Source organism: Salvelinus alpinus, chromosome 16 (assembly GCF_045679555.1).
Source record: "Salvelinus alpinus chromosome 16, SLU_Salpinus.1, whole genome shotgun sequence".
Taxonomy (NCBI): domain Eukaryota; kingdom Metazoa; phylum Chordata; class Actinopteri; order Salmoniformes; family Salmonidae; genus Salvelinus; species Salvelinus alpinus.
In genome coordinates this window covers 10334423-10478601 of record NC_092101.1, presented here as the reverse complement: position 1 = coordinate 10478601, position 144179 = coordinate 10334423, and the positions used below count along the sequence as shown (strand labels likewise).

The 144179-nt window shown below is 44.6% G+C and overlaps 5 protein-coding genes and 1 pseudogene across 5 annotated transcripts; 1 reads left to right on the top strand and 5 right to left on the bottom strand.

Moving 5' to 3' along the window:
- Nucleotides 1-8842, bottom strand: part of LOC139541747 (tudor domain-containing protein 5-like) — a 9044-nt pseudogene extending 202 nt beyond the window's left edge.
- Nucleotides 8843-10399: 1557 nt separating this feature from the next.
- LOC139540772 (podocin-like) lies at nucleotides 10400-14654 on the top strand. The gene is made up of 8 exons (XM_071344724.1): nucleotides 10400-11093; nucleotides 11322-11425; nucleotides 12011-12083; nucleotides 12327-12409; nucleotides 12555-12758; nucleotides 13137-13192; nucleotides 13385-13463; nucleotides 13733-14654. Exons 1-8 carry the CDS (start codon nucleotides 10733-10735, stop codon nucleotides 14021-14023), a joined length of 1251 nt encoding a protein of 416 aa, XP_071200825.1. The 5' UTR covers nucleotides 10400-10732; the 3' UTR covers nucleotides 14024-14654.
- A 14499-nt stretch (nucleotides 14655-29153) lies between these two features.
- Nucleotides 29154-52054, bottom strand: LOC139540771 (nardilysin-like). The gene is made up of 29 exons (XM_071344723.1): nucleotides 51920-52054; nucleotides 50861-51079; nucleotides 50329-50590; nucleotides 50013-50094; nucleotides 49647-49800; nucleotides 49309-49382; nucleotides 48952-49047; nucleotides 48469-48591; nucleotides 48159-48216; nucleotides 48007-48080; nucleotides 47833-47902; nucleotides 47504-47702; nucleotides 47206-47319; nucleotides 46963-47067; nucleotides 46591-46714; nucleotides 44999-45085; nucleotides 44680-44799; nucleotides 44454-44505; nucleotides 44188-44338; nucleotides 36051-36178; nucleotides 35581-35743; nucleotides 35227-35258; nucleotides 34643-34781; nucleotides 34423-34470; nucleotides 32810-32862; nucleotides 32586-32669; nucleotides 31936-32143; nucleotides 30426-30515; nucleotides 29154-30225 (listed from the first exon to the last, which is right to left on the bottom strand). Exons 2-29 carry the CDS (start codon nucleotides 51052-51054, stop codon nucleotides 29989-29991), a joined length of 3321 nt encoding a protein of 1106 aa, XP_071200824.1. The 5' UTR covers nucleotides 51055-51079; nucleotides 51920-52054; the 3' UTR covers nucleotides 29154-29988.
- Nucleotides 52055-53490: 1436 nt separating this feature from the next.
- Nucleotides 53491-66195, bottom strand: LOC139540804 (ras-related protein Rab-3B-like). The gene is made up of 5 exons (XM_071344782.1): nucleotides 66085-66195; nucleotides 65097-65321; nucleotides 56325-56443; nucleotides 55899-56023; nucleotides 53491-55145 (listed from the first exon to the last, which is right to left on the bottom strand). The coding sequence occupies exons 2-5, from the start codon at nucleotides 65319-65321 to the stop codon at nucleotides 54955-54957; spliced, it is 660 nt and encodes a 219-aa protein (XP_071200883.1). The 5' UTR covers nucleotides 66085-66195; the 3' UTR covers nucleotides 53491-54954.
- A 731-nt stretch (nucleotides 66196-66926) lies between these two features.
- LOC139540803 (ATP synthase mitochondrial F1 complex assembly factor 1-like) lies at nucleotides 66927-76950 on the bottom strand. Its single transcript, XM_071344780.1, has 9 exons — nucleotides 76669-76950; nucleotides 72941-73049; nucleotides 72639-72692; nucleotides 72364-72426; nucleotides 72195-72245; nucleotides 72029-72076; nucleotides 71547-71642; nucleotides 67955-68062; nucleotides 66927-67716 (listed from the first exon to the last, which is right to left on the bottom strand). Exons 1-9 carry the CDS (start codon nucleotides 76887-76889, stop codon nucleotides 67537-67539), a joined length of 930 nt encoding a protein of 309 aa, XP_071200881.1. The 5' UTR covers nucleotides 76890-76950; the 3' UTR covers nucleotides 66927-67536.
- A 257-nt stretch (nucleotides 76951-77207) lies between these two features.
- On the bottom strand, nucleotides 77208-143706 carry frem1b (Fras1 related extracellular matrix 1b). Its single transcript, XM_071344722.1, has 36 exons — nucleotides 143079-143706; nucleotides 140931-141212; nucleotides 140551-140645; nucleotides 140022-140281; nucleotides 139070-139269; nucleotides 137662-137985; nucleotides 137329-137437; nucleotides 136901-137032; nucleotides 131734-132078; nucleotides 131321-131463; nucleotides 130838-131034; nucleotides 130351-130441; nucleotides 130060-130227; nucleotides 129552-129760; nucleotides 129317-129410; nucleotides 127344-127596; nucleotides 124826-125020; nucleotides 119064-119249; nucleotides 117690-117886; nucleotides 117112-117337; nucleotides 112821-112965; nucleotides 110748-110889; nucleotides 105489-105684; nucleotides 104172-104436; nucleotides 101726-102143; nucleotides 98931-99141; nucleotides 98427-98571; nucleotides 97801-97930; nucleotides 97514-97586; nucleotides 97161-97310; nucleotides 96348-96640; nucleotides 95997-96044; nucleotides 95522-95731; nucleotides 78315-78433; nucleotides 78058-78143; nucleotides 77208-77961 (listed from the first exon to the last, which is right to left on the bottom strand). The coding sequence occupies exons 2-36, from the start codon at nucleotides 141165-141167 to the stop codon at nucleotides 77744-77746; spliced, it is 6510 nt and encodes a 2169-aa protein (XP_071200823.1). The 5' UTR covers nucleotides 141168-141212; nucleotides 143079-143706; the 3' UTR covers nucleotides 77208-77743.
- Between the last annotated feature and the right edge of the window lie 473 nt (nucleotides 143707-144179).

The window sequence follows — 144179 nt, the reverse complement described above, 5'->3', positions numbered from 1 at the left end:
GTCTACATCATTTGGCACAAACAGGAGAAAAGTTTTTGAAATTGTAAACAACAAGGTATCGTCTTTTGCGACAGGTTTGGGCATTGCTGTCCACAGTACTTCCTCTATTTCAAAAGGTTTTCTGTAATTTGTGTGTCATTTTACCCCAATGTGTGGCCATATTTGGTTGGACAGCACCTGGGCCACATTTAATAAGCATTTTGCAACCAGTTTGAACCTGACAATGGAAAGAGGGAACACAGTAGACCAAAAGGTAAAATAGAGATTCTTCAAAACAAAATTCCACAAAACAAGCTTTCTGATTATTTTAGATATCGAGGAAGGAGCGATCGACTGTGCACACATTCCTCATAGAGTTAGCGAAAACATATGCAATTGTTTTACGATGGTCATACCAAGGATCATTTAGCGATTTGATTTTGATTTTTTTTTTTGTATAAAAGAAAAAAAAAAATATATATATATATATATAAAAACAATTATTTGATGAATTTGGCTTTACTGCTATTACCCCATAGAAACACATTGAACAGTTTAATACATGGAAAAACAGTCAAAAACGGTTCGGACGCTACAGACGTTTTGGGATGTCTCATGGTCTGACGAACATGTAAAAAAACAGATATCTCTATCATAAACATTTTGATGGGTATGTTTGTATTAAGCTAATTCTATTTCAATGCACGATTTCCGTGAAAGTCAGAGGTACGCATGCTTTGCTTCAGCATCTCAAGTTAAGATCTGTCCCAAAATTCATAGAACAGCTAGACATAGAAGTAATACTGCTGCTGAACGATGGCACGTTCTGTGTAAAGCCCAGCGTGCTGGTTGTACCTCATGGCCTGCTCGGGTCTTTTGTTCACAGCTTAATCGAAAGCGCTGCACCTGTAACAGTGTATCAATATCAAGCCTAATGCAATTAGGAAACACAATTGGGTCAAATAGCTATGGTAACAGGTCTAATAGAATCTGTGTCAGTCTCTCAGTGCAGGGCCATCCGCTAGTGGGGATGCAGGATTGAAATCAATAGGCTCTGCTTACGTCGATGGCACAGGCTAATTCCATTGCATTTTTCTAGCATCATTAGCGCTCCGGCTAACCCCTGTGTGTTGCGTGTGTGTGTGGGGGTGGGAGCATGTTAAATGGTTACTGCATCGTGTGTGTGTATATGCAATGGTTAGTTCACTGCATGTGTGTGTGTGTGTGTGTATATAATGGTTAGTTTACTGCGTGTGCGTGTGTGTGTGTGTGTGTGATATGTTAACTGTACCGTATGTGGCACTCTGGGTCTGCATCAGTCCGGGGTTTTGGAGGCTCAGGATTTTCAGTTTGGGGGGCATGAGGGACACAGGGGTCATGAGGGACACAGGGGTCACTTTACCTCCACCATATACATGCCAGGCTGCTTCAGCTCACTAGTACCCGCACTAGGTGGAGGAGGGGGCGGATGAAACGTCTGAGGGAGAGAAAGGGTAGGAATGTTTATTCATGCATTAACTGGGACTTTGAAAAGCGCCAAATCATCGGAACAGAACTGGCTAAAGCGAATCCATATCTCAGGCACTAACAATGTAATTACACAACATACGGAATTGAGAGTACCTTTAGAAGAATGTGAAGACAAAACAAAAGCCAAATCAATGGAAATAAGAAGCTAATCTCAATGCCTATTTAGGTTCTGTTTTGTTCCTCTCACAGGGATTTGGCACAAACAAGCTGATTTCATTCCAGTCTTTTGGTTAATGAGTTCACAAATGAGAACATCGGTGGGAGAGGAATTGTTCTTCCAATTAACAAACAATTAAGTGTGTGTTGCCTCGGGGATTCCTGGGCGGATGTGCAGGGGCAGAGGTCTAATGCGTGACAAACAACACGACAACAGGAGGTGAGACTGCATTCTGCAATTGCTTTCCAATGAAATTAGTTCTAACCAGCTGCTTAGTCATGTGAGCAAAAGGCACGTTGCCAGATAACGACTCAAACAACTGGACCTCAGGTAGAATATAGTAAAGTCTAGTTGGGACTTTAGTTATGTTTTAGGTCAGGTTTTATTCCCATGTAAACAAAAATATATAGAAAATTGCACTTTTCAATCTGGCAACACGTTTTTTAAATTGTACAATCTGGTAACCAAAACGTCTGGGCTCTGTCCTTAACTTAGCGGTGTCTCCATGGTTACCCAGGTTTGATTTGGGAAGTACCACCTCTGGGGTGGGGGTGGTGGTGGGGTTGGGTGTCCAGCCCTGGTCCCAGTCACTACAGCACAGCAATGGGTTCTTACTCTGCAGAGCCGCAAACGGGATTGCCTTCTGGCTCCCCTGGAGAAACACAACCACACATTAGACAATTCCTTTTTTTAACCCCAGTTGCATTATACATTAGCCTGGTTCCAGGTCTGTTTGTGCGGTCTCATCACGATTGACCAAAGTAGTAGGCGCAAAACAGATATGGGACCAGGCTAATTACACACATGACAACAAGATATTTTAATGTCATCCTGTTCTAGAACTCTGTTCTGATAAGAGGGGGGGGGGGGCTCCTCCAATTGTTTGGCTTTTTTCCCGCCCACAAAGTTAGGGGTCTAAAAATATGGATTACTCAACTACTGCACTTCATATGCAAATCCTTCTTCCCTCCTATCCTTGACAAAGTGACTGATATAACCCATTGGGATAGGTATAGGCAAGGATACCATTATAAGGCTTTCCAGAACCTCACTGTGTAAGAAGGTGATCACTTTTGGGAAACGAGGAAGGACATATTTTAAAGTATTCCAACAGGGCCGCTAATTTATGCCACATCATTTTTGACAAATATAATCATTCTCTCCCTGCACATCATGAGACTGTAGACTTGTAATATCTTTTTACTGCAGTGGGCTAAATCAGGGTCACACAGAGTGTTTCATGGTAGTCTTAAACAAATTCTTGGTAGTCTTCAACAGAAGTATACACCTCACACACTTGCCCATGCGCTTAAAAGAAAGAAGACCCCTGTACCAGGTCAGATAATAGTTGAAACGTATTAAATATTGAGTTTACCTCCCAGCATTACACTTCATATACATCACAGAAGACTGAAATTTAGCAAAACCGTTTGAGATAGAAACGGCAGATTTTCTGGCTTAAAAAAAACGAAAAAGTGTATTAATTAGGAAAAATATGAATAATATTCCACCAATGAGGCCACTAGAGGGCAATGTTTTTAGAACAATGCGAAAATCAAAACAGATCTGAAGCTGAAAACGCCTCTAAATGTTTTATTTGATAAGGATTCCCATTAGCTGATGCGCATGGCGACCGCTAGTCTTACTGGTGTCCAACACAAAACAAAAAAGTAATTACAGACAAAATACTTTACAGTTGACATACATTTAAAACACTGCAAACGGTCCCGTGTGGCTCAGTTGGTAGAGCATGGAGCTTGCAACGCCAGGGTTGTGGGTTCATTCCCCACGGGGGGACCAGGATGAATATGTATGAACTTTCCAATTTGTAAGTCGCTCTGGATAAGAGCGTCTGCTAAATGACTTAAATGTAAATGTAAATGCACGACAACAAAACCCATGTCTGTTAACCAGCCTCCAGCCAAGCCCCAGACCACTGTACCACAAAGTACAGTGTCCATAAGGGGTGGATGATGCTCTCTCTCCCTCTTCCATCCCCACATAACACAGCCCTGACGGACCACTGGAATTGATCTCTTTCCTGTTTCAGCAGAACGACTTTAACTGCCCCTCCCCCTCCCTCCCTTGCTGTCTTTCTCTCTCTGTGGGTGGGGAGGGAGTGTGGCAGTAATTCACTTAGGGAGGAGTGGAGAGCTAAAGCTGGAGCGGGGCCACAGCTACTAACTCTGGGACTGCTCTGCCTGAGCCTCCTCTACTCTGATGAGGGCTGTTATGTGGACAGTGTTGGAGGAAGAGGAAGAGAGAATGCTATAGTTAGTGAGAGAGAGGGAGATAGACGGAGAGTTGTCTGTGTGTTTGTGTGTGTGTGTGTGTCAGTCTGTCTGTCTGTGTGCGTGTTTATGTGCTTGAGAGAGAAACGAGTTGTTCTGTACCGCATGTGCGTGGGAAGGGGAGGTCTTTCATCCGTTGGATGATGGCGCGCTGGGGAGTGGTGCTGGTGGTGACTTCGGGGCAAGGCTCCAGGGTGGGGTCTTCGTCCTCTATTTCCATCCCTCGTCGAACACGCCTTCGCCCAGATAGAAGCTCACGGGGTTGAACTGGCCACACAGCTGAGAGGAGGGATCGGATGAAGAGGTTATGAGAGATTGCATTGGATCATTGAATGGGAAACGTTTGTGTTTGTATGAATACATGTGTGTGTCTGTACAACTACAGTGTGTGTGTGTGTGTGTGTGTGCGCTAACATGTGTAATCTGTGAATGTAGTGTGTAGCGTGTGTGAGCGACTGCTGCGCTGACGGCGGGGGCGCAGCTGAGCCCGTGGCCCTGCAGGGCGCTGTGGATGTACACATCCTCCTGGGTGTGTCTGTCGCACAGGAAGAGCTGCGGGAAGCCGGCGTGGTAGCTGTGCAGGTCCACCACCAGGGTGCGCTCTGGCTGCCCTGGGAAGAGAGAGAGAACAAAGGGGGTGGGTTAAAGCTGTTCTTAGACCAGTCTGTATGTATCAAAGTCAGAGGAGGAGTGCTGGAATAGGATTTGTTTTCAATTATATGGAAAAGTGGGGGGGGGGATCTGATCCTAGATCATTTCCCTTTTAAGTGCACTGCATGTCCAGTCTTTTCAGATCAAAACAAGTGCCTAGGGGCTAGGGGTTGGTTGTGGACAGGGGCTCTTTGGTCCCAGTCCCAGTGCCATTTGGTCCCAGTCCGGGCCCTGATTGAGGAACTTGAGGCTGCTCCTCTGGACAGTGGTGAGGTCTCCAATGTCCACGTAGTAGACCTCAGCCTGGGTGTGGCTGAGGACCCGGTGGACGACAACGTGGTAGAACCAGATGCCCTGGGGGCACCACGCAGCACACCTGTCAGGGTCGCACGTAGCGCTCAGACACCTCCAGACAGGTGTAGTAGCTCCTAGAAGGAGGGAAGGAAGGATGGGTAGAGGGAGTGAGGGAGAGGAAAGATAAAGAGAGTGAGGGAAAGAGGGATAGAGAGGAAGGGAGATAACGGGAGGGAGAGAGGGCATCACCAAAACCGCAGGATCTCAATAGCGTTCGGTAGCTTCCTCCCCTTTTCTCCTGTCCTTCATCTGCACTGGTCTGAAAACAGTTGAAATAGTTGAGCGCATTATGGTGGACGCCTACTATATATGAGCAGTTATGGCACATTCATACAGAATAAGGCAATTGGACTACATGTCTATGACTACAACTCCCACCCACTGAGGCAGGGAAGCCTCATGTTCCTCTCCCTAACACTCCAGTCTAGCAGAAGGCTGTTGCGGTTTTTGTTGTCGTTCACCTCATCTCGATCATCATGTTCTCCAGAGCGCGCGGCTCCTGGCTCTCGTCAAAGCGGATGTGGAAGGGTGAGAGCGACTCCACATGCTCCACAAGCACAGCCACCAGCTCCCGGGGGCCCCTGGGCGTGGGGGTCCTCAGGCTCTGGGCTCGCAATAGCGTCCGGGGGCACCACCGCCCAGCGCCGACACCGCACCGAGCCATAAATGTCCACCATCTGAGTGAGCGAAGCAGCCACACACATAATATGTGTGTCCACACATTACATTACGTATGTAATATGACGCATACATAAACACATATGGACCGTTGTGAGATGCTGGGATAGATGAACAGGGCATCATTTTCTGTCCACATAACCTCAGCAATTGTGTAGGCTTTCATCTTTCATTCTTTCCCAGCACAATTTTTTTGAAGTTTTAGAACTAGGTTGGACACGCTTAGCTGCCCTTTGTCTCAACACAAAAGTTAGGTTGTATTCATTAGGGCACACCGCAGCCAAATGTTTTGCAACGGAAAATGAAAAACAGGCATTTCTAATTGGACCAGGTAGTCCCTTCTTTGTTTCAGTCCGTTTTTTACCCATTTGGTGTGTAATGAACATGACCTAGAAACTGGTCCAGCTAGCTCACCTGGTAAAAGGTGTTGATGGTAATGTGGAGCTCCATGTCTTCCTCCATGTCGGTGTTGGTCTCGCTTTCCTCGCCCCCCCCCCCCCCCCCTGTCTCTCCCAGGGAGACCCTGCAGCTGAAGTAGTAGCCTGTACTGGACGGATTCAGAGCCTCGCCACCCTCACTGGGACCTTCGGGCTCTGCCAGGCTGCCACAATACAGTACCACTTAAAGATAGCAGGGTGACACATTCACAGATATCAGTCGTGACAAACTAAGACCCAAAATACCTGTTTTGTTGAATCTTAATGGACACCAAAATCTCCACTTTCTAGTAATAACAATTAGTTAATAATCAATTACAATTTGATTGTCCTGAACTCTAAACATCTATGGCTGTGGTTAGGACAAAAGTGCTGGTAGTGGTGTAATCTGATCCTAGATCTGTGTTTAGAGCCCGAGGTGTGAAGCAGACCTGGTTGTGGCGCGTGGTGCCCAGGGGCATGATGGATGTCCATGACTATCATCCAGTGGTTGCCCTCGTTGCCCGCCACTGGCCGCGGGTAGAGTGTGTCGCTTAGGGCGCCCACGGAAGCCGCTCTGGACCACTGGCAGCTCCTTCCTAAACACCCCATAGGGTCAACCGAGGGTCGAGAGGGCGTAGGCCAACAAAGGTCAGAGCAACAGGAAAATGGACAGCGGTTGCGGACCATCGGAGAGAAGAGCTACTTTGCAATTTGAAAGACACTCAATGTTTAGGATTGTTTATTAGCCATTCGTTAGGATGTAGACATTCGCACGGGAAAGTGATTATTTGTCTGTGTGAAAGGAAACAGGGGACATGGAAGGTAAATCCTTCATGACCTTGTATTATGCAGGGAGATCATGGATGGATATTTCCTCTACTGTTTTGAGCTACAACCTATAGGGGGATCTACATGTGTTAGAAACTCTTTGGCTTTCTGAATGACAGATTTGGCTCTTGGGTGAGGTTGGAGACTGAGTGGACTGACCTGGTGTAGATGGGCTTCAGTTATGGACTGACCGTGCCCGCGAGCCCATTCTCCAGAAAACGCTGCCTAAGCTCCTCCTCCAGCTGCACAGGCCAATCACAGCAGGCAATACATGACAAGAGGGCGGGACTACAGTACATTTGTTACCTCTCTTCCCTACAGCTATTCAGAAGTTCATTCGATTCGCGTCTCTAAAAGTCATGACATAATTTGCTCTCCGAAGCTTCGCAAACACAGACGCAAATTACAGCGTTTGTTTGTTTTGTCGACGTTATAGACCTGAATGTTACATTGGAGGGCTTTGCACCCAATCAAAAACAAGCTCAAGGGGGGAAACTATTTCTATGTTGTTGAACACACATCACAGAGGTAAAGGCAGCAGCACACACACCTTGATGACACGCTTCTGAAACGGTTGTCTGTTCTGGCTGGGCTCAGGCTCAAATTGGCTCCATTGGCTGTGAGCCATGGTGCCTCTCTGGGCCTTTAGGGACTGCAGCCTCGGGGAGTGGTGCCACATGATTCTGAGTACTGGACACTATGGTGGGGTTTTCTACCGGGACTGGATTTCATACACAGACAGGTCAATACAGAAAATCATTTTTGTCATGACAAGGGAGCGATAACTAGTTTGATTATAATGCTTCTATGATGAAGAGACTACTCCGGCTCTACCATTCAATACTACACTCGACATTGTACTGAAAATAGCGTGAAGAAACTGTGAACCAAAACACTTCAGAAGTAGTCGCAAAGTGTTCGCCACAGGTGCGTTTGACGGGTATGTGCTTTGCAGGACGCTTTGAATGGATACATGCAATGCGCAGTGTACTTGAGTAGAAATTCACTCAATTCAATTGTACAATCTGCCAACCAACCAACCTGAGTTTGTCTGTTTGTCTGTCATCGGCCTTACTACTGGAACCGTTGGGAATGTCTTCTTCGGTGAGAAGAGTTGTTTTTTTGGTCCGGTCCTCATCAGTGTCGCCACCTCCACCCCCCTGAGGGACAGCAGGGAGCCCATCTGGCTCTGTGTGACCGTCACCAGATCGTTGGCCGCCGCCAGCATCTCGGCGGTGGAGTAGAAGCCGTAGTTGGTAACACGTAAAGGGAAGTCATAGTGGAGGGCAAAGAACGTCTCCAACTCCGACAGGCCCACGGCCCCTTGGGAGAGCAGCTGGGGAGTTGGGCAGGCGTGGCCGGGGGAGTGTGGCCGAGCCAGGGCAGGACCATGGGGCTGTGCTGCTGGTAGCATGGGGAGAAGAAGCCCACACCAACACGCCAGGACCTTGTTGGCCACCAACTCCACGATGTCTCTGGTGGTGTCGTCCGCCACCACAGCAGAATGGGGAGAGATAGGTTGGTCTGCTGAGTTTAGAAGGGAACGGAGCGGAATTGACATCTGTGTTGTACAACGATCTCTGTGCTCAGCTTCCTCATACTGCATACTACACTCACGGAAGAACCACAAATGTTAACTCCATAAACATGAAAACAATAGCATGATATGTGCCAAAACATTATAACTTCATAAGCCAAAGATGGGACTAGTGCTCAGTATTACTATCCTTCAACACCAAGTTGCAATCTCCCAGATAGTCAATGTACACCACGTCAGGCATCTCCCGGATCAGGTCCAGTACTTTGCGGAAGCCAAGGGTCCTCAGGAGCACGGGGTGGCCCAGCATGTTGACGTAGTCCCGACTCAGCTGATCTGGGGTCAGGCCCTGCTTGGTTGAGAAGAGCAGGGAGCGCACATCATTCTTTAGTCACTAGAGCAGCTGCTCCTGGTTCATTCTGTCAACTGTCAGACAGAGAGCGGGGGAGGGAGGGAGAGAGAGAGGTGAGGGTATGAGAGTAAATAAGTGGGGAGTGGGGTGTTGGAATGCAATACTCTGAATGTTTCTTGAATGTTTGAATATTTAAGTGAATGTCTATCCCATTTAAAAGTAGCTAATGCATTTTTCTCAACAATGACACTTTGAAATGTGCAAAGAATCCACTCCCACTGTCCACCATTGGACCCAGATACATCTAAATACATGGCTCGAACTGTACCTAATTAGGCCTACAACAGGTGCAATTTGACTTAGAGAAAAACAGAATAATGCATCTGAACAACATTACCCACTGGGCACACACTGGTTGGAATCAACGTTGTTTCCAGGTCATTTCAATGAAATTAACTATAGTAGCAGCATAGCACCTCTCTCCATTAAATATAGGCAGTTGACGTCAACAACCCTAATCAAATATTCCAAAAAGTATTAAAATAACGAGATGTATCCACCAATCCAAAGAGAGGAACAGGCGAGAGCTTAATAGCCCGCCGTTCTGCTCCGTGGACAACAAATCCCATTGTTAGGGTGGAAACATAGGTTCTCTCATCATTATATCCAAATCTCTGACAGGAGCTAGCTACATTCGTCTGAGGCTAAGCTAATCGTTTGCACAAGCCATACAGTTGTTAAGATAGCTAGCTACTTAGGTACCTATTTATTTCGTCTTCAAAATCCATTTGGCTTGTTCACATCCAATTACTAGTCTCAAAACATGTTTTGTTCAAAAACTATGCAACATAATGAAAAATGTAATGGCTTTTACACACTTCAGTCAGACACATTTTCTTATCAGACAGCCACTGCACGCGCAAGCATGGCGACCGAATGCAGACCGAATAAGTATCTTTGTCAGTGAATTGATTATAAACGGGTTGGTTCGAGCCCTGAATGCTGACTGGCTGAAAGCCGTGGTATATCAGACCGTATACCACGGATATGACAAAACATTTATATTTACTGTTGTAATTATACCACAACCCCTCGTGCCTTATTGCTTAATGGACCCTCTTCTGGCCAGGGAAGTTACTGGAAGTGATCAAAAGTTATTACACACAATTACAACAATTGATACGAAAATGTATTAAATTATTATAATACAACAATTAATACAAACCCATAAAATAGTGTGAGATTCCTTAAAAGCTTAAGCAATAATAATAATTAGTATTTAATAATAAAACATCTGAAATGCAGACTATTCAGTCATCTAATTAAATCTAATAATGTCTAATCAACTGAAATACTTTGTTTCTTGCAGGCCTGGCCTTATGAGAATAACTACAGCAGGGAAAATGTAGGTCAAATGGTTAATTTACAGTCTAATTAAATTGTGTCTGGGAGGATGTGTGTCTTTCCTGCACAGAAAAATATGGGGAAACTGACATCAGCTTTTTGGAAAAGAGACAAACATCTGAGTCTGCACATTCCCAACAGTGACTCCCCAAGCACACAAGGTTGCCTTGTTATTTCCAATGACAATCCTCACATATTCATCTCACATTACTGGCTACGATGTCAACAGGACAAAAACGACAACTTATATTTCAAATGCCTTTCCAAAAGTTGTCAGTTTTCCTATCTATGTCATGTTAATAGGGTTTCAAGTTATAGGCCTACCCTCTGTGTGTGTCTGTGTGTGTGTGTGTGTGTGTGTGTGTGCGTGCGTGCGTGCGTGCGTGCGTGCGTGCGTGTGTGTGCGTGCGTGCGCCAGTAGGGAGGGAGGAAGGATAAACAGCAAAAGACAACAAGTATTGCCAACTAGCAGCCCTTGTCATAGGCTTGTCGTAGGTGATTGCGGCTGAGGAAGAGAAGGGCAGTTGAAACCACCACTAGCTTTGGGGTTGGATGCTTCTTCTCATCACAGAGATTCCAAGAGGGATGGAGAAACGCCCGGAGTCAGCTTCACCTCGCCGCACTCCGCGAGCAGGGAGGGTGGCCAAGAGAGAACATTCTGGGTCTCCGACTTCCAGGGGCCACCGTCACAAGGGCACCAAGACAGTGAGGCTCCCTGAGGAACATGAGAAGAGAGAGGGGCCAAAAAGGAATACCCAGGAGGCAGAGACCAACGGAGAGGCGGATAAAGAGATAGACCGGCCAGTCAAGTCCACGTCTACTGTTGTGGATGTGGATAATGTGAGAGAGAAAGAGAGGGGAGAGGAGAACGAGGAGTTCATGGCACTACTAGAGAGTGAATGGCAGGAGGAAGGTAAGACATGTTTCTAAACATCAATATTTGGACCCCTGTTCGCAAAGCATCATAGAGTAGGAATACGGGTCTAGGATCAGTTTTACCTTCGCAGTCATAATGAATAAGTCTCCTACTCTGAGACTCTTTTGAATATGGGTCCTGGTCTTTGATTTTTTTAAATTATGATATCTTTGATTAGGACATTAGCTTACTGTGAGTGTGAATCGTGGCATTTGTCATCACCAGGCGTGAAGCCGAGGAGTCTTGGAGTGTGTGAGTGGCTTCTCATGGTGTTGGCTCTAACCCTGGTCATCCTGTTCTTTCCCATCTCCATCTGGTTCTGTGTGAAGGTAAGGATGTTCTACCTCCATTACATAGACAACACAGAACAAAAGGAGATGCCTAGTCAGTTGCACAACTGAATTTGTCTTCAGCATTGAACTCAACCCCTCTGAATCAGAGAGGTGCGGGGGGGGCTGCCTTAATCGACGTCCATGTCATCGGTGCCCGGGGAGCAGTTGTTGTTGGGGGTTAACTGCCTTGATCAAGGGCAGAACGCTTCGGGGATTCGAACCAGTGACCTTTTGGTTACTGGCCCAACTCTCTTAATCGCTAGGCTATCTGCCGCCCACGTGACACAGTATAACAACTTGATGATGACTGTGTAAAAAATGTTCAAGCAATATTTCAGAGTTGTACAGCCCTCACCAAATGATAGATTTCTATAATGTACAATGAAGGCACAGTATCTGGTGAGTGATGACATTTACAAGGATTCAGCACCCCATTTTTTTGGTAGGAATAGTATCAACTTTGGAGTGAAAATGTGTGATTTGTCTGTTTCTTTGAACGACACAGTGGGCTGTCTTTCTCTGTTGTGTTATTCCGTTATGGCAAAGTCATGATTGACAGCTAGTCACTATGTTGACTGACAGGTTGTGAGGGAGCATGAAAGAGCTGTGATCTTCAGACTGGGTCACCTACTGCGTGGGAGACCCAGGGGACCAGGTTTGTGCTTGTTATTATATTACTTGAGGACTCGTTCGATGAGTCATTCATAGCTTTTTTAGAGTCATTGGATTGTCTTAGGGACAATCAAATGGATTTGAAAAGGCAATTGGTTACATTTTACACAGCGCAAGTCTGAACAAGTCCTGTAGTCCACATGCTTATCAAACTGTGCATGTACATTACACAGTGTGTAAAAATATCCTCCAATCTCTCTCTACTGTTTGTCCATTCGGGACCAAGGTCTACTTTTCTACCTCCCACTACTCGATGTTTTCCAGAAAGTGGACATCCGTCTAAAAATGCTCAAGGTCCCAGCTCACACGGTACGGTAACTCCTCTGACAGCCTACAGAAAAAACGAAATCTATGTCAAATTATCCCCCCCCCCAAATTCCTCGGAGCATGAATCTTTTACTGCTGCGATGTGTGTGTTTCTTCCTGTGGTGTGTGTGTGTGTGTGTGTGTCCAGGTGGTGACCAAGGATCTGGTGAGCACGGAGCTGAGCGCGGTGTGTTACTACCGTATAGAGAATGTTGCTCTGTGCAGCACGGCCCTGTCCGGTGTGAGTGCCGTGCTGCAGGCCCTGGTACAGGTGGCAGACAGAGACGTTCTTGCCCACCACAACTTCACCCACATCCTGCTGGACAGGAAGAGGATTGCCCAGGAGATCCAGGTACCTAACCTGTTGTACAGTCTTTGTATGGGTCTGTATATTGACCAGACCTGGGTTCAAATGCTATTTGAATTTGTGTTTGCTCTAACCTAGAATGCCAAATGGGTAGGGTTTACCGTTTTTGGACTATCAAATTGTTCCATTAAGTCAGGCAAGCTCAATCAAGCACAAAGTATTTGAAATGATTTCCAATATTATTTGAACCCAGGTGTGATATTGACATTTGATATTGACAATGGTTATTTGTGGAATTTGGTATTGAGCGGTGTAAAATCACATGGATTGTCCAGGAATTTTAGTGAGTGAATGGGTGGTGACGTGGTGTGTCTTCTCAACACTGGAGTATGAATCACTCTGCTGTTTTATATCAATCTACAGGTGGCTATCGATTCTGTAGCTTGTCAGTGGGGGATCAAGGTGGAGAGAGCAGAAATGTAAGACTATCATCGATGGCTGATTACATACAGGCATTTGTAACATTTTCGAAACAAGACAAGGCAACGAGTTGCCACGTTGGCTGGTGGTGTCGTAAACGAATGTTAAAAGAACACGGTACATGTTGGAATGGTCAACTTGTGTCTTCACCTGCTGACGGGTGTGTGCGCTTTTCACCGTGTTCATTTCAGAGAGGATCTTTCTCTCCCCATTGAGCTGCAGCAAAGCCTAGCGGCAGAGGCTGAGGCTAAGAGACAAGCCCAAATCAAAGTATGTCATCCGTTTTTTTGGTGTGTATGTGTACAATGGGAAAGGGGGGATAACTAGTCAGTTGTACAACTGAATGCATTCAACTGAAATGTGTCTTCCGCATTTAACCCATTCAAGCCTGCGCACACATGTATATGTGTGTGCGCGTGCGTTGGCATGAACGCATGTCAGAAGGGAGGTAGGATAAACAGCAAAAGCGAAACAACAAGCGTTGCCAACTTGCGGCCCTTGACCTCTAACCCTAGGCTCCTCTCCTCCCTGTTCTGTAGGTGATTGCAGCAGAGGGGGAGAGGGCAGCCTGCGAGGCTCTGAAGGCATCTCTGGACTCCCTCTCTGGTTCCCCTGCTGCCATCCACCTCCGTCTCCTCCAGCTGCTACACACCCTCCGCACCGAACGCCCAACACTGGTCCTCACCCTCCCCTCGGACCTCCTAACCCTGCCCCGTGACCCCTCACCCTTAGCCTTACCCGCCCCAGCTCCAAACCTGGCTCCAGCCAGTCCCATCCCAGAAGGAGGAGAAACCAAAGAGGAGCGGAAGACAGACTCGCCGATGATGTAGTAGACAGAGAGAAAGGGAAGCATCTTCATTCGGGTGCATCTCAATTGTCTGAAGTGGCTGCACTGGTCTAAAGAGCTGTGTGGTGGGTACCAGGGAACCTGATTCTGCCACTCCAGTTCTTTCATATCAGTGCTGATGAAGTGAAGAAAGCAGAGGACGCCACTGTAGACTATTGATATGCACCCCTCATATCAGATTGAAGAAGTGTGAAAATCTTATTCTATGATTGTTTTGTTTTTTCCTCTGTAAAGAAATGTTAGTCCGTATAGAGATTAGTGTTTTTATTGTATGATTAATACAATACACTGATGACACACTCCACCTAAATTTAGACAGTGTGAGGGTAAATAGGGTCCATAATAAATCAATAATAATTATAATAATATAATTTTCTTTAAAAAGGAACCATACAGTATCAACATGATTAGGGAAACATGTTTCACACCATTTTTTATTTTTATTTTTATTTAACCTTTATTTAACTAGGCAAGTCAGTTAAGAACAAATTCTGACAAATTCTTAACAGTAACCCTGTAGGACATGATTGCTTAACAAATAGCATGCAAATTACAGAACAAAAAAAAAAAGACAAATGATTAAATACTGTTGAATGCCCAGACATGTGATACTCAGACTTCACTGTGCTTTTATTCATTTGTCAAATACAGAGGAGCCGAGTTCCCATTACCTCTAAAACTACTGTACTGTTTTCAAGGTTCAGCGTTTCTTGGGCTTGGTGTGTTTGGGGCTCGTCTCAGGCTTCTGACTCACTGTTTTGGGTTCAGGGGTGGACACCTTTGACTTGAAAAACCGCTGCCACAGACTTCTTGCTCACTGCAATGCAAATTGTATAGATGTTAGTCTCCAAATCCCAAATCCAACAGTGTTGACCTACAGATGTAGGATCTTAATTTTATTTATTTATTTATTTTATTTCACCTTTATTTAACCAGGTAGGCAAATTGAGAACACGTTCTCATTTACAATTGCGACCTGGCCAAGATAAAGCAAAGCAGTTCGACACATACAACAACACATAGTTACACATGGAGTAAAACAAACATACAGTCAATAATACAGTGAAAAATAAGTCTATATACAATGTGAGCAAGTGAGGTGAGATAAAGGAGGTGAAGGCAAACAAAATATATGAAATATATATATAAATAAATAAAAATATAAAAAAGGCCATGGTGGCGAAGTAAATACAATATAGCAAGTAAAAAAAACACTGGAATGGTTGGTTTGCAGTGGAAAAAAGTGTAAAGTAGAGATAGAAATAATGGGGTGCAAAGGAGCAAAATAAATAAATAAATACAGTAGGTAAAGAGGTAGTTGTTTGGGCTAAATTATAGATGGGCTATGTACAGGTGCAGTGATCTGTGAGCTGCTCTGACAGCTGGTGCTTAAAGCTAGTGAGGGAGATAAGTGTTTCCGGTTTCAGAGATTTTTGTAGTTCGTTCCAGTCATTGGCAGCAGAGAACTGGAAGGAGAGGCGGCCAAAGGAAGAATTGGTTTTGGGGGTGACCAGAGAGATATACCTGCTGGAGCGCGTGCTACAGGTAGGTGCTGCTATGGTGACCAGCGAGCTGAGATAAGGGGGGACTTTACCTAGCAGGGTCTTGTAGATGACCTGGAGCCAGTGGGTTTGGCGACGAGTATGAAGCGAGGGCCAGCCAACGAGAGTGTACAGGTCGCAGTGGTGGGTAGTATATGGGGCTTTGGTGAAAAAACGGATGGCACTGTGATAGACTGCATCCAATTTATTGAGTAGGGTTTTGGAGGCTATTTTGTAAATGACATCACCGAAGTCGAGGATTGGTAGGATGGTTAGTTTTACAAGGGTATGTTTGGCAGCATGAGTGAAGGATGCTTTGTTGCGGAATAGGAAGCCAATTCTAGATTTAACTTTGGATTGGAGATGTTTGATGTGAGTCTGGAAGGAGAGTTTACAGTCTAACCAGACACCTAGGTATTTGTAGTTGTCCACATATTCTAAGTCAGAGCCGTCCAGAGTAGTGATGTTGGACAGGCGGGCAGGTGCAGGCAGCGATCGGTTGAAGAGCATGCATTTAGTTTTACTTGTATTTAAGAGCAATTGGAGGCCACGGAAGGAGAGCTGTACGGCATTGAAGCTCGCCTGGAGGGTTGTTAACACAGTGTCAAAAGAAGGGCCAGAAGTATACAGAATAGTGTCGTCTGCGTAGAGGTGGATCAGAGAATCACCAGCAGCAAGAGCGACATCATTGATGTATACAGAGAAGAGAGTCGGTCCAAGAATTGAACCCTGTGGCACCCCCATAGAGACTGCCAGAGGCCCGGACAACAGACCCTCCGATTTGACACACTGAACTCGATCAGAGAAGTAGTTGGTGAACCAGGCGAGGCAATCATTAGAGAAACCAAGGCTGTCGAGTCTGCCGATGAGGATGTGGTGATTGACAGAGTCAAAAGCCTTGGCCAGGTCAATGAATACGGCTGCACAGTACTGTTTCCTATCGATGGCGGTTAAGATATCGTTTATGACCTTGAGCGTGGCTGAGGTGCACCCATGACCAGCTCTGAAACCAGATTGCATAGCGGAGAAGGTATGGTGGGATTCGAAATGGTCGGTAATCTGTTTGTTGACTTGGCTTTCGAAGACCTTAGAAAGGCAAGGTAGGATAGATATAGGTCTGTAGCTGTTAGGGTCAAGAGTGTCCCCCCCTTTGAAGAGGGGGATAACCGCAGCTGCTTTCCAATCTTTGGGAATCTCAGACGACACGAAAGAGAGGTTGAAAAGGCTAGTAATAGGGGTGGCAACAATTTCAGCAGATAGTTTTAGAAAGAAAGGGTCCAGATTATCTAGCCCGGCTGATTTGTAAGCGTCCAGATTTTGCAGCTCTTTCAGAACATCAGCTGACTGTATTTGGGAGAAAGAGAAATGGGGAAGGCTTGGGCGAGTAGCAGAGGGGAGGGCAGTGCTGTTGACCGGGGTAGGGGTAGCCAGGTGGAAAGCATGGCCAGCCGTAGAAAAATGCTTATTGAAATTCTCAATTATAGTGGATTTGTCGGTGGTGACAGTGTTTCCTATCTTCAGTGCAGTTGGAAGCTGGGAGGAGGTGTTCTTATTCTCCATGGACTTTACAGTGTCCCAGAACTTTTTTGAATTTGTGTTGCAGGAAGCAAATTTCTGCTTGAAAAAGCTAGCCTTGGCTTTTCTAACTGCCTGTGTATATTGGTTTCTAGCTTCCCTGAAAAGTTGCATATCACGGGGGCAGTTCGATGCTAATGCAGAACGCCATAGGATGTTTTTCTGTTGGTTAAGGGCAGTCAGGTCAGGAGAGAACCAAGGGCTATATCTGTTCCTGGTTTTCTTGAATGGGGCATGCTTATTCAAGATGGTGAGGAAGGCATTTTTTTTAAATATCCAGGCATCCTCTACTGACGGGATGAGATCAATATCCTTCCAGGATACCTCGGCCAGGTCGATTAGAAAGGCCTGCTCGCTGAAGTGTTTCAGGGAGCGTTTGACAGTGATGAGTGGAGGTCGTTTGACCGCTGACCCATTACGGATGCAGGCAATGAGGCAGTGATCGCTGAGATCTTGGTTGAAAACAGCAGAGGTGTATTTGGAGGGCAAGTTGGTTAGGATGATATCTATGAGGGTACCAGTGTTTACGGAATTGGGGTGGTACCTGGTAGGTTCATTGATAATTTGTGTGAGATTGAGGGCATCAAGCTTAGATTGTAGGATGGCTGGGGTGTTAAGCATGTTCCAATTTAGGTCGCCTAGCAGCACGAGCTCTGAAGATAGATGGGGGGCAATCAGTTCACATATGGTGTCCAGAGCACAGCTGGGGGCAGAGGGTGGTCTATAGCAGGCGGCAACGGTGAGAGACTTGTTTTTAGAGAGGTGGATTTTTAAAAGTAGAAGTTCAAATTGTTTGGGAACAGACCTGGATAGTAAAACAGAACTCTGCAGGCAATCTTTGCAGTAGATTGCAACACCGCCCCCTTTGGCCGTTCTATCCTGTCTGAAAATCTTGTAGTTGGGGATGAAAATGTCAGAATTTTTGGTGGTCTTTCTAAGCCAGGATTCAGACACGGCTAAAACATCCGGGTTGGCAGAGTGTGCTAAAGCAGTGAACAAAACAAACTTAGGGAGGAGGCTTCTAATGTTAACATGCATGAAACCAAGGCTATTACGGTTACAGAAGTCATCAAAAGAGAGCGCCTGGGGAATAGGAGTGGAGCTAGGTACTGCAGGGCCTGGATTCACCTCTACATCACCAGAGGAACAGAGGAGGAGTAGGATAAGGGTACGGCTAAAAGCTATGAGAATTGGTCGTCTAGAACGTCTAGAACAGAGAGTAAAAGGACGTTTCTGGGGGCGATAAAATAGCTTCAAGGAATAATGTACAGACAAAGGTATGGTAGGATGTGAATACAGTGGAGGTAAACCTAGGTATTGAGTGATGATGAGAGAGATATTGTCTCTAGAAACATCATTGAAACCAGGTGATGTCATCGCATATGTGGGTGGTGGAACTGAAAGGTTGGATATGGTATAGTGAGCAGGGCTAGAGGCTTTACAGTGAAATAAGCCAGTAAACACTAACCAGAACAGCAATATACAAGGCATATTTACATTAAGGAGAGGCATGCTTAATCGAGTGATCAATAAGGGTCCAGTGAGTAGAGGTTGGTTGGGGTCACGGCGATCCAGACAGCTGGCCGGGTAGATGGCTATCGGTAGCAAGATAGCATAGGATGGAGGTCTATTTTTTTTAGACACCTCGTGCGTTTCCGTCGGTAGATTAGTGGGGTTCCGTGTGGAAGAGGGGATCAATCCAATTGGCAAAATAGATATAGTGACCCAAGAAAAAAATTGTCCGATATACTTATTCAGATAGCAGCCGATAAGACAGCTAACGATTAGCGGGCCCCAGATGAGCGTTCAGGTAACGTCGCGACGGAGGTGCCAGTTGGATAACTCCCTCGGGCAGATAACGTCGGCAGTCAGTCGTGAAGGCCCGGTGGGGCTCCGTATCTGCAGCAAAAGGTCCGGATAGGTGACTGTAGCCCAGGAATGGCTGATGGAACTCCTCAGCTGGCTAGCTCCGGAATAATTTAAGTTTGCTCTGGGATCGACGTAAGCCAATAGTCACACGGTTTGCAGCTAGCTAGCTGCGAAATCAAGGTGCAAATGTCCAGAGCCTGCGGCTGAAATCCGGTGATGAAGTAGAAAAAAATCCGGTGATGTGGTAGAGAAAAAGCAGTCCTATATGCTCTGGGTTGATATCGCGCTTGCAGACTGGCAGGTATTGGCCCGAGCTGAAGCTGGCTGGTGTCCGAGTTAAGGGTGAAGACCGCAGCAGTGGCTAACTGACTACTAGCTAGTAGCTAGTTATCTGGCTAGCTTCTGATTGGGGTTACGGTTCTAAAGTATAAAAAAAATTAGCAGATCCGTACCACATTGGGTGAGGCGGAATGTATATTCAGTTGTATATAATGTATATTCAGTTCCTAAATGGAAAGTGAAATTAAAATATATACGAAATGCATACGAAAAATACGAATAATTTGATCAGCCTGCTGCAGGAGAACCTTCCTGCAAAGCAGGATATTTAAAACATGTAGTGTATTTGAGGTTTAAAAAGGCTGAAGTTTGTCATTTCCTCTTTGAAATTCAAGACATCATTTCCCCTTGTGTCAAACTTATCAACCCCTACAAAAATGTCCAGTAATTATAATCCACATAATAATTCACATTTCCTGTTGCTGCAGGATTATTTGCCACCTGTTAGCGAACTGGCTCAAATTAAGATCCTACAATCCTATGCTATTGACCTAGCACTGAGGTGTGTCTCGGTGTTGACCTACCTTTGGCCTGCAGGCAGGGCCTGCCCTGTAGCAGTCTCTACAGATCCTGGATCTTCTCCAGCGCTGCCTGGAGGGCCTCCTCTGCCTGTAGGGCCCGCTCCTCTGCACTCTGGGCCTGGGCCTCAACCCCACTGACACACACACAACTGACACACACAATTAAGTATACAGTTGTGTACATTACAGTTGCGAAAAAGGCTTTTGTGACAAACTATTACGAGTGCAAGTGAAGTACTTTACAAGAGACAACCAAGTGTGTGTGTGTGTGTGTGTGTGTGTGTGTGTGTGTGTGTGTGTGTGTGCGCATGCGTGCGTGCGCGTGTGTGTGTTTATGCTGCTTAGAGGGAGTGTGGCGATTGGACGGAGTCCTGTCAGATCCTGCTGTCTGACGTGAAGGGCAGTTCCGTGGAGCTGTGCATCACACTGAACTGCATCCCCCATTGTGTGTGTTTTCAATGTAATACTCCAGTGATAATCCTTCGATGGGAGATACAGAGTGCTGAGGGAGTGTGACCACTCAATAAAGACCAATAACTTACAGTAACTAGTGCTGCAGAATCCCCACTGTAGCCAGGGCATCACAGGTTCTGCTGTGTGTGGATGAGCCACCGTGACTCCAGTCTGCTAGACCAAACAAAGAAGATTTGGACGGAATGCATGTCTTGCTACATCAATGTTTTCACAATGAAACGAGGCACACAGGACCCCATCCAGCTGAATAGTATCCTCCCCCGAGGGTTTGCTCAATGATGTTACCATCATGGCCTATCAGCTTGATAATAGAGCCGCTAGTGAGCACTCCATGGGTTCTCCGTCTCCACCTGCTGGTCATCAATAGGTATTGCAGACAACTTCCAAAACTGCAGTCGATGAGCCACAACCTAAACCTTTTTATTTTTTACATTTTATTTAACCTTTATTTAACAAGACACTACATGACCAAAAGTATGTGGACACCTGCTCATTGAACATCTCATTCCAAAATCATGGGCATTAATGTGGAGATGGTCCCCCCTTTGCTGCTACAACAGCCTCAACTCTTCGGGGGAGGCTTTCCACTAGATGTTGGGCGATTAGGCCTGGCTTGCAGTCGGCATTCCAAATCATACCAAAGGTGTTCGATGAGGTTGAGGTCAGGGCTCTGTGCAGGCCAGTCAAGTTCTTCCACACCGATCTCGACAAACCATTTCTGTATGAACCTCGCTTTGTGTATGGGGGTATTGTCAGGCGGAAACAGGAAAGGGCCTTCCCCAACCTGTAGAGAATTGTCTAGAATGTCATTGTGGGCTGTAATGTTAAGATTTTCCTTCACTGAAACTAAGGGTCCTAGCCCGAACCATGAAAAACAGCCCGAGACCATTATTCCTCCTCCACCAAACTTTACCGTTGGCACTATGCATTGGGGCAGGTAGCGTTCTCCTGGCATCCGCCAAACCCAGATTTGTCCGTTGGATTGCCAGATGGTGAAGCGCGATTCATCACTCCAGAGAACGCATTTCCACTGCTCCAGAGTCCAATGGCGGCGAGCTTTACACCACTCCAGCCGGTGCTTGGCATTGCGCACGGTGATCAAAGGCTTGTTTGCGGCTGCTCGGCCATGGAAACCCATTCCAGAGGAAGCAATGTCAGTAGGGAAGCAATGTCAGTTTGGAACTCAGTAGTGAGTGTTGCAATCGAGGACAGATGATTTTTACACGCTACACGTTTCAGCACTCGGCGGTCCCGTTCTGTGAGCTTGTGTGGCCTACCACTTTTCGGCTGAGCCGTTGTTGCTCCTTTACATTTCCACTACACAATAACAGCACTTACAGTTGACTGGGGCAGCTCTAGCAGGGCAGAAATATGACAAACTGACTTGTTGAATAGGTGGCATCCTATGACGGTGCCACATTGAAAGTCACTGAGCTCTTCAGTAAGGCCATTCTACTGCCAATGTTTGTCTATGGATATTGCATGGCTGTGTCCTCAATTTTATATACCTGACAGCAATGGGCGTGGATGAAATAGCCGAATCCAGTAATTTGAAGGGGTGTCCACATCATGTTGTATGTATAGTGTACTTCTAGCTATGGACTTAATTAATTTTGAATGAAATTAAGTGAAGGGTGAAGTTGCCCCTAGGCCTAGACCTTGGGTCAGTTCAGCATTTCCCAATTAATGATTAAGGTTAGGATTAGAGAAGGAGAAGCTGATCCTAGATCTGCACCTAGGGGAAATCTCACCACAGAGCTGGAAGATGCAAATGACTAGCATTAATAATAATAATCATTATTATAATTAGTATAGTAATAATAATACTAATCATTAATAATAATAATAGTAATTATTTGTTTATTTTTTTTGAGCACCTCTCAGATACTGAACATGGCTAGTTTTGTTCCAAATATTTTTAGTAGTCTTTGGTAAATTGGTCACCATGTGACTGACCTCAGTTAATTGGTCACCATATGTCTGCCCTCAGTTAATTTGTCACCATGTGACCTCAGTTAATTTGTCACCATGTGACCTCAGTTAATTGGTCACCATGTGACCTCAGTTAATTGGTCACCATGTGACCTCAGTTAATTGGTCACCATGTGACCTCAGTTAATTTGTCACCATGTGACCTCAGTTAATTGGTCACCATGTGACCTCAGTTAATTGGATCTGCCTGTCATTTTGCACCTCATCTTCTTCATCAAAAGCCTCTAGTGGATACACTGCTACACTGCAGCTAGGCTCATCTAGTGATATCATTGTTCTGTGTATCACATCAACCAAAAACATGTGAGGCTTCAAATGTTCAAATGACACCCCACTGGGTGCAAGCTGGTTGAATCCACGTCATTTCAAAAAAATAATTATAGTATATCTTTTTTCCTCATGATTTGAAAGAACTCATCAATGTGAAATGAAAAAGAAATGTTTAACCTAAATACAATGTCAGTTAAAAAAAATCCCTGAATTTACGTCAGTGCCTAGTGGGATGGTATTTTCATTTTGGGTGGCTAACTGCAAGGTAGAGAGGGACCACAGTAAAATGATTATCACAGGCTCACTAGAGATCACATGCTGGGCAATGGGGGATGCAGTTCAGTGTGACGCACAGCTCCACGGAACTGCCCTTCACGTCAGACAGCAGGATCTGACAGGACTCCGTCCAATCGCCACACTCCCTCTGAGCAGCATAAACACGCACGCACGCGCGCGCACGCACGCACAGACTGTATTGTCCCCATGGGGAAATTTTGTTGCAGTGTCATGTACACGTTTAAAGTGACGTTTAAATACAAAACAAAATTGACATTACAACTTTCATAACAGTTACATACCAATAAAAAAATTAAAAATAGACTAGCCTGCTGGCCTTACTGAGTCGATAGGAACATTAGCCCGGGCTATTTAGGAGGGATATCACACCTGGCACAAATGATTGTCTAGTTGTGTTTTTTCCTGCCGAGGGGTGCCCTATACCTGCGCCCTGAGGGGAGTAGTTCAAAGTCCGGGTACAGGGGTGGCTTGGGTCTAAAATTATTTTGTGAGCTTGGCGGAGGGCCCTGACCTTAAAGATCTCATCCAGGTCTGACTGTTTGACTCCAAGTACCTTGCTTGCTGTGGTGATAATCCTTCTCAGCATATTTCTCTGGCTGACAGTGGCATTGCCAAACCAACAAACAATACAAAAAGTTTAAATACTCTCAATGAAAGATTTGTTTAACAGAGTCAGTATAGTAGTCTACATTAAAAGATCCCAGCTTTTTGAGAAAGTACAGTCTCTGTTGGCTCTTTTTGTAGATCAGGTCTGTACATTTACTCCACTGAAGCTTATTGCCCAAGAGGACACCCAGGTATTTGTATTCCTCTACAATCTCTATGTTCTGACCTCTGATAGATGTTGCAGAAGTAGGTGTTGTGCGCTTCCTGAAGTCTATGCACATCTCTTTGGTCTTGTTGATATTGAGGACCAAGTGTGATTCCTCACACCACTCTACAAAGTCATCTAGGACCGGGCCATGATGTTCCTCGTCATCACGCAACAGGCTGATCAAGGCAGTGTCATCAGCGAACTTAACGAGGTGTCTGTCAGGATGGGAACTAGTACAACTATTAGTGTACAAGATGTACAGGAGTGGGGACAAAACACATCCCTGAGGAGAGCCTGTGTTGGTATTGCGTATGTCTGACACGTGGGGACCTATTTTGACTCGCTGTGAGAGTTGGCTCAGGAAGTCCAACAGCCACAAAACCAGCCCCCCATCTAAGGAGAAGTCCCGAATGAGTCTCTGTGCCAGAATGTAGGGCTGGATTGTGTTGAAGGCAGAAGAAAAGTCAACAAAAATAACCCTAACATGGGATTTGGAACCCTCTAGATGTCTATAGACCATGTTAAGGAGGGTAAGAATGGCATCATCAACTCCTCTGCTAGGCTGAAAGGCAAACTGAAATGGGTCGAGAAGCTTCTGGGTGACGCTGAGAATATGACTTTTCACAAGTTTCTCAAGGCATTTCATTACTAAGGATGTCAAGGCGACAGGGTGGTAGTCATTCAGCACAGAGGGATTAGATGCTTTAGGAATGGGTACAATTATTGAGTTTTTCCACAATACTGGCACGTGTTGCTGGTCGAGTGAGGATTGGGAAATGTCTGTAAAAACACCAGCCAATTGTTCAGCACAGTGCTTTAACACATGTCCACTTATTTTGTCTGAGCTTTTGTATGTGTTACATCCCCTGAACAACTTTAAAACATCAGACTGTTTAACAACAACTCTCTCAAACATTTGTAATGATGCCTCCATTTGTTTTACCTCCGACACAAAGTTGTCTGATTCAAATCTTGAGAAGAAAACATTCAGTTCATTAGCCATGTTCTGGCCCTCATATCCCCCAAAGTCATGTGGGGGGCACTAGCCATGGATTTAATCCTTTGCCCCACACACACACCCACCCACCCACCCGCGCACACCCACCCACCCACCCGCGCACACCCACCCACCCACCCACCCACACACACACACACACACACACACACACACACACACACACACACACACACACAGAGAGCTTAGCATTCACATCCTTGACTGCAAAACACTGAGAATGGTAGGACCCCTGTTAGCATGCTGTACATAGAAAGTCTGGGTGCGGGGCATATGTGGCGGAGGCCTTATCGACCAACTCCAGGAACTGGTTCAGTAGCTTTACATGGCGACATATTTGGAGAAGTTGTTCAGTTTCTGGGAGAGGTTCTTGGCGTCCTTCACTTGTTGCTCTAGGGAAACCTCTATGATGACGGTGGTGTGGGGTCCCGCCGGCAGGAGGGCTCGCTCCTGGTCGTCACAGTGGTCCGGCACTATCTGGAGGTCCACCATCCAGCGAGTCAGAGCCGCGTGGATGGAGTTCACCTGGAAACCCAGGGGCATGGACATTATGTAAGGGAGATGATTAGGCTGTGTCCCAAATGGCGCCCTATTCCCCTTTGTAGTGCACTACCTTTGACCAGGGGCCCAATCTTCCGTTGATTCATCCCTCCTGTAGAAGTCATTGCTTTACCTTGATGTCCTCCTAATAAATCCTTTGTGTTTATAAAGTATGAGTTGCCTCGGCGATAGAAAATAACTTAATTGCCGTCAAACAGAATTATATGATAAATTGCATTTCTCCCTTGTCGCCAAATTATAGTTCCTTGTTGACTAACAAGTGGTGCCCCTTTTAATTTAACATGAAGTCATCATAGCATATTCTTCTTTTAATTTTTTTTGTAATTTTACCCCCTTTACCCCAATTTCGTGATATCCAATTATGATCTTGTCTCATCGCTACAACTCCCCAACGTGCTCGGGAGAGGCGAAGGTCGAGTCATACGTCCTCTGAAACCTGACCCGCCAAGCCACGCTTCTTAACACCCGCTCCCTTAACCCGGAAGCCAGCTGCACCAATGTGTCAGAGGAAACACTGTTCAACTGACAACCGAAGTCAGCAGACAGGCGCCCAGCCCGCCACAAGGAGTTGCTAGAGCGCGATGAGCCAAGTAAAGCCCCCCAGGCCAAACCCTCATTAACCACTCAGCATGAAAGGGGAAAAAAATGTAATTCTCTGATCTGGTGGAAATGTCATAAAAAGGCCTACCTGATTACTTCTTATCCCTTTAGCAACCCAAATTGCTTTTGTAAGTCAGTCTGGATAAGAGCCTCTGCTAAATGACTCAAATGATCAAACGTCATGTAAATGCATGCCTGTGTCTGCCAGTGTGTAGTACATAGTGTTTGTTTCACCCAACACCCAAAGTCTCCCTGCATATTTTTAAATTTTGTAATATTTATTACAAAGATCACAAGAAAGGGGAAACATTAAAGTATGAGAACATAGACAAACAATGATAGTGATATAAAATACATGTATATGTCATAGTTTTCCTTTTCATGATCACAATCTTGTGAAACCCGAACCCTCTAAGATCCCCCCCACAGTTCCCCAATAGCTGTCCCTCAACCATTCGAGACCCCTCCCACAGTCCCCCTCCCCCAGAAGAAAAAAAAGAAAAAATACAATTAATTCCATTCCCCATCCCCAAGAACCCCCCAAAATGCACCAACAACCAAGAGAATGAACTAAAGAGAAAAAAGGAAAAGACAGAAGAAAACAGCAAACAACAATGCTAAAACAACTGAAATCATAACAGCGATGCCAACTGTATATGTTTGTGTGCATGTCTGGCACTATTACATGTATGTGTGTGTTCTTGTATGTGTTTATTTGAATGAGAGTGTGTGTATATGCATGTGTACAAACACCTGCACGGCATCAGCCTCAGGCAAACCGGCATTAGTTGTAAAAACACTGCCACTTAGTGTCATTCAAATGTACTTTTATTATGTTTTATTTTGACTTTTTTTCCCCCTTTATCTTTTGACCATCATTCTCTCTCTCACATAGCAACTCCACTCCCACTTGTCTCCAATTCCACATCCCAACCCTCAGCTTCCCTCAGCACATCCCATCTATCTCTGCTGGCCACCCACTTCGGGTTTCTACGCAACACATATCTTTCAGCTATGTTATGTTTAACGTACAATTTCAATCTATCTAATTGAATAGAATCCACAGATTGCGTGTTGAAGATAAATACTTTTACTAAGAGTATTAGTATATTAGTAATTGACTGACCCGGTCTCTCCAGATCTCCTAACAGTACTATTTCTAGGGTCAATTTTAGATCAATGCTATGCATTTTCAGCCATTCCTGAACCTGAGACCAGAAACAGGCTACCTGAGGGAAATACCAAAATAAATGGTCTATTGATTCTGTATCCTCACAACAAAATCTGCAGAGCTCTCCCTGCATATTTAGGCTGACTGTGATTGGAAGCGTGACACCAACTGATGTTTCTCTCTCTCTCCCTCTCACTCAAATGACAAGGATGTGCACACATTTGTAATCCTGTCTACTCTCAGAGGAATAGCTTTTGATCCGTGTTATAGCTTTTATGTCCTTCAACCAAGATATGGTGGAGTCAGGCAGTCAGCCATCATTCCACTGCTTCTACTCTGTGTCATATGCCAAAGAATAGGCTAGGAACCATCCAGTACTTCCACCTATCAGTGATCACAAAGGGACAAAGTTAAGGAAGGTCAGGAACAACATGGTTGAGTTCAGGTAGGTCTGGAACAATATGGTTGAGTTCAGGAAGGTCTGGAACAACATGGTTGAGTTCAGGTAGGTCTGGAACAATATGGTTGAGTTCAGGTAGGTCTGGAACAATATGGGGTTGAGTTCAGGTAGGTCTGGAACAATATGGTTGAGTTCAGGTAGGTCTGGAACAATATGGGGTTGAGTTCAGGTAGGTCTGGAACAACATGGTTGAGTTCAGGTAGGTCTGGAACAACATGGTTGAGTTCAGGTAGGTCTGGAAAAATATGGGGTTGAGTTCAGGTAGGTCTGTAACAATATGGTTGAGTTCAGGTAGGTCTGGAACAATATGGGGTTGAGTTCAGGTAGGTCTGTAACAATATGGTTGAGTTCAGGTAGGTCTGGAACAATATGGGGTTGAGTTCAGGTAGGTCTGGAACAACATGGTTGAGTTCAGGTAGGTTTGGAACAACATGGTTGGGTTCAGTGAGGTCTGGAACAACATGGTTGAGTTCAGGTAGGTCAGGAACAACATGGTTTAGTTCAAGTAGGTCTGGAACAACATGGTTGAGTTCAGGTAGGTTTGGAACAACATGGTTGGGTTCAGTGAGGTCTGGAACAACATGGTTGAGTTCAGGTAGGTCTGGAACAATATGGGTGAGTTCAGGTAGGTCTGGAACAGTGTGTGAATGTAGTGTGTGTGAATGGTTGCGTGTAAAAGTTGTTAAGTCCCTAAGCACTGATCTAAAGTCAGGCTGGGAAGAGGCCTGGAACCTGCCTCTTCACCTTAATAAGGCCAAGCCATCTATTGATATTAGAACTGCTGGGAGTAAGTCTGTGTATGTTACTTTAGAGGCCCACTGACTAAAACAGCTCCTTCCTCACTCTCCTCTTGTTCCTCTGATCTGATCTCGTAGAATTCACTGGTCTTTTCCAACTCAGGTATTTGACAACAGCTGATAAGATATGTTGACACGCTGCACCAGAATGAATGAATGGCAAGAGTCAACACAATGGAGCATTAGATGACTCATTCTGACTACTGTATCAAAAATACAGAAAAACCCTTGAATGAGTAGGTGTCCAAACGTTTGACTGGTACTGTATGTCTATATTAGTGTAGTGGGCCTACAATACAGTCCTCAAATGCAAATTGCCATTAAATCTAGAAACAATGGGGATGTATACCACTCTGCTTTCTTATGCATTGAGCTATAAATGTGCATGCTGAATATAAATGCTGATATAAATATCACAAGAACATTCTTGCAACATCCCAGGCAATTCTGGGAACTTTCAAAGAACCAATTTTCATTTGCAGGGTAGATATTGATTGCTTTACACTTAACACCCCCACCAAGCTTGAAGGTCCTATCCACGAGAAGACAATCCACAGTGTCTAGAAGGTCTCGGGTAACAATAGGTTGTGCATCGTTCCATACCCACCTGATCAACTGGGGATGGAAGGATCCAGCTTTGAGAGTTGGCATTAATCCCAGTGCTTTACATGCATTTCAGGGACCAGTACAAGGTAAAGACGCTATGAAAATGTACCTCATCCATCAACGTTTCAGCACCAACCGTAAAAGGGCATTTAACAGAATTGGTCATCAACGCCGCATGACATATGAAAGAGAAGACCAAAAACACCGGAAATATCCTACATTTCACGTTTAATAAATATTTACATGTAAAGATGATGATAACAACAGGCTATAGATTAAAACATGCCAGTCATCCAGTGGTTTTAAAGGCAGAGGTAGGGCTGAAATGTTAAACCTACAGCATACAGTAACAGTGAGGTTTTCCCTTGAGCCTTTTTACAAACACAATTACAGTTAAAACAATACCTGGAAAACAAATCAGAAACTACGTCACATACCGAACATGAATCAGGCTTACTGTTATGACAAACATACTTCACTTTCCTAAGGTCAGAATCTTACAGCATGAACGGATGTTAACCCCGATGTCCATTGCTAAAATACACACAGTCCTTCATCAATGTTAGAGGTGATGTTTCATACGATATGTGATATTAAGTTCAAATAACAACAAAATGAAGATATGACAGATACATGATAGAACCCTCTCCTCTTTTCCACCCTCTCTGTCTGCCCTCCTGCCAGCCAGACCCGGAGTCCCTACTACTAACATTCACACCAAAGGTGATTCCTCCGATTCAATTCATCAGGGACCGGTGAGAATAAATGGACAAGCTCTCGACCAATTTCGTTTAACACCGGCTGCTTTTGTGCCTAGCGAACTAGTGGTGATTGCAATTATTAATACTAGTGCCTGCTGCTGCTGCTGTTATTTTATTATCTTGGATGAAAAGAGAAAGTGAAAAGGTGGGGAACGAAGAGAGAGAAAGGAGAGTTTCCCTTCTGAAGACGCCACTGCACTGCATTGTGGCCTGGCCTGGATCGTTGTCCTGAGCTAATATGGCTCCCCCTGCTCCTTCCTTCGCCTCCCGCTTTGCGGAACCGATTTACTTGAGGATTTTGTGGTAGGGGTAGAGGGTGAGGGAGGAGGTGAACGCGCGGATGTCGTCTATGAGCGTGGCGTCGGCCAGCATGGGCGAGGCGGGCAGGAAGGTCAGCTTGGACACTTCTCCGTAGGAGGAAGTTTTAAGGGCCTGGCCTTGGTCCTCGTCTCCCTCTGCGGGGTTCGGGCCGCAGCTGCTCTGGCCTGGCTGGTCGTTCTCCTCCTCTCCGAAGCCTACCACCTGACACACAGAGACAGGGAGAGAGCGCGAGATTACAGTATGCTCTGGAATAGCTGAGAGTAGGATAGTGCCAATGACTGTATATATTAAATGGACAAAGCGAATGAGATCCCTCTCCATTCAATCCATGGGGAATGCTCAACGCACTCCCTCTCCCTTGCACACACCCACACACACACAGTCAAAGCTGGCAGACTTACGTGCACGCTGAGTTTCTTGCTGGTGGTGTCCCTGTGCTCCATGAACCAGGACACCAGCTCTGCTTTGGTGATGAGCTTCAGAGCCTCAATCTGCAGCACATCGGGACAGGATGAGTTAATGCATGAATAAACATTCCTACCCTTTCTCTCCCCCAGACGTTTGAGCCCCCCCCTCCTCCACCTAGTGCGGGAACTAGTGAGCTGAAGCAACCTGGCATGTACACTAAATATAGAAAAGTATGTGGACACCCCTTCAAATTAGTGCATTTGGCTATTTCAGCCACCCTAGTTGCTGACAGGTGTATAAAATCGAGCACACAGCCATGCAATCACAATTGATAAACATTGACAGAAGAATGGCCTTACTGAAGAGCTCAGTGACTTTCAACGTGGCACCGTCATAGGATGCCGCCTTTCCAACAAGTGAGTCCTGCTAGAGCTGCCCAGTCAACTGTAAGTGCGGCAAAGGTGAAGTGGAAACGTCTAGGAGCCGCGAAGTGTCTCAGCCGCGAAGTGATAGGCCACACAAGCTCACAGAACGGGATCGCCGAGTGCTGAAGCACGTAGCGCGTAAAAATCGTTTGCACGTAGCGCGTTGCAACCGTGCTTCAGCACTCACTGCCTCTGGAAGCAACGTCAGCACAATAACTGTTTGTCAGAAGCTTGATGAAATGGGTTTCCATGTCAGAGCAGCCGCAAACAAGCCTATGATCACCATGCGCAGTGCTAAGCGTCGGCTGGAGTGGTGTAAAGCTCGCCGCCATTGGGCTCTGGAGCAATGGAAATGCGTTCTCTGGAGTGATGAATCACACTTCACCATCTAGCAGTCCGACAGACAAATCTGGATTTGGCGGATGCCAGGAGAACGCTACCTGCCTGAATGTATCGCGCCAACGGTAAAGTTTGGTGGAAGAGGAATAATGGTCTCGGGCTGTTTTTCATGGTTCGGGCTAGGACCCTTAGTTTCAGTGAAGGGAAATCTTAACGTTACAAACTACAATGACATTATAGACAATTCTGTGCTTCCAACTTTGTGGCAACAGTTTGGGGAAAGCCCTTTCCTGTTTCAGCATGACAATGCTCCCATGCACAAAGTGAGGTCCATACAGAAATGGTTTGTCGAGATCGGTGTGGAACAACTTGACTGGCCTGCACAGACCTCAACCCCATCAAACACCTTTGGGATGAATTGGAACGCCAATTGCGAGCCAGGCCTAATTGCCCAACATCAGTGCCCGACCTCACTAATGCTCGTGGCTGAATGGAACCAAGTCCCCGCAGCAATGTTCCAACATTGAGTGGAAAGCTTTCCCAGAATAGTGGAGGCTGTTATAGCAGAAAAGGGGAACTCACTCCATATTAATGCCCATGATTTTGGAACGAGATGTTCGACGAGCAGGTGTTCACATACTTTTGGTCATGTAGTGTATATGATGGAGGGGTAGTGCCCCCAGTGTCCCTGGAGGAGAGCCACCCCTGATGTCGACATTATGACAGAGTACAGTCTTACCTCTCTGTTGAGGCGGTCGAAGACGTACTGCTGGGTGACCACCTCGAACCAGTTGCGGTCCACCTCCTCCCCCAGGTGCGTGTCCTCACACTCTTTGAGCTTGATGAGAGCGGTCACCTGGGTCTTGAAGGCCTCGTCCGTGAGGTTGGTCATCTTCTCCCCGAAGCTGACCAGGAACTCCTCGATCTTGGTCTCCACGTAGTCCGTGCTGGGAGGGAGAGAAACGGACACCGGGTGTTGCGTCAGACTGCCTCTTATTTGTATTTTTTTTAAACGAAAAGGGGATGGCATCTCCCAAAAATAGTTATTTTCAATGCATCTGTGCTCTTTTTTTATACAAATCTTGCCCGTGTAATCTTTCGATAACCTTCTCAGGCTTATGAGAAGCATATTGTCCTGCTACTGTGTAATACACCTCTACTATCAACAATGCTAACCATCTGACCTGAATATGACGCTACCATCCTTCTCCTCTGAACTGCCCCTGACAAAACATCAGCAGCGGTCACGGACCCTGACGCACAACTACAAGTTGGGTTTCCTTATGCATGTCGAATATTCCAATACGTCACACATGAAATTAAATAATCGTATCGCAACAACATTTTGATCAAGTGTAGCGTAAGAGATATACAGTGCTGGTAACTCACTTGAACTTGGTGGCCTGCGTTTCCACGGTGATGGAGAAGCCCAGGACTCCTGAAGTGTTTCTGCATGTGGGGTACACCTGATAGCTGATGGATACAAGGTCAGAGTTGAAATCAGTCAACACTGCTCTGTTAAGTAGTGGTTATTAAGTAGTAGTTACTTATTAGATATTATTACACATTAGTTCTTCATTTTTTTTATAGTTATGAAGGGGGGGGGGACTAACCCAAGAGTCTCCTTTGTCCTGAGGAAATCAAAGCAAGGTTCCTCCATGTGCATCTGGGAACAGAGCAGCAAAGATAGTACTTCATTAAAGGGATACTTTGGGATTTTGGCAAATCAGATGAAGTCGTGGATACCATTTTTATGTCTCCGCATGCAGTTTGAAAGAAGTTAACTAGCGTCAGCGCAATGACTGGAAGTCTATGGTAACAGCTAGCACACCATAGACTTCCAGTCATTGCGTTAACGCTAGTTAACATTGGCTCTCGAAACTACCTCTCACTTCCTTCATACAGGATGCAGACATAGAAATGGTATCGATGAGTTCATCTGTCTCTAAGGAAGTAGATAAAGGGCGTAGCAAAATCCTGAAGTATCCCTTTAACCCATAACACCACTCACTGACTCAGGGCTCTGTTTGGAAAAACCTAACGCAATGGTAAATCAAATCTCTGGCGCTAGCACTACAGGTCTGGAGGTGTGTCCGAAATATTACTATTTATTTTCACAGCTCGAATTATGAGCGCAATAGTTGGCAGTGGTGCGAAAGGGCTAGGTTTTGATGAATAAACAAATTGTAGGTATGACGAAAACTTGGCCACTCACTGGCCAATCAAAGCGTTCCATGGATTAATACTGCACTGGATGCATTTGCCTCAAGTTCTGTATGTTATTGACGGTCTTTGCATTGTCATCAACTCCAATTCGGCTGGGGGCATGGACTATTCTCATCCTGTTCCACTGTGGATTGATACTACAGTTTATTAAACTGCATAGGCTACAGTAACGAATAGCAACAGCAAAAAAACATAAAAAATAAAACAGTACTTGCTCAACGCCTATGTTTGGATTGTCGGCAGATATTACAACAATGTTGTAATTGGCTTCAGCGAGTATAGCCTAGCCTACATGTCTTTATGCATCGCACTTCTCCCTAAATAAATAAAATACTAAGCTCTCGTAAACTGTATTGTATGTGTGAAACACGTTCTCAATAAGCAAAATATAGCCGAGGCCTGTCGTTGATACTTAAATTATTCAGTCCTATAATGCAGTAAGTTAGGAGGAGTGCATCTTTGGTAACCAGAGGTGATCTCTGGGATAGATACTTGAACAAACGAAATGAAGTACGCAGGTAGGATGTGCAGCGTATTTTCAATTCAAGGCACTCTGACGAATAGACCATTTAAACACCCTTCATGGATAGGCTACTTTGCAGGGCCAGGATAAAAAAGACAAGACACATTGCTGTTGAAGCAGCCTTATTAGTCTAGGCCTAGGGTAAACTATGGAGGGCTTGAAATGAAACGGAAAATAAGCATCTGTTTTTTAAAACAACAATATTTCCAAACAGGATGGGCTGCAGGAAATTGTCACTTTTGCTCTTGTATTTAAGGACACATCTCAAATATTGCCACCCCTCCCACCTCAGCACAAGCGAGCTGTTAAGGCAGGTAAATTGCCGAACCTGGCGTTAGGGCTGGAAAATGCCAGTGCGCCAGTTTTTACATGACGAAATTGCAAACTAACGTGCGTTTGACACTTGCGCCTCCTTGGCGCCACCCGAAAATAGAGCCCTCAGTATTCCAGTCAAGCCTTGTTAGCTACAACACTTACCACCAGTAGCTCCATCAGCGTGTGTTCTCGTAGGTTCTTCAGGCCTGACTGGACAAGTACAGAAAAACACAGGTTATTTATCGACAGCAAAAGACCACATACACAGACATAACCATAATACACCGAACTGTAATGTTGAGTGAATGTTGGTTGAAGGTCGGGGAAATGTTGGCTTAATGTTGGGTGAAGGTTGGCTGACTGTTGGCTGAACGTTAGGTACCTGGTAGTAGACAGTAACTTCAGAGTTGGCATCTCCTTTGTTGAGGGACTTGACTTTGCACAGGTGAGGCTTCTGAGGAAGCTCCACCACTCTGAAGAGCACAGGGACTTCCACGGACAGACGCTTGAACTGCAGTTTGCTGTAGAGTGCAGAAGATTATTGCATTTACATGTTATTCATTTAGCTGACGGTCTTGTACAGTGACTTACAATCAGTTCATTCAACTGAAGTAGGTCATACCAACCACAAATCTCAATCATTGCAAGTAATAACAATAGTAAGTAAGTACTGTGTTGGTTGACGATAACAATAAAAGGGGGGTGCTTATATTTGTCCTGTTGCACACAAGTATGTGATGTAAATGTTTTATTTTTTGCATTTGCCAACTCCCCCCGAGACACCCGCAGGGAGTGGGGTCACGGCCAGGGTCGCCATTGTACAGGGCCCCTGCAAGCTCAAGGGCACAGCGACAGATTGTTTTTCCTTCACTTTGTCGGCTCCGGTATTTGAACCAGCAACGCGCTAACCCGAAGGCTACAGACCTGCTTTTCAGAGTTAAGAAAGAGATTGAGGAGGATACTTACTCAATAAAATACTGCAGAAACTTCATTGACTCCTGTGGGTAAAGAACAGTTGCATAATGCCTATTAGCATGATTATTATAGCATAGGGATAGCAGCAGAATAATTAAAATGTATTACTTCACATCACCTACTTGATTAGGGCAATAATCAGCATGCAAGAAAGATCTGGGATGCAAGCGCCGGGGTTAGCGCTAAACAGCTATTTTAGTCTGTCCTCTCTAGACAAGCTAAAAAAACAGTGTGTGTATGTTTTTGTGTTTGTGTGCATCAGACAGTGTTCGAGAGTGTTTATAAAGAGGCTTACAGTGCTAGTGAAGTGTGTGTGTGTGCCTGAACGTGTCAGTTTGTGCTCACAGTGCTAGTGAAGTTGCCCTGCACCAGCCCCTCGGTGTAGAGCTGGGCTTTGAGGCCGCTGACAAAGGTCATGAGGTCCTCCACGGTGAGGCCCTTCATGATGGCCTGGTACTTCTGGATGACTGACCAGCGACAGTGTTCCAGGATCAACAGACGCACGTCCCTGAGAGAGGGAGAGAGAGGGAAGGGGAAAGGAAGGAGAAAGATGTCGGAAAGAGGGGGAGGAAGAGAAAAAAAATGGATGTGTTCAAATAATTCATCCCACCAATTTATCATTGTTACTGTTTTGAAGGTAGTTTATCACTTTCACAACTCTGACTCGTGCTCTGAGAGCGAGAGAGAGAGAGCGAAAGACAGCTAGAGAGAGACACATAAGAAGAAAATGGGTGGGCGGCGTTGCAAAGAACGAGCAGCCAGATGCTGTATGCTATACAGGGTGGAGCAGTCACAGTGTCAGAAATCCAACTCACTTCCCCAGCCTCTCTGGCTTGATGAGGATGTTGAAGTAGGTCTTCTTCAGCTGCTCCGCGAACATGTTAAACACACTGGGCTCAGCCGTGAAGTTTGCCAGGTGGTCCACGATCAAGTTCAACAGCAACTAACACAGGGACAGAGGCAGGGAGGTTGAGTTGGCAGGTCGTCAGCTTTACGGTTGTCTGAAGCTAGGGCACATTTGTTGAAATGCAGAATGGGTTTATAGACGGAGTGTACAATACATTAGGAAAACCGTCCTAATATTGGAGTTGCACCCCCTCACTTTTGCCCTCAATTCGTCGGGGTATGGACTCTACAAGGTGTCGAAAGCGTTCCACAGGGATGCTGGACCATGTTGACTCCAGTGCTACCCACAGTTGTGTCAAGTTGGCTGGATGTCCTTTTGGTGGTGGACCTTCTTGATACACATGGGAAACTGTTGAGCGTGAAAAACCCAGCAGCGTTGCAGTTCTTGACACACTCAAACCAGTGCGCCTGGCACCTGTTACCATACCCCGTTCCAAGGCACTATAAATCTTTTGTCTTGCCCATTCACCCGTTGAATGGTACACATACACAATTCATGGCTCAAGACCTAAAAATCCTTCTTCAACCTGTCTCCTCACCTTTATCTACACTGATTGAAGAGTATTTAACAAGTGACATCAATAAGGGGTCATAGCTTTCACTTGGATTCACCTGGTCAGTCCATGTCATGGAAAGAGCAGGTGTTCCTGATGTATTGTACATTCAGTGTATACTAGGTTTGCATGAATTGGTAGAATGAGTGCAGAATAGCTGTATGTAAGTGTGTGTGTGTGTGTGTACTGTACTGTACGTGTGTGTGTGTGAGGGTGTACATAACGTGCGTGTCTGTTTGTATGTGTATATAATATGTATGTACAGTGCCTTTGGGAAGTATTCAGACGCCTTGACTTTTTCCACATTTTGTCACGTTACACCCTTATTCTAAAATGGATTAAATTAACAAAAATCCTCAGCAATCTACACACAATACCCTGTAATGACAAAACGAAAACAGGTTTAGAAATCTTTGCTAATTTATTAAACTGAAAAAACAGAAATACCTTATTTACATACAGTACCAGTCAAAAATTTGGACACACCTACTCATTCAAGGGTTTTTCTTTATTTTTACTATTTTCTACATTATAGAATAATAGTGAAGACATCAAAACTAGGAAATAACACATATGGAACAATGTAGTAACCAATATATGTTATATTTGAGATTCTTCAAAGTAGCCACCCTTTGCCTTGATGACAGCTTTGCACATTCTTGGCATTCTCTCAACCAGCCTCATGAAGTAGTCACCTGGAATGCATTTAAATTAACAGGTGTGCCTTGTTAAAGTTAATTTGTGGAATTTCTTTCCTTCTTAATGCGTTTGAGCCAATCAGTTGTGTTGTGACAAGGCAGGGGTGGTATACAGAAGATAGCTCTATTTGGTAAAAGACCAAGTCCATACTATGGCAAGAACAGCTCAAATAAGCAGAGAAATTAAACTCCACCATTATTTTAAGACATGAAGGTCAGTCAATATGGAAAATTTCAATAACTTTTAAAGTTTCTTCAAGTGCAGTCGCAAAAACCATCAAGCGCTATGATGAAACTGGCTCTCATGAGGACCGCCACATGAATGGAAGACCCAGAGTTATGCTGTAGTTATGCTGTAGAGAATAAGTTCATTAGAGTTACCAGCCTCAGAAATTGCAGCCCAAATAAATGCTTCACAGAGTTCAAGTAACAGACACATCTCAAAATCAACTGTTCGGAAGACAGCGAAGCAGGCCTTTATGGTCGAATTGCTGCAAAGAAACCACTACTGAAGGACACCAAATAAGAAGAAACTTGCTTGGGCTAAGAAACACGAGCAATGGACATTAGACCGGTGGAAATCTGTCCTTTGATCTGATGAGTCCAAATTTGAGATTTTTGGTTCCAACCGCCGTGTCTTTGTGAGATGCAGAGTAGGTGAAAGGATGATCTCTGCACGTGTGGTTCCCACCGTGAAGCATGGTGACACAGTGTGATTTATTTAGAATTCAAGGCACATTCTGCAGTGATACGCCATCCCATTTGGTTTGCGCTTGGTGGAACTATCATTTGTTTTTCAACAGGACAATGACCCAACACACCTCCAGGCAACGTAAGGGCTATTTGAACAAGAAGGAGAGTGATGGAGTACTGCATCAGATGACCTGAACTCCACAATCACCCGACCTCATCCCCATTTGAGATGGTTTGGGATGAGTTGGAACGCAGAGTGAAGGAAAAGCAGCCAACAAGTGCTCAGCATATGTGGGAACTCCTTCAAGACAGTTGGAAAAGCATTCCAGGTGAAACTGGTTGAGAGAATGCCAAGAGTGTGCAAAGCTGTAATCAAGGCAAAGGGTGGCTACTTTACAGAATCTAAAATATATTTAGATTTGTTTAACACTTTTTTGGTTACTTCATGATTTCATGTGTTATTTCATAGTTTTGATGTCTTCACTATTATTCTACAATGGAAAAATAAAGAAAAACCCTTGAATGAGTAGGTGTGTCCAAACTTTTGACTGGTACTGTAAGTATTCAGAACCTTTGCTATGATACTAGAAATTGAGCTCAGGTGCATCCTGTTTTCATTAATCATCGTTGAGATGTTTCTACAACTTGATTGGAGTCCACCTGTGGTAAATTCAATTGATTGGACATGATTTGGACGCCTGTCTATATAAGGTCCCACAGTTGACAGTACATGTCAGAGCAAAAAACAAGCCATGAGGTCAAAAGAATTGTCCGTAGAGCTCTGAGATAGGATTGTGTCGAGGCACAGATCTGGGGAAGAGTACCAAAAAATGTCTGGAGCATTGATGGTCCCAAAGAACACAGTGACCTCCATCATTCTTAAATGGAATAAGTTTGGAATGCCCAAGACTCTTCCTACAGCTGTCTGACCAGCCAAGCATCATGTATGGAGGAAACCTGGCACCATCCCTACAGTGAAGCATGGGAAGCAGCATCATGCTGTGGGGATGTTTTTCCAGCGGCAGGGACTGGGAGACTAGTCAGGATCGAGCAAAGATTAACAGAGCACAGTACAGAGAGGTCCTTGATGAAAACCTGTTCCAGAGCGCTCAGGACCACAGACCGAAGCAAAAATTCACCTTCCAACAGGACAACGACCAGTCTCTGAATGTCTTTGAGTGGCGCAGCCAGAGCCCGGACTTGAACCCGATCGAACACTCAAGTTTTTTAATACTATATCTGTTGACACATTGATGAAAATAGTCAACACCTCTAAACCTTCAAGCTGCATACTGGACCCTATTCCAACTAAACTACTGAAAGAGCTTCCTTTGCTTGGCCCTCCTATGTTGAACATAATAAACGGCTCCCTATCCACCGGATGTGTACCAAAATCACTAAAAGTGGCAGTAATAAAGCCTCTCTTGAAAAAGACAAACCTTGACCCAGAAAATATTTAAAAAACAAAACAAATCTGCCTATATCGAATCTCCCATTCCTCTCAACAAATTTTGAAAAAGCTGTTGCGCAGCAACTCACTGCCTTCTTGAAGACAAACAATGTATACGAAACGCTTCAGTCTGGTTTTAGACCCCATCATAGCACTGAGACTGCACTTGTGAAGGTAGTAAATTACCTTTTAATGGCGTCAGACCGAGGCTCTGCATCTGTCCTCGTGCTCCTAGACCTTAGTGCTGCTTTTGATACCATCGATCACCACATTCTTTTGGAGAGATTGGAAACCCAAATTGGTCTACAAGGACAAGTTCTGGCCTGGTTTAGATCTTATCTGTCGGAAAGATATCAGTTTGTCTCTGTGGATGGTTTGCCATCTGACAAATCAACTGTAAATTTCAGTGTTACTCAAGGTTCCGTTTTAGGACCACTATTGTTTTCACTATATATTCTACCTCTTGGTGATGTCATTCGGAAACATAATGTTAACTTTCACTGCTATGCGGACGATACACAGCTGTACATTTCGATGAAACATGGTGAAGCCCCAAAATTGCCCTCCCTGGAAACCTGTGTTTCAGACATAAGGAAGTGGATGGCGACAAATGTTTTACTTTTAAACTCAGACAAAACAGAGATGGTAGTTCTAGGTCCCAAGAAACAAAGAGATGTTGATGGTTGTTCAGTTGTCTCAAATAAAATTGAAGGACATCGGCATTACTCTGGACCCTGATCTCTTTTTTGACGAACATATCAAGACTGTTTCAAGGACAGCTTTTTTCCATCTACGTAACATTGCAAAAATCCAAAACAATGTCCAAAAATGTCACTTCTAGATTAGACTACTGCAATGCTCTACTTTCCGGCTTCCTGGATAAAGCACTAAATAAACTTCAATTAGTGCTAAACACGGCTGCTAGAATCTTGACTAGAACCCCAAAATTTGATAATATTACTCCAGTGCTAGCCTCTCTACACTGGCTTCCTGTTAAGGAAGGCTGGAGGCAGGGCTTTCTCCTATAGAGCAACATTTTTATGGAATGGTCTGCCTATCCATGTGAGAGACGCAGACTCGGTCTCAACCTTTAAGTCTTTATTGAAGACTCATCTCTTCAGTAGGTCCAATGATTGAGTGTAGTCTGGCCCAGGGGTGTGAGGGTGAACGGAAAGGCACTGGAGCGACGAACCGCCCTTACTGTCTGCCTGGCCGGTTCCCCTCTCTCCACTGGGATTCTCTACCTCTAAACCTATTACGGGGGCTGAGTCCGTCCCTAGGAGGGGTGCGTCACTTGAAGTGATCTTCCTGTCCGGGTTGGCGCCCTCCATCTTCGTGGGCTATACTCGGCCTTGTCTCAGGATAGAAAGTTGGTGGTTGAAGATCTCCCTCTAGTGGTGTGGGGGCTGTGCTTTGGCAAAGTGGGTGGGGTTATATCCTGCTTGTTTGGCCCTGTCCGGGGGTATCGTCAGACGGGGCCACAGTGTCTCCCGACCCCTCCTGTCTCAGCTTCCAGTATTTATGCTGCAATAGCTTGTGTCGGGGGGCTAGGGCCAGTCTATTATATCTGGAGTATTTGTCCTGTCTTATCTGGTGTCCCGTGTGAGTTTAAGTATGCTCCCTCTAATTCTCTCTCTTCTCTCGGAGGACCTGAGCCCTAGGACCATGCCTCAGGACTACCTGGGCTGATGACTCCTTGCTATCCCCAGTCCACCTGGTCATGCTGCTGCTCCAGTTTCAACTGTTCTGCCTGCGGCTATGGAACCCTGACCTGTTCACCGGACATGCTACCTTGTCCTGGACCTGCTGTTTTCGACTCCCTCTCTCTCTACCGCACCCGCTGTCTCTAACTCTGAATGATCGGCTATGAAAAGCCAACTGACATTTACTCCCGAGATGCTTACCTGTTGCACCCTCTACCACTAATTATTATTATTTGACCCTGCTGGTCATCTATGAACATTTGAAAATCTTGGCCATGTACTGTTATAATCTCCAACCTGATAGAGCCTGACAGAGCCTGAGAGGATCTGCAGAGAAGAAGAATGGGAGAAACTCCTCAAATACAGGCGTGCCAAGCTTGTAGCGTCATACCCAAGAAGAATCGAGGCTGTAATCACTGCCAAAGGTGCTTCAACAAAGTACTGAGTAAAGGGTCTGAATACTTATGCAAATGTGATATTTCCGTTTTTTTAAGCAAAAAATTCAAAAAAACGGTTTTTGCTTTGTCATTATGGGGTATTGTGTGTAGATGGATGAGGGGGAAAAACTATTTAATCAATTTTAGAATAAGGCAGTAACGTAACAAAATGTGGAAAAAGTCAAGGGGTCTGAATACTTTCCAAAGGCACTGTATGTACAGTATGTATGATATAACGACGGCCCTCAAGGAACTTCACTGGACTCCATATATCCCGAGGCAGCATTTATTGTAGCTGGTGATTTTAACAAAGCAAATTTGAGAACAAGGCTACCTAAATTCTATCAGTATATTGATTGCAGGACTCAGGCAGGCAATACACTGGACCACTACTACTCTAACTTCCATGATGCATACAAGGCTCGCCCTCCCTTCGGTAAATCCGACCATGACTCCATCTTGCTCCTATCGTCCTTTTGGCAGAAACTCAAACAGGATGTACCCGTGACTAGAACCATTCAACGCTGGTCTGACCAATCGGAATCCACGATTCAAGATTGTTTTGATCACGCGGACTGAGAAATGTTCCGGGCAGCCTCAGAGAATAACATCGATCTATACGCTGACTCGGTGAGTGAGTTTAAAGGAAGTGCATTGGAGATGTTGTACCCACTGTGACTATTAAAACCTACCCTAACCAAAAACCATGGATGGTGGCATTGAGGCAAAACAAAGCGCAAAACCACCGCATTTAACCATGGAAAGAGGACTGGGAATATGGCCGAATACAAACAGTATTGTTATTCCCTCTGCAAGGCAATCAAAAAAGCAAAATGTCGGTATAGGGACAAAGTTGAGTCGCAATTCAACGGCTCAGACACGAGACGTATGTGGCAGGGTCTACAGGCAATCATGAACTACAAAATGAAAACCAGCCACGTCACTGACGTACTGCTTCCAGACAAACTAAACACCTTCTTTGCCCACTTTGAGGATAATACAGTTCCACCGACACGGCCTGCTAACAAGGACTGCTGGCCCCCCCTCTCCTTCTCTGTGGCTGACGAGAGCAAGACATTTAAACTTGTTAACCCTGGCCCAGACGGCATCCCTAGCCGCGTTTACAGACATTTTCAATCGCTCCATATCCCAGTCTGCTGTCCCCACATGCTTCAAGATGGCCACCATTGTTCCTGTACCCAAGAAGGCAAAGATAACTGAATTAAATGACTACTGCCCAGTAGCACTCACTTCTGTCATCATGAAGTGCTTTGAGAGATTAGTCAAGGATCATATCACCTCTACCTTACCTGCCACCCTAGACCCACTTCAGTTTGCATACCGCCCCAACAGGTCCACAGATGATGCAATCGCCATCACACTGCACAATGCCCTATCCCATCTGGACAAGAGAAATACCTATGTAAAAATGATGTTTATTGACTACAGCTCAGCATTCAACACCATAGTTTGCATATGACAACAGTAGCGGGCTTGATTACCAAAAACGACGAGACAACCTACAGGGAGGAGGTGAGGGCACGGAGTGTGGTGTCAGGAAAACAACCTCCCACTCAACGTCAACAAAACAAAGGAGATGATCGTGGACTTCAAGAAACAGCAGAGGGAGCACCCCCCTATCCACATTGAAGGGACAGTAGTGGAGAAGGTGGAAAGTTTTAAGTTCCTCGGCGTACACATCACAGACAAACTGAAATGGTCCACCGACACAGACAGCGTGGTGAAGAAGGCAGAACAGCGCCTCTTCAACCTCAGGAGGCTGAAGAAATTTGGCTTGTCACCTAAAACCCTGACAAACCTTTACAGATGCACAATTGAGAGCATCCTGTCGGGCTGTATCACAGCCTGGTACGGCAACTGCGCCGCCCTCAACCGCACGGCTCTCCAGAGGGTGGTGCGGTCTGCACAACGCATCACTGGGGGCAAACTACCTGCCCTCCAGGACACCTACAGCACCCGATGTCACAGGAAGGCCAAAAAGATCATCAAGGACAACAACCACCCGAGCCACTGCCTGTTCACCCCGCTACCATCCAGAAGGCGAGGTCAGTACAGGTGGAAAGCTGTGACCAAGAGACTGATAAACAGCTTCTATCTCAAGGCCATCAGACTGCTAAACAGCAATCACTAACTCAGAGAGGCTGCTGCCTACATAGAGACTCACTAGTCACTTTAAACAATTCCACTTTAATAATGTTTACATATCTTACACTACTCATATATGTATATATTTTATACCATCTATTGCATCTTGCCTACGCCGCTCGGCCATCTCTCATCCATATGTACATATTCTTATTCCATCCCTTTAGATTTGTGTGTATTAGGTAGTTGTTGGGGAATTGTTAGATTACTTGTTAGATATTACTGCACTGTCAGAACTAGAAGCACAAGCATTTCGCTATACTCGCATTAACATCTGCATGTGACCAATAATATTTGATTTGAAATTTGATATGTATGTACAGTATGTATGTATGCGAGACTCACAGGCAGCTTGTGGTTGAAGCCCTTGACCCTGATGACGAGGCCGTGCTCCCCGGCAATCAGTTTGTACTCCAGTTGGGCCACATCAGCCTCGTAGGCCGGCTCTGCCAGGTTATGGGCCAAGATGTTCACAAAGACGTCAAACAGCACCAGGCTACAGGGGCACAATACATAGACATTTAGAAAGGACCTTTTGCAGCTAGGAGTGATTGTGAAGAGCAATCAAAAGCAAAGATTTTGTAAGAAATTGATTCATATAAAATACTAACTTCTCTGGAGATTTCTGAATCATTGGGGAGAGGAGGTTGAAACGGACATAAGCTAACAGAAGAAAAAAATAGGGAATGTATTAAATCACGAGAACATTATGTCATTTGAAATGTGTTAAATAGCCTAGTAGCTACTAACATTGCTGTCTTACACATATTGAAAAAGAGTAAATCACATGTCACTACAATTCCCTTGGGTTATATATACAAAAGAACACACACACACCTTTAGGTATCTTGAACTTATTGTCCTTTTTGAACCAGAGACAGCCCCTCTCATTGTTCACTATCCGCACCGGGACTTCTGTGTCTGGACAGTCCGATAGTTTCAGGGTGAAATCCGTTGCTATGGAAACAAAGGAAGGATAAAGCCTATTGTCTGTGTCAATTCCAGTATTTATTTATGTTTGATTTAAAAAAAACATTCACACAAAAAAAAGGATAGGAATATGGCCCCAAATCTTTTTACACATTAATAGACCGAAAAGTGAATATTGTAGAGTCAATGTGATTGGCACACAACAATGTCCATCATCTGTACTGACCAATGAACTTGTTCTCAGCAGGCAGGTGGAGGTCGGGGTTGAGGTCAAAGTCTCCGGCCCAGCGCTGTGCCCACTCCTCAGGGAGGTCTGCCAGTACAGAACACTCAGTCAGTCACAGATCAACACACTACAATAACATCACACACTATCTTATCATGTCACGAAATGAGCCGCTTAATATACGGCCACCAAGAATGTGTTTTTGCTTTGTCATTATGAGGTATTGTGTGCAGATTTCAGGAAAAAAATTACAATTTAATCCATTTTAAAATAAGGCTGTAATGTAACAAAATGTGGAAAAAGTCAAGGGGTCTGAATACTTTCCAAATGCACTGTAAGCCTACTTTGCAGTTAACATTTAATTGAGAAGGTTTAGGGAAAAGTCTTTCTGTCTGTCTACCCAGAAGACGGTTATCTTTAACGCTAACCGGCAACGTACGCACCACACACAGACAGGGGCAATATTGCTGGAAATGAATTGGCAGATGGCATAAAAAGCCAAATGTTACACTAATTGTGGCTAAGCAGGTGTGGGATAACGTCAATGTGAATTTAATTGGATCTTGAGGTGTCTGTGACGTGTGAGATTTGTTTACGGTAGTTTGTGGTGGAACACGTGAAAAAACACATGCACTTTTAGAATTGTTTGGCGAGCTACTCATAGGTGGTACAGGAAGCTCGCGATTGACCTGTTGCAGAACCCCCTGCTCTAGGATGGTGTTATATACCAAGTTAACATATAAATTGTTTAAAGATGTTCATACAATGGACCATTAAGCCATTTGATAGGACCCCTGGAGGTAAACATGCCTGGGTGAGCAGAAATAATAACAGCAAGCATGGATCACAACATAACGGCAGACGTCGTCAGCAATGGAATAATTATACAGACAAAGTAGGCCTAGTAAACAACGCCAAGTAGACAGATAAAAACGACCGTATGGCCTCAGCAAAGTCTACAGAAAATACCTTGACTGAACAACAATGACTAGCTACCGATTCTGACTCATACATGTTGGTAGAAGGGGAGACTTGTGCCCTGAGACGAGTGGCGGTGCGAGTGTCTGTCTGGGGAAATGGAAGCCGAGGGAGAGCGGCTTGTTCTGATCCAATCGTTGCAGCAGACTCAACAGATACACCCCGCCTGTTTCTTTACAGACAGAAGAACTAGCCAATAGTTATTTTGGGCACACAGCGCATCACGCGGTTTGAGTGAAAGAGAGATGCGTGCTGGCAGCTGAAAATTACTTTATTCTGATCACGGAAAATAAAATAAAAATAATTGTGTCATAATCGTATTTGGAAAAATCTCCAAATCCTTTACGATACTAGTTTTGTCAGGGTACTCGGCACCTCCCTACAGCACTGTAAGAAGAATCATATAAAGGTAATATCTTGTTATGATGACAATAACAGCTATTGTAGATCCAATTCAGCCAAACTCACTTTAAGCTAATCCTGGGCCGGTATTCACAGTGTCTCAGAGTAGTGCAGATCTAGGATCAGCTTTGCCTTTTAGATCAAAATGAATGGAAAAGCGGCACCGGATCCTAGATCAGCACGCACTCCTAATCAGAGACACTTGCTCTTACCCTCCATGCTGTAGTTGGTGCCGAACCACTTCTCCTTGTGGGAGCAGTGGCCCTCGTGCTCCGGGGACAGCAGTAGCAGGTTGGCCCTCTCTGGGGTAAGCAGGGCCAGGGCCAAGGAGATCACCTGTAGAGGACAGACACACACACACACACACACACACACACACACACACACACTTCAATTAAGTACACAGTTGCGTGCATTCCAGTTGCAGTACAGGCTTTGGTATGTGCAATTGTTCTGACAATACTGTGGAGTGACCTAACTTTTTAGGGCCTGCAACAGTACAAAGAGTGTCCGGAAATTAGCCATTACAGATTAACTAGGAATGATCCAATGTCTACTTGGTGAGACAGACAGACAGACAGTACCTCTGGGTTGTACTCAAACATGAGCTGGTCTCCAGTCAGGAAGTCCTCTTTGGGGAAGAGCTGCATGTTCTCACAGATGTTCTCCACGTACTCTATGGGGTCGGTCTGTGGTGGGACGGAGGGGCAGAAGTTCATACAGAGCCCTCACTCACTTATGACATGCTTATGACGCTTTATGTCATGGTAATGACAGCTTAAAGTCAGCTTCGTGACAGAGGGTTAGACCGGGAAGTGTGACTGTACCTGCTCCTGGTAGTGGAACTCATTGGCTTCGATCTTCTGAATTTCTTCATAGATCCTCTGCTGTGGACCCAGAGCCTGCAGCATCTTCATATACTGGAACACTAGATGAACCACCTGTACAGGGAAAACAGCTGCACTTTACATCCAGACTGTGTGTGTCATCACACATGGGCGTGTATGAGTTTTTGCAGTGTGTGTGTGTGTGTCTGTGTGTGTGTCATCACACATTGGCGCGTGTGTGTGTTTATGTGTTTTTGCATGCGTGTGTGTCTGTCTGTGTGTGTGTGCGCCAGTTGACCTGATGAAAGTTCTGGAATCCTTCGTCAGTGAGCGTGATGGATATGGAGAAGATGGAGTAGGTGGTGTTCTGGTCAAAGCCTGTCTCACTGTTCCCTCCAAACAGAGCCAGGGCCCAGCACTTCTTCCGGAGCAAGGATAGGATGCTGCCGGCGCCTTCGTGCCCAATCAACCAGGAGATGTAGTGCAGGGGCTTCACCCTACACGGAGACACCAAGACAAACCAAGCAGTTTGTATGGAGCGCAGGATTATTGTGAGGTGGAAATATTTGCTAAATTGGTCTTTGAAAGGTTTAACAGGTGAGGGTGCCATCGTTGAGGGGGGCTTACCTGTACTGCTTGCCCTGAGGAGGTAACGCCCAGGTGACTGTGAGAGCATGCACCTTCCTCACAGGAACAACTGCCACACACACACACGATTGAAATTGAGGAATTGGTACAGTCAGTAAGTAAGCACAGGTTGATAAAATGACATGTATGAATGTTAGTTTAAAGCCTGTGTACTTCTGTAGAGCTTGTTGAAGGTTGGTGTGTCGAACGGGTCCTGGAGGTCAGAGAAGTCAGGTCTCGGTTGAGCGCTGCAAAAAAGTGACGGAGTGAGTGAGCGAGCGAGCGCGAGTATGTTTGACAGCATGCATGTGGCCGTGTGCACTTACTTGTTGGGCACCTTGCTGAAGACCTCTCTAACCCATTCCTCCAGTGTGTTCAATGTCTCTGATGGACAGACAAGGACAGTTTATTTCAACAGACCGACTACTATCGTCATTCATTTCAGTAGACGGACCGCAATCCTCATTCACTTCAGTAGACTGACTACAATCCCCATTCACTTCAGTAGACTGACTACAATCCTCATTCACTTCAGTAGACTGACTACAATCCTCATTCACTTCAGTAGACTGACTACAATCCCCATTCACTTCAGTGGAGTAGGGATCCTTCGTGTCTGGCCGGTTGGCTAGCTACCTTTGGACTGCACTGTGAGGGTCATGTAGTGAGCAGAGTAGTATCTCTTCCAGAAGTCTCGGAGACGCTGGTAGGTGTTGATCTGCTTCTCTCTGGGCTCGTGCTTCAGGGTCTGAGCATTTCCTGGGGGAGACCGAGGACAGGACGAAGACATATCTGTTATTACACCTTTAATGAACGTTTTAAACACAGTTATTTCAGTCATTCAAGTTATTACACTGTTAATCAGCATTATTAACCGCGCAGATAGACATTACCATCCATAAGCATGTAATAAAAGCTCACTGTGTACATATTTAAAAAACAGACATCACTTGACGATCACAGAGACATTTACAAGCAGGAAAGTGCAAATGAAAATACATCCAACTATTTGTTTTACAAGCAGGATAAAGTAGAACAACGGAAGCCTTTGGTACCTGGGTAGCATTTGCGATGGAGGAGAGATAATTGGGAAATGACAGCCAATGTGTGTATCCTTACCCCAGCAGAACTTGCCCATGGGGTGCTTGGGCCTGGCCAGGCTTCCGAACAGCATCTCCTTGCGGTGGGAGTCTGATGGACGAGCCAGTTGGTACTCTGCACATCAAAGGGAGAGGCATGGACAGTCCATTAGAGGAGTGAGAGTGGGAACTGTGACTGAGGCATGGAAAAAGGATGTGGTATTCAACATTGGAAGGGTCTCAGTTGTCTACACTGGTCTCTCTTCGTCTTGAGTCCTTCATTCATGCTGACCAGCTGTGTGAAACCAATCTGACCAGATGAAGGAGAAAGGGGGAGGAGGCTTCTTTAGACTATTGAGACGCGGCCGTGGTTTCCTCTTACTATTCCCCGACTCACCACTGTCCACTGCTTCCACCTCTCTGTCGATGGCGTCCTCGATCATCAGCGGGCAGATGAAGAACTGGGCCCATCTGGGGAATGGGAGAGATCATCCAATGACAAACTGCACACCTGGGTCGTATTCATTAGGCACGAAACGGAAGGACACGTTTTTAAACAGAGAGTAAACTTGTCCAATAATAAATACTTATTTTAATTTTCCATTGCAAAAGTTTTTGAACAGTGTGCACTATTGTAAACAACCCTGGACAAGTTAGATTTAGGACCACTTTTGAGGCATAAAAACAAAATGTTGGTTTGGGGCTGAACTGTTCCTTTAAGGCTGCTTGGCTCACCTGTCGAGAGCCTCACGGAAGTACTTCCTCTGGACGTCAAACTGGAAGATGGTCCGCTCACAGTCGGTGGAGGCATTGTCGCTTCCGCCGTGCTTCTTCAGGAAGGCATCAAAGCCGTTCTCAGCGGGGTACTTCTCACTGCCCATGAACACCACTGAGAGAAGAGAGGAAAATAGTGAGGGAGCGAGAGAGAGAGTGCAAAAAGAGAGAGTCAAGAGATTAGAGGGAAGAACAGGTAAAGAAATAGAGAGAAAGACAGACAGACGTGTTGTTTAGAGGTAGTTTTCCAATGTAGTGTTAGATTGAGAATGTGCATCATCTTCTGTAGCGCTACAATACATAAGGTCCCTTGTTAAAAGCACTCACTGTGCTCAAGGAAATGGGCCAGGCCTGGAAGGTCCTCCGGGTCACTGAAGCTCCCCACACTGATACAGAGAGCAGCTGCAGACTGGGAGACACGGGAGGGATGAGTACACACATTAAAAAACACACATCATGCACGAACATGCAAGTACACACATCTTTTCAGTTTATAAATTCCATCAGTCCCCACACTTTATCACACTATCCCTAGAGTGAACTAGCTGATTGCATAGCACCCTTGTGGCTATGCTCCCTCTGTGAGCTGTTGGACCAGTCATCTGAAAGCATTAGCCTAGTATTGTGCTATAGGGAAACCAACCTGTTTCTCTGAACTCCCCTTCTTCGGTTTCCCTTCTTGCTCCTCATCTAGCTCCTCAAAGTCACTGTCGTGCTCTTCTTCCGCATCCTCGTCCTCCTCTTCTGTGCCCTCCCCTGAATCCCCCTCTTCTTCCGCTTCCTCTCCACCTCCTGATGCTCCATCCTCTTCCTCCTCCTCCTCCTCTCTGCAGGCGTCCTTGCCGTCTGCCCCGCTAAAGTCTGAGATGAGGAGAACTCTCAGGCCATTGGTCAGCTCGATATACCTTCAGAGCGAGTAAAATAAATGAATATGATAAGCCAGTTCTACTTCAGTGAAACTGAAAACATCACGACCTGGGACGGGTAGAGAAATTCGCACGCACTCTGATGATGCAGCTATTAATCTCGGTTAACCCAGAACTAGTATTGCGTAATTGGTCAGCTGCTCAATTAAGTTCTGGGTCCATACCAGTATGTTTACGTAGATTTATCCAAGAGAGATTACGTGGCTATATCTGAATTTAGAAATGTTCTTTATTTCAAGTTGATCTTACCTGTACTTCTTAGGATCGCTGGGTGACTTGTTGATCTGGAGGTCTCCCTGGTCTTCGTCACCTCCTACCCCTCCATCCCCCGCAGCCAGGTCCCTGGGCTCGGCTTGGGGTGGTGGCGGCTCACCGTGGTCTGGTGCAGACACCTGCCCAGGGCCGCCTGCTGCAGAACTATTCACTTTACTCGTCTGAGGCATTCTCTCAGGAGCTGCAGGTTTCTCACTGCAATTGCACAACATGAAAACCCTCAGATAGTGCAGCATTTGAGCATAAAGAGTCAAGAATGTGTGAAATTGAGCAAGCATCCGAAATCAACCCTTAGCCCCCCACCCACTCATCCCTATAGATCTGAGAGTATCAGACCGGTTTAATGGATTTTAAGGGGGGGGGTTCGCCACATTGCCTACACCTTTCCAACCACTTCAGATCTAATAGATAGGGGCAGGTGGGAATCAGGAGGTAACTGTGACAGTAGTTAGCTAGCAGGTCTGATGCTGAAATGTGGTGGCCAGACTAATCACATTGTAGCTAAACAAGATCAGCAATTATGTTGTTACACTGGCTAGTGTTTGTGGTTACATCATGCCCTGGCTGACTAGCTAGCTACCTTAGCTAACAATTTTCACGGTCAAAGAGCAGTGGAAGATTCGGAAGATAGCTAGCTAACGTAAAACGTTAGTACCATACGCTGACATGATGAAACAGATAAGACACATTAGTTCAGTGTCACGTATGCATAAAAAAGGGGTATCAACAGCCAGGGTCTGTTACTTTCTAGCTAGCTACGTCACTGTCAATTCAGGTCATCAGTCTAAACACAAAATTGCAAAAAAAAGAAAACAAATACAAAATTGTAGACAGCGGGCGCTAGCTAGCTAAGATTTAGCTAGCATGACGACTTTCAGTAATCCCATCCGGCTATCGATAGCAGCCAAAGCGCCATTGAAATGTCGGATTTTGAATACAAAAACTGCTCTGTGTCAACGTGTATAACACAATACCACTAGCTAATAAAAACATCAAATATTGGCTATTATACACAGCATTTGTAAATGTACTTACCTTTTATTTCTAAATAATGAAAGTTATCTAGCACTAGTCTCGACAACCTAACCCACTACCCAATCGTGTGCATGCCGCGATATGATTCGCTGGGAACAACGCACAGAGCAACAACGGAAAATCTGATTGCTTCAAACAGAAAATATATTTTACGACATACAGTAATGCTTGCTTGTTAGACCGGTGCAAAACATTTCAGCGAAGAAAAAAGGACACACGGTTGAGCAGAATTATACGCAGGTGAAGTGTGTGCGTACGCATTTTCACAAATCTTCACATACTCTGGATGGGATTATCTCCGACATTGCATGAACGGATTTCATCCACGTGCATGATTGATCCGCGATATGCCCCTGAAATATACTCACCACAATTTTCCACAACACCACCAATTCATGATTATTTTTCAGGTGTGATATGACGGGGTAAATTGAAATAGACAAGAAAAATGTCACTTCACCCGCTTGACATTGATCTTGTCTGTCTGACAATCAGAACAGAAATCTGAAATAACAGTGATGATTCGGTCCTAAGAATAAGAATTCTATTGTGATGATTCTGTCCATATAATTAGAACGATTCCTTCTAATTCTATGATTCTGTCATTAAATAAATACATGTATAAACTGGGTGGTTTGAGTCCTGAATTCTGATTGGCTGACAGCCGTGGCATATTTAAGACCCAAGGAGGTGTGGTATATTGCCAATATACCACGGCTAAGGGCTGTTCTTATGCAGGATGCAACGCGGAGTGCCTGGATACAGACCTTAGCCGTGGTATATTGGCCATATAGCACAAACCCCCGAGGTGCCTTATTGCTATTTTAAACTGGTTACCAACGTGGCACAGACAGAGGGCCACCTCGCTTCTCGTCCTTAGGAAACATTTCAGTATTTAGTTTTTTTATGTATTATTTCTTACATTGTTAGCCCAGAAAATCTTAAGTTTTATTACATACAGCCAAAAAAATGTTTTTCTCATCCATATATTTATATGGAAATATTCTTATTCCATTCCTTTACTTAGATTTGTGTGTATTTGGTATTTTTTGTGGAATTGTTAGATTACTTGTTAGATATTGCTGCACTGTCAGAACTAGAAGCACAAACATTTCGCTACACTCGCAATAACATCTTCTAACCATGTGTATGTGACCAATAAAATTGATTCAATTTGAATTAGGGCAGTAAAAATAAAAGTTTTGTCATACCTGTGATATACGGTCTATTATAAACTGGGTGGTTCGAGCTCTGAATGCTGATTGGCTGGTATATCAGACCGTATACCACGGGTATGACAAAACATTTATTTTTACTGCTCTAATTACGTTGGTAACCAGTTTATAATAGCAATAAGGCACCTCGGGGGTATGTGGTACATGGCCAATACACCACGGCTAAGGGCTGTATCCAGGCACTCCGCGTTGCGTCGTGCTTAAGAAAAGCCCTTAGCTGTGGTATATTGGCCATATACCACAACCCCTCGTGCCTTATTGCTTAATTAGATCAGAGTTATATATTTTATTAACCAATATTACAGACTTCAATAGCCCACAAATAAAATGAAGGAATTCAAGTAAAGATTTGTGCTTTAATATACTAAATTGCATCTACCTATAATATACAAACATTCACAATATTTTGTACAATCACTTTGTGCTTTTCTCCCATTTGTTCAAGGAGTTTACTGTAACACGTTTACATAAATGGTCTATATTTCTTCCCATGATACAGCATAAAAATAAATTCAGCAACACCATTATAGATTCTAACTCTATAATTTACTAATTTACTTAGAAAATAATTATATTAAGACATTGTCAGCATTATTGCAAATCTAGCAATTCAATAAAAAACTGAAAATACACATGGTGGGAAGTTACACATAAAAACGTGCTACTATGCGATACATAAAGATTTGGCAAAGTATGTTTCACATTGTCATCATTAGGTTATAATCCATAATTTTTCAAACACATTTATTCAATATTTTCTGATTTTATCCCATTTCACAAAGTATTTCGATGTGTCTCAGTTGACATTACATGATTTAAAGATTTCACATCTGCCCAAGATACATCAAACACTAATAAAACCGTTACAACTGAACACTCAATTATACAGTATATGCTTTGCTTTCTAAAACGCACACGTTCATGAAATAAACATTGTAAACATGGCTTACATGACGGCTACAAGATTATATTAGCTGAAGGGTAAGGAGGGAAAAGGGTGTGCTCTTCAATGAACATCTTTATTCTAGAACGTTATAGTCCCTCAGAATGTCAGAACACCCTGAACATGGCATTGGCTTAGTGTTGGTGGTGCAAGACGTATTGGCCATCTTGTCGTTTTATCAGTGTTATTACTCCCTTCATATCGTTGAGAATGAAAAATCAACGGGGCAGATTGCGTTCGTTTGTCTTAGCTTTAGTGCTTGCGAAACGCTAGTAGGACGGTCAAGAGCACGAGACAAACTGACTCGGGAACTTCTGCAGCTATCGAGGCTTATCTCCTCACCCGTGTCAACTCGTAACGTGAACAGCTGTGTGTGTTTCTTTGTGCGGTGGTGAAGCCACTTTTGTTTGGAGGAGGAGAGAGGCAGTGCTGTGCTTACCTGTATAACCCTGCTTAAGGTTCTCTGACCTCTGAACCAGCTGGAGGTCAAAGCTATAGGGGTGAAAAAGATATGTAATGCTAAAGAAAAGTAATCGTAGTAGTAGTAGTTATTGGGAGCTTGCAGTCACGAAATATATTGTATGGAGAGCTACCTTTGGAAAGAGGTTGGTGGAACTTGTAATAGCTTAATAACAGAGAATAGGAAAAGACCAGTAGTGGAATGGCAAGTGTATTAGGGGAGAACTGGGTGACCAAATCAGTATTACCTATTTCACACTATAGGGCCGGCTCGAACTGCACTGTTCTGAACATTTTCTTTTCACATTGTCCTTTGCAGCACGGTCCCAGCAACTACGGTGGATCCAGGCCAGCCCAGCACGGCTCGGCATGGCTTGACTCGGCCCTATAAGTGTGAGTCAGGCACAGGTGCACTTCTGAGGTAGCTGGGGGGGCTTGTCGGTGAGCCTTGTGGTCTTGATGCTGGGGGCCATGGGCGGCTCCACGTCCACTCGTTCGGACATCTTGACGCAGATGATGTCGACCAGCCGCTCAAACACCTGGCGGACGTTAATGTTCTCCTTGGCGCTGGCCTCGTAGTACTCGAACCCTGCAGACAGGCAGGACGAGTACATACAGCATGGTGAGTACATAGCTCTGGTCCAGGGCGTTAGTGCGTGTTCCTCTACCAAGTTAGTAGAGGAACGAGTACTAACGCCCTGGACCAGAGCTAGATGAGTACACAGCACACTGGATATTATACAAGTGTACCATGCTGTGTGTTCCATGTACCAACACGCTTTAAGATTCAATAAGATACTCGTAAACAGTAGTCACACTTTAGCCAACTGTACTAACGTTTAATGCAAGAAGCTAGCATAGTGCTCCAGGAGTGACAGTAGGTCTCAGGAAGATGACTGAATGAAACAGCTAGCAGGGATTAGCATGCCTTCACAACATGGGGTGCAAGGCACAGACACGACACATTATAGACATTAAATGTGTAGACTGGTTTGCAAGCCAACTCTTGACAAGACTAGAGCACTGCTAATAACATCTATAGGAAGAACTTATGCGGATTTGCTTATACAGCCCTTGGGGAAAAGTCTTTACAGGGTTTTACCAAGTTGACTAGAGTAGACGCCATTTGTTCACCACCTCAATGCGTCAGTGTGGTTTTAATTCAAATCTCATGCGAAACAGGAAAACGTGGCTAACGCACCCAATATCTGGCAGGAAGAACTTATGCGGATTTGCTTATACAGCCCTTGGGGAAAAGTCTTTACAGATATTACAGAAGCTGGATGACAGTATGGTAGTTCAGAGTGCAATTTAAGGCAATTAACACCACCAATTAACTCACCTAATTGGTCAGCCAAGTGCTTGCCCTTCTCTGCGGGCACTACCCTCTCCTCGTCCATGTCACACTTGTTACCCACCATGATGACCTGAGCGTTATCCCACGAGTAGGTTTTTATCTGGGTAGCCCTGAAACACACACACAGTCGCACACACACACAGTCGCACACACACACAGTCGCACACACACACAGGCTCACACACACACACACACACACACAGGCTCACACACACACACACACACACACACAGGCTCACACACAGGCTCACACACACACACATACACACACACACACCACACACCACACACACACACCAGGTTTCTCCAATCAGTGTCTTTTCACTAGTGGTGAGTAATGAAAGGAGGCGATCAGCAAAGGAAGCCATTTTCAAGTATTGAGATGCAGCCCTGGTGTCTCAGACCACTCACCAGTCCTGTACAGCGTTGAAGGACTCTTCGTTGCAGATGTCGTACATGAGGATGAAGCCCATGGCTCCACGGTAGTAGGCGGTGGTGATAGTCCTGTACCTCTCCTGTCCTGCTGTATCCTAGGGGACAGGCATACGTACGTATTGTTACTACCATTGATATATCATCATATGATAGAAGAACGTTTTACATGAGTCGTGTTCACTAGGAACCAAACGGAAGCAAACAGGCTGAAACAGGGTGTTCACTAATGAATAGGACCCTGTGCTATGTTAAAGAACCACTGTCTACCAGAGAAAATTGCATGTTAGAAATAAGCCATTTGCTAACACAAATGCCCAGTTCCATAGCCTTCTACAGGTCTGCCAAAAATAAAGAAACAGACATAAAGTGTCTTAATAGGGTGTTGGGCCACCATGTGCCAGAGCAGCTTCAATACACCTTGGCATACAATCTACAAGTGTCAGGAACTCTAGTGAAGTAAGGCGACACCATTCTTCCACAAGAAATTCCATCATTTGGTGTTTTGTTGGTGGTGATGGAAAACGCTGTCTCAGGCGCCGCTCCAGAATCTCCCATAAGTGTTTAATTGGGTTGAGATCTGGTGACTAAAACAGCCGAGGCGTATGGTTTACATCGTTTTCATGCTCATCAAACCATTCAGTGACAACTCGTGCCCAGCATTTTTATACATGACCCTAAGCATGATGGAATGTTCATTTCTGAATTAACTCAGGAAGCAACTGCTTTCAATATACTTTGTATCCCTCATTTACTCAAGTGTTTCCATTATTTTGGCAGTTACCTTTACATTTCCTGTGTATATGAAAGGCACAGATACTGGCATTAGCATCATTGTTTGCATCGGGAGACAGATCTCTGACAGAAACACTGATTGTGGCTAGGGGAGATTAAGACATCTTAGCAGGAGTTGAGGAAAAAGGGAGGCTTGGATGGAAAGTGACTGCAATATGCTTATCTCGTATCTTCCAAATCTAAGCTTACAGTATACCTCTCTGTGAGGAACTGTTGCCTGGGCAAAATCACATGACACACAATGCATCTGTGAAATACCAGGAGAACGACTGGGATGTTGAAAATTACAGATCAAGCCTTTCTCACCTCGACCAATCAGTGGAGGCTGGTGGGAGGAGCTATATGAGGACGGGCTCATTGTAATGACTGGAATGGAATCAATGGAACGGTATTAAACACAACCAACATATGGAAACCACATTTGACTCTCTACCATGAATTCCATTCCAGCCATTACAATGAGCCCATCATTCTATAGCTCCTCCCGCTAGCCTCCACTGCAACCAATGGCACATGTGAAATGTGTGGAAGTTGCGATTTCACACTTACAATTACTACAGAAGCTTGAGCTCTCGGCTTGCCACTTATCATTTAATTAAAGATCAGAGTACATGTGGTCGGCCTGCTAACGAGGGGGGGGGGGTGTATCAAGCATCCCAGAGTAGGAGTGCTGTTCTTGGATCATCCGCCCCTTGTCCATGTAATCTATAAATAATGGGGCCAATGTGTGACATTGGGATGAACATTTCAAAATGGTTTGAATCAAAAATTAAAAATGATTCTCATGATATTCCACAAGTGTACGTAGAGGAATAAAAGTGAATATATGCAAATTCACCCATAACTCCACTTATAGTCCGAGATCCTTTAAGCAAGGTTCATACAGGCATTGGGAAGTCAAATTCAAGAACTTGAAGGGACTTTTTCAAGCACGTAAATGTAATTTTCAAGAACCTCAGTGTTATACAATTGTATAATTTATATAATTGTATTTATAGGGCCTAATATAGAACCCCACCTCCCCCCAAAAAGCATGCAAAAAGTATAAAAAATAAATAAATAAAGTAGGCCTTTTTATGAATAATACATTTTTTAGGCCTTGCCAATGCATTGATATTTCAAATTATTATTACATTCTAAAAAATGTGAGAAAAATGTGGACATTGCCTGACTAAATAGATTGGATGCATGCCGATTTTTCTGCAGCCTATGTGGCCGATGCAAGCACACTAATAATAAATCCATGAATAACGGTAGCATTAATCTCACCATTTGAATCTCACCATTGCTATTTTCATGATGAGAAAGTAACCAGAAACCAGGTTCTTTTTTAAAATGGAAAAATGTGCATGGAAAGCCAAATTTAAGCCAACATCAGATGTTGTCGTCCTCATAATTACCACAAGAGTAGCGCAACACCCTTCAATTGAAGCGGCGGGAAACACACATCTCTCACATAATCGGATCAAAAAGTCAATCACTGATCCGGAGAAATTTACTACAATAATTATTAGGCCTTTTTCAAGCACCAAATTGAGGAAATTAGGCCAATTCCAGTACTTTAATTTATACGCTCCAAATTCAAGTTCAAGTACGCTACTTCAAGACCCTTGTATTGTTTAAAATTGCAGGTGTAACATGGAAAACAAAATGTATTTGTCATTTTATTTCATTACCAGATCATATTGTGAATAAGCCCACTAGGCTATGTCAATTTTAGCCATTATATCCAGAATAATTCATAGGAATAGCGCTGGGTGTTGCACAATAGTCTATCCTACACAACTGCGCACAGTAGACTGGGTGTCCAAACCGAGGCACAAAAAACTATGAAAACATGAACACATTACCTTGATGCTTTCTCTGTTAAATCTAACGAGACCCTGCTGTAAATCAAGCAGACAACAACAGATGATCAACATCAATTCGCTAAAGATATTAGATCCATCGTGGATCCAGACAACTGTCTTCACCGGCGTAACGCATGAGACAACAAAATATTCTGGACATTCCTCATGAACACTTTTTTTTCCAGCACTTGGGCTGTTGTTGCGTGGCACGCGCTATCTATCACAACAGCTGTTCGTCACTTGACTGTCATTCAGAAAAATCCTTCCTGGATCAGATGACGATATCACTGCGTAACTAAGCCGCTGGATACCAAATGCGCATCCAACAAGTATTATGCATAATTATTGAAGAACCACGCTAATGATAGTATCGATTTAGGTTTTAAGTATCAAGGTACTGCGACTCTTTAGGTTAGCATTTGATTTTGTAATCACATTTATTATTTTGTCTTTGTGTGCCCATGAAAAGTGTTTTCACCCCCTAACATGAGAAGACACGAAATGTTACATAGTTACACTGCATTTCCGAGATCTAGATCCAGGATTCTTACAGGGTTCAAGTTCAATGTATCAGTACCGTATATATATATATATAATTATTTTTTATTTTTCTTATTTTGCCAGGTAAGTTGACTGAGAACACATTCTCATTTATAGCAACAACCTGACGAATAGTTACAGGGGAGAGGAGGGGGGATGAATGAGCCATAATTTAACTGATTAATGCTTAATATATGATAGTACAACAACTTACACTGCCATAAATGCAAGGACAGAAAAGTAATGTATTATGTCACACGATTTTGGACAACTCCGTCAAGACACCAACCATGACAAAGGGTTAAACATAGGTAAAAAAAAAAAAAAAAAAAGACTTATATAATAGAATAAACTTTATTGTCCATCCAGGATGGACATTTTTCTTTGGCATCAACTTCCATTAAACGAATCACACACACATACATTCTCACATCATACACATTTAAACCAGTCAGTCCATCATGTTGCATCCACTAACAACATAGAGGACATGAATACATTCACTCACAAACGACCACTGGCCCAACTGCACTAGATAGATAAGTACATATACCGATACAACTGACTTTGCATTTAGTAGTCCAACAGCACAAGGAACGAATTAACGTTTGAACACGTTCTTCTTGGCCATGGGCATTCTGAAGCGCCGGCCAGAGGGAAGCTTCTCAAACTGAGGGCGTAGAGGGTTGGAGGGGTAGCCAACGACAGCCAGTGACTTCTTTTTGGTTGCCTTGTGAAACAGAATGGTGTTGGAGGGTCGTGTCTCTCTATCTTTGGTGCGAGTGTGTTTTCAGCTTGTCGTAGGACCTACAGTGCATGTTTGTGTACAGGCATGATGAGAGAACTCTGTAACAAGCTGTCCCGATTAGGAAATGCTCACTAGTTTATAGAAAGACCCACATACGGCATCTGATGCTTCTGACCAATTGACATCATCTGTGTCCTGGCTATTTAACTGTAAGGGAAGGAGAGGTTTGAATGTGTAAGTGGGTGATATTTACCAATAAATAGGCTGGGTTACAGATCTGTTTGTGATATATAGCCAACTCCTATGGTCATACAACCAACACAACAAAATACAGACCTGGGACCAGGTTACCACACAAACATCTCCCTAATCATAATAAGCCACTCAAAGACTCAATCTAACCCATATATTGATCCCAAAGACATGTCCACTGATCTCCCCTCGTCTAAATCTTAAAGTGACTTTCAGAGGCGTCAATATCTCATAGTCCCGATGGGCGCTTCCATTTTTCCAAATGCAACTATTTCAGAATGGAATTGGCTGTGGGTTTCTTCTTCCCATCTAAATATGGAAAGCTTGTTTTGCACTAATGCTGATTTGTTGCCATTTCACTGCCTCTCTGTTCATTCGTGCGGCAAATGCACATAAGCAGAAACATGTAGGAAACAGCCCAGCACTTTGTCCTCATGTAATTAATGGGGATTTTCACATACAGTTCCTTCGGAAAGGATTCAGATCCCTTGACTTTTTCCACATTTTGCTACGTTACGGCCTTATTCTAAAATGTATGAAATAAATAAAAATCCTTAGCAATCTACACACAATACCCCATAATACCCAGGGTGGTATGCCAGCAGCATACCACCCTGCATACCACTGCTGGCTTGCTTCTGAAGCTAAGCAGGGTTGGTCCTGGTCAGTCCCTGGATGGGAGACCAGGTGCTGCTGGAAGTGGTGTTGGAGGGCCAGTAGGAGGCACTCTTTCCTCTGGTCTAAACAAAGATCCCAATGCCCCAGGGCAGTGATTGGGGACACTGCTCTGTGTAGGGTGCCGTCTTTCGGATGGGACGTTAAACGGGTGTCCTGACTCTCTGAGGTCATTAAAGATCCCATGGCACTTATCGTAAGAGTAGGGGTGTTAACCCCGGTGTCCTGGCTAAATTCCCAATCTGGCCCTCAACCATCACGGTCACCTAATAATCCCCAGTTTACAATTGGCTCATTCATCCCCCTCCTCTCCCCTGTAACTATTCCCCAGGTCGTTGCTGCAAATGAGAACGTGTTCTCAGTCAACTTACCTGGTAAAATAACGGTAAAAAAAAATAAAATAATGACAAAGCGAAAACAGGTTGAGAAATTTATTTAAAAATATATATATATATAAAAACCTTATTGACATAAGTATTCAGACCCTTTGCTATGAGACTAAATTGAGCTTAGGTGCATCCTGTTTCCATTGTTTCTACAACTTGATTGGAGTCCACCTGTAGTAAATTCAATTGACTGGACATTATTTGGAAAAGCAGTCACCTGATTATATAAGGTCCCAGTTGACGGTGCATGTCAGAGCAAAAACCAAGCCATGAGGTCGAAGGAATTGTCCATAGAACTCAGAGGCTTCTGGGGAAGGGTACCACATTTCTGCAGCATTGAAGGTCCCCAAAAACACAGTGGCCTCCATCATTCTTAAATGGAAGAAGTTTGGAACCACCAAGACTCTTCCTAGAGTTGACTGGACGGCCAAACTGAGCAATTGAGCGAGGACATCCTTGGTCAGGGAGGTGACCAAGAACCCGATGGTCACTCTGAAAAAGCTCTAGTTCCTCTGTGGAGATGGGAGAAACTTCCAGAAGGACAGCACTCCACCAATCAGGCCTTTATGATAGAGTGGCCAGACGTAAGCCACTCCCCAGTAAAAGGCACATGACAGCCAACTTGAAGTTTGCCAAAAGGTACCTGAAGACTCTCCAACCATGAGAAACAAGATTCTCTGGTCTGATGAAACCAAGATTGAACTCTTTTGCCTGAATGCCAAGCGTCACATCTGGAGGAAACCTGGCACCATCCCTACGGTGAAGCACAGTGGTGGTGTAACAGTATAACTTTAGTCCGTCCCCTCGCCCCGACCCGGGCGCAAACCAGGGACCCTCTGCACACATCAACAACAGTCACCCACAATGCATTGTTACCCATCGCTCCACAAAAGCCGCGGCCCTTGCAGAGCAAGGGGAACCACTACTTCAAGGTCTCAGAGCAAGTGACGTCAACGATTGAAAGGCTATTAGCGCGCACCACCGCTAACTAGCTAGCCATTTCACATCCGTTACAGTGGCAGCATCATGCCGTGGGGGTGTTTTTCAGCTGCAAGGACTGGAAGACTATTCAGGATCGAGGCAAAGATGAATGGAGCAAAGTACAGAGAGATCCTCAGGACCACAGACTGGGGCGAATGTTAACCTTCCAACAGGACAACGACCCTAAGCACACAGCCAAGACAATGCAGGAGCGGCTTCGGGACACGTCTCTGAATGTCCTTGAGTGGCCGAGCCAGAGCCCGGACTTGTACCTGATCGAACATCTCTGGAGAGACCTGAAAATAGCTGTGCAGCAACGCTCCCCATCCAACCTGACAAAGCTTGAGAGGATCTGCAGAAAAGAATGGGAGAAACTCCCCAAATAATGGTGTGCCAAGCTTGTAGCGTCATACCCAAGAAGACTGTAATTGCTGCCAAAGGTGCTTCAACAAAGTACTGAGTAAAGAGTCTGAATACTTATGTAAATGTAATATTTCGATTGCTGTTTTTTCATACATTTGCAAACATTTCTAAAAACCTGTTTTTGCTTTGTCATTATGGGGTATTGTGTGTAAAAAAAAGTCAAGTCAACTTTCCGAAGGCACTGTACATAGACATAGGCTCCGCTGCCACCTGTGACCAATCACAATGGTTGCACACTAAAAGGTGTCCGCATACTAGGTTCCGTTTACTCCTAGCAGAACTCGGCTAGGCGAAGCGAACAACTGAGAAAATACCAGCAATATTACAGTTTGTCCCTCTTGAGATGCCATAGCAACAAATAGTCAATATACACTTCCACCAAATATTCTGAATTAATCTAAGATAAAGAAAGAAATCTGTAATAGAATTTCACGTTTTTGCAGAGCAGGTCTTAGTCGTAAAATTTTACATCAAACTAAGATATTTGGTGCAGTATTTCTCAAGTGGAAAAACGTTGAATGACAACTAACTCTTAATTGAAGAATCCCTACTGTTGACCAATCACTGACGAAGGGCTACCGAACTTCGATTAGCCTCAAGAAAAAAACGTGTGCGCTCGAACAGCTGAAAAAAACCCTGCAGAACGCTGGCGAAAACTAAAACGTCACAACATATGAGCGAACTGACTGGAAAGCAAGCATACGGTAACCTTAACAACAACACATTTACCCCTGAGAAATTAAAACAACTTGCAGCAGGCCGCATCCCACTTCGCAATCACACATTTGTCTAGATGTGTGGCCACCTTCCACCAGACCTGGGTTCAAAATACTATTTGAAATCTTTCAAATACTTTGACCGTTTGCTCTAGCCTGCCTCGAGTGCCAGATGAGTGGGGCTTGCAGTTTTGGTCAATTCTATTGGTTCATTAAACCATCTTTAGTGGAGCTCGCTATCTGCTATCACAAAGCAAGTGCTATTACTGTAGCTTTTTGCTAGATTGTTGTTGCTGCTGCAAACATCAATAGCGCAGCAGCTGTTTTGAGTGCACAGTGTGAGTGCACTGCCTTCTATTTTTACACCTCCAGCTAGGCATTTAAAGACGGGATCAATCTGCGCTGATTACCACTCTCTGCTTATCACAAATTATAATTTACTCTGTCAGTGTTGTCTGCCTAGACCCCCACTTCTGTACCCCCCCATCAGTCCCTGTGTACTCTCCGTGGGTTCTACCCGCTCACCCTAAGGGGCCACTATAATTGCCTGCAGGATCTCGTTGTTGGGGAGTAGTGTGAAGAGCTGCTGCCATGACAACCATCATCGCCTGATGATGCAAGCTCACCAGAAGCTTCTGTTGCCTCTTTTTTTCTCTCCCTGGGCCTGCAGGAGAAAGATTGTCCGAGCCTGAAGCATTACAATTGAGACATCCGACAGACAGGGAGGATGTGTGTTTGATTGATTCATCTGTGTGTCCGTGTGCGTTGCGGATGACTGTCTGCTTATTTCATTTATCTGTAGCACAGTAATGACATCGTCATGGCTGTAGACAGTCACAAGGACTGGGTGCGACTGTGAACGTGGAGCTCGAGCCAAAGAAACACGCTAAGTGGATCAACAAAGCGTACCCGGAAAAGGACAAAATGTAATCATCATGCACATAATAACATGATTACGTATCCTGTGTGTATTGGCGCATAATGAATATAGTCCTTATGCACGGTGCACTCAAGCACTGTGTCTTGAGCAGTGGACTTTCAGCATGTAACTACAGTTTATGTAGACTGACAATATAGAGTGGCCCTGGGTTGAATGGAACAGGATCATTACCTCCTGTGCGGTCTTATCAAGCCCACTGACCGTCCGCAAACAGGTGACAAACAAACGACAGCTTGAACGACACCTGCGCCACCACATGGAATAGCATTAGAGTATCTTCAAATTCCATCCGGTGAGAATATATAGCGTGATCTGTTTGTGCTGTAACGTCAACTCGTTGTTATGGTTGGCATGACAAGGAGAGGCATGGTGGCACAAACAGCATGGCGCCCAGGCTAGAGAATAGATTGGGTTGAATGGCACAGAAGCAACTGCAACTACTCACCCATATCTGGAGCTTGACCCTCTTTTCGTTCCTGTAGACGGTCTTCACTTTGAAGTCGATGCCCACCGTGCTGACGAAAGAGTTGCTGAACGAGTCGTCGGCGTATCGGAACAGAAAGCTGGTCTTGCCCACGCTGCTGTTGCCAATGATGAGGAGCTTGAACATGTAGTCAAAGTTCTGGTCGGAGCCATCTCTCTGCCCAAAGCGCTGGTCTGCCTTCGCCATCTGTGGAGCATTGGAGCATTGATCATGTGTGCAGACAGATGGGTGGATGAGTCAAAAGGGGTTGGAGAGAAGTGTTCACTCAAGAATGAATGCCTTTGCAGAGGAAACCATGGTTTCAGGACTATTATAGTCGGGCTATAATCTCCACCATCTTGATTATCTGTTGGGGCATCTTCTCGAACAGATTTCTCAGAAATGTCATGACATGGGGAAAAATGAATGTTGCATTGTACCTTTATTATGATAGCCTATATATTATATAATGAATAAAAAGGGGTTTTAATATGCAATACTGTTAACTGGATATATTAGTTGAATTGATCAGACAGTGATGTCTAGACATGTGCTAGTGCATTTTTCATGTGATAGTCGACTAACGTTATGTATGTAGGCTAAATGGATGGTCAGTGCAAATGCTTGGCACTGAAAACAGGTTTAAACCGCAGGTGTGGCCCGTTATTCAAAACACACACGGGCTATTCAAAACGTACGACTAAAGCTATAACTAAGTGCAACATTTATGAGATGGCATCTTCATTCAGAGAAACCATAGACATCCATGTCTGTATACAGTAGGCTTGTGAAACCATCATCGAACTGCTGCCATCGTTACGATTAAGGCACAGGTGCAAATACATAGGCTAATTCGACATTTGTCCTTGGTCATATGGTACTGCTGTCAGACTACGACCCATAGTTATTGCTGTAATTCTAAAAGTATACGGATAACCGGTAAAATACCAAGACATTAGATGTTTCTTACCTCTAAATCTTCTCTGTGTGGTTGTTTTCTCACCGTTCTCCTTTCGTTGGCTCCGCGACTGAACTGCGCTGTATGCACCTGACAAGTCAACTCGTTGGCAAAACACTTCTTGATTATCTATATGAATCGGCTTCTGTCTTAATCTGTAGTTTATCCAATCATGTGATGGGGGTCGAATCATTTGGAGCTTATTCCTGGTGTTTTTACATTATTTTATGTCCAACAATGAAAATTCAACATATTTTTATTTTTCCTCAAACTTGGGGGGTGGGGGCAAATAAAACCACCGCCAGTGGAGAACCCTGCTCTAAACTACACAGCCATAACCATTGTCGGCAGTCATTCTGCAGAGGGAGGACAATTAGCATTAGTGTCGGTACCTCCTTATGTAAAGAAAAACTCCTGTGAATGGAATGGAGCAAATGTGTAGACCGGCACTCCTCTGTAGGAACAGACGCCTATCAGACCACAGAACGGAATTACAGGAAATAGCACGGTTTTGATTATATTAGCCTACATGACTCATCCATGAAATAGGCAGGCTACCAGTAAAAATATAGCTATACATTTATACTGGTCTGAGTTGCAGTAAATCACTTCACAATGTTGTTTATGTTGATTGTGCAAAGTACACAACCAGAAAATCATATCTGCATTGTCATAACCGTACAACATTTGCATGTTATGAATACCCCGCTTGAACAGTATGGTATTGTCAATACCTCTAATTGATTACAAGGTATAAAGAGCGCAACAGGTGAATAACATGTGACCACTAGTGATCGCTCAAGTAACAACTATGTAACCATGTAGTACCAGTATAATAAAAGAAAGGAGGCAAATTGTCTAACCATTTTTTTTTACTGTATTACACAGTTCATCCATGTGTCAACCACAAAGCTAGATAGGTATGTACACAACCTCATTGTACAGTCCCTTATGTTTTGAAAGCAAAATTCCTGCAGTTATTGTACACAAAAATAACATGCATATTTCGATGGGAAAACATAAAACACTGGGATAGCGTCCCAAATGGCACCCTAATCTGTTTTTTTAGTGCACTACCCTTGACCTGGGCTCATAAGGCTCTGGTTAAATTCAATGCACTCTTTAGGGAATAGGGGGCCTTTTGGGACGTAACCTAGGCCCTAAAAATGGAAGATGAGACTACTGTCAAGTGCAACTGTAAGATTGACAGAGACGAGGTGAGGAAGAACATTTAAGGCTTTGATAAGATTAAATAACACTGATTCATTACATCATCTATGCCCAGGAATTTAGCATACATTTTGACTGATGAATCTGCTCAACCTGGTCATAAGTCCCAAGCAACAGACTTCATCCATTATCCCCCGCAAACGCAAGAGGCTCCAAATGAATGACCACGTCCTCTGGCGATTCCAATCCTGTGGTGAATTGGAGCATCATTTTACAGTCTGACAACTCTTAGATCTAGTTTCCAGAGGTGAGTGCAGGATTGATGCCGCTCTGTTCCAACTCAGCGATCACTGCCATGTGTTTGAAGTCGGCTGGTTTGTGGTTAAAGGTCTCCACCAATCGGAAGGTCTCCTGCCGCTGGGTTCCGTAGAACAGCTGCACCTGATTGGCCAAGCACTGAGCCAGATGTACGGTCTGCAAAAGAGTGTTTCGTTAAAAGCTTTCCTCTACTTAGACCACAACAAGTATCATTTATTAATGTGCTGTTTGTATACACGTCTGATTAGACTGTATGGGTAACGGTTAAGTTGCACGTGGAGCATATGCATAATTGGATTCTTCTGCTGCTGATTTCAAACACTGACTTCAACATTTTTATGATCGAGCGGAACTGCATTGCACCATGTACAATGGCTTGTTAGAAACAACTTACCATAAACTTAGGATCCATCTCAGCAGTCATCAGCACTACACCCTTATCCTTCTGCAAGTCTGAGTAGTGGTAGAGGATCAACTGACTGGGGGCGTGCTCTCCCATGGTCTGTGGAGAGGGTCAGGAAAACATAATGTGTTATACAATATAGTAGTATATCATTTATACCAGGGGTCTCCAACCCTGTTCCTGGAGAGATACCATCCTGTAGCTTTTCACTCCAACCCCAGTTGTAACTAACCTAATTCAGCTTATCAACCAGCTAATTATTAGAATCAGGTGTGGTAGATTAGGGTTGGAATGAAAACCTACAGGACGGTAGCTCTCCAGGAACAGGGTTGAGAGTCCTGATCTATACTATCTATTTGAATATCATGTTTTTTTTACTTTCGGATATCCGGAGAGTTGAAATACATGTGTTTTAAAGAAGAAATGTGTTTGGGGAAACACCGCTTTGCTTGACTGACAATAACAACAAGTGTGAAACGCATGTAGGAAAACCGAGGTAAAGATGGTTTTATATTCACACATTCGGACATTCAACAGACATTCGCCAGAAGCCATTTAAAATGGTAAAAATCAATAACTAATGAATCGATTGTCACAGAAACATAAAAATAGAGATGTTTTTTTCTATAAATGTCTAGCATACTTTTACAACCTTTGTTTTGAATAAAAATTCCAGTTTAGATTTGATATAAATACAGAAAATCTATAAGATGCCATTTAAAGCGGTATAAGTCAATAACTAATTCACTGTCACAGAAACATCAAACTTCATATGATTTATTCTATAAAAGTCTAGCATACTTTTACAACTTTTGTTTTGAATGAAAATTCCAGGGGGGTTTCTAATGATCAATTAGCCTTTTAAAATGATAAACTTGGATTAGCTAACAACATGCCATTGGAACACAGGAGTGATGGTTGCTGATAACGGGTCTCTGTACGCCTATGTAGATATCCCATTAAAAATCAGCTGTTTCCAGCTACAATAGTCATTTACAACATTAATGTCTACACTGTATTTCTGATCAATTTGATGTTATTTTGATGGACAATTTTTTTTGCTTTTCTTTCAAAAACAAGGACATTTCGAAGTGACCCCAAACTTTTAAACGGTAGTGTACATATATACTGTGTGTATTGAAAGATACCAGAGGGTGGATAACAATAACACAAGAAGTGGACGACACATGTTTTGTATCTGGGCTAAATGTATACATTATGATTTGCCTCTGACCTGTATGTGAACCCCTCTGCAATCTACTGGCACTAACCATTAAAAATTAGGACTTCAACTAGGCTGTCCCTATGCTATTTGCTCTCTTTCTCTCTTAAACTGCTAGCACAAAGCCAATGTGAAAATTAGGTTTGTCACAAAAGATAATGAAAAACAAAAATCAACTGGCCCAAATCAGTTCTACATAAAACAGCAGGGAGGTGTGCAACTACCACACATTATACCCATTGTACCAGTGGAGAAACTACGTCGCCTACATATCCCTTTCAATTCACATTCCTTGCAGAAAGAACTATTGGCAAACCTTTTAAAATGTCCAGAAAGACAGTGGTCTTAGAAGCATATTTATACTTTAAAAGACATATTTTAAGTGAATGGATGTGGATGATAATTATGCCAGTGTTTTAATGTCCTAGTTTCATGTTTTTTTTGTCAGAATAATAGTAGAGAGTCAGAAGTTGACATACACTCAATTGGTATTTGGTAGCATTGCCTTTAAATTGTTTAACTTGGGTCAAAAGTTTTGGGTAGCCTTCCACAAGCTTCCCACAATAAGTTGGGTGAATTTTGGCCCATTCCTCCTGACAGAGCTGGTGTAACTGAGTCAGGTTTGTAGGCCTTGCTCGCACACGCTTTCAGTTCTGCCAACACATTTTCTATGGGATTGAGGTCAGGGCCTTGTGATGGCCACTCCAATACCTTGACTTTGTTGTCCTTAAGCCATTTACCACAACTTTGGAAGTATGCTTGGGGTCATTGTACATTTGGAAGACCCATTTGCGACCAAGCTTTGTTTCATCAGACCAGAGGACATTTCTCCAAAAAGTACGATCTTTGTCCCCATGTGCAGTTGCAAACCGTAGTCTGGCTTTTTTTAATGGTGGTTTTGGAGCAGTGGCTGCTTCCTTGCTGAGCGGCCTTTCGGGTTATGTCGATATAGGACTCGTTTTACTGTGGATATAGATACTTTTGTACCCGTTTCTTCCAGTATCTTCACAAGGTTGATTTGCACTTTTCGCACCAAAGTACATTCATCTCTAGGAGACAGAACGCGTCTCCTTCCTGAGCGGTATGACGGCTGCGTGGTCCCATGGTGTTTATACTTGCGTACTATTGTTTGTACAGATGAAGGCGGTACCTTCAGGCATTTGGAAATTGCTCCCAATGATGAACCAGACTTGAGGTCTACAATGTTTTTCTGAGGTCTTGGCTGATTTCTTTTGATTTTCCCATGACGTCAAGCGAAGAGGCACTGAGTTTGAAGGTAGGCCTTGAAATAGATCCACAAGCACACCCCCAATTGACTCAAGTTATGTCAATTAGCCTATCAGAAGCTTCTAAAGCCATGACATCACTTTCAGGAATTTTCCAAGCTGTTTAAAGGCACAGTCAACTTAGTGTATGTAAACTTCTGACCCACTGGAAATGTGATACAGTGAATTATAAGTGAAATAATCTGTCTGTAAACAATTGTTGGAAAAATTACTTGTGTCCTAACCGACTTGCCAAAACTATAGTTTGTTAACAAGAAATTTGTCTCCCGGGTGGCGCAGTGGTCTAGGGCACTGCATCGCAGTGCTATCTGCGCCACCAGAGTCTCTGGGTTCGCGCCCAGGCTCTGTCGCAGCCGGCCGCAACCGGGAGGTCCGTGGGGCGACGCACAATTGGCCTAGCGTCGTCTGGGTTAGGGAGGGTTTGGCCGGTAGGGATATCCTTGTCTCATCGCACTCCAGCGACTCCTGTGGCGGGCCGGGCGCAGTGCGCGCTAACCAAGGGGGCCAGGTGCACGGTGTTTCCTCCGACACATTGGTGCGGCTGGCTTCCGGGTTGGAGGCGCGCTGTGTTAAGAAGCAGTGCGGCTTGGTTGGGTTGTGCTTCGGAGGACGCGTGGCTTTTGACCTTCGTCTCTCCCGAGCCCATACGGGAGTTGTAGCGATGAGACAAGATAGTAATTACTAGCGATTGGATACCACGAAAAGGGGATAAAATGTATAGAATAAATACTATCTAGTTTGATGATTCTGTGACAAACAGTGAATTAGTTATTGAATTTTACATTTGTAAATGGCTTTTAGCGAACGTCTGTTGAATGTCTTGAATGTAAAACCAACTTTACCTCGGTTGTAGGATACTAGTGCGTCTTTTGTATGGGGCGCTCATAAAAACAATCATAAAACTGTTTTATAAACATATTCATGTAATGGTTTATCCTCGTAGGCTATGTAGCAAAGTCAGACAAATACTTTTATTTCATTTTAGACAAAGCATTTCACCCCTACAAAAAATACACACATTTATTTCTCAGAAAGTAATTGAATATTAACATTCTTTGGGATATTTGAATAATACCTGGACATTGATGAGGGAGGTGAAATGGAGCTCGTGGTCCGACCACTGGCCCAGGAAGAACTCATAGCCCTCCTTCTGGGGTAACGCATACAGGAACTGGAGATAGGGGAGTCACAGATTGTTAATCATCATCACTGCTGTCTATTTTCAACTGTTTCTTTACTAAACTATCTGACATTAAATTACTATCATTCTGCTTTGCGACCATCAACCAACAAGAGTTCCAATTGTGAACTCGAGAGTATAACATCTCAAAATAATAAAATGCATTCTTTATTGGAGCAATACTGCCACCAAGTGGTCTTTATTGCATGTTACAATCACATCTGCTCTGACTTTAGTCATTACGCCAGACAAATTGGCAAAGAATTTGTAATTTGCCAATTTGTATGCAATGTCATTGCAAACACACGTTATTATCATCAAATATTTTGACATATTACAGCACAGTTCTAATAGACACTGAGCAGTGGGATTCTTACCGCGGGGTTCGACTTAGCTCGGTTGAAAATTACTTCAAAAATGTGAGCCTAAAATGGAGGAATAATTATGCAATTACAAGAAAACATTTGTTAAGGTCAATAAATAGTTATGCAAAGCAAGTCAAATTACTGGCAAAAGTGTTTTCTGACAAAATAGCAAACTTACTGGTATGACAGCACTGATGGTGTCTTTTGTGGCATAATACTGCCCCCACAGCTGAAAACAGAGAATGAAAGTTAAACATATGTTTCATTCCTCTTATGAGAACATGAAAAATAACATGGTTCTTTACCTAGATATGACATTTAATCTCCAAATATGTAAATACCCATACCTCTGCAATTTCTTCTCCTGAATTATCCCGGATCAAGTCCAAGTTGAGGATAGATCCTAGGGTCTTTGCAAAAACAAAAAAAGATGTTAATGGGATCACCCAGGTGTACGGGGTGAGTTACCCTCATACATGGGTGACAAGTAATGGGCTCATAAACCTTGTGAAAAGCTGTATACAAATGCAATCCAATAATGTCAATAGTATCAATCAATGCTGTTCCACATTCTCTTCAGTAATTTACAATGCTATCGAGGACAGCATTTGTTAATTTTCACCTTGTCTTTAGTGAATCTGCCTGAACCATCAGCCTGCTTGTCACGCTTCTCCAACTGCAAATAAGGTAAGATTTGTTTCATATCAAATTGGAGTCAATCAAACAGTGTTTCCCTACATTGGTGTAGACCATATTGGTACGAAGGCTGTCAAAGATACATCTATGGGCTCGCAGTCTTTCAGCGTAAAGACTTCTACAACAGGGAAGAGGATGCACGCACCCCAAAGCAACGGTAGGTAGCCTAACAGACAATGTTTAAGCATTATGATTACACCCAACAAAATATGTTCTGTATTAACTTACCTCCTGCTCCATGACTTTGACAAACTCTGCTTGTTTAGAGTGTCCAAGAGGCTCCCTCTTGATTTCAATTCGCTTCTCGAACCGAGCATTGAACTCCTGAGGTTTGGCACTAAAAAAAAATGAAATAACTTCTGGTTAGGAAATGTGTAAATTCAAAACTAAGGTACAGGTCAGCGTAGCCCGTGATCATGACGCAGATCCATGACACATAAGAGTCATTGGACGAAGGATTCTTCTGTACCGGGGTGTTTTGTTAAGAGCCCAGACGCTCAATCTGAACATTGACACGCATGATTGCGGTACGGTTTTGGAAGCAAAAGTACCTTATCTTTCATGTCAGTTGGGAATACATTTTCAAAAAACAAAAAGGTTAAATTGATACACACGTTGAAAGGGTAAGGGTTAGAGTTCCCACACGCTTATATCTATCTTCATGTAACAGCGCTTGTTTACATAAGAACAGATGCGACCACCTGTGCTCAATCACTATCTATCATGCTCCGAAAGCCTGTGTAAAAGCCTAACTCAGGAAGTGTAGTTTAAGTATGCTCTCTCTAATTCTCTCTTTCTCTCTTTCTCTCTCTCGGAGGACCTGAGCCCTAGGACCATGCCTCCGGACTACCTGGCATGATGACTCCTTGCTGTCCCCAGTCCACCTGGCCATGCTGCTGCTCCAGTTTCAACTGTTCTGCCTGCGGCTATGGAACCCTGACCTCTTCTCCGGACGTGCTACCTGTCCCAGACCTGCTGTTTTCAACTCTCTAGAGACAGCAGGAGCAGTAGAGATACTCTTAATGATCGGCTATGAAAAGCCAACTGACATTTACTCCTGAGGTGCTGACTTGCTGCACCCTCGACAACTACTGTGATTATTATTATTTGACCATGCTGGTCATTTATGAACATTTGAACATCTTGGCCATGTTCTGTTATAATCTCCACCCGGCACAGCCAGAAGAGGACTGGCCACCCCTCATAGCCTGGTTCCTCTCTAGGTTTCTTCCTAGGTTTTGGCCTTTCTAGGGAGTTTTTCCTAGCCACCGTGCTTCTACACCTGCATTGCTTGCTGTTTGGGGTTTTAGGCTGGGTTTCTGTACAGCACTTTGAGATATCAGCTGATGTAAGAAGGGCTATATAAATAAACTTGCTTTGAGGTAGTCGTGGGCGAAGCTAATGGTTGAAAAATGCCACCTAGAGTTTGAGAGCTTATGGTCAGCCTAGAGCAGTGGTCACCAACCTTTTCTGAGTCAAGATCACTTTCTGAGTCAAAATGCATGCCGAGGTCTACAGCACTGATTTTTTAGTAACATGACTTAAAAAATGTAAGCCTATGCAACAATAACCAATTAAAAACAGTACTGTAGCAATGAGGTTTGTGCAGTAACCTATGGGCCCAACACATTATCACCGCATACTGGCTTTGCTTGAATTTACCTGCCAATGCATTGTTGTTCGGGACATTTAAAAAATATATATATTTCAAAATTTGAGGTAGGCTATATGATCCCACCAGTAATAGATCCATTGTTGTATTACTTGTGAGACACAGCTGAGTGAGCATACGTTTAAATAATTTGCTTTTTTATTTTACTGGGCTGATGGTGCCTGCATCAGATGGTCAGTCTCAGCGGAGGGAGAGCAGCAGACTGAGGGTCCATCTCTCAACATCCCCCGCTCTCCCTTTCCTCCACTGACACTGACCAAAAAGGGGCACCGTCTTCCAGCTGATGGTGAAACTCGAGTCGCACCGCATTATTTCTGCCTCAGGCACAAATTCATGAGGTCACTCCTATTAACCGAGAAAGTGAAATATTCCTTGATATCAAAAAAGACCCAAGCCGCTAATAATAACAACAACAACGCAAGCCTATAAATACACTTTCCTACTCATTCTTTACAGCTGCAGTGCTTGTTGTAGCGCTGAGTGTAAATAGGAAGAAAGCACATTTTATGGCTTATAAAAGTGTTGAATACAAAGTGTTGACAGTGCCGAGTAAGAACTTAAACATGAACTCATTCATAAAAACAGCAGCTCGTTGCTGTATTCGTTGACAGTCTCTCTCTAGACATTGATTTAAAATCTCACAGTATACATTTTGCCGTAGCTTTCTTTTATGCCTCCTACGTTACTGCAGACTCTGTCATCTGAGCAATCTGATTGGCCAGCAATTATTTCACTTATAATTCACTGTATCACAATTCCAGTGGGTCAGAAGTTTACATACACTAAGTTGACTGTGCCTTTAAACATCTTGGAAAACTCCAGAAAATGATGTCATGGCTTTAGAAGCTTCTGATAGGTTAATTGACATCATTTGGTCAATTGAGGGTGTACTTGTGCATGTATTTCAAGGCCTACCTTCAAACTCAGTGCCTCTTTGCTTGACACCATGGGAAAATCAAAACCACAAGTCTGCTTCATCCTTGGGAGCAATTTCCAAACACCTGACGGTACCACGTTCATCTGTACAAACAATAGTACGCAAGTATAAACACCACGGGATCACGCAGCCGTCATACCGCTCAGGAAGGAGACGTGTTCTGTCTCCTAGAGATGAACGTACTTTGGTGCGAAAAGTGCAAATCAATCCCAGAACAACAGCAAAGGACTGTGTAAAGATGCTGGAGGAAACAGGTACAAAAATATCTATATCCACAGTAAAACGAGTCCTATATCGACATAACCCGAAAGGCCGCTCAGCAAGGAAGAAGCCACTGCTCCAAACCCGCCATAAAAAAGCCAGACTGCGGTTTGCAATTGCACATGGGGACAAAGATTGTACTTTCTGGATAAATGTCCTCTGCTCTGATGAAACAAAAACTGTTTGGCCATAATGACCATTATGTTGGGAGGAAAAAGGGGGAGGCTTGCAAGCCGAAGAACACCATCCCAACCGTGAAGCACGGGGTGGCAGCATCATATTGTGGGGGTGCTTTAATGCAGGAGGGACTGGTGCATTTCACAAAATAGATGGCATCATGAGGCAGGACAATTATGTGGATATATTGAAGCAACATCTCAAGACATCAGTCAGGAAGTTAAAGCTTGGTCGCAAATGGGTCTTCCAAATGGACAATGACCCCAAGCATACTTCCAAAGTTGTGGCAAAATGGCTTAAGAGCAACAAAGTTAAGATATTGGAGTGGCCATCACAAAGCCCTGACCTCAATCCCATAGAAATTTTGTGGGCAGAACTGAAAAAGTGTGTGTGAGCAAGGAGGCCTACAAACCTGACTCAGTTACACCAGCTCTGTCAGGAGGAATGGGCCTGAAACGTTTGACCCACGTTCAACAAGTTTAAAGGCAATGCTACCAAATACTAATTGAGTGTATGTAAACGTCTGACCCACTGGGAATGTAACGAAATAAAAGTTGAAATAAATCATTCTCTCTATTATTCTGACATTTCACATTCTTAAAATAAAGTGGTGATCCTAACTGACATAAGGCAGGGAATTCTTACTAGGATTAAATGTCAGGAATTGTGAAAAACTGAGTTTAGGTGTATGTAAGGTGTATGTAAACTTCTGACTTCAACTGTACATACATACCGTTACATAACATACACATATATAGCTAGATAACACAGTAGGGCAATACTTAACGGTCACCAGGTCTTACCCATGGTTATTACACCTGGGTATTTCATTGCCCTGTTCATTATCCAGTGACAAGCATATTAGCCTGGTGCTAACTAATCTTTGCTAGCGTTTGACTTTGCGCTTACTTTCGTAGTTTCTTTATCTTTTCCTGATATTTATTATAATATGGATTGTCTTCCAGTTCCGGCTCTTTCTCTTTCTTCACAGAAAATGCTCTAAAATGCGACGGCACCAGACCTGGGATGAGCGGTCGTATTCCAGTTGCCCTGACCGCTAGCATCCCACGGTACAAACAAGACATTTGCACCATGGCCGCCGCCATATTTCCTTCGTCGTTGTCGCACATAAATAAAGCGCCGTGAAGAAACACTGTCAACTTAAAAACCGTTCCGAGGACCTGTTCTGTGTGTGTCAAACACAGTAAATGAGAAAGGCCCATATAACTATATGGATATGCCTAAATGTTTGTCTTTTTTTGTTAATCAAGTGGTTTGAGCATTTTAATTCAATCCAAAAATGTCCCAAATCACAACACAACAGTCTTCTAAAACATTTGCATTCATTTCAAAATCAGTTTGGAATGCATCAAAACAAGCTTGGAATGCAGCAGTAATGCACATAAATGCACAGAGTATGTTAGAATAGTAGCAAGGGTGAAAACACATTTTAGAAGATTCAAGATTTTTATTATGAACAAATTTACAGAGCAGCTTCAAGGTAAACTGTAAATAATGTCAGAGACAATCTTTTTTTAAGGAAATTAAACCTTTCGGTGTTTGAACTGAAGTACAACGTAGTACAATGTAGTACTACAGTAATTTAGTTCCTAACCCCACCCACCCTCTAGAATAGCACCCACTTACAGTATATGGCTTATCTTTTATCTGAAGGGTAATGTAGTTACATTGACATTTTCCTCTATAAAATAACTAATGTATATTTGGGTCTCACTTTACTTGGATAGTCCTTTACATGTGATATTTTGATTCTCAGATGATGAATAAACTCTCTATCGACATGCAATAACTAGTAGGTTTGCCATGTATCCTTCAACCACCCTGGAAAACCAGCTGACACTATCAATGACTCAGCTTGTGCTTAGTTACTGTAGTTAAACATCTATAGCACACTACCCCAAATAAAATATTGCCAATATTTGTGTTGGTATTGCCCTTTAAGTGTGGTAATCCACATTCCTCTTCAGTGATTCTGTGCTGGTGAAGAGCAAATGTATCTGCGTTCTGGTGCCGTGGTGCAGGTCATGGGTGTCCATGTTTTCTGGCTTTGGGCTAACACACATGTGGATCTAGAGGCAGCACTCTCGGGCCGCTGCTCTTGGGCTCGGTCCCTCTTGAGTCTGGAGAATGACATGGATCTGCCGTCCATCCAGGTCCAATGTCCCGGGCTGCCTGACAGGCCTGTAAACATATGAAACAAGTATTCAGGAAAAATAAAACTCTGTGTTCTGCTGTCAGATAATTTGCGAACAGAGAATATAGCAATGTTCCCCTTACCGATCCAAAAGGCCTGTTTCCCAGCAAATTTCCATAACCAAGCCATGTCTTTTTTCGACTGGACACTTGTTAGATTGCTGTCAAACCTTAGAAAGAGCATTAAAAACAGAACATTAGTAGTTAATGCATAGGCGGATCACCTATCCTCCAGAACCAACAGAATGGCTAGAGGCTACTAAAGACATTCCTTATATAGCAGTAGATTACTACTTTTAACCTGGGCCTATGAGTAGTACATGTAATGCAGCTCTCCTTACAGTAAGGTGCAGGCCCGCTGAGCACTGCTCCAGCTGGCCACGCCAGGGCTCAGGATGTAGCAGTGCCTCCTGTAGTGGCTCCAACCCGTGGGGCAGGAAGTGCTCACTGACCTCCCAGCCTGGGCCATACAGGGAAGGAAAGAGAGAATGAATGAATGGGTGGATGTTCTAAATAGTGCTGTGTTCGAGACCGATTCAAGACCAGAGCAAATCAAGTCTGAGTCAAGACCGGAGGCGGGGGAGAGATCGAGTCAAGACAGAGCCCGGGAGGGTGACAAGGGGTCCGAGACCGAGTCAAGAAAAATGTGTTCAATTCAAGACCATGATTGCAATTTTGCCAAATCACCACCGTAATAAGAGTTCAAAATGTCCAGTATTTCTGTGTTCATATTTCAGAACAACATATGGATTCTCTAGACATTCAAAATAGTTAAAAATGCATACTGAGGGTAAATAGAGCCACACTACAAATTATTACTAACCCAAACACAGTGGGGAACAATAGGCTTTCTACGCCTTCAGAGAAGGGCTAAGGATTTATACAATAATTCTTATAATAATATACAAATTATGATAACTATATTGTTATTTTGAATGATGTTTTGATTTAATCTCTTCAGTTTTTGTTGGCTTAGGGTTAACATTCTCTATTGTACTACACAATTGATCAATTGTAATACAGCCACTGCATTACTTTGATACGCATCAGTAGGGATTAAGAATTGAGTATATGCAATGCCCACTGAAAAAAAGTGGGTATACGATTTATACCTGCGTATACCCTCCACTACAGCGGTATAGTGGAGGGTATACGCAGGTATAAATCGTATACCCAGTTTTATTTTCAGTGGGCATTGCATATACTGATGCGTATCAAAGTAGTGTAGTGGATGTATTATGATTTATCAATTATGTAGTACAATAGAGAAATCATGTACAAAGTAGCCTACACAATCGCCATTTGTGTTTTAGAAAGTTCACTGGTACATGAGTGCGCTGGTATTACGGTTGCTGTCCTTTCATAAACACAATCCTGTCACACACTGAAGGCCTATAGGTTCGCCACTGAGTAAACATGTCTATAATAGATATGAAGGCTATTAAAATATTCATGTTTCAAGAAAGAAGTGTACATATTTGGCCTGGCAAAGCGGTTTTATGCGCTGACTGAATGGAAGCTGATAATTATACGTTTTTTACTCCGCTGGTCTCGGCAAGAAATGATGAATCCTCGCTGTCTGAGACCAAGTACACCGAGACAAGACCGAGACACTCAATATGTGGTCTCAAGACTGACCTACATAGAAATAGTTTATTTGATTATAACTAGACTAAGACTCTTCTGGGCTTTGAGATTGCCAGTCAGTTCGTGTGTCTCCATCCAAAACATCCAACCAATGTTCCCTAAACTTTTCGGCACTGAGCAAATTTCAGGTCTACTGAGTGCAAACTTGACACTTGTGAAAATTCTGTGCAAGTTCCAGCGCACGTTTACTGTGAACACTGAGTCTGTACCTGCTTTAAGTTACAGTTTTAACAGTGGCCAAGAAGGCAACTGTGGCTATTTGATCATAATGTAGGCCTATCAGAGTGGCCTACCATGGAGGAAATGCATCCCATAACATTTTAACATGGAAATAGCTGTTCTATCATTCAGCCTACAGTAGCAGCCAATATGTGGTGTTCAACGTAGGCTTGATATTACCCTGTTTATCCACTTGTCCTTCAGACAAGGTCACTGAAAATGTTGTTGTGTTGTTTGATGCAAGAAACCACTTTACAAAATAAAATGCATTATTATTCCCGTAACATTATTACAGCGAATCAGACAAAGTATGCTACCCTTTGCCTATTGGCTACTTAGCTTTTTCAAGCCTGTCTCAAAATTCTACACTGCCCCTTTAAGACAAAAAAAAGCTCTTTACCTGACTAACTTTTCAAAAGGTGTCTAGAAATGTACACGGTTTGTGCTCTTGTAGGAAGCAATCACTCCCCTATTACTGACGACAAAATATCTATAACTGGGATAATAACTCACTAAATAGCAAAGGATATGATTTCTTTGCATACGTGGCTACATGCAGCTCTTGCTATGATCTCAACACAAATCAAATCAAATATTATTTGTCAGATGCACCAAATACAACAGGTGTAGGTAGACCTTACAGTGAGATGCTAACTTACAAGCCCTTAACCAACAATGCAGTTTTACGAAAATACAAAAAAAAAGAAAGAGATAAGAATAACAAATAATTAAAGAGCAACAGTAAATAACAATAGCGGGGCTATATACAGGGGGTACCGGTACAGAGTCAATGTCAATGTGCGGGGGCACCGGTGTCGAGGTAACATGTACATGTAGGTAGAGTTATTAAAGTGACTATGCATAGATAATAACAGAGAGTAGCAGCAGTGTTCCAGAGAGAGGGGGGGGGGGGGGGGGGCAATGCAAATAGTTTGGGTAGCCATTTGATTAGCTGTTCAGGAGCCTTATGGCTTGGGGGTAGAAGCTATTTAGGAGCCTCTTGGACCTAGACTTGGCGCTCCGGTACCGCTTGCAGTGCGGTAGCAGAGAAAGCTATCTATGACTAGGGTGGCTGGAGTCTTTGACAATTTTTAGGACCTTCCTCTGACACGGCCTGGTATAGAGGTCCTGGATGGCAGACAGCTTAGCCCCGGTGATGTACTGGGACGTACGCATTACCCTCTGCAGTGCCTTGTGGTCGGAGGCCGAGCAGTTGCCATACCAGGTAGTGATGCAACCTGTCAGGATGCTTTCGATGATGCAGCTGTAGAACCCTTTGAGGATCTGAGGACCCATGCCAAATGTCTCCTGAGGGGGAATAGGTTTTGTTGTGCCCTCTTCACAACTGTCTTGGTGTGCTTGGACCATGTTAGTTTGTTAGTGATGTGGACGCCAAGGAACTTGAAGCTCTCAACCTGCTACACTACAGCCCATCGATGAGAATGGGGGCGTTCTCTGTCCTCTTTTCCTGTAGTCCACAATCCTCTTCTTTGTCTTGATCACGTTGATCACGCTCCTGGTGACGCTCCCGACCACCAGGAGTGCCGCCTCTGGGTGATATATTTATTGTTTACGTATGGCCTTATATAGCTTGTTGAGTGCCGCTTTAGTGCCAGCATCGGTTTGTGGTGGTAAATAAAAATCAAATCAAATCTTATTTGTCACATACACATGGTTAGCAGATGTTAATGCGAGTGTAGCGAAATGCTTGTGCTTCTAGTTCCGACAATGCAGTAATAACCAACAAGTAATCTAACCTAACAATTCCACAACTACTACCTTATACACACAAGTGTAAAGGGATAAAGAATATGTACATAAAGATATATGAATGAGTGATGGTACAGAACGGCATAGGCAAGATGCAGTAGATGGTATAGAGTACAGTATATACATATGAGATGAGTAATGTAGGGTATGTAAACATAAAGTGGCATAGTTTAAAGTGGCTAGTGATACATGTATTACATAAAGATGGCAAGATGCAGTAGATGATATAGAGTACAGTATATACATATGAGATGAGTAATGTAGGGTATGTAAACATTATATTAAGTGGCATTGTTTAAAGTGGCTAGTGGTACATTTTTACATAATTTCCATCAATTCCCATTATTAAAGTGTCTGGAGTTGAGTCAGTATGTTGGCAGCGGCCACTAAATGTTAGTGGTGGCTGTTTAACAGTCTGATGGCCTTGAGATAGAAGCTGTTTTTCAGTCTCTCGGTCCCTGCTTTGATGCACCTGTACTGACCTCGCCTTCTGGATGATAGCGGGGTGAACAGGCAGTGGCTTGGGTGGTTGTTGTCCTTGATGATCTTTATGGCCTTCCTGTGACATCGGGTGGTGTAGGTGTCCTGGAGGGCGGGTAGTTTTCCCCCGGTGATGCGTTGTGCAGACCTCACTACCCTCTGGAGAGCCTTACGGTTGTGGGCGGAGCAGTTGCCGTACCAGGCGGTGATACAGCCCGACAGGATGCTCTCGATTGTGCATCTGTAGAAGTTTGTGAGTGCTTTTGGTGACAAGCCGAATTTCTTCAGCCTCCTGAGGTTGAAGAGGCGCTGCTGCGCCTTCTTCACAACGCTGTCTGTGTGGGTGGACCAATTCAGTTTGTCCGTGATGTGTACACCGAGGAACTTAAAACTTTCCACCTTCTCCACTACTGTCCCGTCGATGTGGATAGGGGGGTGCTCCCTCTGCTGTTTCCTGAAGTCCACAATCATCTCCTTTGTTTTGTTGACGTTGAGTGTGAGGTTATTTTCCTGACACCACACTCCGAGGGCCCTCACCTCCTCCCTGTAGGCCGTCTCGTCGTTGTTGGTAATCAAGCCTACCACTGTAGTGTCGTCCGCAAACTTGATGATTGAGTTGGAGGCGTGCATGGCCACGCAGTCGTGGGTGAACAGGGAGTACAGGAGAGGGCTCAGAACGCACCCTTGTGGGGCCCCGGTGTTGAGGATCAGCGGGGTGGAGATGTTGTTACCTACCCTCACCACCTGGGGGCGGCCCGTCAGGAAGTCCAGGACCCAGCTGCACAGGGCGGGGTCGAGACCCAGGGTCTCGAGCTTGATGACGAGTTTGGAGGGTACTATGGTGTTAAATGCTGAGCTGTAGTCGATGAACAGCATTCTCACATAGGTATTCCTCTTGTCCAGATGGGTTAGGGCAGTGTGCAGTGGTTGCGATTGCGTCGTCTGTGGACATATTGGGTCGGTAAGCAAATTGGAGTGGGTCTAGGGTGTCAGGTAGGGTGGAGGTGATATGATCCTTGACTAGTCTCTCAAAGCACTTCATGATGACGGAAGTGAGTGCTACGGGGCGGTAGTCGTTTAGCTCAGTTACCTTAGCTTTCTTGGGAACAGGAACAATGGTGGCCCTCTTGAAGCATGTGGGAACAGCAGACTGGGATAAGGATTGATTGAATATGTCCTTAAACACACCAGCCAGCTGGTCTGCGCATGCTCTGAGGACACGGCTGGGAATACCGTCTGGGCCTGCAGCCTTGCGAGGGTTAACACGTTTAAATGTTTTACTCACCTCGGCTGCAGTGAAGGAGAGCCCGCAGGTTTTGGTAGCGGGCCGTGTCAGTGGCACTGTATTGACCTCAAAGCGAGCAAAAAAGTTATTTAGCCTGTCTGGGAGTAAGACATCCTGGTCCGCAACGGGGCTGGTTTTCTTTTTGTAATCCGTGATTGACTGTAGACCCTGCCACATACCTCTTGTGTCTGAGCTGTTGAATTGCGACTCTACTTTGTCTCTATACTGGGACTTAGCTTGTTTGATTGCCTTGCGGAGAGAATAGCTACACTGTTTGTATTCGGTGATGTTTCCGGTCACCTTGCCCTGGTTAAAAGCAGTGGTTCGTGCTTTCAGTTTCACGCGAATGCTGCCATCAATCCACGGTTTCTGGTTTGGGAATGTTTTAATCGTTGCTGTGGGTACGACATCGTCAATGCACTTTCTAATGAACTCCCTCACCGAATCAGCGTATTCGTCAATATTGTTGTTGGACGCAATGCGGAACATATCCCAATCCACGTGAGCGAAGCAGTCTTGAAGCGTGGAATCAGATTGGTCGGACCAGCGTTGAACAGACCTGAGTGAGGGAGCTTGTTGTTTTAGTTTCTGGAAGCAACAAAATGGAGTCGTGGTCAGCTTTTCCGAAAGGAGTGCGGGGGAGGGCCTTATATGCGTCGCGGAAGTTAGTATAACAATGATCCAAGGTTTTACCAGCCCTGGTAGCACAATCGATATGCTGATAGAATTTAGGGAGTTTTGTTTTCAGATTAGCCTTGTTAAAATCCCCAGCTACGATGAATGCAGCCTCAGGGTGTGTGGTTTCCAGTTTACAAAGAGTCAGATAAAGTTCGTTCAGGGCCATCGATGTGTCTGCTTGGGGGGGGGGGTATATACGGCTGTGATTATAATCGAAGAGAATTCCCTTGGTAGATAATGCGGTCGACATTTGATTGTGAGGAATTCTAGATCAGGTTAGATCAATGACTTGAGTTCCTGTAAGTTGTTATGATCACACCACGTCTCGTTAATCATAAGGCATACACCCCCGCCCCTCTTCTTACCAGAAAGATGTTTGTTTCTGTCGGCACGATGCGTGAAGAAACCAGCTGGCTGCACCGACTCCGTTAGCGTCTCTTGAGTGAGCCATGTTTCCGTGAAGCAGAGAACGTTACAATCCCTGATGTCTCTCTGGAATGTTACCCGTGCTCGGATTTCATCAACCTTATTGTCAAGAGACTGGACATTGGCGAGTAGTATGCTAGGGAGTGGAGCGCGATGTGCCCGTCTCCGAAGCCTGACCAGGAGACCGCTTCGTTTGCCCCTTTTTCGGCGTCGCTTAGGGTCGCTGGCTGGGATCAGATCCATTGTATTGGGTGGAAGGCAAAACACTGGATCCGCTTCGGGAAAGTCATATTCCTGGTTGTAACGATGGTGAGTTGACGTTGCTCTTATATTCAGTAGTTCCTCCCGACTGTATGTAATGAAACCTAAGATTACCTGGGGTACCAATGTAAGGAATAACACATAAAAAAACAAAATACTGCATGTTTTCCTAGGAACGCGAAGCGAGGCGGCCATCTCGGTCGGCGCCGGAAGTAATATAGCTACGAAAAATATAGATGAAAACTCTCTTGGTAAATAGTGTGGTCTACAGCTTATCATGACATACAGCTTACCTCGAGACTTCCTTAATATTCAATTTCGTGCACCAGCTGTTATTTACAAATAGACACAGATCGCCACCCCTTGTCTTACCGGAGGCAGCTGTTCTATCTTGCCGATGGACCGAAAACCCAGACAGCTGTATGCTATCCATGTCATCGTTCAACCACGACTCGGTGAAACATAAGATATTACTGTTAGCCAGCCTGCCAGCTTTGTGGAGTCTGCCACTAGCACAGTCAGTGTAGTCAGCTCAGCTATCCCCATTGAGACCGTGTCTGTGCCTCGACCTAGGTTGGGCAAAACTAAACATGGCGGTGTTCGCCTTAGCAATCTCACTAGAATAAAGACCTCCTCCATTCCTGCCATTATTGAAAGAGATCGTAATACCTCACATCTCAAAATAGGGCCACTTAATGTTAGATCCCTCACTTCCAAGGCAGTTATAGTCAATGAACTAATCACTGATCATAATCTTGATGTGATTGGCCTGACTGAAACATGGCTTAAGCCTGATGAATTTACTGTGTTAAATGAGGCCTCACCTCCTGGTTACACTAGTGACCATATCCCCCGCGCATCCCGCAAAGGTGGAGGTGTTGCTAAAATTTACGATAGCAAATTTCAATTTACAAAACAAAAACTATGTTTTCGTCTTTTGAGCTTCTAGTCATGAAATCTATGCAACCTACTGAATCACTTTTTATAGCTACTGTTTACAGGCCTCCTGGGCCATATACAGCGACCTTGTAGTCATAGCAGATAATATTCACATTTTTGGTGACTTTAATATTCACATGGAAAAGTCCACAGACCCACTCCAAAAGGCTTTCGGAGCCCTCATCAACTCAGTGGGTTTTGTCCAACATGTCTCCGGACCTACTCACTGCAACAGTCATACTCTGGACCTAATTTTGTCCCATGGAATAAATGTTGTGGATCTTAATGCTTTTCCTCATAATCCTGGACTATCGGACTACCATTTTCTTACGTTTGCAATCGCAACAAATAATCTGCTCAGACCCCAACCAAGGAGCATCAAAAGTCATGCTAGAAATTCTCAGACAACCGAAAGGTTCCTTGATGCCCTTCCAGATTCCCTCTGCCCACCCAAGGACATCAGAGAACAAAAATCAGTTAACCACCTAACTGAGGAACTCAATTTAACCTTGCGCAATACCCTAGATGCAGTTGCACCCCTAAAAAGTAAAAACATTTGTCATAAGAAACTAGCTCCCTGGTATACAGAAAATACCCGAGCTCTGAAGCAAGCTTCCAGAAAATTGGAACGGAAATGGCGCCACACCAAACTGGAAGTCTTCCGACTAGCTTGGAAAGACAGTACCGTGCAGTATCAAAGAGCCCTCACTGCTGCTCGATCATCCTATTTTTCCAACTTAATTGAGGAAAATAAGAACAATCCGAAATGTATTTTTGATACTGTCACAAAGCTAACTAAAAAGCAGCATTCCCCAAGAGAGGATGGCTTTCACTTCAGCAGTAATAAATTCATGAACTTCTTTGAGGAAAGATCATGATCATTAGAAAGCAAATTACGGACTCCTCTTTAAATCTACGTATTCCTCCAAAGCTTAGTTGTCCTGAGTCTGCACAACTCTTCCAGGACCTAGGATCAAGGGAGACACTCAAGTGTTTTAGTACTATATCTCTTGACACAATGATGAAAATAACCATGGCCTCTAAACCTTCAAGCTGCATACTGGACCCTATTCCAACTAAACTACTGAAAGAGCTGCTTCCTGTGCTTGGCCCTCTTATGTTGAATATAATAAATGGCTCTCTATCCACCGGATGTGTACCAAACTCACTAAAAGTGGCAGTAATAAAGCCTCTTGAAAAAGCCAAACCTTGAACCAGAAAATATAAAAAACTATCGGCCTATATCGAATCTCCCATTCCTATCAAAAAAAAATTAAAAAGCTGTTGCGCTGCAACACACTGCTTTCCTTGTCACGTTCCTGACCTATTTTCTGTTGTTTTGTATGTGTTAGTCGGTCAGGGCGTGAGTGTGGGTGGGCATTTCTATGTTTTGTGTTTCTATGTTTAGGTCTTGTAATCAGCCTTATATGGTTCTCAATCAGAGACAGGTGTTTGACGTTTTCCTCTGATTGAGAACCATATATAGGTTGGCTGTTCACACTGTTTGTTTGTGGGTGATTGTCTCCTGTGTCTTTCGTGTCTGTGTATGTGCACCACACGGGACTGTTTTGGCTGTTCGTTCGTTTGATGTAGTCTGTTCCTGTCCGTGAGTTCTGCGTGTAGTATGTAAGTTCCATGTTCAGGTTTCGTCTACGTCGTTTTCTTATTTTGTAAATTTCCAAGTGTTTTCGTGTTCGTCTTTCAATAAAATTAATTTATGTCTACATACCTCGCTGCGTCTTGGTCCTCCGATCCTTCTCTCCTCTCCTCGTCTGAGGAGGAGGAAGATCTAGAACGCCGTTACATTCCTGAAGAAAAAACTATGTATACGAAATGATTCAGTCTGGTTTTAGACCCCATCATAGCACTGAGACTGCACTTGTGAAGGTGGTAAATTACCTTTTAATGGCGTCAGACCGAGGATCTGCATCTGTCCTCCTGCTCCTAGACCTTAGTGCTGCTTTTGATACTATCGATCACCACATTCTTTTGGAGAGATTGGAAAGCCAAATTGGTCTATACGGACAAGTTATTGCCTGGTTTAGATTATATCTGTCGGAAAGATATCAGTTTGTCTCTGTGAATGGTTTGTCCTCTGACAAATCAACTGTACATTTTGGTGTTCCTCAAGGTTCTGTTTTATGACCACTATTGTTTTCACTATATATTTTACCTCTTGGGGATGTCATTCGAAAACATAATGTTAAATTTCACTGCTATGCGGATGACACACAGCTGTACATTTCGATGAAACATGGTGAAGCCCCAAAATTGCCCTCGCTGGAAGCCTGTGTTTCAGACATAAGGAAGTGGATGGCTGCAAACTTTCTATTTTTAAACTCGGACAAAACAGAGATACTTGTTCTAGGTCCCAAGAAACAAAGAGATTTTCTGTTGAATCTGACAATTAATCTTGATGGTTGTACAGTCGTCTCAAATAAAACTGTGAAGGACCTCGGCATTACTCTGGACCCTGATCTCTCTTTTGACGAACATATCATATCAAGATGTCCATGTTTCAAGGACAGCTTTTTTCCATTTACGTATCATTGCAAAAATCAGAAATTGTCTGTCCAAAAATTATGCAGAAAAATTAATACATGCTTTTTTTACTTCTAGGTTAGACTACTGCAATGCTCTACTTTACAGCTATCCGGATAAAGCACTAAATAAACTTCAGTTAGTGCTAAATACGGCTGCTAGAATCCTGACTAGAACCCAAAAAGTTGATCACATTACTCCAGTGCTAGCCTCCCTACACTGGCTTCCTGTTAAGGCAAGGGCTGATTTCAAGGTTTTACTGCTAACCTACAAAGCATTACATGGGCTTGCTCCTACCTATCTTTCCGATTTGGTCCTGCCGTACATACCTACACGTATGCTACGTTCACAAGACGCAGGCCTCCTAATTGTCCCTAGAATTTCTAAGCAAACAGCTGGAGGCAGGGCTTTCTCCTATAGATCTCAATTTTTATGGAATGGTCTGCTTACCCATGTGAGAGACGCAGACTCGGTCTCAACCTTTAATTAAGTCTTTATTGAAGACTCATCTCTTCAGTAGGTCCTATGATTGAGTGTAGTCTGGCCCAGGAGTGTGAAGGTGAACGGAAAGGCACTGGAGCAACGAACTGTCCTTGCTGTCTCTGCCTGGCTGGATCCCCTCTCTCCACTGGGATTCTCTGCCTCTAACCCTATTACAGGGGCTGAGTCACTGGCTTACTGGTGCTCTTCCATGCCGTCCCTAGGAGGGGTGCGTCACTTAAGCGGATTGAGTCACTGACGTGGTCTTCCTGTCTGGGTTGGCGCCCCCCCCCCCTTGGGTTGTGCCGTGGCGGAGATCTTTGTGGGCTATACTCGGCCTTGTCTCAGGATGGTAAGTTGGTGGTTGAAGCTATCCCTCTAGTGGTGTGGGGGCTGTGCTTTGGCAAAGTGGGTGGGGTTATATCCTGCCTGTTTGGCCCTGTCCGGGGGTATCATCGGATGGGGCCACAGTGTCTCCTGACCCCTCCTGTCTCAGCCTCCAGTATTTATGCTGCAGGAGTTTATGTGTCGGGGGGCTAGGGTCTGTTATATCTGGAGTATTTCTCCTGTCTTATCCGGTGTCCTGTGTGAATTTACGTATGCTCTCTCTAATTCTCTCTTTCTCTCTTTCCTCTCTTTCCTAGGACTATGCCTCAGGACTACCTGGCATGATGACTCCTTGTTGTCCCCAGTCCAACTGGCTGTGCTGCTGCTCCAGTTTCAACTGTTCTGCCTGCGGCTATGGAAACCTGACCTGTTCCCTGTGATTACTATTATTTGACCATGCTGGTCATTTATGAACATTTGAACACCTTGGCCATGTTCTGTTATAATCTCCACCCGGCACAGCCAGAAGAGGACTGGCCACCCCTCATAGCCTGGTTCCTCTCTAGGTTTCTTCCTAGGTTTTGGCCTTTCTAGGGAGTTTTTCCTAGCCACTGTGCTTCTACACATGCATTGCTTGCTGTTTAGGGTTTTAGGCTGGGTTTCTGTACAGCTCTTTGATATATCAGCTGATGTAAGAAGGGCTATATAAATAAATTTGATTTGATTACTCACTCGCCGTCGGATCCTTACAGGGCACCCCGACCTACGTCCCCGATATCTCCATCTCTTCTTCATGCAAATTACAGGGATTTTGGCCTTGTCGGGTGTCTGAAGTAAATTTTTAGCTTCCGACTCTTTAAAGAAAAAAATCTTTGTCCAGTACGAGGTGAGTAATCACTGTCCTGATATCCAGAAGCTCTTTTCAGTCATAAGAGATGGTGGCAGAAACATTATGTACAAAATAAGTTCCAAATAACGCGGAAAAACACACACACAATAGCACAATTGTTTAGGTGCCCGTCAAACTGCAGCCATCTCCTCCTGCACCATCTATCAGTAGCGACGCGTGTGTAAATTTACTGGGGATGCCAAGCATAGTTGTCTTTGCTGTCCTTGTATCTAAGACAATTGTGTAGTTTATACTAATTAACGAGCCAGTTACCGAGGTTACATAGCTAGCTACCGAGGTTACCTAGCCAGCGACACTCTCAAACAAAGTCAACAACGCAGCCACTGCTAGCTAGCCCACTTCCGCAGTACTGTATCATTTTAATAATTTTGGTCAATAAGATTTCTGCAACGCAAGCTTAACTTTCTGAACATTCGAAACGTGTAGTTCACTTGTCATTCCAATCTCCTTTGCATTAGCGTAGCCTCTTCTGTAGCCTGTCAACTATGTGTCTGTCTATCCCTGTTCTCTCCTCTCTGCACAGACCATACAAACGCTTCACACCGCGTGGCCGCGGCCACCCTAACCTGGTGGTCCCAGCGCGCACCACCCACGTGGAGTCCCAGGTCTCCGGCAGCCTCTGGAACTGCCGATCTGCAGCCAACAAGGCAGAGTTCATCTCAGCCTATGCTTCCCTCCAGTCCCTCGACTTCTTGGCACTGACGGAAACATGGATCACCACAGATAACACTGCTACTCCTACTGCTCTCTCCTCGTCTGCCCACGTGTTCTCGCACACCCCGAGAGCTTCTGGTCAGCGGGGTGGCGGCACCGGGATCCTCATCTCTCCCAAGTGGTCTTTCTCCCTTTCTCCCCTTACCCATCTGTCTATCGCCTCCTTTGAATTCCATGCTGTCACAGTTACCAGCCCTTTCAAGCTTAACATCCTTATCATTTATCGCCCTCCAGGTTCCCTTGGAGAGTTCATCAATGAGCTTGATGCCCTGATAAGCTCCTTTCCTGAGGACGGCTCACCTCTCACAGTTCTGGGTGACTTTAACCTCCCCACGTCTACCTTTGACTCATTCCTCTCTGCCTCCTTCTTTCCACTCCTCTCCTCTTTTGACCTCACCCTCTCACCTTCCCCCCCTACTCACAAGGCAGGCAATACGCTTGACCTCATCTTTACTAGATGCTGTTCTTCCACTAACCTCATTGCAACTCCCCTCCAAGTCTCCGACCACTACCTTGTATCCTTTTCCCTCTCGCTCTCATCCATCACTTCCCACACTGCCCCTACTCGGATGGTATCGCGCCGTCCCAACCTTCGCTCTCTCTCCCCCGCTACTCTCTCCTCTTCCATCCTATCATCTCTTCCCTCTGCTCAAACCTTCTCCAACCTATCTCCTGATTCTGCCTCCTCAACCCTCCTCTCCTCCCTTTCTGCATCCTTTGACTCTCTATGTCCCCTATCCTCCAGGCCGGCTCGGTCCTCCCCTCCTGCTCCGTGGCTCGACGACTCATTGCGAGCTCACAGAACAGGGCTCCGGGCAGCCGAGCGGAAATGGAGGAAAACTCGCCTCCCTGCGGACCTGGCATCCTTTCACTCCCTCCTCTCTACATTTTCCTCTTCTGTCTCTGCTGCTAAAGCCACTTTCTACCACTCTAAATTCCAAGCATCTGCCTCTAACCCTAGGAAGCTCTTTGCCACCTTCTCCTCCCTCCTGAATCCTCCTCCCCCTCCTCCCCCCTCCTCCCTCTCTGCAGATGACTTCGTCAACCATTTTGAAAAGAAGGTCGACGACATCCGATCCTCGTTTGCTAAGTCAAACGACACCGCTGGTTCTGCTCACACTGCCCTACCCTGTGCTCTGACCTCTTTCTCCCCTCTCTCTCCAGATGAAATCTCGCGTCTTGTGACGGCCGGCCGCCCAACAACCTGCCCGCTTGACCCTATCCCCTCCTCTCTTCTCCAGACCATTTCCGGAGACCTTCTCCCTTACCTCACCTCGCTCATCAACTCATCCTTGACCGCTGGCTACGTCCCTTCCGTCTTCAAGAGAGCGAGAGTTGCACCCCTGCTGAAAAAACCTACACTCGATCCCTCCGATGTCAACAACTACAGACCAGTATCCCTTCTTTCTTTTCTCTCCAAAACTCTCGAACGTGCCGTCCTTGGCCAGCTCTCCCGCTATCTCTCTCAGAATGACCTTCTTGATCCAAATCAGTCAGGTTTCAAGACTAGTCATTCAACTGAGACTGCTCTTCTCTGTATCACGGAGGCGCTCCGCACTGCTAAAGCTAACTCTCTCTCCTCTGCTCTCATCCTCCTAGACCTATCGGCTGCCTTCGATACTGTGAACCATCAGATCCTCCTCTCCACCCTCTCCGAGTTGGGCATCTCCGGCGCGGCCCACGCTTGGATTGCGTCCTACCTGACAGGTCGCTCCTACCAGGTGGCGTGGCGAGAATCTGTCTCCTCACCACGTGCTCTCACCACTGGTGTCCCCCAGGGCTCTGTTCTAGGCCCTCTCCTATTCTCGCTATACACCAAGTCACTTGGCTCTGTCATAACCTCACATGGTCTCTCCTATCATTGCTATGCAGACGACACACAATTAATCTTCTCCTTTCCCCCTTCTGATGACCAGGTGGCGAATCGCATCTCTGCATGTCTGGCAGACATATCAGTGTGGATGACGGACCACCACCTCAAGCTGAACCTCGGCAAGACGGAGCTGCTCTTCCTCCCGGGGAAGGACTGCCCGTTCCATGATCTCGCCATCACGGTTGACAACTCCATTGTGTCCTCCTCCCAGAGCGCTAAGAACCTTGGCGTGATCCTGGACAACACCCTGTCGTTCTCAACTAACATCAAGGCGGTGGCCCGTTCCTGTAGGTTCATGCTCTACAACATCCGCAGAGTACGACCCTGCCTCACACAGGAAGCGGCGCAGGTCCTAATCCAGGCACTTGTCATCTCCCGTCTGGATTACTGCAACTCGCTGTTGGCTGGGCTCCCTGCCTGTGCCATTAAACCCCTACAACTCATCCAGAACGCCGCAGCCCGTCTGGTGTTCAACCTTCCCAAGTTCTCTCACGTCACCCCGCTCCTCCGCTCTCTCCACTGGCTTCCAGTTGAAGCTCGCATCCGCTACAAGACCATGGTGCTTGCCTACGGAGCTGTGAGGGGAACGGCACCTCAGTACCTTCAGGCTCTGATCAGGCCCTACACCCAAACAAGGGCACTGCGTTCATCCACCTCTGGCCTGCTCGCCTCCCTACCACTGAGGAAGTACAGTTCCCGCTCAGCCCAGTCAAAACTGTTCGCTGCTCTGGCACCCCAATGGTGGAACAAACTCCCTCACGACGCCAGGACAGCGGAGTCAATCACCACCTTCCGGAGACACCTGAAACCCCACCTCTTCAAGGAATACCTAGGATAGGATAAAGTAATCCTTCTGACCCCCCCCCCCCCCTTAAAAGATTTAGATGCACTATTGTAAAGTGGTTGTTCCACTGGATGTCATAAGGTGAATGCACCAATTTGTAAGTCGCTCTGGATAAGAGCGTCTGCTAAATGACTTAAATGTAATGTAAATGTAAGCCATCCACCCCGCCAAAAAGAGCCATATTACACCCTGTGTTGTGATAATTGCGTTGTTTGCTCTAAAAACTGGTTAATTCATATGCTTTGATATATAGGCAAGGCCGAGACAATAAGAAGACACAGTGGCAGAATACATTCAACCACACCTTTGTTTTATCAGAAAACCGGATAGCAACCTCTGTCCATTGAAGTCCACAAAGAATATTGCATGTACAGTAACAGACCTACAGCATGGTCAAGCAAGTTAATGTTTCCGACATTTTCGGACCCCTAAACAACTATTGATTTAGAACCACAGAGGGTAACCGAAAGTCGCAAAGAAAACAGGAGCGGCCTCCACTATTCCAGCACCATTTCAACATGATCAAATCACCTGAGCTTAGTCTAACACAGTGACAACAAAAATATACCAAATCCAAGCTGGCTTCCCTTGACAGTTTTTTTTAGGTGCGCCAGGACCATTCACCAGTTGAGCTCGCTTAGTTTAGCTCAATGCTGATTGGCTCATTTTGTATACTTTTTTTGTCAAGGGAGGCCAGATGCTTGCTGGCTTCCCTTGCATTCAATGCTAGGGGCGGCAACAATGTCATACTCATTTGGACCAGACAGCATCAGATAGATGGCCTACACGTAGAGAGACAGAGGGGGGCGCTGTTTCGCTCACTCGGATGCTTTCTCCTGTGAGATACATTCAATCTCTTGCGCATTGAAGAAAAATTATGAAACAGAGAGATGAAAGAAATTATTTAATGTTTAAAAAAAAGTAATTGTTGGTAAAAAAAATGGGAAGCCTGGCTTCCCTTGGCATCCGTGAATACACACCACTGCCAATACATTATTACCGCATATTGGTTTTACATGAATTGCCCTGCCAATGCATTGTTTTTCGTCCCATTTAAAAAATATATATATTTCAAATTTGAGGTAGGCTATATGATTACACCAGTAATAGATCCGTTATTGTATTACTTGTGAAGCAACAGCTGAGTGAGCATACGTTTAAATCATTTGCTTTTTATTTTACTGTGCTGATGGTGCCTGCATCAGATGGTCAGTCTCAGCGGAGGGAGAGCAGCAGACTCTCAACATCCTCCGCTCTCCCTTTCCTCCACTGACACTGACCAAAAAGGGGCACCGTCTTCCAGCTGATGGCAAAACTCGAGTCGCACCATATTATTTCTACATGAACAGAGAAAGTGAAATATTCCTCGATATTAAAAAAGACCCAAGCCGCTAATAATAACAACAACGCAAGCCTATAGATACAATTTCATACTCATTCTTTACTGCTGCAATGCTTGTTGTAGCGCTGAGTGTAAATAGGAAGAAAGCACATTTTATGGCTTATAAAAGTGTTGAAAACAAAGTGTTGACAGTGCTGAGTAAGAATTTAAACATGAACTCAATCATAAAAACAGCAGCTCGTTGCTGTATTCGTTGACAGTCTCTCTCTAGTCATGGTTTTAAACGTTTTGAAATCTCACAGTATCAACTTCGCTGTAGCTTTCTTTTATGCCTGCTACTTTACTGCAGACACGGTAATCTGAGCCATCTGATTGGCCAGCGGTAAACCTAAAGTGCACTTGATTTGCTCTCTGGGTCCTCTGCGAAGGAAGAGTTTGTACCTTCAGACACATTAAATGGTTCAAAATGGCAACCATTCACATATCCGGTTCGCAGGGCAGCTGAATCGGGTGCACCTACCGCCAGCAGCCTGAGAATTTTTTTACAAAAATAGGAACACAATGCTTTATCGTTGTTTTTTTACAGAAATGTTTGGCGATCGACTAGGAATGCCTTGGAATACGATCGACCAGGTTGGTGACCACTGCTCTAGAAAGTTGAGTGAAGTTCAATCTCGTGCTTCTCTCTGTGGGCTAATATTTCTGCGCAGCAGTCCTAGGGGAGCTGCATGGCATTCTCGAGGCTACGCAGCTTAGAGGGAACATTGCACCCAACCCCCCTAGCCCCCCTTTAGTTAAAACAATGCCCTCACCTTGCGCTGGCGACCAGCCCTGTGTTGTTTGGGCGAGGGTACAGGGGCATCATCCTGGGGGGCATCCCCCACCCTCACCTCATGGAGGAACTTCCTGTGGCCAGACCAGCTCCAGATTGGGATCACTTGGAGGTCCGGGTGCACCTGGGGGATGGGCTCTGGAATCGGCAGCCTCCTTTCCTCTAGTCTCAGTGGGGTGAGTGCATGGAACTAGTGGAGAGTGGGGACACAATAAAATGTGACACATGGTGACACATATATATATACAGTCAACTCCTGATAAATGCAACAGCTTGACCCTGTTGTGGCAATGAGAACTAAACCAGAGCATGCCGTTATCATGAGAAATTCAAAATGTTCAGACATTTGGACTGGAAAGGTATGTTGCATTTAGGTAGCGAGTGCACTTTTCAGGAGTCGACTGACCTCTCTCCTTCCAAAGTTGTGAGGTTTACAGTATATGGAAGAGTCTTACCGTCCAGACTTTCTCTTCACTCTTTCTCCTGACACCTGAATGAAGGACCTAGAATCACAGAGGAGAGACATAGCTAACATGCAGTATAGATGCGGGCACTATTCATAAAACCACTATGTTGAATTTCACATATTCCCTTCAGGAGAAATTCTACAACCAATCCATAGGAAATGGCAAGTTTATGTCCGGCTTCGACAACTCTCTTCCGCAGACATCATTTGAATATCAATCAAACTTCCAAAGTTTCCCAGCAGTTCCTCAAAAAAGAAACGCTAAAGTCAACATTGGGTTGTTGATTGTAATTGTTGTGCTGGGCTCCAATCAAGTACTTGGTGAAACTCAGAGGCTCACCGTGCGACTGTTGCTATTACTGTTGCTGCCGCCCTGCAGTCTGAGTTGTCTGGTGGCCTGGCTGTGAAACTGAGTAGCCTGGTCCTGGGGCTCCCCCTCTCCATCCCCATAGTCCAGGAAGGGCCTCCGGTTGGGCACGTCCCCCCTTGGTGGATGGGGGCGGCTCTCCCACAGCAGGTCTGTTTCAAAGTCAGTGCCGTGCTCCTCTAGCTGTGGGGACTGGGGGACGTGAGCGGTTGAAGGTACTCCTTTTTCATCTTCCTCAACCCTCAGGTCCTCTGGGTCGCACATTCCTGTAGAGAGAGAACGCGAGACAGAGCGACAGAGAAACCAGGGTCATGTTCATTAGGGCACACGACGGAAAACATTTCAAACTGTTTTGCAATGGGAAATAAAAATGATCGTTTCTTATTGGACAATTCCACGTAGTTCCTTCCTGTTTCAGTCTGATTTCTTCCATTCAGTGCTTAATTGACATGACCCTGGGTTATGTCCAGTAAAGTACAACAAGAGAGAAACAGTTTGAAACAGAAAATGACAAATGAGTGTACTTATTGGGCACATTCCGGTAGGGCCTCCTTGTCACACAGTCTTGTGGCACGCAGACGCCCCACGCTCGAAACCCAGACGTCACGCACGCATGACATTTAAACATCACTCTGCATCAGTATATCAAATGTTCCAATTAACCATAGGCAACATGCACCCTCTGCTGTTTAGGAAGGCTTACACCAAGTCAGAGTACAGGGCATCAGAACACAGCCCTCAGCCTACTGTATTATATAACCAATCACTGAATCATTCTTAACTCGCCTCCTCTAGGATCCACAATCTCCACACTGGCTGAGTTCCTCTGACCCAGAACAGTGTTCTTGGGGCCTTTCAGAATCACGGTGAACGTCTCATGGTTTTCTTCCAGGCCGTCGTCTTTCAGGTAAATGTTCCAGGTTTTCACGTTGACTCCTAATCAATCATACAGGGAGAGAGAAGAGGAGGTAGCTACATCAACTAATAACATTATTATAGGTATATCAACTAACCCACACACACACACACACACACACACACACACACACACACACACACACACACACACACACACACACACACACACACACACACACACACACACACACACACACACACACACACACACACACACACACCTGGATCGAACTGGATCAGACTGGCCGTGCTGTGGGTGAAATCTTTCCCCACCTTGGCAGTACCATCTTCCACCTGAAAGCAGAGAAAGAGGGGTTGACATTCTTAGACTCCGATTCGAGTCCCATTCAATTCAACTTATACAACTTTACCACCAGACGTTGTTTTTCAAGGTCAATTCAATATGAGTGAGTAGGATTGCTAACCCTTGACCCTAGCTGCTCTAGTCCACAGCTTGGCTGTTCAGTTGACTGGTGTGAGTTGTGTTCAGGACACCACTCTACTGTACCTGAATAGCAATGTAGGCCGGGTCCATGCTTTTCCCACTGCGCGTCAGCTGCACCTGCAGCATGCCTGCGTTCTCACACACCCGGTAACACGTAGCCGACAGCTCCACCCGAGACCACGTCAGCTGCAGTCTGCAAGACAGGCCACAGGTGCGGTCAAGAGTGAACAGGAGAGGTCAAGCGTGGCTAGACTCCTCTTTATTTTACCCTGGTCCCATCTGTATGTGCTTTAGCCAACTCTGACTATCATTGTCATACCATTGACATACAGTACATACAGATCTGGGAACAGGTTATTTTTTATATGGTATCAGTCATGACATTTGGGAAGATTCTAAGCTGTGTGTGAATCGGTCTATTGTACCCACTATAGCTGTGCACAGAAAGTGCCCACCTCCAAATCCATCTATGCAGTATAAAACAGTGTCTCTCAACCTTTTTTGTATCGTGAATTGCTTACAACAATGCAGAATTAAAAAGTCTGAAAACATTTGATTAAAAATAATAATAATAATAATATCGCAATACAATAACGAGGCTATATACACAAAGTACCGGTACCGAGTCAATATGCAGGGATACGAGGTAGTTGAGGTAATACTGTATGTGCCAATGGAATAAAACCTACATTTCAGGCAGCATGGTGTTTCCTGCGGGGTCAGTGACACGGAACTCAAAGCTGTCCCCTGTCACCTCCATGTCGGTGGGGATGACATAGAGCACGGCTCGCTGCTCCAAATCCCTCTGGGTGAAGCGTCCTTTGATGTACGCCCCTAGGCAAACACAAAGAACAGAGACAAAGCTGTCACTACACTGCACAGTGCACACATCGACTACAGAACACTTGACTATAACCCTGATGTATTCACGACTACTGTGGCTCACTTCATGTAAGGTACTGTACTTTCAAATGGCACCAAGACTTGTTTTGTTTCCACAGATTGTAACATGTACTATACCCCTTTCTTGAAGGTACAATCAAAACCTACCACCTTTCACTCAACATACCCAGGTAAGTATATTAAGTTAATTTAAAGTTTTTTTTAATTTAATCACTAAACATTGAAATAATGAATCTAATTTCCCCTCTGTTTATCTATAAAGTTGATTCAATTCGAAGAAAAGGAGCTACCGGTGAGGGAGTTCTCTAGGTAGCCGAAGTGAGGCGGCCGTGTGATGGTGAACTCCAGTTCCTGGGCGAGACTGTCGGGGTCAGAGGCCTGGAGGTCACGTGACGTGATGTAGATGCCTTGCTTGTCCCCTGGTCCCCCCGAGAGGTTCTCCACTGTACTGGGGATCCTCTTGGTCACCAGGCTGGGGGGATTCCTGTCTACGTGCTCCACCTAGAGGTGGACAAGGTCGTGCTCATTAGCAGAGAGAACAGTCTATGACCTGGGTGGCTGGAGTCTTTGACAATTTCTAGGGCCTTCCTCTGACACGCCTGGTATAGAGGTCCTGAATGGCAGGAAGTTTGGCCCTGGTGATGTACTGGGCCGTACGCACTACCATCTGTAGCTCCTTGCGGTCGGATGCCGAGCAGATGCCGTACCAAGTAGTGATACAGCCAGTCAAGGTGCTCTAAATGGTGCAGCTGTAGAACTTTTTGAGGATCTGAGGGCCAAATCTTTTCAGCCAATACTGGTCCTGGAGACCCACATGTTGCGCAGGCTTTTGTTCCTGCCCAGCACTAACAAACACAACTGATTAAACTGATCAAGGTCTTGTTGATCAGCTGGTTAGTTGAATCAAGTGTGTTAGAGGTGTGCTGGAACAAAAACCTGCACACCGTGTGGGTCTCCATGACCAGTGAAAGTGACCACAGTAAATGTACTGTCACCCGCACTTCTATCAATAGGCCAGAAGAGGGTGCTCTGATTATGTCTCATGACAAAAGAACCGTTGGTCGTTGAGTATCTTAATTCCACTGTACAGCAAGTCCTCATAGATGCAATTACAAAACAAAAGCGTATTGTATGTATTGTATTCTGGTACGTTATTTTTTGTCAAATATCAGATGGGAAAAATGATGACATGTTTGGCCCAAATAAAGTCCTATCTGACTGCATGCAGAGAACAATTAGAGAGCAATAATGGCTAATATATAAGTGATAGTTATTGACACAACTTGTTATCATGCACTACCTGTACTATAGCCTCGGAGGTCCTCCACTTGTGAGGTCTGTTGTAGACATTATTCATGATGCTAGTGCTACTGTACTGAATGCATTGTACAGTCTTAACGGGGCCAGAGGTTGAGCATTGAGAGGAGCGGACCTGCGTTGTTTAGCTCACGGTGGCGTAGCGCGGCTCTAGCCAAGTGACAGACAGAGAGTCTCGCTAGACCGAAGGGGACATTTGCTGGCCAGGCTGCCTCACCTGTGCCTGCCTATGACCCCCACCCACACCCACACCCACTGAGTCCCAGGGCAGGGTGGGCTGGCCAGCAGGTTATCCGCCTGGCTGACCGTTTTCAGCTCTAGAATATGTGAGTGCGTGGCGGGCCACAGGAGAGGGGAGGCACAAGGAACACAGTGTCACAGCAGCAGCCTCATCCACCTGGCCACAACAGCCCGACAGGCTGACAGTTTAGTATGCAATACTGTAGGGAGGCCTGGGTTAACTCTCTCCTCTCTCCCTGTCTGAGTGAGTACCACTACAAAGATAGCTCATGGTGAAATCATTGCTTGTGGGAAGAAGAAAATGCATGATTGATAGTTTGGATATTATTCATCTTTTCATCACTTTATTTCCCCAACATTTTGTTCTCCCTTTTATACTTTATTTCCGTTGCAAATGAAAGCCGCAAACGTTTAGTACATCTGTGTACTGTATGTCTGCTGACACTGTATGCTTAGAAGCCTGGGTTCATATTCACAACGCGTCTGAGAGTAGGAATGCTGATCTAGGATCAGGTCCTTCATGTCCATGTACACTGAGTGTACAGAAACACTGCACAAGAACACTTTCCTAATATTGAGTTGCAGCCCCTTTCACCCTCAGAACAGCCTCAATTCATCGGGGCATGGACTCTACAAGGCGTCGAAAGCATTCCACAGGAAGCCATGTTGACTCCAATGCTTCCCACAGATGTGTCAAGTTTTCTGGATGTCCTTTGGGTGGTGGACCGTTCTTGATACACAGGGGAAACTGTTGAGCGTGTAAAACCCAGCAGCGTTGCAGTTCTCGACACACTCAAACCGGTGCGCCTGGCACCTACCACCATACCCCATTCAAAGGCACTTAAATGTTTTGTCTTGTCCATTCACCCTCTGAATGACACATACACAATACATGTCTCAAATGTCTCAAGGCTTAAAGCTTATTCTTTAACCTGTCTCCTCCCCTTCATCTACACTGATTGAAGTGGATTTAACAAGTGACATCAATAAGTAGCTTTCACCTGGATTCACCTGGTCAGTCTGTCATGGAAAGTGTTCCCAATGTTTTGTACACTCAGTGTATATTATAGCAAGGTTAATTTCAGCTTGTACACATTCACAGCTAAAAGCTGAGTTACAGTACACAGACAAAAAGGAAATCAAAATGAGAAGATTTTAGGGGGAAATTAAGAGTTGATTAAAGCAGTTTGGGACTGGAGTGAGGGAGGGAGCATTGTATAATAAGGATCTAAAAGGCGTAACTGGTCCGAGATCAGCGCTTATATTCTGAGACACTTGGGCTGCGTTCACACAGGCAACCCAATTCAACCTTCTTTTTTTTTTAACGAATTGGTCTTTTTACCAGTCAAATCAGATCTTTTTCAGAGCTGATCTGACTGGTCAAAAGACCAATAAGTGAAAAAAAGAAGGTTGAATTGGGTTGCCTGTGTGAACGCAGCCCAACTGTCTCAGAAAAGCGCTGATCTCGGACCAGAATACGTCCCTGGCATACAAGATTTGCTGAAGTATAACAACCAGTAAAGCCCACCTGTATTGTGAAGACCAGCGGCTCTTCCTTCAGCTGTCCATACTCCAGGTATCCTCTGTTAGTACCATCAGACGGCATCAGACTAAACCTGTCAATCTGGGCCAGGCTGCCCTGGTAGTGCTGGTAAGCCAGGTCCATGTTGTTGATATCAGTCTGAGTAAAACGGGGTAATGTCAGTGGGTACCCCTTGAGGAGCAGCTTGCCGTACTGCGGGGGCTGGGTGAGGGCATAGGTCAGGTTCCCCACAGCAGTATCTGGGTCGGTGAGCTCCAGGTGGTTCGGTGTGATGGACTTCACCGCTCCCTCTGTCAGTTGGAGGCCGGTATTGCGGTTGAGGGACGGCGGGATCCGGTCACTGTGTTCTATGGTGAAGTGCAGGGAGCCGCTGCGGGAGCTGATGCCGTTGGTGACGACGAAGCTGTGGGGAGGAAATGGAAAAGTGGATGGATGAAGTTTGGTTATTGGCATGAAGTTAGGCGTATACATTTTGTGGTTTTGCTGTGGGCTACTGCGGTGACGTGTCCATTAAAACACAGGAGATAGAGGTAGAGTTCAAAGGGCAGATGCCAACTCGTGGACAGCTTGTATAACGGCAAAAGATGGATGGGGAAAGTGTGCAAATTTAATGATAAGTAATCAGGCCATTTTTTGCATGATGCCACTGGCAAACACGATCTGTATGATAGAAAGTACATATTTTTTTAAATTAGCTATAGCATTGAAAAATAACTACCAAAATTAATATAATCTCAAAGTGATCTATAAACATAAAATTCATCACATTATTCACCGATGAGGCTAGCTTTATTACAGATCCAATTTAAAAAGGCAATAAGTCAATCATAAGGGCCCCTTTCCCATTTTCAAGCTGGTTGAGTCTTGTTGTGTGCTCACAGACTGGTCCATGGCTCACCACATGCTACAGTGACAATGTACTGGAGCTGAAATGGGGACAGTGGTTTGTGTGTTTGTGTGGACAGATTTTAGCCCTCGTTCAACCCTCTGCCAAGTCAATCTGCCTCTCACACATACAGCCCTGCAGCTGAGAACTGCCCTAGGCTCCACCAGCCACCACGAACAACACACTGGCCACCACACACACACACACACACACACACACACACACAGGTCCCCCTCTCTAAGCCAAACCGATGCAACATCTGCCATCAACACCGTCCCATATTTGCTAGGTAATTGTTCCCAGAGATGCCTGTTTGTACTCTGTACACTCCTTTCTGGCCGCCATGGCAACCGATGCCAGCCGGCGTTATCATTCTCCTAATAATGCCCATTCATCATCCGCTGTCACGGTGACCAGAAGAGGGGGGCATAGAAAACACCTTCTGCCTGGGGCCTGCACCAGGCCCCTGCTCTGACGCACAGGTGTGTGCTCAGGTGTGGCCCCATCTGAGGCGCCAACCGCTGCCATCACACACTGCCACCAGCCCCTCCAAATGGAACATTCTGTATCACACACCAATACAGAGTGGAGCTGATCAGATACGGTCATACACATAGGTTTAACCAGAACCAAGTAGAACCCAGTAGAAATAGTCACAGTTAAATAGATGGATGCTTTGGATCTAAGGATGTGGTTAGTTTGTATTTGAGTGCTGAGAAGCGGGTGGATAACATGGCTGATTGCTCTATTGGGTTCAATGTGTCAGTTAAGAAATACCAGAACTACTGCCCCATGCTGGACGGCTATCACCTCCCTCTTTGGCAGAGAGCATTGGCAGTGTGTGTGCCCCCACTAAAGTGCTCCCCCCTCTCATCTCCTCTCAACCTCGGCTGGCTTGGCTGCAGAAAGGCTCCTGGCTCCCAGCTGACCCTGAGGTGAAACACAGCCAGGCTCTCTCTCTGTGAGTGTGTGTGTTTGTGTGTGCCAGGCTTCTGGGTGACAAACCAGCGTCCTCAGACACACCAGGGACGTAGAGGAGAGCAGACAGAGGAGAGGACAGGTCAGCCATACGCCCGCCATCTCTCCACCCAAGCCTCCTGCCAAATTGGCTGGAAGAGGCACATAAACATACTGTAGCAGAGCTCTCATCTCTTCACACTTCACTTCACGCTTCTTTTGATGCTGAAATACTCTGTCCGAATTTGTGTGATACTTTTTGGGCAGGCACTAAAAATCTTTCTTATTCAGTTAATATCAACAGACTAATTCATGACATTTTATGCCATATTTTTCAAGTCAAAAGGAGATATTATTATTTTATTATTAACATAATCGTGCCTGAAATTTGAGCCAAACACACATCCAATTAAATCTGAATGAACAAGAAAGCTTTCAATTCAATCATCCAATATTCCACTAACGTGTCAGTCTGAAGAATATGGACAATACACTATTTCAAGAAACGTTTGTATCTGCCCCTAAGTCTTGTATGTCCAACAAAAAAAATACAAAATTAAACAAAATACCACAACGTGTTAGTCTGACCTGAAGGAGTCGTGCTCAGCTGTGTGACTGTTGTCATGGGTGTAACACACACGCTGGGCCGCCACGTCCAGCTGGGAGAATCTGAGGAACGGCATTCCGGGACGCTGGACGGCGTGGACGTGTCCGTGTTTGGGCGGGATGGACACGGTGTAGAGCACCTCCCCCGGTCTGGCAGCCCCGTCCGTAGCCAGTAGGATGTCTGTGGTCAGGATGAGCCGCTCTCCCTCCATCAGGGTGACCGGCCTGGTGACCAGCACTATGTCACCTGGACACAGGAGAATAGTCATTTAGGTCAAGCAATAGCAGTTTTTTGTATCTATTATACTGTTAAATGTATCAAGGCTTCATTTTTTACTTTCTGAGTTTAAAGATCGATAAAAAGTGTATTTTAAACATCAAATAAAGCATGTTAGTGCCCGATATCAGGGACTATCAGCTTATCTTAGTTGCACTTGCTTCGATAGGCTAGCACAATATGAACTGGACCAAAAACCTGTACGAATGGTATGTTTTCAATAATAGCCTGGCAGTGACTTGAGCGAGCAATGATGACGACAACACAACAACAAGAGAACCGCAGAGGCAACCAAAACTCTACGCCTGTTCACTCCCTACATCCTTCAATTATTCACGTTCCGAGGTGGCTCTTCCTGCGGTGCCGAGTGTGTGGGCTTTTCTCACCTTCGCTCCTCCAGGATCAGAGGGCACCGAGCCAAGAGGGCCAAGCGCACCCCTGATTGCACTCCCTCTCCTCAACTCTCTTCGCTTCTCTCCGCCTCGCATGTCATGCTCACCCAACTGGAAAAGCTGGCCTGGCTATAGGGAAAGCCACCTATTCAATTATACATGGCCAAGATGCAGCGGCTGGAGAAAGTTTGTTTTGGGACGTTGCTGATGCATGTGTGGTGCGTTGAGGCACAAAATGGCTGCCGTGCCGTGCTCCACCCAGGTTGTTGTGTCTTGGTGGGTTAACAAGGTGTACTGTTGTGGTATACTGTTGGGTAGTGCTGTAGCTGAGTGCTGTAACCTGTCTAGGAAAAGTTCAGTGACTGAATTTACCTATTTATTTACCTTTTTCAAGTACTACGTAATGCTAGATCTATAGACAATACGCGACTATGTGTTATGTGATTGATAAAGTAGTTACATTATGCTGATAAGAGCAGGCTCCTCCAGAGAGGAAGAGATGGTCCACCTCAAAATGTTAAAGACAAATTTCCTGAAAAAAAACGTGTGTGCTTGTTTGTCTTAAAGTATTTAAGCAAGAACTCTAATCATAATAATGAAACTGTGCCCATGTGGCTGTCCTGTCCTCACCCTTCTGGATGGTGCGTACTGAGATGAAGAAGCTCTGAGGAGGGGACTCGTTGTCTAGGTCACTGAGGGTGAAACGGATGCTGTCATGACCTTTGAACCCGGTGCCAGTAGTGTGGGCGTACCACAAGCGGTTAAACTCCACATCCTCCTGGGTGAAGTTCTGACCCGCCCCAATGTCTGTCCAGCCAGCTTCTGTCTGCACAAAGGGAAGAGGATACACAAACACACTCAAATTTTACTTTTACACTTGGTCAGATGTAGGTCAGGAGGGTAACATCAGATGTATCTGCGCATGCTATAGTGGTTCTTCCTTTAAAAGTTACGTCATACAAGTCACGTCATACTGCAGCACAGCTTGCGGGCTGCCGCAGATTTCTATGGCACATTATTTAAGTGTCAGCCATTGTTGCCAATAATGCTAGTTTGTGCTAGTTAGACCCCCAGAGAGCATCTTTGAGAAGCATTTGACTGTTTTTAATATTGTCTGTACTAGAGAATTTTTTATATTTTTTAAGAACATAGTATATGGAATTGATTTTAAGAATTTTTGCTTAATTAATTTGATTAATATTATGGTGTTTCTATTCCAAGAAAAACGAAAATCAAAACAGTCAAGGTTTCCATTAGGAAAATATGGCGCTGTACAACGTGACAGGCCGGGAGTAGGCTACTAAGTGACTGCGAGTGAAGAGCAAAATAATCCTAACATTTCCACACCCTAATTGTAGGCTAACCAATACCCAAATGGAGATTCAGTGAAAATAAAAATCTCATTGATTTATCAAGTCCAGTCCCCATGCTTGTCTCAGAGCAGCGCGAAACGGTGATGAAATAGTTGACCACACGCGGGTAGGCTATTGCTTCAAATTCTATTATAACAATTGGATGACTTTGGGTGATCCATTAAGCAACAATTTGTTGCCTTCATTAGCCTACTTTATTCCAGTATTTCTGTCATTCAGTGATATTTATTCCCATAGGAATTCATTATGGATCCATCCAGATGTGGTTAGAAAGCAATGCATTTGGTGGACTTTGTAAGAATCTATTGTCCTGCTGATAGCCCATCAAGGGTGCATGGCTTCTTTTGTATTCTTTAAAAAACTCCAGCACAGAGAAGAGAAAGGAGCCTTGAATAATTAAACATGTCGGTAAAATACTGTTAGACTTGGGGATTATGTTCACGGACAGTGCTATTCGCCTGTGTTACGCCAAATGCAAAAACCCAGGAAAATGAACAGGTATAGTAGACTACAATATTGTAAAGTAGGCCTAATAATGCTAAAAATAATGGTTAAATAAATTGACTGCTGGTCTTTACTGTATACTGCACATTTTTCCATTGTATTCCATTTCCAGCGAGACTATTCAAGCCATCGACTCACTGATGGTTGAAGATGATGGGTGATCGGCAAAGGCAATCTGGAATCTGCTGGCATCACCGCACAACATCGCTCTAATCACAGTCAGAAGACAGTTGAAGAAACTTAAATAAGATCACCACTTTATTTTAAATGTCAGAATAATAGTAGAGAGAATGATTTATTTCAGCTTTTATTTCTTTCATCACATTCCCAGTGGGTCAGAAGTTTACATACACTCAATTAGTATTTGGTAGCATTGCCTTTAAATTGTTTAACTTGGATCAAACGTTTTGGGTAGCCTTCCACAAGCTTCCCACAATAAGATAGGTGAATTTTGACCCATTCCTCCTGACAGAGCTGGTGTAGCTTAGTCAGGTTTATCAGGCCTCCTCGCTCGCACACAAGTTTTCAGTTCTGCCCACACATTTTCTATAGGCTTGATGTCAGGGCTTGTGATGGCCACTCCAATACCTTGACTTTGTTGTCCTTAAGCCATTTTGCCACAACTTTGGAAGTATGCTTGGGGTCATTGTCCATTTGGAAGACCCATTTGCAACCAAGCTTTAACTTCCTGACTGATCCCCGTATCCCCATAATTTTCTGCCTCATGATGCCATCTATTTTGTGAAGTGCACCAGTCCCTCCTGCAGCAAAGCACCCCCACAACATGATGCTGCCACCCCGTGCTTCACGGTTGGGATGGTGTTCTTCGGCTTGCAAGCCTCCCCCTTTTTCCTCCAAACATAACGATGGTCATAATGGCCAAACAGTTCTATTTTTGTTTCATCAGACCAGAGGACATTTCTCCAAAAAGTACGATCTTTGTCCCCATGTGCAGTTGGCTTTTTTATGGCGGTTTTGGAGCAGTGGCGTCTTCCTTGCTGAGCGGCCTTTCAGGTTATGTTGATATAGGACTCGTGTTACTGTGGATATAGATACTTTTGTACCTGTTTCCTCCAGCATCTTCACAAGGTCCTTTGCTGTTGTTCTGGGATTGATTTGCACTTTTCGCACCAAAGTACGTTAATCTCTAGGAGATAGAACATGTCTCCTTCCTGAGTGGTATGACGGCTGCATGGTCCCATGGTGTTTATACTTGCGTACTATTATTTGTACAGATGAACGTGGTACCTTCAGGCGTTTGGAAATTGCTCCCAAGGATGAAGCAGAATTGTGGAGGTCTACAATTGTTTTTCTGAGGTCTTGGCTGATTTCTTTTGATTTTCCTATGATGTCAAGCAAAGAGGCACTAGGTTTGAAGGTAGGCCTTGAAATACATCCACAGGTACACCTCAATTTGACTCAAATTATGTCAATTAGCATATCAGAAGCTTCTAAAGCCATGACATCATTTTCTGGAATTTTCCAAACTGTTTAAAAGCGCAGTCAACTTAGTGTATATAAACTTCTGACCCACTGGAATTGTGATACAGTGTATTATAAGTGAAATAATCTGTCTGTAAACAATTGTTGGAAAAATGACTTGTGTAATTGTCACGCCCTGACCTTAGAGATCCTTTTTATGTCTCTATTTTTGGTTTGGTCAGGGCATGAGTTGGCGTGAGCATTCTATGTTGTGTGTTCTATGTTTTCTTTTTCTGTGTGTTTGGCCGGGTGTGGTTCTCAATCAGAGGCAGCTGTCTATCGTTGTCTCTGATTGAGAACCATACTTAGGTAGCTTGTTTCCACCTGTGTTTTGTGGGTAGTTGTTTTCTGTTTTGTGGTGTTTCACCTGACAGGACTGTTTTGTTTCTTACATTCTCTTTGTTATTTTGTTTCGTGTTCTGTTATAATAAATTAACATGGACACTTACCACGCTGTGTTTTGGTCCGATCCTGACTACTCTTCATCAGACGAAGAGGATCGTTACAGTAATGCACAAAGTAGATGTCCTAACCGACTTGCCAAAACTATAGTTTGTTAACAAAAAATGTGTGGAGTGGTTGAAAAACGAGTTTTAATGACTCCAACCTAAGTGTCTGTAAACTTCCAACTTCAACTCTATATATATATATATTTTGTACTGTTCTGTAGTTTCGACCCAATGATTCGTTGGACAAACAAAGAACTTTGCGTGCTGCAGGCCCAGGCATGGATCAAAGCTGGCGAGACATTAAATAACATCATCGAGAGATATGCTGTACCCAATGTCAGAGAGGTGTTTTTTGGACCACATCGTGTCTATTGTCCTGCTAATAGCCCTTGTGAAAAACAAGTGTTTGAAAACATGTTTTCAAAATGCCTCCAGGGCCGACAGACAAGCCCCTTTCCACTTGCCTCTTCCATTTTTGTGGTAATGGCTGCAATTAATTGGTTGTAATGTTGGGTAGAGCATACATTTCCATATATTTGTGTTAGCTGCATGTGTGACATAACTCCAACAGTCCTATTTATGATATAGTTTACAAAGATTACACCTTTTTCTATTTTTTTGGGCCGAAAAATAAAGGCTTTTTTATCAATTAGTATATTTGAGTTTAACCACAATATTTGTTGTATTATTTGTTCTGTCTTTTCTGGTGGATTAAACTGAAATTCCAACCAACTTTCTATGGCTTGTTTAAAAATAATTATATTTTGAAGATTATTTTGTTTTCAAATAACCGAAAGTTAGCGGTTGTAATCAATTAAAGGGAAAAAAGCCATTATTGAACATGGGGTGAGACATTCTTACTACTTTGCTAGAGAACCAGTTTGAATTTAAGTATACATTTTGTATGACTGACGCCTTTAGTGAGAGGTCTAATGCTTTAATATGTAATCATTTCTGCCCTCTGAATTCATATTCATTATATAAATAGGCCCATGTGCACCTTCATCAGATGAACCGCAACATGTCAGCTAAAGCAATTTAATTCATGAATATTCATGAACGTTTTTAATATTGTGATAGTGAAGAGCAAAATAATCCTAACATTTCCAAATAAAATCAAGACCAGTCCCCAAGACCAGTCCCCAAATTATCAAGACCAGTCCCCATGCTTCAGTGATATTTATTCCCATAGTAATTCGTTATGGACCCATGAATATATTTAAAGTCCCTAAACTCGAATAGAGTCTATTGTCCTGCTGATAGTTGAAATAAACATCTGCATTTTGAAATAGTATTTTTATGATTATTTTATTAACAGAAGCATAAAGATGTTGATGAAGAAATACTGTACAGTATTTGCTTTACTCAACATTTTGCAGTTGCATGATGTTTGTAGTTAGAAATTAAAAACTTTAGAGTACTTAATACATTGTAAATTGGGGGGATTTATTTCACACCTAGCCGAGCTATCATTTTGTAAAGGTTGAAGAGTGCTGCTAATAGCCCATCATGGAAACGTTGTTTGCCCCCTAGGTTTTAGGCCTGCGGTGGGTTATAATAATCCCTGCCTTCTGGGAATGTTTAAAAGTCCAAAAGTTATGGGTGGAGTTAGAATTTTGTCTGTCAGAAGTATTCAAATCAACCAATGTCAGCGTTTAAATGCTTTATTATCCAAATGTTTAAAGTACGTGTGGGCGACGGAGAGAAAGCATTTGACTGTTTTTAATATTAGGGCTTTCTGGAGGAACGGAACATTGCATGTCAATTCATAAACCATGTGCCATGGAATCGGTACATCGAAAATCTCTTCGCAACTATTTTGCAATCTATATGGCACAGCTGTCAATTTTACGAACAGATAGATTTTTTTTTGCCACAGTTTAGACTACCGATAGATCAGCGTTCTAACTCCCCCTTGTGGTAGTGTGGTGCAATGACAGAATGCCACCATCTACCACAAACGGTCGCGGCATAAGCTCAAAACTTTTAAAGGAAGAACCACTGTATATATAACGTTATACATATTTTGATATAAATATCTTCTGGGTATCATTTGAAGAGGGGCTTTGCTTTGCACTAACCTTGACCTGCAGCTTGCCAAACCTGGGCCCAGCATTGAGGATATAGTAGAGCTTACTGGTAGGAGTGTCTAGGTCTTCTGCCTCCAACACCACACTGGAGATCACTCTCCTGTCCATCCAGTCCACCTCCACTCCTGCATTTCTGACAGAGAAGATACACAATATGGTCAGGACCACAGAGACATTAAGAAACATACTAGGGGCTATTCAGAGACAGAGAAAGAGAAAGAGAAAGAGAGAAGAAAAGTGAGAGAGAGACATTATTAGAGAGTTCAATCCCCAGCAAAGACACTGAGGGCCACAGAGACATTGGGGACCAAAGGAGGGGAGGTATACAGTACCAGTCAATGTTTGGGTACACCTACTCATTCAAGGGTTTTTCTTTATTCTTTTACATTGTAGAATAATAGTGAAGACATCTACAGTAGACACATGCGGAGATAATCTGTTCACCTACTCTGCGTCTCACAAAGACACAGCGGTTGGAACCACAATATCTCAAATCAGACCAAAGGACAGATTTCCAATGGTCTAATGTCCATTGCTTGTGTTTCTTGGCCCAATCAGGTCTCTTCTTTTTATTGGTGTCCTTTAGTAATGTTGAAATGTTTCTGTTACTTGAACTCTGTGAAGCAGAGTTTATTTGGGCTGCAATTTCTGAGGCTGGTAACTCTAATGAACTTATCCTCTGCAGCAGAGGTAACTCTGGGACTTCCTTTCCTGTGGCGGTCCTCATGAGAGCCAGGTTCATCATAGCGCTGATGGTTTTTGCGATTGCACTTGAAGAAACTTTCAAAGTTCTTGAAATGTTCCGCATTGACTGACCTCCATGTCTTAAAGTAATGATGGACTGTCATTTCTCTTTGCTTATTTAAGCTGTTCTTGCCATAACATAGACTTCGTCTTTTACCAAATAGGGCTATCTTCCGTATACCACCCCTAACTTGTCACAACACAACTGATTGGCTCAAACGCATTAAGAAGGAAAGAAATTCCACAAATTAACTTTTAACAACGCACACCTGTTAATTAAAATGCATTCCAGTTGACTAACTCATGAAGCTGGTTGAGAGAATGCAAAGAGTGTGCAAAGCTGTCATCAAGGCAAAGGGTGGCTACTTTGAAGAATCTCAAATATAAGATACATTTTGATTTAACACTCTTTTGGTTACTACATGATTCCACGTGTGTTATTTCATAGTGTTGATGTCTTCACTATTATTCTGCAATAGTACAAATAAAGAAAAACCCTTGAATGAGTAGGTGTGTCCAACCTTTTGACTGGTACTGTACATGTAAGCAAAGTACCAGTTCCAACTCATATACAGCGACCTACAAGCAGTACCGACAAGCATCAGTCAACTGAGGAGCCCGAGCCCAGAGAGAAAAGGACAAACACTGTGGGCCACAGAGACAGACACATGCAGCTAGAGCCACAGAGCCCTTAACACCCTAGCCTCCCTAAACCTAGCACGCTCAGATGAGTCCTCATGCTGAACACTTGTCAACAACACCAGATCCCCTCCCTCCCCCTGCTGCCTGGCATGGAACAATGGGCCAGGCGAGCAGGAGAGACCTGTCAGAGCCATCCACCAGGGCACCGCAAACAAGGAAGTGGGCGTCTGCCAAAAAGCCACATTACTTCTGCCTATGCGGCCTTTATGGACTGCGACCCGTGCCAACGCACTGATTCAAAAAAAGTCCTGATCTAAGGAGAAATAGAGGAAAAACAGGAGGAGGAGGACAGAGGAGGACAGAGGAGGACCTATTCAAGGATGTAACCTGATTCCCAGTCACTCATTCGAGTGGGGGACACAGGGAGATTAAACATACTCCTGCACCCGCCACATGTGCTGTACAGGTTGTGTGTGTTGACCCCTGAGTACATACCCCCCACCCTCACCACCCCCCTTCTGTCACAATCCTCCACCTCCCCCATCCCCAACTTCCCTTCTCTCCCTCCCACTATTCATTCCACCCCTTCCTCCACCTCCCTTCCCTTTCTCACCCAACCCTCCCTTATCCCCTTCTTGGCTCTGAGTGTTCCTCCCAGGGCGTTCTTCTTATCCTTACTTTAGCAGCCGGGGCTTTTCATCGTTGACTGGTAGGACACGGAGGTGAGCGGTCCCCTGGATTGTGTGGCGGCCATCTGTCAGCTGCACAGTGAACGAGTCCTTCAGGGTTTCCGTGTCATCATGCATGTACATGATCCTCATTCCTGCAGATAGGGGCCAAGAGGGGAAGAGTCAGGGAGAGGATGGGAGAACGGTGGGAGAGGGTGAACGGGAGGACAGTTTGGTTGGGTTTTGGGCTGGGGTGTTCGGTCACATTGTAAATAGAGTAGCAACGTGTGTAAACGTGTGTTTTTAGGGTAGAGACATTGAAGTATTTCTACTAAAAACTTAAATGTGGTCGATATGAGAAACGGGCTTTTCCAAGAACTGTAATATGTTGTTGCGAAAAAGGAGTGCTCTCAGCGCATCACATATTCCACTCGTTTTTTCAACAAAATCTAATTGGGCTCATCACACAAACACACTGGCAATTTTCACTATTGCTACGGTCTTTGAAGAAGCCAAACCAAACAGATTGACCTAAAGCCTTGTTCACCTACAGAACCAATCAAAAGTTTGGACACACCTACTCATTCAAGGGTTCTTCTTTATCTTTATTATTTTCTACATTGTAGAATAATAATGAAGACATCAAAACTATGAAATGACACATATGGAATCATGTAGTAACCAAAAAAGTGTTAAACAAATTAAAATACATTTTATATTTGAGATTCTTCAAAGTAGCCACCCTTTGCCTTTGACAGCTTTGTACACTCTTGGTATTCTCTCAACCAGCTTCATGAGGTAGTCACCTGGAATGCATTTCAATTAACAGGTGTGCCTTGTTAATTTGTGGAATTTCTTTCCTTCTGAGCCAATCAGTTGAGTTGTGACAAGTTAGGGGTGTTATACAGAAGATAGCCCTATTTGGTGAAAGACCAAGTCCATATTATGGCAAGAACAGCTTGTAATAAGCAAAGAGAAATTACAGTCCATCATTACTTTAAGACATGAATGTCAGTCAATACGGAACATCTTAAGAACTTTGAAAGTTTCTTCAAGTGCTGTCCAAAAAACCATCAAGTGCTATGATGAAACTGGCTTTCATGTGGACCGCCACAGGAAAGGAAGACCCAGAGTTACCTCTGCTGCAGAGGAATGAATAGTGGGAGGGAGAGAATGGAAGTTGGGGATGGGTGAGGTGGACGATTGGGACAGAAGGGGGGTGGGTGAGGGTGGGGGGTATGGACTCAGGGGTCAACACACACAGCCTGTACAGCACATGTGGCGGGTGCAGGAGTATGTTTAATCTCCCTGTGTCCCCCACTCGAATGAGTGACTGGGAATCAGGTTACATCCTTGAATAGGTCCTCCTCTGTCCTCCTCTGTCCTCCTCCTCCTGTTTTTCCTCTATTTCTCCTTAGATCAGGACTTTTTTTGAATCAGTGCGTTGGCACGGGTCGCAGTCCATAAAGGCCTTATAGGCAGAAGTAATGTGGCTTTTTGGCAGACGCCCACTTCCTTGTTTGCGGTGCCCTGGTGGATGGCTCTGACAGGTCTCTCCTGCTCGCCTGGCCCATTGTCCATGCCAGGCAGCAGGGGGAGGGAGGGGATCTGGTGTTGTTGACAAGTGTTCAGCATGAGGACTCATCTGAGCGTGCTAGGTTTAGGGAGGCTAGGGTGTTAAGGGCTCTGTGGCCCTAGCTGCATGTGTCTGTCTCTGTGGCCCACAGTGTTTGTCCTTCTCTCTCTGAGCTGGGGCTCCTCAGTTGACTGATGCTTGTCGGTACTGTTTGTAGGGAGCTGTATATGAGTTGGAACTGGTACTTTGCTTACATGTACAGTACCAGTCAAAAGGTTGGACACACCTACTCATTCAAGGGTTTTTCTTTATTTGTACTATTGCAGAATAATAGTGAAGACATAAACACTATGAAATAACAGACATGGAATCATGTAGTAACCAAAAGAGTGTTAAATCAAAATGTATCTTATATTTGAGATTTTTCAAAGTAGCCACCCTTTGCCTTGATGACAGCTTTGCACACTCTTGGTATTCTCTCAACCAGCTTCATGAGTTAGTCACCTGGAATGCATTTCAATTAACAGGTGTGCCTTGATAAAAGTTAATTTGTGGAATTTCTTTCCTTCTTAATGCGTTTGAGCCAATCAGTTGTGTTGTGACATGGTAGGGGTGGTATACAGAAGATAGCTCTATTTGGTAAAATACCAAGTCCATATTATGGCAAGAACAGCTTAAATAAGCAAAGAGAAATAACAGTCCATCATTACTTTAAGACATGAAGGTCAGTCAGTACGGAACATCTTAAGAACTTTGAAAGTTTTTTAAAGTGCTGTCACAAAAACCATCAAGTGCTATGATGAAACTGGCTCTCATGTGGACTGCCACAGGAAACGAAGATGCAGAGTTACCTCTGTTGCAGAGCATAAGTTCATTAGAGTTACCAGCCTCAGAAATTGCAGCCCAAATAAATGCTTCAGAGTTCAAGTAACAGACACATCTCAACATTGACTGTCCAGAGGAGACTGCGTAAATCAGGCCTTCATGGTTGAATTGCTGCAAAGAAACCACTACTAAAGGACACCAATAATAATAAGAAGAGACATGCTTGGGCCAAGAAACACGAGCAATGGTCATTAGACCGGTGGAAATCTGTCCTTTGGTCTGATGAGTCCAAATTTGAGATTTTTGGTTCCAACAGTGGTGTGTCTTTGTTAGACACAGAGAAGGTGAACGGATGATCTCCGCATGTGTGGCTCCCACCGTGAAGCATGGAGGAGGTGGTGTGATGGTGTGGGTATGCTTTGCTGGTGACACTGTCTGTGATTTATTTAGAATTCAAGGCACACTTAACCAGCATGGCTACCACAGCATTCTGGAGCGATACGCCATCCCATCTGGTTGCGCTTAGTGGGACTATCATTTGTTTTTCAACAGGACAATGATCCGAAACACACCTCCAGGCTGTGTAAGGCCTATTTGACCAAGAAGGAGAGTGATGGTAGTGCTGCATCAGATTACCTGGCCTCCACAATCACTCGACCTCAACCCAATTGAGATGGTTTGGGATGAGTTGGACCGCAGAGTGAAGGAAAAGCAGCCAACAAGTGCTCAGCATATGTGGGAACTCTGTCAAGACCGTTGGAGAAGCATTCCAGGTGAAGCTGGTTGAAAAAAGGCCAAGAGTGTGCTAAGCTGTTATCAAGGTAAAGGGTGGCTACTTTGAATAATCTAAAATATAACATAGATTTTGATTTGCTCAACACTTTTTTGGTGTTTGTTTTGGTGTTTAAACATGTGTTATGTCAGAGTTTTGATGTCTTGATATTATTCTACCATGTAGAAAATCGTTTTTTTTTTAAGATGTCCAAGATTTTGACTGGTCCTGTATGTTTCCATGGGTCTGCTGCTTACAAGGAGTGTGTGTGTGTGTGTCTGTGCATGCTTGTGTACGTGTACGTGTGTGTACGCACTTGCATGTGTGTGTGCATGTATGTGTGTGTGCTCAGTGACTGAACAGAGTGCACAGTGGCTGTGAGGTAATTGTGCAGGCAGCAGCAGAGAGAGAGAGAGGGAGAGAGAGAGAGAGAGAGAGAGAGAGAGAGAGAGAGAGAGAGAGAGAGAGAGAGAGAGAGAGAGAGAGAGAGAGAGAGAGAGAGCGAGAGAGCGAGAGAGCGAGAGAGCGAGAGAGAGAGAGAGAGAGAGAGAGAGAGAGTTGGAAGGACAGTGTGCAGCGGAGGCAGCAGCAGCACCACGGGCGCTCTGCGACCTCTGTCTCGAGCATCTGTTCAGCAGGGGCCTGACCCCCGACAACGACGACAACACAACGCACAGCCCTTTGGAAGGAAAGCACAGCCCAGGCTGGGGGAACGGAGGGGGAGGAAGGGGCAGGCTGGCCTTGTAGTTGGATGTAATGCCTGTACCCCCCGAATAACAACCCAACAACCTCAAACTCAGAAAGGCATAGACTAACAAACGACACAAGTAAACATATGGCACTAAACCGAACGAAGACACAGTGATACATGAAGGCAACTGCTGCCCTACTATAGTTCAAAAACATGCACTTAACAAAGTGCACAACAATTCTTCCAGGTGCATGGAACAAAAGACAGGCCTACAGTAAGCCATACGCTCCTGTATAGTTTATGGAAATATTTCGACCATAAACTGTACAAGATTATTCAAATCAATTCTGTTTAAATCATTCTTAGTCCCCTAAGGGCAAATACTTTTTGGGCTACAGTGGTGCTTCAGACATATACATCAAAATCAAGTGTCTCACCTTGTTTGAGCTCCTCCATGGTGAAGGTGCGTACCATCAGGCTCTGCAGTAGTAGCTTGGGGCCCATGTTCTTATAGCGGCTCAACTCCGTTCCATAGATCCCGTTCAGCAGTGTCCCGTGGGCTGGGGGAACCAATACTGTGAAGGTCAAAATGTCCGCCGGGGCGTCCAAGTCCAACGCGTTCAAAATGGCCGGACTCAGCTCCTTTATCCCTCCCTCGATCACCTGGGGGGAAAAGAGGGATGAGGAAAAGGAGGATGAGACCGAAGGGAAAGAAAGAAAGGAAATTAAGCAGGTATGGCATGAGGAGAGGGAGGAGGCATCATAGGAAGAGAGGGAAGGCGCCGTTGCAGACCATGGACCTGTTTGAACACTTTGAACACTTCCTTCACTCCCTTCCTTGAGGTAATCACTGGTCTGACACGGTTGGAAATGCGAAAGCAAAGATTCCACTCCATAGCTTAGACCCATCAAGTCATGCCAGAGCAGTGGGATGACAGCAGGGTGCATTTTCCAAAGTATTTAAACATGGCCAAAGACTTAAAAGCGTTGGATGGATGGATGTGAGGCGACTTACAGTGAAGTTGCTAAGTGTCAGAGAGGGAGTCTCGTCGTTGGTGGGGTGGATGATGATGTAGAAGGGGATGGGGGGAGACTTGTGCCTCCCGTCGCTCACACTGATCACCAGCTGGTCCACGGTGGGCTCAGTCCCCTGGTGCTCCGCCTGGACGTAGTTGATGTATCCCGCTCTGAGGTGGAGCAGGCTGAATGAAACTGAACACACCACAACAACACAGCAGGGTATGAGTAGAAATGAATCTTTTCTCTTTGTACTCTTGTCGACTTAGAGTTAACTGCGTGCATGGTCCATACTGTCTGAGACTGAGTGCACAGAACACAACAGCAGTGTACGGGAGAAGAGTGGGCCTAGGCGGTACCTTATTCACGTCATTCAAATGTGGTAACAACACATTTTTCACAAAGCTTTACTGCCATATAAGCATGATATAACGTGTTAAAAAGGCCTATTGGTCCTTCGAGCCGTATATTGAATTACTTGTCCTTCGAGCCGGATTAATTTAAAAAAACATTTTTTTTAAACGGTCATAATAGTTTGTGTCGGTAGATATCAGCAAGATAACTAATGGCCAACTTTGAACTAACCATGGATAACTTTGAACTAACCATGGCTAACCTTTTGACTAAAAAGCTTAAAGGGATAGTTTATGCTAAATCTATATTTGGGTGGAATTCCCCTTACCTTGAGTTGTGTCTGAAGGCCTATATTGACGGAAACCACAAACAATCCATTGTTTACTTCTGCCACAGCCAGGAGTTAGAATAAAATTAGCATTTTCCAAATTCATTCATGTATTAGCGGTACCGACGTTAGCAAAGCTATATTGCAAGCCAAAACTTCTTCAAAAACACTTCAAACTGTTTGGTAGCGTCTGGTATGCTCGCAAAGACCCTGTCCATGTTTTCTTGCCCGCGAGAATGTAATTATTTTTGCAGTAATATTCCAATGCTCTGGTAGTTCCATCAAGCCTCTGGTGAGTTTGTTTACAGCTGGTTATCAATCCGAGTGCCCAATGGAATACAATGCAATACAATATACATTTATTGTCCATGTTACAGCAAACAGAAACAGTTGCGGCTTTGAGACTACTGTACACGTGGAAATAGTTCATGCTTAAATAATCCCTGCACCAACTAAGGAACTTAGTTTGAAGTGTTTTTGAGGAAGTTTCTGCTTGCAATGCAGCTTCGCTAACATCAGTACCGCTGTTAACATTCACGAATTTGGACGATGCTAATTATGCTAACTCCTAGAGGTGGCAGAAAAGAACAACGGATTATTGTTGATTCTGTCACTATGGGCCTTCAGACACAGGTCTGGGGACTTCCACCCAATTTGGCTATCACTCTTAAGGATCTGTGTGCCACTGACCCACTCTGAGGCCTGCGTTGCTCTTCTCGAAGCCTGGTGAGGGCAGGGTGTTCTCCAGGAAGCCCTGTAGGGGTGGGTTTTCCAGGAGGAAGAGGAGCTCTTCAGGGTACGTATCGGGGTCCTCGGCCCCCAGCACTCCCCCACATAGACAGGCTGAGGAGCCCTCGTCCACCACAAACATGTCACCTGACAGGGACATACAGAGCGAAATGACAGTGAAAGACACATGAAATGATGACATGAAATAATTGCCATGGAATTCTCTCTCGCAATTCTCTCACATTTTTAGTAATGGTTTCAGAAGCTTAGGAGACATGATAGAGAAAAACAGTAAATGTAAATGTATCCATCCATCCCTAAACATATGCCAATCTTCCCTCCCTCTCCTCTCTCACATTCTCTCTCTCTCTCTCTCTCTCTCTCTCTCTCTCTCTCTCTCTCTCTCTCTCTCTCTCTCTCTCTCTCTCTCTCTCTCTCTCTCTCTCTCTCTCTCTCTCTCTCTCGGCACTCGGCCAGCACGCTGCCACCTGGTTGCTGATAAAGCCATCATGCCCCTGCTCGCTGGCGTCTGCACCCATTTACAGCACTGATAAATAATGAATGAAGAATGGGCAATGGTGGGATGAAGGCTTGGATCAGGATCCACCCTGATCCAAGGGGGGATGAGGTGTGTGTGTGTGTAGTTAATGACCAAATGTCTGGGATACAGGTGATAAAAATAAAAAAAACATTGTCCACCAAACAAGGAAAGAGGCAAAGCCGGATTCCTTTTTGTTTCGCTCCGCTAATTCTCTGACGCGGTCTCTTTATTCAATGCAAATTAATTAGACCACTACATTTCCCCTGCAAACTACTCCGGATTTTGTGGGGCTGCTATGCGGCGGTGAAGATTAAGAATAAATATTCATTTTTTTCTTGGCTGGGATTAGCAAATTAGCTGATGATGGTGGAGATGGGGTATAGCAGGCCGGGATAGATAATCTTGGCAGCAAGAGGGGTAGCAGGGAGGCCTAACGTGTTTTCTTTTGTGAGCAAGGGATGCTCCTTTCTGTCTTTTGTTTGCTGAGGCCTTCATTGTCCGGTGGCTCTCGTGGGGAATTGGTGTCTGCTCGGCGCCCACCAGTTCGCTAACGTTAGCTCCCCTCCCCAACTCAGCAGAGGAATAATCCCGACCAGCTGTGTGTGTGCCCTCTGCACGCAATAACACACCACAACACCATGCAGTAATTCATAACAACACCCAGCAAGGGATTTCCATTAAATGCCCTAACAAACCCCTTTTTAACCTACAAACGCACGCACGCATGCGTGCACACACACACACAAAGAAACACACCACCAAACACATACACAACCTGCATGCACACACACACACACACACACACACACACACACACACACACACACACACACACACACACACACACACACACACACACACACACACACACACACACACACACACACACACACACACACACACACACACACACACACACACACACACACACACACCAGCCACCCTCAGTCTCTACTCCCCATCTCCTAACACCCTTCTTAGTCCTCTCATTCTCTCCCAATGGTCACTGTTCCCTATTGATAACCACAAAGTTGCCGGTCACACACAGGGGGCTTTATGGTCCAATCCCTCTTCTTGGCTCGGGCTCTAGCGAGAGACGTTCCCTTGCCGTCCCCAGGAATCCATGTGTGTTTTGTGTGTGTGTGTGTGTGTGGGGGGACACAATGCTCGCCCTGCTGCCTCTCCCAGTACAGAGTGTGTGTGCTCAGGCTGATTAAGAGATTCTCGCTAGCGCAATGCCTTCTACCACCTGCCACCGAGCTCCCCGCTTCAAAGCATAGGGCAGGCTGGGAAATTACTGAGCGTGTGTTTACCGGCATTGAGGGGATTGTGATTATCACAAAGTAGTTAAACCTTTACACAACAATAGAACTGATGTGATGGGGAATCTTGTCTTGTTCGATGCACCCAGCTCCCCATAGAGCGGCATTGACAAGACAAAGAAAGATGAGGTGTCTCTGGTATTCCCTTGTTTACACCTAGAGCAGAGGTGTCCAGGCTTCAACGTGGCCTGCGGGTGGTTGGAGTAAAAATACTACTAATAATTTTTTTTTAATACAAGATGTTCATTTTTTCTTTTTGGGGGAAAAGGAACTTAATATACTTTCAAATGACTGAAAAAAAAATAAAAATGTGGAGAACAATAATGGACCTACATTTATGCAGTTTCTTGTGGCCTCTAGCTTGCTAATAATCACCAAAATTAAAGCCAGCAGTCAGGGAGTATCAAAAATTCAGAAAATGATGGATAGACTATCTTTTGTATATTTTGACGGCGAGGAAATATAGCCAATTTTCAGTGCGGCCTTCCAGACCTCGTTAAAGACCCAATGCGGCCCCCTTAGGGCACAATTAGTTTGACCACCCTGATCTAGAGCCATATATAGAGTGTGTCTAAATATGTCTCTCTATGTTTCTATAAATGGCTCTCTTTAAAATGTCTTTATCTACAGCTTTATATGTCTTTTTCTATACAAGTATATACGGCTCATATGTTTCTCTCGATATAGAGTGTGTATCTATATAAACTCAGCAAAAAAAGAAACATCCCTTTTTCAGGACCCTGTCTTTCAAAGATAATTCGTAAAAATCCAAATAACTTCACAGATCTTCATTGAAAAGGGTTTTAACACTGTTTCCCATGCTTGTTCAATGAACCATAAACAATTAATGAACATGCACCTGTGGAACGGTCGTTAAGACACTAACAGCTTACAGACGGTAGGCAATTAAGGTCACAGTTATGAAAACTTAGGACACTAAAGAGGCCTTTCTACTGACTCTGAAAAACACCAAAAGAAAGATGCCCAGGGTCCCTGCTCATCTGCGTGAACGTGCTTTAGCATGCTGCAAGGAGGCATGAGGACTGCAGATGTGGCCAGGGCAATAAATTGCAATGTCCGTACTGTGAGACGCCTAAGACAGAGCTACAGGGAGACAGGACGGACAGCTGATCGTCCTCGCAGTGGCAGACCACGTGTAACAACACCTGCACAGGATCGGTACATCCGAACATCACACCTGCGGGACAGGTACAGGATGGCAACAACAACTGCCCGAGTTACACCAGGAACGCACAATCCCTCCATCAGTGATCAGACTGTCCGCAATAGGCTGAGAGAGGCTGGACTAAGGACTTGTTGGCCTGTTGTAAGGCAGGTCCTCACCAGACATCACTGGCAACAATATCGCCTATGACAGGACTGGCAAAAAGTCCTCTTCACTGACGAGTCGCGGTTTTGTCTCACCGGGGTGATGGTCGGATTCACATTTACCGTTGAAGGAATGAGCGTTACACCGAGGCCTGTACTCTGGGATCGATTTGGAGGTGGAGGGTCCATCATGGTCTGGGGCGGTGTGTCACAGCATCATCCGACTGAGCTTGTTGTCATTGCAGGCCATCTCAACGCTGTGCGTTACAGGGAAGACATCCTCCTCCCTCATGTGGTACCCTTCCTGCAGGCTCATCCTGACATGACCCTCCAGCATGACAATGCCACCAGCCATACTGCTCGTTCTGTGCATGATTTCCTGCAAGACAGGAATGTCAGTGTTCTGCCATGGCCAGCGAAGGGCCCAGGACACTATCCTGTCTCGGAGCACTATGGACAATTCATTTGACCTAATGGCTTGGTTTTTGACATGCACTGTCAACTGTGGGACTTTATATAAACAGGTGTGTGCCTTTCCAAATCATGCCCAATCAATTGAATTTACCACAGGTGTACTCCAATCAAGTTGTAGAAACGTCTCAAGGGTGATCAATGGAAACAAGATGCACCTGAACTCAATTTCAAGACTCATAGGAAAGGGTCTGAATACTTATATAAATAAGGTATTTCTGTTTTTTCTATTAACCTATTTTTGCTTTGTCATTATGGGGTAATGTGTATACAGTGAGGGAAAAAAGTATTTGATCCCCTGCTGATTTTGTACGTTTACCCACTGACAAAGAATTGATCAGTCTATACTTTTAATGGTAGGTTTATTTGAACAGTGAGAGACAGAATAACCACAAAAATATCCAGAAAAACGCATGTCAAAAATGTTATAAATTGATTTGCATTTTAATGAGGGAAATAAGTATTTGACCCCCTCTCAATCAGAAAGATTTCTGGCTCCCAGGTGTCTTTCATACAGGTAACGAGCTGAGATTAGGAGCACACTGTTAAAGGGAGTGCTCCTAATCTCAGTTTGTTACCTGTATAAAAGACACCTGTCCACAGAAGCAATCAATCAATCAGATTCTAAACTCTCCACCATGGCCAAGACCAAAGAGCTCTCCAAGGATGTCAGGGACAAGATTGTAGATCTACACAAGGCTGGAATGGGCTACAAGACCATTGCCAAGCAGCTTGGTGAGAAGGTGACAACAGTTGGTGCGATTATTCGCAAATGGAAGAAACACAAAATAACTGTCAAACTCCCTCGGCCTGGGACTCCATGCAAGATCTCACCTCGTGGAGTTGCAATGATCATGAGAACGGTGAGGAATCAGCCCAGAACTACACAGGAGGATCTTGTCAATGATCTCAAGGCAGCTGGGACCATAGTCACCAAGAAAACAATTGGTAACACACTACGCCGTGAAGGACTGAAATCCTGCAGCGTCCGCAAGGTCCCCCTGCTCAAGAAAGCACATATACATGTCCGTCTGAAGTTTGCCAATGAACATCTGAATGATTCAGAGGACAACTGGGTGAACGTGTTGTGGTCAGATGAGACCAAAATGGAGTTCTTTGGCATCAACTCAACTTGCCGTGTTTGGAGGAGGAGGAATGCTGCCTATGACCCCAAGAAACCATCCTCACCGTCAAACATGGAGGTGGAAACACTATGCTTTGGGGGTGTTTTTCTGCTAAGGGGACAGGACAACTTCACCGCATCAAAGGGACGATGGACAGGGCCATGTACCGTCAAATCTTGGGTGAAAACCTCCTTCCCTCAGCCAGGGTATTGAAAATGTGTCGTGGATGGGTATTCCAGCACGACAATGACCCAAAACACACGGCCAAGGCAACCAAGGAGTGGCTCAAGAAAAAGCACATTAAGGTCCTGGAGTGGCCTAGCCAGTCTCCAGACCTTAATCCCATAGAAAATCTGTGGAGGGAGCTGAAGGTTCGAGTTGCCAAATGTCAGCCTCGAAACGTTAATGACTTGAAGAAGATCTGCAAAGAGGAGTGGGACAAAATCCCTCCTGAGATGTGTGCAAACCTGGTGGCCAACTACAAGAAACATCTGACCTCTGTGATTGCCAACAAGGGTTTTGCCACCACGTACTAAGTCATGTTTTGCAGAGGGGGTCAAATACTTATTTCCCTCATTAAAATGCAAATCAATTTATAACATTTTTGACATGCGTTTTTCTGGATATTTTTGTTGATATTCTGTCTCTCACTGTTCAAATAAACCTACCATTAAAATTACAGACTGATCATTTCTTTGTCAGTGGGCAAACGTACAAAATCAGCAGGGGATCAAATACTTTTTTCCCTCACTGTAGATTGATGAGTAACATTTTTAATTCAATCAATTTTAGAATAAGGCTGTAAAGTAACAAAATCTGGAAAAGGGGAAGGGGTCTGAATACTTTCCGAATGCACTGTATGTCTCTATATATGTATCCATTTGAACCCATACCCCAGTATTGTCCCTTTCTGACATTGAAGTGAAAGTGTGTTACCCATGGTGATGACTGGGGCCTTGTTGTTGACAGGAAGCACCGTCACGTTGAGGTCGTAAACAGGAAGTGTCCCGTGGAGAGGTACGGGTGGTGGCAGGGCATCTCCATGGCAACAGCTGTCCATGCCCCCTGCTTCTCCGTCCGACACGATGAGAGTGACCGAGTCAGACACGGGACTGGCTCCAATCTCGCCCCCTATTAGTCAGAGGAAAACAGGAAGTTAACGTATGTAACAGTGTGTTAACTGGTTACTGGTTGATAGACCCATGAAGGGGATGATTAAGATCACTTTAGTTGTCAATTGTACACAAAGTCCAACCCAAATTTTACTTCTGCTTTATTTTAACCCAAAGACACACATACAGTTGAAGTCGGAAGTTTACATACACTTAGGTCGGAGTCATTAAAACTTGTTTTTCAACCACTCCACAAATTTCTTGTTAACAAACTATAGTTTTGGCAAGTTGGTTAGTACATCTACTTTGTGCATGACACAAGTAATTTTTCCAACAATTGTTTTACAGACAGATTATTTCTCTTATAATTCACTGCATCACAATTCCAGTGGGTCAGAAGTTTACATACACTAAGTTGACTGTGCCTTTAAGCAGCTTGGATAATTCCAGAAAATGATGTCATGGCTTTAGAAGCTTCTGATAGGCTAATTGACATCATTTGAGTCAATTGGAGGTGTACCTGTGGATGTATTTCAAGGCCTACCTTCAAACTCAGTGCCTCTTTGCTTGATATCATGGGAAAATCAAAAGAAATCAGCCAAGACCTCAGAACAAAATTGTAGACCTCCACAAGTCTGGTTCATCCTTGGAAGCAATTTCCAAACTCCTGAAGGTACCACGTTCATCTGTACAAACAATAGTACATAAGTATAAACACCATGGGACCACGCAGCCGTCATACCGCTCAGGAAGGAGACGCATTCTGTCCCCTAGAGATGAACATACTTTGGTGCGAAAAGTGCAAATCAATCCCAGAACAACAGCAAAGGACCTTGTGAAGATGCTGGAGGAAACAGGTACAAAAGTATCTATATCCACAGTAAAACGAGTCCTGTATCGACATAACCTGAAAGGCCGCTCAGCAAGGAAGAAGCCACTGCTCCAAACCCGCCATAAAAAAGCCAGACTATGGTTTGCAACTGCACATGGGGACAAAGATCGTACTTTTTGGAGAAATGTCCTCTGGTCTGATGAAACAAAAATAGAACTGTTTGGCCATAATGACCATCGTTGTGTTTGGAGGAAAAAGGGGGACGCTTGCAAGCCGAAGAACACCATCCCAACTGTGAAGCACGGGGGTGGCAGCATCATGTTGTGGGGGTGCTTTGCTGCAGGAGGGACTGATGCACTTCACAAAATACATGGCATCATGAGGCAGGAAAATTATGTGGATATATTGAAGCAACATCTCAAGACATCAGTCAGGAAGTTAAAGCTTGGTCGCAAATGGGTCTTCCAAATGGACAATGACCCCAAGCATACTTCCAAAGTTGTGGCAAAATAGCTTAAGGACAACAAAGTCAAGGTACTGGAGTGTCCATCACAAAGCCCTGACCTCAATCCTATAGAAAATGTGTGGGCAGAACTGAAAAAACGTGTGTGCGAGCAAGGAGGCCTACAAACCTGACTCAGCTACACCAGCTCTGTCAGGAGGAATGGGCCAAAATTCACCCAACTTATTGTGGGAAGCTTGTGGAAGGCTACCCGAAACGTTTGACCCAAGTTAAACAATTTAAAGGCAATGCTACCAAATACTAATTGAGTGTATGTAAACTTCTGACCCACTGGGAATGTGATGAAAGAAATAAAATCTGAAATAAATCATTCTCTCTACTATTATTCTGACATTTAACATTCTTAAAATAAAGCGGTGATCCTAACTGACCTAAGACAGGGCATTCTTTCTAGGAGTAAATGTCAGGAATTGTGAAAAACTGAGTATAAATGTATTTGGCTAAGGTGTATGTAAACTTCCGACTTCAACTGTACATGTGCAGGTTGGAGCAGGGGGCTGCCACACTGGGCGCCCGTGGAGCAGTTGTTGTGGGGTGTTAAGTGCTAAGATTTGATACCAGCAACCCTCCAGCTGCCAGCTCACTTCCCACCAGATTTGTCCTGTCAGACCCGGGATTCGAACGGGCAACCCTCTGGTTCCTGGCTTGCCTCTCTAACCTCTAGGAGTCAAAAGTTCAGTTGACTCTCAAACTCTTTCTCTTCTTTTGGAAGGCACTAGGTTAATTCAGCGGAGTCCATTGCAATTACATATGCCTTCTGGTTAAACCAGACTAAATGCTACGATCAAATCAGGCTACCTATGGATTGCGCTCATGGATAAAACATCTGGATTTTTAACAATTGTTTTCCCCAATGATCCACACCTAGCCTGGCCCCATATCTGTTTGTGCTGTCTTGTCGACTCCTATGGTCATTGTCCTATGGTCATTGTCCTAAGGTCAATGGCGAAACAGCAAAAACAGATCCGGGATCAAGCTAATCCTCACCTGTGTGTATGTAGTAGATGAGCCCCTGCAGGATGTCCTGTTGGGAGAACTTGTCCACAGTAACCCCCCCTCTCTGCAACTCCCCCCTGGCAGGGGTCCGGGCCAGCATGTAGATTAGCCTGGCATCATCACTGTCTGCGTCCGTGGCAAACAGGTACTCAGCTGTGACCTGAACCAGGCCCCCTTCCTCACAGGTCAGCCCCCCACGCAGCCCTGGTCCTAGTTGGGGGGGCTCGTCATTCACTGGTAGGATCTGTGTAGGGGGAGGGTGGGGAGAAGGCCACAATGGAGCAAGAGAAAGATGGCATTCGCACTTTCTACTTTTCCCTTACATTTTCCATTTTCCTTTCATACCTAGACTACACTAGCGTTCAAAAGTTTGGGGTCACTTAGAAATGTCCTTGTTATCCATGATAACATACATGAAATGAGTTGCAAAATGAATAATACATATAGTCAAAACGTTAACAAGGTTATAAATAATGATGTTTAATTTAAATAATAATTGTGTCCTTCAAACTTTGCTTTCGTCAAAGAATCCTCCATTTGCAGCAATTACAGCCTTGCAGACCTTTTGGCATTCTAGTTGTCAATTTGTTGAGGTAATCTGAAGAGATTTCAGCCCATGCTTCCTGATGCACCTCCCACAAGTTGGATTGGCTTGATGGGCACTTCTTACATACCATACGGTCAAGATGCTCCCACAACAGCTCAATAAGGTTGAGATCCGGTGACTGTGCTGGACGCTCCATTATAGACAGAATAACAGCTGACTGCTTCTTCTCTAAATAGTTCTTGCATAGTTTGGAGCTGTGCTTTGGGTCATTGTCCTGTTTTAGGAGGAAATTGGCTCCAATTAAGTGCCGTCCACAGGGAATGGCATGGCGTTGCAAAATGGAGTGATAGCCTTCCTTCTTCAAGATCCCTTTTACCCTGTACAAATCACCCACTTTACCACCACCAAAGCACCCCCAGACCATCACATTGCCTCCACCATGCTTGACAGATGGCATTAAGCACTCCTCCAGCATCTTTTATGCATCTCACGAATGTTCTTCTTTGTGATCCGAACACCTCAAATTTAGATTTGTCTGTCCATAACACTTTTTTCCAATCTTCCTCTGTCCAGTGTCTGTGTTCTTTTGCCCATCTTAATATTTTATTTTTATTGGCCAGTCTGCGATATGGCTTTTTCTTTGTAACTCTGCCTAGAAGGCCAGCACCCCGGAGTCACCTCTATACTGTTGACGTTGAGACTGGTGTTTTGCGGGTATGAAGCTGCCAGTTGACGACTTGTGAGGCGTCTTTTTCTCAAACTAGACGCTCTAATGTACTTGTCCTCTTGCTTAGTTGTGCACCGGGGCCTACCACTCCTCTTTCTATTCTGGTTAGAGTCGGTTTGCGCTGTTCTGTGAAGGGAGTAGTACCCAGCGTTGTACGAGATCTTCAGTTTCTTGGTAATTTCTCGCATGGAATAGCCTTCATTTCTCAGAACAAGAATAGACTGACGAGTTTCAGAAGAAAGTTCTTTGTTTCTGGCCATTTTGAGCCTGTAATCAAACCCACAAATGCTGATGCTCCAGATACTCAACTAGTCTAAAGACGGTCAGTTTTATTGCTTCTGTAATTTGAACAACAGTTTTCAGCTGGGCTAACATAATTGCAAAAGGGTTTTCTAATGATCAATTAGCTTTTTAAAATGATAAACTTGGATTAGCTAACACAACGTGCCATTGGAACACAGGAGTGATGGTTGCTGATAATGGGCCTCTGTACGCCTTTGTAGATATTCCATAAAAAATCTGCCGTTTCCAGCTACAATAGTCATTTACAACATTAACAATGTCGACACTGCATTTCCAATCAATGTGATGCTTTTTTAATGGACCAAAAAAAATCAATTTTCATTCAAAAACAAGGACATTCCTAAGTGACCCCAAACTTTTGAACGGTAGTGTATATAGCCTACTCACCTGGACTGGTAAGAACACATGAGCAGAGTTGACACCATCAGTTACTGTTAGACCAACAGTGTCCTCCACAGTCTCAGAGTCATCATGGATGTACCTGCAATGAGACATTTAGGATTTAAAAAAAAAATGGACATAGATTGGTTTACCGTGATTAACCTCAAACGAAACCAAATCCTTACACGGGCTGCCTCCCTCTATCGTCTAGCCCCCCTTATCGTGCCACTATATGTCCCACCTGACTCGGAGACCTCTCAGGTCTTGGAGGATGAAGGTGTCACCCTGGCGGAGCTCTCGCCCCTGCAGCTCCAGCTTCCCGTGGATGGGCGTAGTCTGCACCCCTACTCTGAGCTTGTCCTCCAAGCTGTCCCCGTCCCGCACCAACAGGTGCTCCTCCGTGAAGAAGGCCCCTCCTCCTTCCTCCACTCTCAGTAGGTTGGTGAACACCTGAGGAGGTCCAGGATAACGAGATGGAAATCGATGGAGGTGGAGATAGAAACAGAGTTGATAGAGAAAGAGAATGGTAACGGATTCGTTTGGTGCAGATACCGAGTGGAACGGATTTTCGCATTTGAAATGTTTCAATGTCTATGTCACGGTTCTAGACCGTCAATACCAAAGCAGTTCATAAAAGACACTGTTCACCTTCATGACTAGCATTTATCTTCTTTTTTCTTCCTCATGTAACATGGTGTTGTTAATAAATATTTCACTTGACCAGAGAACCCCCCCACCCACCCACCCACCTCGGGAGCCTGGTTGTCCACAGGAGTGACGGTGACGTTGAAGAGCAGATCAGTGGTGGTTCCACCGTGGTGGTCACTCACAGAGAACAAAAACTGGACAAACAGTGGCTCTGGACCGATGTCCTCGATGGGGGGCATGTACCCCACCTTCATGTGGTTGACTGCATGCTGACGGACACAACACATGTTGCTGCGTGAGGTTTAGTAATAATAGGCATTTGTAATCAAAATGAATATACCTGCACACTACATGCATGTCAGTGTATTGGCGCACTATATTGGTGAGCGTACCTGGGTGAATGACTTTAACACAGGGACCATTGGGTCTTTCTTCATGGAGTGGGTGCTGTCTGTGTAGAATAGTCGCCCTGCATCAGGTAGCCTGCAATCAGGGCCACAAACACACTCTGTTAGACGGTGCTAATAATTCCCATTTATTTAGGCTTGGGGCGTGATTGTGCTGGTACAAATCCAGCAAAACGAAAATTTTAGGATTTTCATTTTGAAGAGCATTTTCCCTTTAAACGTCATAAACCTCATGCATTAAACAATACATCTGAAACCATATTTATTCATATTTATTGGCCTCAGCTAAGCTGGTGACACAGCCACAGTAAAGTCCATGAAGTGAACAACCATGGTTGTGACTACGAGAGAGAGAGAGAGAGAGAGAGAGAGAGAGAGAGAGAGAGAGAGAGAGAGAGAGAGAGAGAGAGAGAGAGAGAGAGAGAGAGAGAGAGAGAGAGAGAGAGAGAGAGAGAGAGAAGTTGTACTGTACCCTGGCCGTGTGGGGCTGAAGCAGGGTGTGGTGATGAAGAAGGAGAGGTCCGTGTCTGGGTGCTCTGTGTCCCTGAAGTGGATGTGACTCTGGGTCAGGTAGACCACGTCAGTCTCCCTCACCGTAACCGAGCGAACGCTGCCAGACACCTCAACCGGAAGCTGGTCTTTGACTGGGAAAACGTGGATCACCACAGTCTGTGTTGTGGTTGGAGGGCACAGAGGACAGCACAATGGAATATGGAAAAAACGGAAAACAATGGAATATGGAAAATGGAACGTTTCAGACGAATAGATATTTAAAGGGGTTGTAATATAAACATATGATCCCCAAAATATTTTTTCTCCCAGATGATATTTTGGCCTTTCACTGTATTCACTGCCTTACCATCGACTTCTAGTTAAAATATCCCCAATTTCAAGTATTGCAACGTAACAGTAATGTGCCATATGGAATATCGGGTTTAGATCTTTGCACGCTTACGTGTCTGTGGGACAGGTTTGGGGGTTGATGGCTGTCTGAGAGGGTGAAGTCAAAGGTGTCCTCAAAAGACTCCTCTCCAGAGTGTCTGTAATAGATCAGCCCCATGAACAGATCCCTCTGCAGGAAACTCTTCACTGGCACGCCTATAGGAAATCACAACCCAGGCATCAACAGAGACATCGAATGCATAGAAGGGGAATTTCCTCAATGCAAGATAGTAGATACAGAAGGAGAGCAAACTACCCGTCTCATGTTTAAGGCCTCATCAGACCTCAACAAACACAATCAATGTAGTTCACACACAGGTTGAACCTAACTTGCTTAAATGCCAATTCTATGTGGTTGGACTATCAGCAACCAGGCAATAAAAGCAATCAAAAATGTATATACAATTTGTGATGATATCCTATTACCTGGCTGTTGTGGGTGGGCCTTCTTGACCACCTCTCCAGCGCGGGGGAAGGTGAGGAGCTGGTACAGGATGTAGTCATCACTCGAGTCCAGGTCGGAGGCCAGCAGCATGTACTCTTCCACCAGCACCTCGCCGCCCTCCTGCACTTCCAATGCCACATTGTTGATAAGGAACGGCGCCGTGTCATCCTTGGGCAGGATGTTGATGGGGAACTTGTGGCGGATGCTGTGGCGCCCGTCTGTGATGCGGAAGACAATGTGGTCGCGGGTGGTGTCGCTGTCCGAGTGATGGTAGACAACCACACCCTCTTGTAGGTCCCGTATCCGGAACATAAAGCCTTTACCACCTAGAAGGAGATGTTCGAATGAATGAATGAATGAATGAATGAATTAATGAACGAATGAATGAATTGGAAAGGTGACTTTTCTTTGGAGGATTTTTTTCTCATTTATGTAGGCCAGTGAGATTCAAATCAACTGATTTTGGAATGTATTTAACCCATGTTAAAATGTTGTTGTTTTTTAATGATATTTTTTGGGTTACAAATTTGGGTCACTATAGCATGTAGTATGTCCTCATGGTAACACTTTCTTTGACGCCCAGTGTCATAACACGTTATGACATGGTCATAATCATGTCATAATATTTCCTAACAGCTGACAAAACTTGTCATAACATGGTCGTAACACTCATGGCCCATATATTTACACGTGGTGACATATATTGTGTTATTCTATGGCTGGTTATGACACCTCCAGTTGAAGTTAGAAGTTTACTTACACCTTAGCCAAATACATTTAAACTAAGCTATTCACAATTCCTGACCTTTAATCTTAGTAAAAATGTCTGTCTTAAGTCAGTTAGGATCACCACTTTATTTTAAGAATGTGAAATGTCAGAATAATAGTAGAGAGAATTATTTATTTCAGCCTTTGTTTCTTTCATCACATTCCCAGTGAGTCAGAAGTTTACATACACTCAATTAGTATTTGGTAGCATTGCCTTTAAATTGTTTAACTTGGGTCAAACGTTTCAGGTAGCCTTCCAAAAGCTTCCCTCAATAAGTTGGGTGAATTTTGGCCCATTCCTCCTGACAGAGCTGGCGTAACTGAGTCAGGTTTGTACGCCTCCTTGCTCACACATGCTTTTTCACTTCTGCCCACACATTTTCTATAGGATTGAGGTCAGGGCTTTGTGATGGACACTCCAATACCTTGACTTTGTTGTCCTTAAGCCATTTTGCCACAACTTTGGAAGTATGCTTGGGGTCATTGTCCATTTGGAAGACCCATTTGCGACCAAGCTTTAACTTCCTGACTGATGTCTTGAGATGTTGCTTCAATATATCCACATAATTTCCCTGCCTCATGACGCCATCTATTTTGTGAAGTGCACCAGTCCCTCCTGCAGCAAAGCACCCCCACAACATGATGCTGCCACCCCCGTGCTTCACGGTTGGGATGGTGTTCTTCGGCTTGCAAGCCTCCTCCTTTTTCCTCCAAACATAACGATGGTCATTATGGTCAAACAGTTCTATTTTTGTTTCATCAGACCAGAGGACATTTCTCCAAAAAGTACGATCTTTGTTCCCATGTGCAGTTGCAAACCGTAATCTGGCTTTTTTATGGCGGTTTTGGTCCTTCCTTGCTGAGCGGCTTTTCAGGTTATGTTGATATAGGACTCATTTTACTGTGGATAGAGATACTTTTGTACCTGTTTCCTCCTGCATCTTCACAAGGTCCTTTGCTGTTGTTCTGGGATTGATTTGCACTTTTCGCACCAAAGTACATTAATCTCTAGGAGACAGAACGCGTCTCCTTCCTGAGCGGTATGACGGCTGTGTGGTCCCATGGTGTTTATACTTGCGTTCTATTGTTTGTACAGATGAACGTGGTACCTTCAAGCGTTTGGAAATTGCTCCCAAGGATGAACCAGACTTGTGGCGGTCTACAATTTTGTTTCTGAGGTCTTGGCTGATTTCTTTTGATTTTCCCATGATGACAAGCAAAGAGGCACTGAGTTTGAAGGTAGGCCTTGAAATACCTCCACAGGTACACCTTCAATTGACTCAAATTATGTTAATTAGCCTATCAGAAGCTTCTAAAGCATTACATAATTTTCTGGAATTTTCCAAGTTGTTTAAAGGCACAGTCTACTTAGTGTATGCAAACGTCTGACCCACTGGAATTGTGATACAGATTATTTAAAAAACCCACATTTATTCAATTATGTTTTTTCCCTGCCAAGAAGTTTCCTTTCATTTAAAAGTTTGTTTCCTAAGTTATTTGTTGTTGTTGTTAAAAAAAAAAAAACATCATATTTTAAATAACTTGCAGAAAATACACAGAAAATGACACTGTCATGAAGCATTATGACCATCATATCTGCTCCTGAAATCTGCTCCTGCATTCATCCCAGTCATCAACAACAGCGCATTGGGCTAGGTGCATGTCTGACATCAATATGTTCTGCAATTACAATGATCATTTAATATGGTTCATTTCAGAAAATTTTAAATAACAACCACACTGTTGACAAGTAGGCTACGGTGTAATGGGATGTTTTGCTGGTGTGGTAGGTTCTGGGGGTTCTGACACTCTTATGTAGGTGTCATAACCAGCCATAAAATAATGCAATATATGTCACAAAGGTCTAAATATAATGGTCATGACAGTGTTATGACCATATTATGACAGGTTATGACAAGTTATGTCAGCTGTTATGACATGGTTATCAAATCAAATCAAATGTATTTATATAGCCCTTCTTACATCAGCTGATATCTCAAAGTGCTGTACAGAAACCCAGCCTAAAACCCCAAACAGCAAGCAATGCAGGTGTAGAAGCACGGTGGCTAGGAAAAACTCCCTAGAAAGGCCAAAACCTAGGAAGAAACTTAGAGAGGAACCAGGCTATGAGGGGTGGCCAGTCCTCTTCTGGCTGTGCCGGGTGGAGATTATAACAAAACATGGCCAAGATTTTCAAATGTTCATAAATGACCAGCATGGTCAAATAATAATAATGACAGTGGTTGTCGAGGGTGCAGCAAGTCAGCACCTCAGGAGTAAATGTCAGTTGGCTTTTCATAGCCGATCATTAAGAGTATCTCTACCGCTCCTGCAGTCTCTAGAGAGTTGAAAACAGCAGTTCTGGGACAGGTAGCACGTCCGGTGACTGTATCATAACATGTTATGACGCTGGGTGTCAAGTAAAGTGTTACCGGCGCCATGTATTGTAAGTTAACACCACTACAGCATATTAAGGCTAACCATACAGTACATCAGGAAATTGGTTACTTGGATATTTGACATGGTGTTATGAGAAGCACCCTAAGGTGGACATCCCGCACTCTTGCCAAAGCCACTTCATGTTTTCATTTATTAATGATTTCTCACAAATAAGCATTTTTTATAATGTTGGATGCATATTGTCATTTGGAAATAACAAGTTTAGCTTTTGCCTAAAGGCACTACGCGCTGGCTCAGGCTTTTCCCTGTTGCTGAAAAACAGAGAGGGAAAGATGGCGTCCTTCCCAGGCTAGCGTGCTGTGGCGGCTGCCCAACGCGACGATGGCCCACTCCTGCTTGCCAGGGAGACAGAAGGGCAAGGTCACAAGACAGATTGAGTGATGAATGGTCGCGCACAAAACCTCATTAGCAGCAACTTTACTGCGGGGGAAATGGGGGAAACGGCTACAAGTCCAACGGAGAAACAACTTGGTAATTGGGCCCAAAGGTGGCAGTGGGCAGCAGGCCCAAAAACAAAACAAAAAACACAGGTTCCCAAGTCGGAGGACAGTGTGGAGTATGAAGAAACAGTCAGGCAGCTTTCCATTTGGCTGAAGGCGTTGGACCAAACGTGCTCTGACACTCCCCAGCGTCGACGTCCCGAGTCGGAGGTCAAGGGTGAGCAATTCCCTCTGCCCGCCAAGTCCTCCAGAGACACTGTATATTGGTGGGCCAGAACTCTCACTGAACTGAGTGGAGCCATGAAGAAAATTAGCAAACAGGTTCTGATAAGGGAGAACGGGAGCCAAAACTTTTGGTTCCGTTTTTTTCCCTCGCTCTCTATATATCACGGGGGGGGAGTCATCAATCAGTATGAAAACGACCCTCCCCCATCCAAATAACAACAACATAAACAGCAATTAAAGTGATAGCGGGATGGGTGTGGGTGGGACGGTTGTTTGAGCAGGTGCTGCTGTTCATCGGATGGCCCTACAGGAGGGAATGGGATGGAGTCAGTGGCCGATGGGAACTGAAGTTAGTCCAAACTGGAAACTACCGAACTGAAAGAAACCACCAGCTCAGCCTCTCTGTAAGGGACTAGCCTTCTACACAGCCCAGATTGACAGAGCAAAATGGTCCCTTATGAGTCGTTCAAAACAATAACCAAAGCCACCACTGTAACCGAACACGTCACCACTGTAACCTCAATAAAACCACACAAAGCATTTGCGCTTCTCTCTCACTGTCCAAAGTAGCCATGAAAGGTTACGTCCCTAGCCTTGTCTGTCGTCTTCTCTCTCTCTCTTAAAAAAAAAAAACAGGTCTGCGCTTGGGACAGCGCATCTGCTCTTTGTGCACAGTGGCATGAAATGACATAAGTCTCCCCAATCTGCTTCACTCAGGGCCTGTGCAAACAAAGGCCTGTCTCCCCGTGCGCTGGAGTGGAAGGACAGACGCCGGCACGCTGAAGACAGCTTTGTGTGCGAGGGCCCCTGGCGAAAGTGGCAACGGCCCATTTTACACCTGATTAGGAAACACATGCAGGCCACCTCACATATGCTTCGGGAGCCGCGCCGCCGTCCCCAACGGATGGGAAACACATGGAAGCAAAAGGGCGGAAAAGGGCAGGCGTTCCTGGGAATCTTCAGGGTGGCACTCCGGATACCAGCACAGAACTCCAAGGACGGGTTCAAAAATGTGTAATTATTTTCCTGAATGTTCTGTGATAAGGAAGTGCATCAACGATTCAACAAATGTTTTGGTTGTGCGTTCTTTTACTTTGTATTGTGACATTTTGTCATTTACTTTGAATAGTGACAATGTCTAGTTTTCATGTCTCATTTTCCATATGTGTCATATCAAGAAAGTTCTATGTTACAGTTCTATCTGCAATGTTCTGAAAGTCTCACCTAACTGAACCCACCCCATCTGACCTCTCACCTCTGACACTGAGTCGTCCATGCAGAGGTCCGTCCACGGCCACCAGGTAGACAGCATCAATGTTGTCACTGTCAACGATCTGGAGATCCTCCCAGGTGATTGGCCGAGACTGACCCTCCAACAGATCCAACCCTGCCAGGATAGGTTGGTATCAGCATCCTGTCTTTATCAGTGTATTTTTATTTTATTGATTTGATTTATTTGACCATTTAAAAACATAATTCAGCCACACAAGTGGATAAACTGAATGAACACCTTATTTCCATTGTGGACTCAATGTACTGATATGTCGGACATGCCACTATATACCACATACAGTAGCCTACAATACAGACATAAATACAAGCTCCTCAATGGGTTTGCATCATTCAATCTCTTATGATGGCAATTTTTTTGCAATTCAATGTGATGTTTTGATGTTTTGATACCCATGTTCCACGAGACTCTGGGTGCGTTTGTCTCAGCTGCTCTGATGGAGAAGTGAACCATAATGGGTGGGCTGGCTACATAGGAACCGTCAATAGCCTGGAACTCAACCTGCAGGAAATGGAATAGATATAGCATTAGTTTAATATTACGTTTCCACTCATTCTACAGCTACAATCTCTCTAAATGTGACTTTGAAGATGAAAAAGGCACTGGAAAGCATTTCTCATTAACCAGCAGGCCAGCTCAGTAGAAGCTTGGCTCAGCTCGACTTGTCTTAGCTTGGCTCAGTGGTGTGAAAAGGGCCCAAGAGCTCTATTGCTCCACCTCAGTACCTCATAGTTCCTCCTCCCTGTATGACTACTATTGGGCGGCTGGTAGGCTATCTTCATCTCGTGTAGGTCCTGCCAGATGAAGGAGTGGCAGGTTTTGGTGTGGTCGTCCAGGTGGGCGATGTAGCCCTGGGCGGGGGGCTTTGTCACGTTGAACACCAGGCGCTCCTGGGGGGTCTCTCCGTCCTTGGCGTCCAGCGTGGCCGTGGTCAGGGGGGTGAGGATGAACTGGTCCGCCTCCAGGATGAAGGAGGCCATGAAGGCGGCCTGCGGAGGCTGGTTCTGCATGGCCCCATGGATCAGCACGGGCAGCCACACCGCCTCCGTCTGGGGGACAGACAGAGGTTAGTGGCATTGAATAGGTTAAACACACCTTTCTTTTCTAATGAGATACTACTTAAAGCTGGAATTGAAGGGGGGAAATAGTGCCACTGGCCGCCACAGGCACATTTGTTATTGTTTTTGTTTAGTTGACAAAACGGAGGTGAGCAGCGACATTAATATCTTGTATTCTGAGAAGATGGCAGCCATGTTCTGTGTATGTTTGGTAGGACGTTGATGGAATATTCTCCTAACCCATAGAAAACTGGACATAGGAATGTTGTTGCAACCTTCCCATGAAACATGTCTAGAACATTAATATTGAATATTCTGAGAACACGGTAACCACGTTCTGGGTGATTTCTGTTTGACATTAAGTGAATGGGTCTCTTGGAAACGGTCCTTACACGTTACTGACCTAATGAGATTCTTAAGAGAACGTTCTCTAAAGTTGTGGGAACGCTTGTTGTTAGATGTGAAACGACTCATCCCATTCAGCATTGTGGTCTGTATCATCCAATCACAGAGCAGATACAAGTCATGTGACTTGCACTCATTCGCTAAATATCTTTAGGTCCCGCACCCCTTAGTGACTGTTGTTAGTCAAGCATGAGCCAAATCCCTGGATTCTACCACAACTACACAGAGAATTGCCACAAGAAATTGTATTATATCCCTAAAATAAACCATGAGATCTGTTAGCGAACAGATGGTGGCAGTCGATAGCACTGTCACAGGCGCAACCTGAACTTGTAGGTCCCGTTAGAACAGACCCAGGGCCTGTTTCTGTGCGCCAATCTTTTTTCTTGAGAGGATAGTTGTGGGGACAGAACATAATTATAAATAATTTTTACACTGCAAATTGTCTGCAAGAAGCCCAAAACAGATATAGTATTTGACAAAAACATAATCATTTTAAACCTTGATTACATTACGATTTAAGCGTGGGAATAGTTGGGAAAAGATTTAAAATAGCTTTGAGCTGATTTCCTGGTGATTTTTAAAATCAGCCGCGGGATGAATTTGGCTCGCGGGCCGACTATTGGGGAACCCTGCCATACAGTATGTTACAGTTACAGTAGTCTCTTACCTCCAGCAGTGCTCTGGAGGCCTGGTCCCGTAGCTCCACTCTGATAGGGATGTAGTCAATCTCCGGAGATGGGGGACTCAGGTGCTGGTACTTCAGAGCCAAGCTGAGGAACTCGTGGCAGGTGGCTTTGAGGAAACGCACCTCCTTGGTGCTATGGAGGCAGGGCTTGTTTCCTGGACAGGGGTCTCCAGTTTGTCTGCCTTGGGTGAATGATCGTTGGGAGACGTATGTCAATCAATGGAAGTTTACCTGAGGCTTGTTAAATATACAGAGCAACTACGGAGAAGAATCAAAGAGAGTGGCTTTGCAAAATCACGTTCAACACAAGGGACAAAAAAGTGAGTGACAGTGTTTGATTCCTTTGCTGTACATGTTCAGTAGTATCAATTATCTGACAGGACAAAAGCTCCCAGATGTGATGCCATACGAATGTAGGATCTTAATTTGAGCCAGTTTGCTACTGCAGGAAAATAATCCTGCAGCAACAGGAAATGTGAATTATTATGTGGATTATAATTAATGGATATTTTTGTAGGGGTTGATGCATTTTTCTTGAGGGAACATCAAATCTGCCATTTTGTTAATACATTTTAGGAAATTACAACCTTCAGATGCCTTTTTAAACCTCAAACACACTACAAGTTTTAAAGGTCCTGCTTTGCAGGAAAGTTCTCCTGCAACACGGTGATCAAATTACGATCCTACATCTGTAATGCCAGTCTGGATCTAGGCCAAATAATTATACAATAACTAAATCACTGTGTCTATAAGACTGCATTGATAATAGGGCTACTGATCCAAATTCTGCATTGGATCGTCCATCCCTGCCACGAGTGAACCGGGATTCGAACTCATGTTCACAACAACACAACATACTCACGAAGCACCTTCAATATCATTGCATTTCCAACGTGTTGACCAGTAGCGGGATATGGATGATGCCATGCTTTACCTTTCCTCAGCCCGGGGTCCTCCTCGGTCACCAGCTGCCCCAGGGAGGGTACACTGGTCTCTGGGGTGAGCAGCCGCACGGTGCAGGCCACGTCGGGCTGACTGCGGATGCTAAGGACGCCGCCGTCAATGGCGTTGGACAGGCCGTAGAACTGGGGGACCACCAGGGGAGTGCTGCCCAGCTCTACCAGGCTGCTCTCAGGTTCCACCACAATCATCCTCAACACCACCGTCTCCACCAAGGTGTCGGAGACTGTGAACCTGAAATAAGTTGGAGCATACTCATCTCGACTACTTTTGAGATCCGAAAACGTATTATGACAAACTTTGAATTTGGAGTGCAATCAATAAAACTCAAACAGCACCGTGTCTCAATGCATTTCTGGTGGGACCTCACTTTTTTGTTTAAGCCCAGCACTACCACTACCATCTATTTTCCAGCCTTGTTTTCATTCATCTCAGTTAACCAAGTGTGACGTGTGCTAAAAGCATTATAAATAAAGTTGGAATTTGAATGTGTGTGGTCCTACCTGTATACTCTCAACATGACCGTGTCTTCCTCCAGCAGGGGACTGCCATTATGGATGTACTTCACTTCGTCAGGCAGGAAATGGCAGTCAAACACCTGCAACAAAATCGGCCACGACACCGTTACACTTCACATAACTAGACAGCAACACACTGATATAGAGCACGCACAGCCACACAGTACAATACCCTGTTAAAATAGCTACACATTCTAATAATGTGTTGTAGTTCACATACACTGTTATAGCATGTCATACACCTGTGGATATATTCTGAAGACTGCAATAGGTAGCTAGTAAAGAAGCAGAAACAAAATGGCCGCTTTGCTTTAGATTTGCTTACATTTGTCATCATTGAAAAGTAACGGACTAGATCCTCTCACCTGAGGAGTGAGTTTCCCTACTCTCTGAGTCACCGGCTCATTGAGCACCACCTCCACCTTACAGTCTGATGTCTGGTCCACGTTGAACTGCAGCTCCTTGTCTGTCACAAACACAGACCTCCCCCGGCCAACCTGGACCCCTGAGTTCACCCGCACCAGACTCTGCTGGGCGCAGGCATGTGGTAGGACAGCCATCAGGGTCAACAACATCCAGGAATGGACCCCGGCCACCGCCATTTTGGCTCAATGTCTGTTGGTTGTATCAGGTGTTTTGATGGAGGCCTGAGAAAGGGTTTTATCACAAAACAATGAGCCAGATATTTCACCGGATGTATAAATGCGAAGCATCCGGTTGGCGTTTCCACTCACTACCAAATATGGTGATGAGAGGAAGCCCAGTGGCCGGCAGAGTGAGAAGATGGAGTGAGATGGACTTTGGCCGACATTCTGCAAATTTTCTCATTGATGAAACATTTGATCTCTATACAGTTTTCTGTTTGCAAAACTAAAATCTGTAACAAACAGAGTGGACTGCGTTTTTAAGACTTTATCCTTTGTCAAAATTCCCCAAAAACGGCATTGTTTAGAAGGAGTGCAAGGGCGAATTGAGTTATGGCACACACGCACTTCACAGAGTAGGCGTTCCTAAACAGAAATATGCAAATAAATGCTAGAACGAACCAATAGGATCTAACTAGCTAGTGCTTGGCTCTACCCACCTCCTTGCTTGTTCTGCCCACTATGATTAATTTGCTCCCATTGGAAACGACAGGCTCTGGTCTATCTTGGGTTAGTTATACAAATCTTTGGTTTTACGGTGGGGCTTGATGTATAGTAGACACAGAATGGACTCTACACAATCAGGCAGTTTCTCTAGTCTTTCAATGTCTCTCAGATACCTTTAAGACGATTGCCTCAGCAATGGCCGACTTTCTTGTTCCATCTCCATCTAATAGACAGCAAAACCTGAAGGAAAAAGATGAATAAAACTCTCCAACACAAAGTCTGTCTATAATCAGCCAGCAGTCAAACGCAGCCAGTAGTCTACTCTACAGGCGACTCGCTCCGGAAACGCCTTCATCCTCCATTTCACTTCAAAACAAGCCCCCATTGCAGGAAACAAGGGGTTAATCTGTGTGACCCCAGCGAGGTGCTGGAAATGGCATCGGGGGGGCGGAAGGATCAAAGGGGGGGGGGGGGGGGGCGAGGACTGGAGCCCGCGTGTGTCACTACCCATTCTGCCAGACGTACGTTACATCGTTAGCGTAGTGAAGGCTAGCAGCCTTTCATCTATCAGCCAGACAAAGGTAGGCTAGGACCATAGAAATAGAATGACTAGCGAGTCTATTTCTATGCTAGACTCAATTTCTAGACTTTGAGCAGAGACAACCAGCACAGTAAAGAGAACGAGTAGAAAGATTGCTGGTAGACTAGAATAGGTCTGTTAACATTTCGCCAGCTGTTTCTATTGTCTGTAATTAGTCACTGTAGCTAAATCGAAAACATATTTGTTTAGTTGGGCAATTGTTAGGCAAGCTAACAATGTAGCATACCTCCTCATAGCCCTCTAGAAGAAAAAAAAAGAAATGTATCTGGATATTTCTAAGAAGACACCTAGGCTAATTTATCGGGTGTGTGGTAGATTCCTCCAGTTTCATTATTGAGAGGGAGACAAACAAATAAAGTAGATCGACGCTTATCATTTCCCTGCCTATCTACGTGCACTTAACATTAACATGACATTAATAACAACTGGTTAACTTGAAGGGGAAGTCCAGGATTTTACAACTTAATGTAAGCACAGCGGAAACGGAAATGTTTGTGTTCCCGTGTGTTACTGCAGCAGTTAATGTCTAAACCATACATCCTTAGAGCAGAGTCATTAATGAAGAGTGGCGTGGCATTGTGCATCGACTTTTCCGTGCTCAAGAGATGGCAAAACCCTCCAGAGAACGTTTCCAGTAAACCTCCACTGCTCTAATTGTTAGTCGTAAGTGTTAGAAGCAGAAAAAAAGAGAGAGAGAATAAAAGAGAGCAATCCCTACTTTTACCGAAACTAGCCAGGAGGCAAGGCTCTTATCATAGTGCGACAAAGTGCTGGAAGTGTGTGTGTGTGTGTGTGTGATGCATGCAGCCGTTGGCACATACCTGCAGTTGGAGCTGTCCTAAAGGTCCCTTCTCCGGGAACCATCTGCACACGCTCAGAGAGGAGGGATCCTGTCAACTCACACACACACACACACACACACACACTCACAACCCTCCTGAAACCACGCCGTCACTGGGAAAACTCTGGCATCCCAACACAAAAAAAGGACCACAGCCGAGACAAAACACAGGGGAAAGACCTGTGAGATAGTGAGAACAAAAGCACACACACACAGGGTTCTCCACGTCTGTTAGAGGTCGTCTTCCTGCCAGACTGTTGGGAAGCACACAGAGAGCGTGAAAGAGAGGGAAAGAAAGAGGGAGAGAGGGAGAAGGGGAAAGGGAAGGGGGAGAGGGAAAAACTGCTTAACCTCAAAAACACAGGAAATGTGGGGAACAGTTCCAAGAGGTTTACTTCTCTATCGCTCTCTCCTGCACTCACAATCCCAGATGTTCTTATTCCCCAAAGAAGACAAACCTCAGACCCCACTGCAGTCAAAGAGAGCGAGAGAGAGAGGGGGAGAAGGTGAAAGAGAGAGGGGGAGTGAGCGGAGGAGAAAGATAGTGAGAGAAAGAGGGAGAGCTAGAGACGGAGAGAAAGGAGAAAGAGAGGCCCTGATTTGGTTAGAAGAAACTGTAGTTCTTCTGAAAGAGGGAAGAGCCAATAGCTTAGAAGTTAAAAGGTTTTTGTTGAGCCAACCTGTTTGCTGTGAAGCAGTAACTTTGATGTTTTATGGCATCACAGGCATCCTGGAAGGAGACTGGTGCTGCACAGAAAAGGAAAAGAAAGGAACAGAAACACAAAGGGTTTTCAGGAACCACACACTTTCTCTCCCTCTCCAGTTTACACTCACACCAATACTCTGCCTCGTTCTTGTTCACGTCTTTCTCTTTCACTCTTAAATGCGCGCTCGCGCATGCACACACACACGCGCATGCACACACACACACACACACACACACACACACACACACACACACACACACACACACACACACACACACACACACACACACACACACACACACACACACACACACACACACACACACACACACACACACACACACACACACGCCCCAGGCTGACCTGTGGGACAA

Coding starts and splice junctions, on each gene's coding strand:
- frem1b (XM_071344722.1), bottom strand. CDS start 141,167: ATGGCGGTGGCCGGGGTCCATTCCTGGATGTTGTTGACCCTGATGGCT. Junction 137,033..137,328: donor CAGAGTCTCGTGGAACATGG/GTATCAAAACAT, acceptor CTATCCTGGCAG/GGTTGGATCTGTTGGAGGGT. Junction 104,437..105,488: donor AGTACGCACCATCCAGAAGG/GTGAGGACAGGA, acceptor TCCTGTGTCCAG/GTGACATAGTGCTGGTCACC.
- LOC139540803 (XM_071344780.1), bottom strand. CDS start 76,889: ATGTGCGACAACGACGAAGGAAATATGGCGGCGGCCATGGTGCAAATG. Junction 72,077..72,194: donor CCATCAGTGCTGTCATACCA/GTAAGTTTGCTA, acceptor CCTCCATTTTAG/GCTCACATTTTTGAAGTAAT. Junction 67,717..67,954: donor AGATGGATCCTAAGTTTATG/GTAAGTTGTTTC, acceptor ACTCTTTTGCAG/ACCGTACATCTGGCTCAGTG.
- LOC139540804 (XM_071344782.1), bottom strand. CDS start 65,321: ATGGCGAAGGCAGACCAGCGCTTTGGGCAGAGAGATGGCTCCGACCAG. Junction 56,444..65,096: donor GGGTCAAGCTCCAGATATGG/GTGAGTAGTTGC, acceptor CCTGTCCCCTAG/GATACAGCAGGACAGGAGAG. Junction 56,024..56,324: donor TTCAACGCTGTACAGGACTG/GTGAGTGGTCTG, acceptor TGTGTGTTTCAG/GGCTACCCAGATAAAAACCT.
- LOC139540771 (XM_071344723.1), bottom strand. CDS start 51,054: ATGCCTCAGACGAGTAAAGTGAATAGTTCTGCAGCAGGCGGCCCTGGG. Junction 36,179..44,187: donor GCTTCAACCACAAGCTGCCT/GTGAGTCTCGCA, acceptor TCCCTGTGTTAG/TTGCTGTTGAACTTGATCGT. Junction 30,516..31,935: donor TCGACCGCCTCAACAGAGAG/GTAAGACTGTAC, acceptor GATGTGCTGCAG/ATTGAGGCTCTGAAGCTCAT.
- LOC139540772 (XM_071344724.1), top strand. CDS start 10,733: ATGCTTCTTCTCATCACAGAGATTCCAAGAGGGATGGAGAAACGCCCG. Junction 12,759..13,136: donor GGATTGCCCAGGAGATCCAG/GTACCTAACCTG, acceptor ATCAATCTACAG/GTGGCTATCGATTCTGTAGC. Junction 13,464..13,732: donor AGAGACAAGCCCAAATCAAA/GTATGTCATCCG, acceptor CCTGTTCTGTAG/GTGATTGCAGCAGAGGGGGA.